This window comes from Ornithorhynchus anatinus, chromosome 12, assembly GCF_004115215.2.
Source record: "Ornithorhynchus anatinus isolate Pmale09 chromosome 12, mOrnAna1.pri.v4, whole genome shotgun sequence".
Classification (NCBI taxonomy): domain Eukaryota; kingdom Metazoa; phylum Chordata; class Mammalia; order Monotremata; family Ornithorhynchidae; genus Ornithorhynchus; species Ornithorhynchus anatinus.
Window position 1 is genome coordinate 25,858,434 of NC_041739.1, and position 113,200 is coordinate 25,971,633.

A 113,200-nucleotide genomic window follows, 5' to 3' on the forward strand; every position below is an offset into this window, starting at 1 on the left:
GCCTCAGTTCCCTCATCTGTAAAATGGGGATTAAGACTGTGAGCCCCACGTGGGACAACCTGATTCTCCTATGTCTACCCCAACGCTTAGAACAGTGCTCGGCACATAGTAAGCGCTTAACAAATACCAACATTATTATTATTATTATTATCTTCCAGCTGACACCTCATGATCCTCCATACAATTCACTCACTGCATTTTCAAGCTTGCTAATTTCTTTGTTGTTCTGGAAATGAATGCAAAGTACAGTAGATTAAGATTGTTGTACGCAAATAAGCATGGTGTTTAGCTACGGGGGACAGGTATATAAAGGGATCATAAGGTGAGTCCAGAACCTAAATCTCTTATTTATGACTGTTTCCTACATCATAACCTATGGATTTCAAGTGGAGATATATATATATATATATATATACACATATACACATACACACTAGTATTTATTGTCCACTTACTGTGTTTAGAGCACTGTATTAAGGGCTTGGGAGAGCACAACATAACTGAGTTGATAGACACATTCCCTGCCCACTAGGAGCTTACTCATCTAAATGATATATTTAAGACTCATGTTGTAATTTTAAATGTAATTGGTTAGAAATATAAGTAGTGCTATTCAGATTCACGCCAGGACCTATGCAGTATGGAATTCACGTGTCCTATCATGACAACAAAAGACGTTTGGAAGAACAGCGTTGGCTTCATGTGGTAAGCGGCTGAAGCACCACTCCAAGTGAGATGGGGTGGTGGTTAAAAAATGTAAAAGCCCTCAAGTTCCGTCAGATGCGGTGCCTCTGTGAACAAGGCTCCTAAGGGGAATACTATGGCTCTGGAGAAGGCAGTGGGGAGAGGGGAGGGAGAGCTTCAGGAGTCCCTCCAGAGAGATGCTTTAGGGTTGAAAGTTTGAACAGTCTTCTGTATGATGTCCTTTCATCACATTGCATGCACATACAGAGTAGTATAATGACATCATCCAGAACAGGAGGGGCGGTAAGTTTCTCCCTACCTCAAGGCAACCAAATATCTGAATCGAACCTGGCCCTCCTTACACTCATCCTCTAATAATCCATCGTGGATTTATTGTCATTTTTGTTGCTAACCCTTCTCAAGCCTTCTAACTCCCTTACTTCTTAATAGCTCATTATGGGTCTCTGATTCACTAATTCATCCACATCTTTCTTTAACCTTTTGGTTTTCATTTCATAGATATCATTTACAAAATACGCACAGTCAGCTGTTGGCAAGAAGCAGGTCTGGGAGGGAGATCTGATCCGGGTTCTGCTTACATGCTTGAGAATGCAACGATAAATCTTCAAGCTAAAATCAGGATATGCTTCCGATCCCCTGGAAACTTTTCCGACCCAACAGACTGCAAGCCTCACTCGCTTAAAAGCACCCAATCACCTTGCCCCCTCCTAACTTACCCTCCTTGATTTCCTACAACAATCCAGCCTGCACACTTTGCTCCTCTAATGCCAACCTACTCACTGTACCTCGACGTTGTCTATCTCACTGTAACCCCCAACCCTTGTCCTGGCTCCCTGGTATGGAACTCCCTCCCGCCTCATATCTAACATTCACTTCCCCCACCTTCAAAGCCTTATTAAAAACACATCTCCTTCAAGAGGCCTTCCCTGACTAAGCCCTCTTTTTCCCTTCTCCCACTTGCTTCTGTGTTGACCTAGCACTAGGATTTGCACCCTTTATTCACCCGTCCTTCAACCCCAAGGTGCTTAAGTACATATCCGTAATTTAATTTATTTATATTAATGTCTGTCTCCTCCTCTAGACTGTGCACTCGTTTTGGGCAGGGAACGTGTCTACCAACTCTCTTATATTGTACTCTCCCAAATACTAAATACAGTGCTCTTCACATAATAAGCACTCAGTAAATTCGATTAATTGATTGATTGATGGAACATGGTGATACTTGGGATGTCCATGGTCATTTGCTTAAAGAGCAGCCTCTCCTGCCAATCTCTCGGTTAATTTATCACCTGGAAGGATTCACACACATCAAAATGAAAGGCATTTCCTTTTTAATTAGAAAAAAAAAACTTGCAATCTTTGCAAAACCCTCAAATTCTCCAAATCCTTACTGGCTTATTTTCCCAAACCCTCAGGTTCATTCAAAACCTCCGCCTCTAAATACTTGATGAATATCTATTTTAGTTGAATCACGGTTAATACTTCATGATTCAGGGGATGATTATCTCATTTAGGAATAATCCAGGGTGTGGATTATCCAGCGATGGGATTAATAAAGACCCTTGCTCCTTCTCCCTGCCTTTTGGACATTTCACCAATCATTCACACTAGACGGAATCAGGGACAGGAATCAGGGACAGGATGAGAGAAGAGATGAAATTCCACTGTCAATGTTGCTAATTGTAAGCGGTTCTGGAGAATGGACTGCTGTCAGGAAAGGTTGAACTAATGCCTTCAATAAGGTTGTGGGATTATCTGTGGATCTCATTTATCCATGCTGTCCCCCCACCCTGCCAACTGATCACTCAATGATGGTGTTTCCTCCCACCCAACCAGAATAATGTCTCGTTTCTTGCTCTACTAGCCATATGGCAGGCAGCAGTCTTCAATGGGAGCATATCCTGCAAACAAGCGCTCAGTCTGGAAAATGTCACAGGTTCATTATTCTTTCCAACCTCACTTATACAAAGGGGAAGCATTAGCATCATGTTTGAATGTGAAGGACAATGACATTAGTCTGTCTATCCTTTGTGCCCTGGTTTTCTTTCTCCTCATCCACCCCCGGGGCCAGTAGTTGAGTGGGAATGGGTATATTTGCAACATAACTCAGGCCAGTGTCTGCCAGGAGTTGATCTCGGTCTCGGGTGGATTCATTGCAGCCGAGGTCAAGGAGTATAAATCTATGTTCCAGAATGTCAGTTACAGCTCAAGCCCTATAAAAACAACGGAAGGTAGAGGGCTGGAAAGAGGAAGGAAGTGAAAAGCTGTCAGAAAGAAAATACAGATGGCCTAGTTAAGAGTCTAATCACTGTCCCATTCTGCACTTGTTTTAAGCCTCATTAAGGACTGGCCTCGGTTATATCCTTTTTTTTTTTTACTTAATTTGTAGTTTTTAGAAAGTGAATTAAAATTTAATATTGCTCAGCCACTCACTGTCCACATGCTCAGTGCGGGGATGACCCGGTAGGGGATGCAAGCCAGAACTTGCTTAGTAGGAATCATCAAGGCCCTTTTTTTATTAGACTTGAGCAAAAAAAGAGAAAAAAAACATACACTGCTACACTTGCTTTCTTCCACAGGAAAAATAGCTAAATATTTTCCTTTGAAATTTTCCGTGCTATTAATCCTCAAAATAAACCAGTCCTAGTGAATAGCTATATTTTACAAAACTCACTGGTTTGGGTAAAAACAAAACTTCGAGTTAGGTGCCTGCATATGCACTTAGAATATGTTTATAATGTAGAAGTTTCATTTCCAGTGGCATTCCGCTGAAGCAGTTGCTTACATTATTGGAAATGGGAAAATTGCTGCCACTTGGGTCAGTACCCTTTCATCACTCCCTACCTAACGGCATATGTGGGAAATTAACCCATTAAATGCTTGCCCTAAGCATGATTTTCCATTGACTTCGATGCAATTGACGTGGAAAATGGGTTTGTTCTTCAGCTTCAAGTCTGGGTGCCTAGATAGCATGGTGATAAGCATCACATAAACACAGAGAGGGATGGAATTTGAGTTACCTTTATCTATGCCTCCTTTCATATACAGTATGTGTCATGAACAGACACCAGTGTCTCTCATTACATGGCCACCCACGTAACATTACCCAACATGACATTCTTCTGGGGGAAATTAGCAGGAATGTTTTACCACATCACTGTCTTCCAAGGGCACTGACTCAATAGACTTGCTTTTGAAAATGACCCGAGGCTCAAGGGAGCCTCCCTGCTCTGATTCACATTTTTTGCTTGGAGTTGGGGGTGGGGAGGGGAGGGATGGCAATCAGGTCCATTCCTCAGACACGCTCTACCCGGAAAGAAACACATATGAATGGCAATCCACTGGACCTCCTGTCTGTTGGATTGTTTCTCAAAAATGTAAGAGGTCCTTGCTGTGGTGATCTCATTACAGCTCTGAAATTTCTAAAGGACTCAGGCAAAGATTTCTAAAAATGTTTCCAGGAGAGACTGGGTGACTCCTTAAAGGAAGTAAAAGAGTCATCTGACAGGCGCTTGAAAAAGAGTTGTAGTATCCTAAGGAAGGGAATTCTATCAAATATTTCTTCCATTCTGTGTTGTTCAACTAATGGTAAACCTAGCGGTGAAAGGATAGGCTTTAGGAAAATGGGAAAGTTCATGGACTTAAATGGGTCTTGGGTACTCAAGAAAGTCCTTTCAACCTATCTGCTTGAATGGGGTTGAGGAGGATTTCTGAGTGGGGAGAGAAATGATATACTGGGTTTGGGTCACTCAACATTGTTTCATCTTTTTTCAAGAGGTTTTTGGTGATTCTGGAAGAAGACAGTAGAACTAAATGATCTGAGTAATCCCTGAGCGGCGTGAGAGTGAGTGAGTGAGAGAGAGAAAGAAAGAAAGAATAAAGAGGATAAAGAGCTGGAGGCAGGAGTTGTTCTATGTTGCCATTCATGTACCTCCATGACAAATGGGAATGTTAGTGATGTTCCTACTTTTCACAATATAAACTGCCACAGATCACAGCCTGAGCCCTCCCTTTCCCTCTACCCCTCCTCCCCTCCCCATCGCCCCTATTCCCTCCCTCTGCTCTACCCCTTCCCCTCCCCAGAGCACTTGTGTATATTTGTATATATTCTATTTTATTCATGATGTGTATATATCTACGATTCTATTTATAATAATAATAATGTTGGTATTTGTTAAGCGCTTACTATGTGCAGAGCACTGTTCTAAGCGCTGGGATAGATACAGGGCAATCAGGTTGTCTCACGTGAAGCTCACTGCTAATCCCCATTTTAGAGATGAGGTAACTGAGGCACAGAGAAGTTGTGACTTGCCCACAGTCACACAGCTGACAAGTGGCAGAGTCGGAAGTCGAACCCATGACCTCTGACTCCCAATCCCAGGCTCTTTCCACTGAGCCACACTGCTTCTATCTATTATCTAATTTATCTATTTTGATGGTGTTGATGCCTGTCTACTTGTCTTGTTTTGCTGTCTAACTCACACTTTTAGACTGTGAGCCCGTTGTTGGGCAGGGATTGTCTCTATCTGTTGCCGAATTGTACATTCCAAGCGCTTAGTACAGTGCTCTGCACACAGCAAGCTCTCAATAAATGCGATTGAATGAATGAATGCTGCGGTTAACTATTAACTATTATATGAAAAAGTTTGTGATTTTCATGAGAAACCAGATTGCTGTTAGTAGTCTGTGGATGCAGGGAAGAAAACGGATTGCACATCCAATGATGCAGTAGGTATGGAAGAAGTCTGAAAAATCAGAGGTTCACTTGAGAAGGAGTCTAAATACTGAGTTATCAATTAGAGTTCTCATTGATTTATGCTTTCCTTTGGCAGGAAGGACACGTGCATACGTTTAAAAATAATTACAAACCATTGTTCGACCCAATATTGAGATCCTCTTAATGGACCATCCATGTGTCACGTCTGCTGTGCTTACTGCCCGTTAACTGCTTTAGTGCACTGGTAACATTCAGAGCCAAACTAGAAAAGAAAACGTTTCAGCACTCTGTTCTTCCGAGTTCTTCTAATGCAAGAGGGAATGTTGTAAGCTCCGAAATCTTTAGAAGAATAGGAGGTGCTGATAGAGTAATTGTGTTTACTCTTCTAGCTTCATGATTTCTCTCTTATAAACATTGTTTTGCATTATTGGGCTCGGTGCTCCTCTTTCTCATCTGATGTTTTACAAATATTTTTCTAATTGCCCGAGACAGTGTGCGCCAATAAAATTAAATCGACTTTCTGTTGAACTTGTTTGTCTGATCTACTGCCAGAAGTTGTAGTCAGCACACTTGAACTGACTTTCACTCTCTGTCTCTGTTTCTCCGTCTCGCCCTTTCATGCTCTCACTCACTCTTCCTCATCCTCTTTCACTCTCGATGTGGACCTACAGAGTTAAATCTCAAAACCTCATTAAATGGTGACAGAGAAACAGTTCGCTATCTGAGGATTTTAAAACAATTTTTACACGTCTCTGCCATCGGGAGGCCATAACCCTCTACATGAACACATTAAGGTTTGGATATAAATCACTGTAGGTGGAAAACAAGGGCTCCTCGAAAAGTCGGTTCTTTGACGTCTGGAAACACTTTACAAAGCACCTCCAGGAAAATAACAAAGCCAATAGTGCTGGTCTACCGCAATGGAACAGATATGGTATGTGATCAGTTAGCTGCAACCCGCAAATAAACACAGGCAGGCAAGCCAGCGAGCGAAAACAGAAACCACATTATTGCCCATCTCAGGCACGAAGAGTAGGGCTAAACTTCAGGCATCTTATGTGTGACTTGGAGACTCTGTAGAACAGGATGACAAGGTTCAGGGACCCCTACTTGATTGTACGTCAGACTCCTTTTAACCTCCAGGATCAAAATTTACTTAGATTTCTGACCGCTTTGACAAAGCCCAACTCCTGAAAGCCCACTTTGGGTATTCCATACTACAGTTTCCCAAGGAGATTGGAGACTGGGAATTCATAACTTTCAGTCAATCAATCGTATTTACTGGGTACTTACTGTGTGCAGAACACTATACTTATTGCTTGGGAGAATACAACAGAGCCGGTAGACATATTCCCTACCCACAAGGACACTGGTGACCACTGTAGACTTAATGTGTACAGATGGTTCTAGAACTTTCCAAGCATTTTCCTAGCAGTCGTTTAAAAATAAAATAATAATGGTTTATATGAAGTGCTTACTATGTCCCACACACAGGAGTAGTTACAGGACAGCCTGATTGGACACAGGTCATGTCTAATCTGACTCTCACAGTCTAAGAGGGAGGAAGAGCAGGTACTTTATTCTCTTTTCACGGATGACAAAACAGAACCCAGAGAGGTTGTGATTTGCTCAAGGTCATGCAGCACTCCAGTGGCAAAGTCTCCCAACTCCAACTCCTGTGCTCTTCCCCAACAAGCTAGCATTTTTTTTAAAAAAATGGTATTTTTAAATGGCATTAATTAAATGGCAACCAAGGTTGCAATCGGCCAATCAGGTTGGACACAGTCCATGTCCCACATGGGGCTCACAGTCTCAATCCATACCCTACAGATGAGGTATCTAAGACACAGAGAAGTTAAGTGACTTGCCCAAAGCCCAGGGCTTTGACCCTCTACCTTTCAAGGGCATTTCTCCTGGCTTCATTTGGCTTGGATGCCTAGGGTGGACCCCCTCAAATTTCATTATTATTATTAACAACAACAACAATAATAATGGTAAGCACTTACTATGTGCCAAGTACTCTTCTAAGTGCTGGGGTAGAGTCAAGGTAATCAGGTTCTCCCACGTGGGGCTCACAGTCTTACTCTCCATTTTACAGATGAAGTAAATGAGGCATAGAGAAGTGAAGTGACTTGCTCAAGGTCACACAGTAGACAAGTGGCAGAGCTGAGATTAGAACCCATGTCCTCTGACTCCCAAGCCTGTGCTCTTGCCATTAGGCCATGCCAATGGCCCTGAACCACATATGAATATTTCAAGCTGTTCCCATATGGGAAGCAGTGTGGCTCAGTGGAAAGAGCCCAGGCTTGGGAGTCAGAGGTCATGGGTTCGAATCCTGGCTCTGCCACTTGTCAGCTGTGTGACTATGGGCAAGTCATTTAACTTCTCTGTGCCTGAGTTCCCTCATCTGTAAAATGGGGATGAAGACTGTGAGCCTCATGTAGGACAACCTGATTACCCTGTATCTATCCCAGCGCTTACAACAGTGCTCTGCACATAGTAAGCGCTTAACAAATACCAACATCATTATTATATGCACTTCAAAGTGCACTGATGACAAGTCTTGGGCAGAGCAATGTTCTCCACTTCCTCAGAAATGTCTTCTGACTGTCTCATAGTCCTGCCTCATGGCCCTAGTGTTATTTTCTCCCTTCAAGCCATTGTGGACAGACTGATGACAGGAGCAACTGTTGATTTCAATCTCCCATCAGCAAAACTGAAGAGTGACACATCCATCCCATTCAAACCTTCTCTACCATCAGACAACTGCTCTTCAATACGTATTCAATCCGTCACCAGATCCTATCGGTTCCACCTTCAAAACATTGCTAAAATCCGCCCTTTCCACTCCATCCTAACTGCTACCGAGCTGATCCAAGTGTTTCTCCTCTCCTGGCTTGACTACTGCATCTGCCTCCTCGCTGACCTCCCAAGCCTCCTATCTCTCTCCACTCTAATCCATACTTCACTCTACTGCATGGATCATTTATCAACAAAACGTTCAGTTCATGTCTTCCCACTCCTCAAGAGTCTCCAGTGGTTGTCCATCTACCTCCACATCAAAGAGAAACTCCTTACCGTTGGCTTTAGAACACTCAATCGGCTTACTTCACCCTACTATAGCCCATCGCACACACTCTTTTCCTTTAGCAGCAGTTTACTCAATGTGCCCCGATCTCGCCTATCTCACCGCCGACCCCTTTCCCACATCCTCCCCCTGGCCTAGAACTCCTCCCCCTCCAAATACATCAGACCACCACTCTTTCCACCTTCAAAGCATTACTAAGGTTACACCATCCCCAAGAGGCCTTCCCCGATTAAGCCCTTTTTCCCCGCTTCGCTCTCCCTTCTTGCGTCATCTATGTACTTCAATCTGTGAACTTCGGACATTTGATATTCACCCCACCCCCAACCTCACAGCGCTTTGTACATATCTTTAACTTATATATTATAAATTGCTTATTAATTCATATCACCATCTTTCTCCCCGTCTAGACTGTCAACTCGTTATGGGCAGGGTACATGTCTGTTGTACTGCACTCTCCCAAGCACTTAGGGCAGTGTACTAGCACATAGTATGCGCTCGATAAACATGATTGAAATTAAAAAAATGAAATTCTTCAGGATCACTATTCATGATCCGTCAACAGGAGACTGAGCTATAAAATGTTTCTCGTGGATAAAATCACTTTTCCTCCCTGTTTAACCAAAATTACAGGCAAATAAAAACTTGAGCCGGCTGACCAAAAAAAATCCAATGAGCTAAACCTTAAAAGGAAAAACGGGATATCTGAAATAGTGTGATGCAATTATTTTGCCAACCCTTATTTATCGCTCCCTCACACGAACAATCACGATTCTGAAATACTTAATGTTAACCGTGAGACCATTTCCTAAATGTGCAATATATTTCTCCCCTTGTACTTTCACCAGGATTCTAAGCTGTCCACATTTGACTTTCATCTTTAAGTGTAATGGCAGTAAGTGTATTTATGAAGTGCTTACTGTCTGGGCAGAGGACTGTACTAAGCGCTTGGGAAAGAATGTACAGGTGGGAATTAGACTCAGACCCCGGCTCACAATCACTGGTGGGGAGACAAACATATCAGGAACAGTAAAATAACATTAAGCACTTTGTGAGCAAAATCTCATTACAGCTCTCCAAATTAATACAAGCAAAAACTGGACGATAAAAAAATTAAGTCACTTGACCAAACCATTTTTGCTTAGGCAAAATGTCTGATGGGATATTATCCATTTTGTTACAATCAAAGGTTTTACTCGGGATCCACGGAGAGCATTTTCTGGCTTTGGAGTATGAGTGTTAAGGGTTTGCACGTATACAAAATGCCATAGGGGCAACTCCTTAGTCTCTGTGAATGTAAATAGAGAGGGTAACGGAGCACACACTTTTGTAATTTGAAATACTATAGTCCAGTATATGAGGTACAATATGAATTGTTTTGGCATCACCGACCCCATTGAAACCCTCCATGCTTTTACACATCTGGGTCTGTAACAAGAAAGGGTAATTGTTCAGCTCTGGTATGGCTGTTTATGCATCAGGAGAACAAAAAGGGAACAGAATAAACAATATGTCATGTTCGTACAATCTTGGTCAGGGTAAATCGCTTGGCTGGCATCGCTTGTGAGTACCAAAGGCAAAAGACCTGCCTGCTAGTGACAGACATCCAAACTGGTTCCGAAGCTCAGCAGTAGCATGAACGTAAAAGTTTCAGATGCCACTCTGACTACACTGGAGTCTTCCTGGAATGTCAATCCTACCACTTGCCGCGGAGACAGATCCACTGATCGCTTACCTTTGTTCTCTAACTGGAATCCAAGAACCACAGGCAACAGGAATCCCAGCCCATGTCTGTCTGCATTCATATTCTCATAGTCACTCTCGCTCTCTCTCTCTCTTGGCCTCAGCAGGCAAAAATGCTTCGGCAATGGGGATTTACTATATATTAGTATGCGGCTTACAAGTCCCTCTCTTTCCCAGATAGCTTTCTGGAGGACTATGTACATCTGCCTGTGGAATCCTGATAAAGGCAATAAATCATTACTGATAATGATATTTGCTAAGCTCTTACTATGTGCCGAGCACTATACTAAGTCCTGAGGTAGACGCAAGATAAGTCCCTGTCCCACATGAGGCTCAAAGTCTATTGAAGGGGTGTTTACTGTTTATAGAGCACAGTACTAAGCACTTGGGAGAGTACAACTGAGTTGGGAGACACGTTCCCTGTCCACTGTGAGCTAACAATCTAGAAATAGGGCCCCTCTTTACCCTGGCCTCATTATCCTTCCCACAACTCACCCCTCTCACATCTGTTACCTGTGCTGCTGAAACTACTCCTTTCCTACTATCCCACTAGACTGGAAATGTTTTCTGGTGGATTTGCAGTGTGGAGAGGAGGGGGAGGTTGTTTTTTGTTTTAAAGACAAGGCCTTTGTTTTAAAGGCCTCAGTTCCTTTGACATAGCTTTTAAACTACTTACTAAAATCATGTTTCTTAAGTTCCAAGATGAGGGGGTTCTCAAGAAAATGTTTTCTGACGCTCTGTGACCATTTTATCCAGAAGTGCCAAATTATCATGCCAAAAATCTTAAAAATGTTTGATCTAGGGTGTTTTACCCACAACAGGTGCTTGATGGACACTACTGACTTATCGATTGATTGGAGGAATTCCATATGTCTCCTTTAATTCCACTCTCAACTGTCGCCAGGGTCTCTGCACTTTGGCATCTAGCCATATGACTTGGATGTAGGCATATCAACCTTCAACCTATTTTTACCCAGGAAAAGGGGCTCATTCTCCAAAGTTGAGGTCTTTTGCTCTCTTTCCTTTTTTAAAAAAATATAATAGGGTAAGCTGCAGGCTGGAGCAATGGACCAGAGTGTCTTCCTGGGTTAGTTATTTTTCTCTATCACTAATCCAGCCTGTAAGAGGATGGTGCAAACTATGTTTGGAGAGGTTGAAATAATTTAGCCTGAAAATAAGGTAGATTTGTCCTGATCTGTCACAAGCCTGAATTCTTGGGTAGATCTGGGAAATTCTGCTTCGAAGAAAGAGGTAGTAAGGAAGGCAACTCTAGATGCCTTGCCAGTTGTAGGGAGAATGGAGAATAAAAAAGGGTCTGAAGTCTTTGCTCAGAACCAGAGTCATCCTAAAATAGAACTGAGGTCTGGATGAAGATTCCTGTGACTCAAGTGCTGGAATAGAAGGACTCAGGAAAGGAGACTAAAGAGGACAAGATGGTCAAACTCAAGCATTTGCCTTAGACTATGGAGGTGGCTTTTTGGATTACATTGGAGACAATTTCATAGCACAGAAAGAAGAGAAATTAATTACAGCAGGTGTTCATCTAGAATTAATACTTGCCACCAGAAGAACTGGTGGAGGTCATTAGTTGCACAGGTGGATAGACACATGGAAAAAGTGATCCCAAGGACAGGAGAGAAAGACCAGCAAGATAAAAACAACAACAACTCCAAAGCTCAAAGCTTCAACAAGTTGGGCTATGCCTAGTTCTATTCATTATCATTGCAGATGACTTGGATGAAGGCATTACATGTGCATCCCTCACGTTTCCAGATGATACTGGATCCACCTCTCATTTACTCTTTAGAAAAAGGAATACAATTCAACATGATTCTGATAAATTATTAAGGATGGATTTTTTTAAAAATCAACAAGTTCAGAAGGGAGAGTTGCAGGGTACTACATGTGGGGACAAAAAACAAGCAACTCGAATTCAGAATTGTAAAAGACTATTTAGGGAAAGACAGGTAGAGCAGGAAGACAGCCAGGCCTTATATGGTCAACCACGCTGTGCACTTATGAACATGAAGACTTACATATTCTACTACTTAAACAACAAACAACACAGTACTACTTTGACCATACCCTTAATAGAGAGCAATGTGTCTAGTTTTGATCTGCTCACTGTAAAAAGGATGTGAAAGACTTGGAAAGGGTCTAAATACACTTTTCAGTATGAGAATATGGTCCCGATGGGAAAAGGTTAAAGGAATAGGGGTTGCTTGACCTGCAGAAGAGATCGTGAAGGGGTGACAACTGGCCTCACCCAAGGGAAGAGTTTTCCTGAGCAGGAAGTCCTTAGAGGACTAAACCGTGGTAAAGGGACTTAAATAATGCAGAAGAGATTTCAGCGGGTAATAAGGAAGAACTTCTTGACTTTCAGGTGCTAAAGCACTGGAACAGACTATCTAGAGATCAGATTTCTTCAGCATCCTCATTAAAATGGAATGCCAAGAGGCTGCTTAGAGGTTGTGGAGTCTCCATTCCTGGGAAACTTTAAGAACAGACATCCATCTGTCCTGGGTGGTTTAGTCATTCACCTGCCTGGAGTCAGCATGTTAGACCAGATGACCTCTCTGGCTCTATGCCTGGGACTCCATGATTGAATAGCCTTGGGCAAGTCAATTAGCCTCTCTGTTGCTCAAAGTCTCCTTCTGTGGTAAGATCAACACTTACCTACAGAAAATTAAAAGAAAATTATCTTGATGAAATCCTTTGAAATGCTTAGATAGAAGATAACAGACGAATGAAAAAACACCTGGTCTTCTGAGCAGGAAACCCTGACATTTTAAATGAAGAGAAACACTGTATTCAAATATTTCGCATAAAGTTATAAGCAATGGTTGCTCCTCGTGGAGATTATAAAGTTTAAAAAGAAAAAAAAAACCCTCCTGCTTGGTGAGAGGGAATTTGGAGCACATTAATTGTTCTGGGTTAGAAAAGAACCATTCATTAAGTGTCTATCACATATAGACTCTTATAGACATTTTTTTCCAAACATCAAAAAATGATTTTCCCTTAGAATAAACTACAGAGCTATGTTCATCATTTGCTCTTTTTTTAATGAAGAGATTTTTACTGTGACACGATCTTAAAAAACCCTCTAGATCCTGACATGTTAACTTATTACTTTTACCCTCTGGCATTTAATGAGTCAAATCTTTGGAGAGATTTTAAGGGTGGGAGCAATTTCGGGCTAGGAAAGATTGTATCTTCCCAGGGAAATGATGGCACTTGCTCACTTGAGTCATTTAAAGCTGGGCAAGACACTGGACAAGCCTCTCACTTTGGCAGCAGATTGATGGAATGCTTTAATGTGAATTTTCCAACTAGACTCACTGTGACACTGATTTTTCACGGGTGATTTATAAGGTGTCAAGTTAATATCTGTCTAGTGCAAGCTGGGCGGTCTAGTCTTCTAAAGGAAATGCAGAAGGACTGAGAGCATATTGGAGAAGGAAAATGCATTATTAACTTGATCCTGTCTCCTAACTTCGGAGATAACACATGCAACATGCTATTATGGAGGCTTGCCAAGCAATTAGGTGCAGCAGCAACTCTGTCAAGAAGATTTATCTCTGAGTACTTCCTGTCAACAGCCCCGATTCTTTGTGGTGTATTTCAGTTCATCTTCCATGGAGCCAGATGTAGGTTTCTTGCATGATGGCAAATAACTATTCCGACAGCTTGCTTTGAATGCAGAGGAAGCAAAGTTAGTTTTAAGCCTATGATATGTATTGATCTTAGGAGCATTCGCATTCACAATATGGCATCTTGAAACAATTTTCATGTCTTTAAGCAACTTTCCTTGTTTGAACTTAACATTAAAAAATTTGCCGGTGTTCAATCATTTGTAATGAAAACTTCGAAGGTGATGCCGAAAAGAAGTATAGTGAATAGGACCTGTGAATCGTGGTCTTGAGAAGTTCAACATTCATAAGGTTTGACTACGTATCAGATTATGACTGCATTGTAGACATTCAGTTGGTAAGGAAACTGGAAGCTGCAATGATGCCATACTTCTTAAAAAATATATGGTATTTGTTAAACGCTTATTATGTGCCAGGCACTGCACTAAGCCCAAGGGTAGATACAAGCTCATCGGGATTGGACGCAGTCCGTGTCCCACTTGAGGCTCACAGCTTTAATCCCCATTTTACAGATGAGCTAACTGAGGCACAGAGAAGTTAAATGACTTTCCCAGTGACACTCAGCGGACAGGTGGTAGAGCCAGGATTAGATCTCAGGTCCTTCTGATTCCCAGGCCCGGCTCTATCCACTAGCCCACACTGATTTTCATTGACATGTTGTCTATCAGTCTCCTAAAGTCCATGCTGCTCTTCTTGATTTGATTTTCTACTGCAAGTTGTTGGGTAATGTACTGCCTAGGCAGCAAAATTCAGAAAACACATTCAACTCTGAATCACCAATTTAATTTTGTGTAGTAGAAAACCTTGGTGATCTAGGCTTTTTTACTAAACTATATTATTTTGCTGTCTCAGTCAAGGGGTACAGAATCATCGGTGGGTGGATATGTTTTTAGAACACCATTGTCAGTTTACAGCAAGCCCAGAATGATTGTCTCAAAGACTTTTTGACCATGTACGAAGTCTTGATGTGGTGTGAAGTCACCTTATTCTTCTGCAATTGTCCGGTTAATGATGATTTCTAGTAGCCATTTCAAAAGGAGGGTGCCCAGGATCTTGACGGCAGTTGAAAGTGAGATATCCTAATAATTTCCACTATCAGGGTCTCACACCTTTATTTTTGAAGAAATCCTTTCCTTGGTGTTCCTCGTGTTCAGAAAAAGCCTCAATCAAGCAGTGACTTTTTTTGAGCATCTATCATGTGCAGGACACTTAGAGGTCAAAGATTTGATTTGTGCCCTCAGAGAATTTGCAATCATGTAGGCGTAATGAATCTACAGACAAGGGGTAGAAGAGCCTGCAGGGATGGATAGGTGAATACAGAAGTGTTTTAGTAGTAGAGTATGTAAAACATGTACAAAAGTGCAATAAGGAGCCCTCAGTCAGTCAGTCTTATTTATTGAGAGCTTACTGTGTGCCGAGCACTGTACTAAGTAGTTGGAAGAGTAATAATAATAATAATGTTGGTATTTGTTAAGCGCTAACTATGTGCCGAGCACTGTTCTAAGCGCTGGGGTAGATACAGGGGAATCAGGTTGTCCCACGTGAGGCTCACAGTTAATCCCCATTTTCCAGATGAGTTTAACTGAGGCACAGAGAAGTGAAGTGACTTGCCCACAGTCACACAGCTGACAAGTGGCAGAGCCAGGATTTGAACCCATGACCTCTGACTCCCAAGCCCGTGCTCTTTCCACTGAGCCACGCTGCTTCTCCTAACAACCTAACAGACACATTCCCTGCCCAAATTGAGCTGCCAAAAAAGATCTGAGGTGGTAGGCAGAAGGTATAACCTGCGTCTTCCCTGTCTGCCAATCTTGGCAAGAAGGTGACTGTTTTCAGGAACGCTTCCATTTTACACAACTCTGAAATGGCGATTTCCTCAGTAGTTAGTTCAAGGGCTAGGATGTCATTTTTCCCCCCTCAGAGCTTCAGATTCAAAAACAGAAAGCGTGAGAACAATAATAATAATTATGATATTTGGTATGCACTATGTGCCAAGCGCTGTTCTAAGCACTGGGGTAGATACAAGTTAAGCAGGTTGGACATAGTCCCTTTCCCACATGAGGCTCACACTCTTAATCCCCATTTTACAGGAGAGGTAACCGAGGCCCAGAGAAGTGAAGTGACTTGCACAAGGTCATACAGCAGATATGCAGCAGACCCGAGATTAGAATCTAGGTCCTTGTGACGCTAAGGCCCGGGCTCTATCCACTAAGCCACGTTGCTTCCCAACTGCAGAAAACCCTTGAAGAACTGTCACCATCTCCACAGGACCACCTTGTTTGCAATGATGGAGGAGTTATAAAAATGAGGCCAAATTATTACACTTCTCCATTTCTCACTCAACTCTCATTTACTCATCAAGTTATGCCTAATATCACCTCCATTAAATTGTAATCTCTTTGAGGGCCTGGATTTTGTTTGGGGGGGGGGGTTACCCCTTTTGTACAATTCTCCAGCTCCTCGTGCAGGACTCATCACTAAAAGCCACTCTTTCCTCTTCCTCCAAAAGGCTACCACATTAATCCAAGCACTTATCCTATCCCACCTTGATTACTGCATCAGCCTCCTTTCTGACCTCCTTGCCTCCTGTCTCTCCCCGCTCCAGTCCATTCCTCACTCTGCTGCCCAGATCATTTTTCTACAAAACATTCAGTCAGTGTTTCTCCACTCCTCAAGAAACTCCAATGCTTGCCCATCCACCTCTGCATCAAACAAAAACTCATTACCAATGGCTTCAAAACAATCACCTTGTCCCCTCTTCCCTTACCTCCCTGATTTCCTACTACAACCCAGCCCGCACACTTGGCTCCTCCAATTCAACCTACTCAATGTACCTTGATCTCGCCTATCTCGCTGATGACCTGTTGACCACGTCCTGCCTCTGGCCTGGAATGCCTCCCCCTCTTCACATGTGAATTTCTCTTCCCACCTTCAAAGCCTTCTTGAAGGTACATCTTCTTCAAGAGGCCTTCCCCAACTAGAACCTCATTGTTTCTTCTCCCACTCCTTTCTGCGTTGCCCTAGGACTTGAATTTGCACCCTCTATTCACCCCTCCCATAGCTCTTACATATATATCCAAGCTTATTATTTGCCAGGAACATGTCTACCAACTCTGTTTATTGTCTTCTCCCAAGCACGTAATATAGTGCTCTGCACACAGTAAAATGCTCAGTAAATGCAATTAATTGACTGACGCTCCAACATAGCCCCGACTTTGTCTATCTCATTGCTAACCCCTCTTCATCCTCCCTCCTAGCTTGGAACTTCCTCCCCGTCCATATACATCAGACCTCCTATCTCACCACCATCAAAGCATTTTTAAGGTCACACCTCCTCCATGAGGGCTTCTTCAATTAAGACCTCTTTTCCCCTTCTACGTCATCTATGCATTTGGATCCGTGACCTTTAGGCATTTGACGTTCACCCCTCCCTCGATCCCACATCACTTAGTACAGTGCTCTATTCAAAGGAAGAGCTCAGTCAATATCATTGATTGTTATTAGGTGTTCAATACTGTTGACATGGATACCATGCATGTAAATTCCTTAGCAGTGCTGCAGAAGATGGTGTGGCACAATAGTGACTTTTCTGGGGTGGATAGAAATGATTAGTTTGGCTGGCAGAGTACAAGGGTAATGTAGTAAATAGTTCTTTTGGGGTGAGGATCAACACTGCTTGCAAATGTTGCACCTGGCCCACAGAACGTCTGTCTCAAGTCAGCACTGCCAAATCAACATCGTCCCTTGCACCGTCCAGAACCGCCAGTTCGGCTCGAGCATCCGTCTTCATTCCTCTGGCATGATGGAAGAAGTGGGCACTTTCTTGCCAAACTCCAGGCTGACCTAGTATAACCCGATCCAAAACATCAGCACCAGCAGTTCCAGAGTGGGCGGAAACGGCTGTGTGCAGGTATGTACTGTTGGTCAAAGTGTGATGCTGCTATATTTCCCAACCTCTGCCTCAACCTTACGGCACAGAGCCAAACAGTACTAAATATTCTTGGTGCTTTTGGAAATTTACAGTATTTACAGGTTTACGATATTTCCTAAACTAAGTGGCAAGGATGTACAGCATTCTGCTCTTAGTGGACACAATAAAGAAAAATAAAATTGAAGAGTGTCCATCATGGTGGTATTCTTGAACTATCTCCCATTAATTCCTATTGAATTTATGGTCATTCTTGAACAAAGCTCTTCAGGAGCACAACCTCCAAACTATAAGATAGCTCCCTTTATTGCTAAGTCTAACTCTAACCAGTATTTAGAAAGGGGATATCTTCATTCAATCACTTCAGAAGTTTTAAAATGGTTCGAGCCTAGCTCAAATCTAAAAAACAGGACAAAAGATAACATGTCTTCTTTCATTCCAACCTGTTCTTCTATCCCAAATATATCTAAAAATGATGTACTATGAAAAACATTTAAAACATTCAAGACTTACAAGCAGAACTTGGTGAAAGGCCCTCTTTGAATCCGGTTTGCTTTAAAGTGAGTTATGGTGAAATGTAAAATATGATTTTTATAATGGGTTCTTTTCTGCACTTCTTAATTATGCTCCAACCACTGAAAACACACTTTCAAATACCTCAGAAAAAAACTGATATTCTTTCATTTACACTTTTAGTAGCTGTTTATGTGGCTCTGTTAACCATAAGAACAACAAAATGGGAAAAAAAGGGACCAGTTCAAGATAAGAAAAGACACATGGCATTGTAAATTCAGGATTGTTTTTTCAAGATTTAAGAAAAGCAATTCATTTTTAATAAGGGAAATTTGCAGCAACGCAAACTATAGCAATGCAAGCTACATATGACTAATGATTGAATAAAACACTCTGAGAGGAGGAAGGATTAGTTAGTGGTTCATGGCTATTTTTCATCACTGGAGGTGTGAAGAAGCTAAATTTGATCTGTCAAAAAAAATAGTTGTGTCACCAGTTTTCTGATAAAAATGGGCATTACATTTTTGAAGAACCCCATGTTACGGGAAACTTATGTTGTAGTTCTCACATTGGGTCCAATACTGTATACAACCATTTTTTTTTGACAATGTGCTGAGTTCTACCCAGACACACACTTTCAGAAGAATTTCCCAAGAGCATCCTAAACCGAACGCATAATGAAAACATTCATTACAGCAGGACTAAGTTGCATTCAGCAGGGCTGGTATTAGAAGATACTGAAGTCACAGAAATGTGGATTAGCCACCTAGTTCAACTAAGGAGAGGCAATGAGGTGCAGTGGAAAGATCCAAGGTCCAGAAAGAAGTCAGGTGACCAGGGTCCTAGCCCCTCTGCTGCCATTGCCTGCTGTGTGACGACGGACAAACTGATCACCCTTTCTGTGCCTGGGTTTTCTCCTCGGTAAAACTGGGGCAGTAATTCCTGCCTCTTCCCACTTTGCAGTGATGTTTAAAGGATAAACTGAAGTAACTGATGTGAAAGGGCTTTGGAAACAAGAAAGCACCTCATAAATTCAAATGAAAAGCATTATTTTGGTGCTGAACTTCAGATACTGAAGTGCTCTGTCTTAACTGGAATGTATCAGATCGCTGACTCCAACAGTTTTGCCAAGATCTCCAGGATCTGTGGATAGAAACTCTCCGAGATCTGCTTCTGATCTCAGCTCCAGCATGGAGCGGCCGCATTTTCATTTCCCTCCTCCCCACTGTAACTCTTCAATACACAGAGGTCTCCCTAACTTCAAAGAGAGTTCCATGTGTTGAACAGATAGATGAAGCGAGGGGATGTTGGGTGGAATGAGAATCTGGCTGGATAAAACCTGTAGTTGTGTTAATGAGATGTAACCACATAAAACCCTGAGGGTCAAGATGAGAGAATTATGTCTGGTTCTAGCAGCATTATCTATTTCTTATTTGCTCACAGCCAAATGCACCTAAAATTTGACAGGATAAATAAATAAAACTCAGTGAGGTGTCCTCCAGATTCAGTTTAGTAAAATGCACCATATGTTTGATAACTGCTCTTCAATAGGGAGGTCAGGCCCCACTATCTCCTGTTTCACCTTCAAAGCACCTTCGTTTTCCATTAAAATGGCATTTAACCATAACTGTAACTTTGGTAAATTTCATTTTTGACCATGGTCCGGCACATCTGACACACTGCTTTTTCATACTGTTTTACCACTTTTCTGGTAATTCAATGTATTTTTAAGATGTTCCCTTTAGTAAACATATCCCACCATCTTTGGAGTAAAGGATAGGCAGAACAGACAGCTTCTAATAAACATGTGAAGCACTCAGATTACTATTACAACTATTACCACTTATGAAACTACTATTACTAATGATGGTATTTTTTAAGCCCTTACTATGTGCAAGGCGCTGTGCCAAACACTGGGGTAGATACAAGACAATCAGAATAGACACAGACTCTGTCTCATAGAGGGATCTCAATCAAAGAGGTAGAAAGAATAAGCATTTGACACATGAGGAAACTGAGACACAGTGAAGTTAAATGACTTGGCCAAGGTCACACAGCAAGCGAATGGCAGAGCCAGGGCTAGAACCCCTGTCTTCTGACTCCCGGCTCCACCTTCTTTCCATGAGGCCTCAGTGCCTCCCTCTGCTATGAGAATTCTACTACAATATTAGAAAGCTTGCTAAATGGTGATTTTCCTTCCTATATTTCATAGCATTTAAAGAAACAGCTAAGAAGAAAACTCAGGCAAGGATTGCAGTTTCACAACAGGTAAAGATTTAGGAATGTTGGTAACATATTTTATAAAATCTTGTGGGTAGGGTTTAAGAATACTCATTTATGGATTGATTGGCACAGTGTAGATCTCTAAAGTACAAGCTAACTGAAGGGACAGAGTTCCGAATGGGAGGGGCAGTACTGAAATTTTAGGACCTGGTCTAACTCCTCCAAAACAAAATTGCCATTTGAGAACCGTGTCCAGTGTCAGTGAATGAGAGGGGTTATGCAATATTAATAAAAACTGTATTAAGTACTTACTTTGTGCCAAGCATTGTACTACATATTGCAGTAGATAGAAGACAATAAGATCAGATACTAACCCTGCCCCATATGGAGCTCCGAGTCTAAGAGAGGGAGACCAGACATCTCTTTTTCATTTTACAGATGAAGAAACTGAGGCACAGAAAGTTAACTGGCTTGCCCAAGGCCACACAGCAGGCAAGTGGTGGAGCAGGGATTGGAATCCAGGGCTTCTGACTCCTAGGCCTGTGATCTTTCCACCAGGCCATGGTGCTTCTCTACTAAGCCACACTGCTTCTCTAATAGGCCACACTGCTTCTAGAGGGAGGGGGAAGGAGAAGGAGGGTGAGGGGTGGATGGGGGTTCTGGCCAGTTCTGCCCTGGATCCCATTTCAATGGGGGCTCTGGAAGCCATCAGGGGTGATTTTTGCACAATGGAAGGAGCCATTAGAAAGTATGCAGTAGAAGATGGCAATCAGGAAGGGAAGAAGAGTGGGTGCAAGTGTTTCTATAAAATGAGGTGGGATGGGTTTGGAGACACAGGTGAGAGGGGTAGAATTTCAACTCCCCTGCTTCCCAGCACTCTCTCATCCTTCTCATCTGTCTTTCAAGAGGAAATCATGAGGTCTACATTCAAATTCTACCCCTCTCACCTGTGTCTCCAAACCCATCCCACCTCATTTTGTAGAAACACTTGCACCCACTCTTCTTCCCTTCCTGATTGCCATCTTCTACTGCATACTTTCTAATGGCTCCTTCCCCTCTGCCTTCAAACACTCCCATTCCAATTAAACTCCTTAATTAGGATGTGTACACCTGCTGCCTCCATTTCCCCAACTCCAACTCCATTTTTGTCCCTCTACAGTTGAATTTTTACCCCCTTCACTCCTCTGAGACTGCTCTTCCCCAAGCTCTATTGCATCCTTGTACACCTCTATTAGCATAATCCACAGTTTTAAGCACTTTTTCCTACTGATTGATTGACATATGCTTCAGGGTGGAAATAACAAATGGACATTTAACTAATAGAGCAAATTTCATCTTTTAACTTGTATAGGATTATTTTTCACAAGATGAATTTTATAGAATCAGAGTAATCGACCCAAACAATAACCATGACACAAGTGTACCTTGGAAAGATTTTTCAGGGGTATTTTACCCACAGTTGTTTCTGCCTTAATTTTTGTATTCTTAATTATTCAAGTTACAAAGTTCAACAATATTCCATTATGATTTACTGTATTTTTTCATTCCAACATATGTCTCATTTCATTTTTTTCCCTAAAGAAGTTTTTCTAAAATGCCATTCTTCTTTATTTGTGTATTTTAATTATGGTATTTGTTAAGTGTTTGCTATGTATCAAGCACTTTTCTAAGCACTGGGGTAGATACAAGTTAAACAGGTCAGACACAGTCCCTGTTAATCAGGCTCACAGTGTGATGGAGGGAGAACAGGCTCTGGATCCCCATTTTACAAATGAGGAAATTGAGGCACAGAGAAATTAAGTGACTTGTCCAAGGTCACACAGCAGGCAACTGGCCGAGCAGGGATTAGAGTCTGGGTCCTTTGACTCCCAAACCCATGCTCTTTCCACCAGGCCATGTTGTTCCTCCTCAAACCCTCTAATAGTTGTCCATTCCTCTCTGCATCAAACAGATGCTCTTGACCATTGGCTTTAAAGCACTCAATCTGCCCTCTCCCTCCTCTTTATCCACTCCCGTCTCCCACTATCCCCCAGCTCACTCAAGATAACCTACTCTCACTGGGCCTCATTCTTGGCTCTCCTGCCTTCATCTACTTGTCCATACACTTTCTTCTGCCTGGAACTGCCTCCCCATCCATATCCAGCAGATCACTGCTTCCCCATTTCGAAGCACTTCAGAAATCCCAATCCTCCATGAGGGCTTCCCTGGTTAATCTCCAAACACCCCGGGTTACATTAACTGCCATTTCAACACGTCAAGGTCACCCAACCACTGGTGCATCCCAGAAATCCTATTATTTAAGCATTTATATACAGATTCTGCCTTTCTTCCTCCTTCTGTTTGTAAATTATTTTAGTGTCTATCTCCCCTGCTAGACTATAAGCACCTTTAGAGCAGAAATCAGCGCCATTTACTCTATTGTTCACTATCAAGTGCTTAGGGCAGTGTTCTGCACCTAGCAGATGCTCTATTGATGGATAAAAGTGATCCAGTCCCTTGGGCACCAGGCTCCAGGGACTCCACCTAGGAAAAGGTTCTTTCATAACAGACACTTGATTTCTTACAGCCTCTTCATTCCATGGGATTGCAGCCTCCTGACATTCACTTAGACCTGAATTCAAGCATGCAGAGACTCAGAAAATATTGAAAAGAGATGACAAAATCAAGTGAACAACATTCTGTGATGCTCGACATGGCGAAGTTCAGCAAAACTTAATTTGACCTCAAATGGTTCTCTCCTTCCTCCCCCGACCCAGGAAAGCTTCCGCCGGGTATTTCCCTTTGGGCATGACGTGATGGGGAGAGCGCCGCACAAGTCATCGTCCCTTAAGGTTGTTAACATGCTGCCATGGACCACACTTAACGCAAGGGCCATGCAACTGGAGAAGGGTAAGTATCTATTCAAATAAAATGTCCCCTTGCCCCTCTCTCTTCCTCCCACCCTCCATGTACCAGCCCTGCCCTTGCTCATGGTATTCTTAGTCTTCCTCACAGCTGGCTGGAAGTGTATTAAAAATACTGTCCCCAGAGAAGCCAGGTGAGGACTTAAGGCTCAGAACGGAGCCCAGGGTTCAGCTGCACAGTCATTCCACGGGCACCCAGTGCAGCTGAATCAATACATACAGGATGGCCCCGAGCACAATTGTTTTGAAAGGGAAATTATTCAGGCCCCAGCACACTCAAAAAACCTGCTGTTGTTGAGATGGAGGATGATGATGTTGGGAGGCTTGTGGAAACATTTCATGTATCCAGCGACTTGCTTCAAGCAAATGGAATTTGATTCGTGCAATTTGTTATTCCCTTTCACTTATCCACACCTTGCCAGGAGCTCCCAATGAGAGTCTTGTGTTCTAAGGTCATAGAGGAACTGAAATTCTATATCTTTTATTGCTGTAGCGGGTGCTCCGCTCTGGAGGAACACAACATAAATGTTGCCATATAATGAATGAGTTCGTGAAGTAGATAAATATGGCCCCTGCTGTTGGGAATGAGCGAGACAGAACACAAGGAGTGGCATGCCTTGGGGCAGGTGGGGGAGAGCGGGGTGTTGACCAGTTAGCCCAATTCTGACAAGATGGAACACTCCTCTAAGTAGCTGTCGGTTAACTAGTAACACCCTTAATCTGCTTGTTGTATATGAGAGGATAAGGAAAACAACATGGCAGGTTGATTTGCTACGTGTACTTCTACAGACCCATTATATATTTTCTGTATCACAAATTGGATTCTCTGGTAATCAATCAATGGCATTTATTGAACATTTACTGAGTACAGGGCATGGTACTGAGACTAAAGTAAAACTTAAACGTTTCTTTAGAATGTAATATTTTAAAATCAATATGTGATCTGAAACTAAAATGCAAGTATAGAGAAGCTATTTTAAAGTATTTAAAAACTATTTTAAAGCAATACAGTTGGCATTATAGCCTTATGTTTTCAGGATGTCCAAGTCTCACAGGGGCAAAACCTTCACTCATTCCTTATTTTAGCATCTCACTCTACAACCAGGTGTAATTGTTCTTAATTTTTTTGATCAGTTTAAGAAAAAGTGCTTGGGAGAGTGCAATACAACAGGGTTGGTAGACACCTTCCCTGCCCACAAGGAGTTTATTGTCAAATGATATTATTATCTGGTACTTTCAATCCCTTAACTCAACTATCTTGGTTTATGCTTCACTGGGTGAATGGGATATCAGCTGCTTATTTATATGACCGTTCCCTGGGAAGAGACAGTTTCTGCTAGTCCTTTATTTCTTTTTCAAATGGTACATATTAAGTGCTTACTATGTGCCAAGCACTGTACTAAGCATTCAGGAGATATAAGATAGGTTGGACACAGTCCTTATCCCCTATCGTCGGGGGGAAGGGGGCAGTCACAGTCTATGTAGGAGGGAGTAGGACAATCCCCATTTTACAGATGAGGTAACTGAGGCACAGAGAAGTTAAATGACTTGTCTGAGGTCACACAGCAGTCAAGTGGCAGAGCCGGGATTAGACCCCAGGTCCTCAGTCTCCCAGGCCAGTGCTCTTTCCGCTAGGCCACACTGTTTCCCAATGATCACCCTTTATAATTCTCCAGGTGATCATTTTTCAGTCCTCTTATTATTGCTTCCTCAAGATATTCATTCTGTGGGTTTCCACTTCGCTGTCATTTCAGAGGAAGTAGCTTTCTCCCCAAAGAGACCCATACAGTGATAGCCTCTTTGCAGGATTCATACTTCAGCATCACATGTTGTTACCTTTCTAGAGGAGAAACTGGAACAGTTTCATTTTTTTCCTGCCTGCTTTATTATCAAAAAGTAGTTCCTGATTTCTTCTCAAGATTCTGGGCAGAAGAGAGAGTAATTCATTTTTTCTGAGTTCATAGCTCATACATCTATTTATTCCAAAGGACCATTCAGCTAAGAGCCCCAAGGGTCTCTCCACTAAGGGAAAAAACTTCTCATTCTTCAAGTGGGGAAATGCAACCAAGGTCATGCAAGAAGTGATAAGATAGTAAATCTCAATAACACTCTAACCCTAAAACTGCACTCCTGTTCTCTCCAACCCACCTACTTTTAGAGGTCAGTATAAAGCCTTCTGGTAGCAAAGTGTTGTGGTTGATCGCTTTGTGGGCTACTGGTTGGGGCATTTATGAAATGCAAAATTCAAGCAGAAACCTTGTTTTAGATGTGCCCTGTCCATTAGGAATTGAACTCAACATGCCCTCACAACATGTTCACGTGCAGGCGTGTGCATACACACACAAACACACACATTCTCTGAATTTTGTTGGCCATGGGAGCTTATATAATAAAAAAAGTTGCCAAGGCATAGCCAGTGCTGTTATCTTCAAGATGGATAATATGTTAGCAATATAAAACAGGGATTTTTGGGCCACGTAAACCAAGAATTCAGAATGCAAACCATTGGACCCACAGGAGAGGTTTGTTTCATCTGTGCTTGGAAGAAAAGGACCTAGGAAAACAAACCAATTTGCTCCCAATCCAAATGATCAGACTAGAGAGATTCTTCAGCAAGAGACCAGAAACAGATGTTCTTGCCTTTTCTGTCCAACAGCAATGCAGGCTGCTATTTTATTGGATCATTTTCTCCCTTTATGATAAGCTCCAGTTCCCATCCAGATCAGGAGAAAGGAAAGCCCCAGAAGGAATCGGATACTCATTTGGCTCCATTTGTTTCTTCCTTCCTGTAGATTCTTGAATGAGTTACCAGGTCTTTCAGCGGTGGGGCACACACTGAAAGTGTTTCCAGGAAATCATCTCATTAAGAAATACGTTCTTCATCCTGGAAAAGGAATTTGCTTCCCTGGGTCTCTGGGACGCTACGCTTACGAGGTCATTCAGCTTAAAAATGAGGATGGCTTATGGAACAACTGATCTACAGTCCAGTGATGACTGAGTTTGGTGGCGAGCGCTCTGATTTATTCACACAAGGCTAGTGTTCTCCAGGAGAAGCTAATGTGCTGGCTTTTCAACCTTTAGACATTGAATTCTAATCTGGCCTATGGTGAGTGAAAATGTCTGGCAAGCTCTCAAACTCTCCCCTGACTTTCTACGTCACAAAACCCCCACACAGTTCAGCACAGTTAACACAACTGGAAACATCTGGTAGGGAGGGACCCTGGATCGGAACAGTGGGGGTATCCGATGCTACCCGGACCTCACGTCTATGAAAACCAAACTCACCACCAAAGTTTAAAACAAAAAACACATAGATCAACTGTAAATCTGGCCCGTAGGTTCTAGAATCCCCCTTATGTAAATCTGGAAACTCATGTCCCATTATTCACTTACAACTGCAGTTATTTGCCCACTTGGGTGGGCTTTCTTCTGAAGATGAATTGATGGGGCTATATTTCCACATAAAGAATGTAGGTTCCAAATTTGTGCAGAATGTCCTAGGTCCTGCTGAACTTTAACAAGGCCCCTGATGTGCTGGAATGCGGAGGAGGTTTGGGGTTTAAAAACTCCATGGGCTGGAAAGGATGCATTTAAAAAATATATGAAATCAGATTCAGCACCCTAGTTGGCCTATATAAAATAACCCTCTCCTCCTCCCCTTCTCTCCCCACAACTCCCCCCACCCCCACCAAATCTTTTGATCTCACATGGGAGATATTCACATTGAATATTTGTGTCTTAAATGATTTCCTGGAATTTCCCCCCTCATTCGAGGCCTGTTTGCCTTAGCTACATAGCTCATTATCTTCCAGAATGTGAGTCTACTATCTCCTTAGTTTGCTGTTAATAACCACACACATATTGCAGACGATAGAATCTCTACATGGCTGAGGAGATTGCTACTGTTTTCTATTAATTACATTGGAATGGGCCTCTATCTACTTCAGATAGTAATAATAGTAATAGTATACATTAAGTGCAGATGTGAGAATTAAAACTTTAAAAAACAACAACACCCAGAATCAAAGTGACTAGGCACAGTGTAGAATTCTTAGTCTAAATGCCAGAAAAGAGAGCAGAACCTCATCATTCTTCTAATGCAAATCTAGCACTAAATGGTTAGAGACTGTGAAAGTCTTTAATAAATTATGGCATATTTGGCTCATTTCATCAGGTCATAAATTACATTACATCATGTAAAATGATATATCCTGGCACTCTATGATAGCTCCCATCATATTGCATCATAGGTGTGTAGAAGAACATACAGTTTGATACAAGGAAAGACTTATGCAACTGGTAAACTTTGTCAGCGACTTGTGGGTGGGCCACTGGTCACCCATAGACTGAATCTTAAAGCTACAGAGGGCTTTGAGGAATTACTTGGTCTATGTCCAGGGAACCACAACTATGTTATTTGTTAAACTTTACAAAGGAGGAGATTCCTCTGTCAGTAACCCTTGCCCATACCTAATAAGTTGGAATGACAGAAAACTCCTTTATGTCTAATCAGGAAGTCTTCTGCTTCATCCTAAATCTATTCCCTCTTATTCTGATAAAAAACAGGGACTGTTGCCCTCCTCGCTTTAGTATGAAATCCCCAAAGAGCCACAGTCACTCCAGGGGTATTCCCAGCATTGATGAGGACACAGGAATGCATTCAGATGACAAGCAATGGAAGAAACTACTTCAGGGTGCAACATCATGGAGGGAGAGGACAGAGGGGCACAGGTATGAGCAACAGGGGTTAGAAAAGTGAAATTACCCAAAGTCGGAAGTGGTGCCTGTGTGATACAGGCCCTGGGAAAGGATTCCAGGGGCTCTGAAGCCGAGGGGAGAGCTGGGGGTGGGGTGGGTACAGGGAGGGTCCCCCTAGACAAATTCTCTAAATCCAGGGGTTTTCAAGACCACCTATATGACCATCATTTCTGAGTGACATATCTGCAGGTGCATGCGTTGTAGCATAACGATACCACACAGAATGCCGCAGACACGTATCCACACATGCAGCAAAACACTGTATGGAATAGGAGTGAGTGGGTAATTTTTCCCATCTCAGGGTGGCCAAGTATCTGAACCTGGTCCTGGGTGGCCATGTCTCCTTGGCCACTTTTCAACTGGTTAAAAGAAAACTACAAAATCTGGGTCAAATGTTAATATGCTCTTCAATATTTTGAAACCCACGTAACTTTGTCCAAGTGATTTAATCTAATCCAGAACTTTTATGTTTTCCTTGAAAGAATAGGAACTTGAAGGAAGACTGTGTTCCTCTTTGGAGGAAGGGCCTGTGGTGAGGATTTGCAAGAGCACTTACCTCTGATTCTGTTGAATCTTTCTCTTGGTAGCACCCTTCTGCCACTTTGGATAGATGTCCTTTGATCTGTCTCCCTGGAGCAACTTTTTTCCCCCAGCATCTTCTATTTACCTGTGGACAGACATGTTCTATATTCACCATGTGCATCCATGTCCATACATAAATATACCTCGTGCTTTTTAGGGGAAAAGGAGTTTCAGGAATTCTTCTAACAGAGTCAGGATTAAGTCAGAAAAACAATCGTTCCATGCTCCTCACTCGCTTGTCTATACAGTCTTCAAGCTTCTCTTTCCAGAGTACCTATTTGCTCTCACATGCATTTACTCTTTCATTTTCCAGACTACAAATTGCCTCTCAAATCTTTCTGCCTCTTCCTATATCCTCATTTGCTGGTACCTCCTCCTCGTGCTTTAGCTTTCTTTACTTGTATTTTCCAGTGGGCCCTTTAGGAGAAGGATAAAAATCACCTTTCTTCCAACCCCAGGGAGGGCAAAATTCAAGAAAGTGGATTTAAGCACAGCCTGGGAGATTGTGCTTAGCTCTGAGGCATATATTCTAAGAAGGCTTTATCGTGGATTACAGAGGGAGACACAGAAACATCCTTCTCTTGAAGACGATACATAAAAGCAAAATTAAACCTCAGCCAGGGTGGTTTAAGGCTGGACCTACAGCGCTTGTAGGCAGGGGGTTAGATCACATGATCTCCCCAGGTCCTAGCGACACTATTTTCATTTCTGTCTCCCTTGTTATAGTAGAAGCTCCCTGGGGGTAAGGAACGTGTCTTTCCCCTCTCTCCCCCCACCCTGCCCTTTTCTGTGCATCCTCAGCAACTGGTTCAGTGCATTTCTGCTATTATTATTACTATTTAATGTTTATGGGGTATATTGTACTGTGCTCTTCTAAGAATACAATTGAGTAAGAGATATGGACCCTGTGTTGAAGGAGCTTACAGGTCTAGGATTCCATTACCTTTTGAGTGAAAGCATCACAACCCTCAGCCTTCATTCATTCATTCATTAGTATTTATTGAGCGCTTACTATGTGCAGAGCACTGTACTAAGCGCTTGGAATGTACAAATCGGCAACAGATAGAGACAGTCCCTGCCCTTTGACGGGCTTACAGTCTAATCGGGGGAGACAGGCAGACAAGAACAATGGCAATAAATAGAGTCAAGGGGAAGAACATCTCATAAAAACAATGGCAAATAAATAGAATCAGGGTGATGTACATCTCATTAAACAAAATAAATAGGGTGATGAAGATATATACAGTTGAGATCATGATCCTGTCAGCCTCATGTGGGACAGGGACTGCGTCTGACCTGATTATTTTCTATCTTACCTCAGTACTTAATAGAGTGATTAGCACATATTAAGTGCTGAAATACCACAATTATTATTACTATCATTCCTATGCCCCACAACTGAGCATTTATTTTACTGAGCCTCCTTTACGCAGAAGAAAATAAAATACTTGTAATGATATCGAAGGATCTTACAGTCTAATGGGGAAGGCAGATACGATAATTTACCAACAGAAAGAGGAGGAGAATGAAACGGGGAAAAACGAGTGCTCAATTAATAGAGCTTTTCCCCATCTTCAAACCCTTCTGAAATCACGCTTCTTCCAGGAAGGCTTCCCTGATCACTTTTCTTACCCCAAGTTATAATAATAGTATTTGTTAGGCCTACTATGTGTCAAGCACTGTACCACCTCTGCACTCCTGCACCAATTACATATCAGTAGTGCCTTTGTACATACTGACTTTCATATCCTGCTGGGAAGCAGCATGGCGTAGTGGCTAGAGCATGGGCCTGGGATTCAGAAGGTCATGGGCTCTAATCCCAGTTCCGCCACTTGTCTGCTTTGTGGCTTTGGGCAAGTCGCTTAACTTCCCTGTGCCTCATTTACCTTGCCTGTAAAATAGGGATTAAGCCTGTGAGCCCCATATGGGGCGTGGATTGGGTCCAACCTGATTTCCTTGTATCCACCCCACAACTTGGTACAGTGCCTGGCACATAGTAAACGCTTAACAAATACCATAATGATTACCTATAGATCCATTTTTTCCCTTCCCTTCTTATTTCTGGAAACCGTTGGATGTACATCTCCCCAATTAGGCTGTAAGATCCTTGAAGCCTGGCTAGAGAAGCAGCGTGGCTAGAGAAGCAGCGTGGCTCAGTGGAAAAAGCCTGGGCTTGGGAGTCAGAGGTCATGGGTTTGAATCCCAGATCTGCCACTTGTCAGCTGTGTGACTGTGGGAGAGTCACTTAACTCCTCTGTGCCTCAGTTACCTCATCTGTAAAATGGGGATTAAAAAACTGTGAGCCCCACGTGGGGCAAACTGATCACCCTGTATCTACCCCGGCGCTTAGAACAGTGCTCTGCACATAGTAAGCGCTGAACAAATACCACCATTATTAATTTTACTGTACTCCCCTATTCATTCAGTCACCTTTATTGAGCAGTTACTGTGTGCCAAGCACTGTACTGATGTGCTTAGTATCGAGTTCTGCACACAAAAGGTGCTCAAGTACTATTAATTGAGCAAAACATAGCAAGTAGGACCGATGGCTGTGAGCGCATAAATGGTGCTCATTTCTCCTGAATTCCTCCCTGTCACAAACATGGCTCTCAGGCCTGTGAATCTAGTCAGGAAGATACTTTGCTGTTCAACATTTCAAGATCATTATGACCATCGCTCAGCAATACAAAAGACTCAAAGATACTCTTACCCGTCACTTCCTTGCTCTACTCTCTGACAATATAACATAAGAAGCAGCAGGTCTAGTGGATACAGCACGAGAATCAGAAGGACCTGGGTTCTAATCCCAGTTCCACCACTTGTCTGCTGTGTGACCTTGGGCAAGTCACTTAACTTTTCTTTGCCTCAGTTACCGTATCTGTAAAATGGGGATTAAGACTGTGAGTTTACTTGAGCTCTTAACAAATGCCAAAAAAAAAAAAAAGACTGATTCTTATCTTCACGCAGGACTTAATTCAGGCAGAATCTCACAAGATTCTCAATCAGATCTCATACAGAAATTCCCCTTCAGGTGAAACAGAAAAGCAGGGCTGTTTCCATCTCATTCTCTCATATTCTGGTTCTCCCTGTCTCCCTCTCCCTCCCTCATAACACATGCCAGAATCCATCTATGTTTATGGTTTTTGAGGGAATGTATGGCTCATCAGCTAGTAATTAGAAGTTTGAGTCCTGGCTTGTTGAACTAATAATTAGAGGGGTGAAACTCAAACTGTTTTTCTAGCTATTAATTGGTATTCTGAAAATCTCGGGAAAATACTAATAATGATTGCATTTCATGCATACATTTCCTTCCTTGAAATCAGAAAGATTTATTAAGTTCTGTGGTCATTTTTTACAGTTGATGATTCCAAAGAAAAATAATCTAATATCCCAGGGCAAATCACTCTGTGACTTATAGATGTTTTTATATAGTCACAACAGCATTGAATTTAAGCTAGAATTACAGCATGCTGGAGGAGTGCAGTAGGATTCAAAAATATTACCATAGTAACATGTGTATTTTATCAACAAGGCATCCCTCCCATTTGCAAGATTCCTTTCTATCACTAGCCTTGGAAAAACATGTCAATGTTATGCGTGACACAACCTGGGAAACACCTTTCCTGAAAGATGTTTACAGCTCATTCTACAGGCCACATAGATCTTTGAAAAATGTTTTACTCTGCTTCAAGGAGCTCTTTTTTTTTTCATATTGGACTACTGCCATCGACATGGATGCCATAACAGCTCTACAGAATTAGACGATTTTCGAGAGCTCTTTAGGACAAGCTCACTTTTTCCTTTCACTACCACAACAAAAATTGGGTATGGCCATCCTAGTGACAGTGAATTAGCCTCTGAAGACTGTGGAGTTGAACTGGGTAACTGAGTAAGAACATAGTATAGGGATTTCACATTGTGTGGCATAGAGGACAACAGGACTTCTGCCAGAAAATGAAGAAAACACACTTCTTGAGTCTAGGCAAGTTGTTGCTCCGTATCTCCACAGATGTATTGTGACCCATTGGTATTTTTTCACAGCCTAATTTGGAAAGTGAATATGCAAAAATGACAAAAAGCATCCCTGATGGTGAGTCAGGGGTGAAGAAAGAAGTCTCAGAATGCCATATCATGATGAGGATGACAGGGACTGGAAGTTTTCTTTTTTAAAGGAGACACATTCATGTCTGTACATAGATGGAGAGTTTAATTATTTTGGGCGGCTCTCATTTGTTGGCTCTGCTTTGTCTAGAAAGCAGTATGACCTAAAGGAAAGAGACCAGGCCTGGGAATCAAAGGACCTGGGTTTTAATTCCTACTCTGCCATTTGCTTGCTGGGTGATCTTGGGCAAATCACTTAATTTCTCTGGCCCTGAGTTTTCTCATCCATAAAATGGTGATTCTCTTTCAGACTTTGAGTCCCATGTGGAACAGGGACTTTGTCTAACCTGATTATCTTGTACCTACTGTAGCCGACCTGATTAACTTTATCTACCCCAGCTTTTATACAGTGCTCAACATGGAAAAGGCACTTAAACATCGTTAGTATTATTATTATGCTGCTCTAGCCAACATATTGCCCTGGTTTCACCAGACACCATCTAGATGATTCTTTTTCAGTGGACCCATTCTGAATAATCCTGGGGGGAAACCTCAACAAAATATCAAAACAGTTTGGACAGCACACATTGGAACTAAGGAGCTTCCAAAAGGCCTCCTTAAGACTGTAGAGGACAGTTCAGATGACGGTGGCAGAAGGGAGAAGGCACAGCCTACACCCACTTGATTGCTTTTCTAATAATAGTAATAATAATAATTATTAAACACTGCAGTGATAAAAGCAAATTAGGTTGGACATGGTCCTGTCCCACATGGGGCTTAATCGCCATTTTAGAGATAAGGGAACTGAGGCACAGAAAAGTGAAGTGACTTACCCATGGTCACACAACAGAAAAGTGGCAGAGCCAGTATTAGAACGCAGGTCCGTTCTGACTCCCGAGCCCACGCTCTATCCACTATGCCACACTGCTTCCTGTTGTTGTTTATCCAGTAGTGACGATGAGTTGCACTGAGCCATCTTTACTCTCTTGTTTGGCCCTGATGTGGCCAGCAGGGCATATGGCAAGACAGCTAGCTGAGGTAGCAGGTGAAGACTGCGGCTACTATAGAAAATTTCTGACACTGCTGAGCCCTCACCTTTTTCCTAAGCCTATGTTGAATGTGGTACTCACAGTGGCCATGCGGGCGAAACTAGGTGTCTTACCGTGGGGCTGGAATGGTATTTTTGATGCGACTACAAGCAACAAGATCTGGATATATTTCAGCAGACCACGGAAAAGGTAGAAAGTCCAAAAGCAAAGGGAAACAAAGTCCGGAAGAAAAACCCACACCTATACACATAACGAGGCTTCTGTGAAGCTCAGCCATTGGTTCCCATGTTAAAAGCCTACATATGCTGTGCATGTGTGTGCTTAGAAAAGAGACATCGGATAATCATGGAAGATGAGAAATTACTCCTGAAAGACGTAGCTAGCAAAAAGCCACGTGGTGTCATCTCTGCAGTGGCCTCTCATTTGAAGATCATGTGTGACTGTTGCGACTCCACTGTGTAAAATAAAATTCAGCTTGATATCATTAGGAATAAAAAATGATCATCTTGTTCAAGAAGATCATCTTGATTAATCAAGTGCAGGGGTACTGTATATGAATAATGAACTTTTCAAAGCTGCTAGCTTTTTGTTTGTCCATGATAGTAGATTAATGACCAAGAAAGCAAAACACCAAACATAAGGTCATTTGTTTTGCAGTTGGCAGAATCAGTATCCTTAATTCTATTTCAACTGTGAGAGTATTTTCCTATATAAGAGTGTACTTTTTAGGCTCCTTTGGCTTCATCTGAAGTAAATTTTGCTAGTTCCCTTTCTTTGTGTTTATCTTCCTGGTAACTTGTCTCTCACTCCTTTGAGTTTTTAAAAATAAGAAGCGTGGCCCTTATTTCTACTCTTAAGAATCCTATTCCTGCTGATCTTTGTTGATACAAAAATCATAAATTGGGAGTAAATCGATTTAGTGGCATCAATAATAATAATAATAATAATAATAATGTTGGTATTTGTTAAGCGCTTACTATGTGCAGAGCACTGTTCTAAGTGCTGGGGTAGACACAGGGGAATCGGGTTGTCCCATGTGGGGCTCACAGTCTTCATCCCCATTTTACAGATGAGGTCACTGAGGCACCGAGAAGTTAAGTGACTTGCCCACAGTCACACAGCTGACAAGTGGCAGAGCCGGGATTCGAACCCATGACCTATGACTCCAAAGCCCATTCTCTTTCCACTGAGCCACGCTGCTTCTCTGGTCTGGTCTGCCCTGGTCTGGCAGGTCCCTGGTCTGCTTCAAACTGTTCCACAGGCAACAACTTCAGAGAGACTGCTACAACAAATTATTATATGTCCTTTTCAAAATGAGAAATTATTAATTGTTCACTAAGCTATTCACCTTTAGAGTGAATGCACCCCTCAGACATTCATTCATTCATTCAATAGTATTTATTGAGCACTTACTACGTGCAGAGCACTGTACTAAGCGCTTGGAATGTACAAATCGGTAAGAGACAGTCCCTGCCCTTTAACGGGCTTACAGTCTAATCGGGGGAGGCAGACAGACAAGAACAATAGCAATGAGGCTGTGGGGAAAATGGAACCCATAAATGGAAGGCATAAAGCAAAGTGAATACTGCAGTGTAGAGAAGCCTGCTATCTTTAAAGTCTAGTGATTTGTAAGCATCCTCTCCTCACACTTCAGGAAATGAGTGGCCAAGGCTTTCCTGCTGGAAGGATTCTCAGGTGGGGCCAGACTGGCTCAGAGCACAAGTAAATATGTGTCAGAGAAGATGAAAACCCTTCCATGGTCTCCAAGGAGAACTTTTACCAGAGTTTCTCTCTCCAGCCTCATGCAGCAAACCAGCTACGAAGCACAGGGAAAATGCGGGAGGAAAAGAAGGGTGTCCATACCAACGTGCCCATCATTTAGTTTCTTGCATTCGCTATGCTCCCCTTCTCTGCTAATCTGTGCCAAAATTACTGTTGTAGATATCTGCTGTCTCTGGGCCTGCTCTTTTTGGGAACATTTTGTTTAAATTGCTTCCTGCTTGCTGCCTATTTATAAGAAAAAGCTTCCTCCAAGAAAGTAGAAGACCAGTCCCACCAGGGTGAGCCCAGAGGAAGACTAAATTTGGCCTTTGCTTGCAATCAGAAAAGTCTTATATCCCAGTCGGCAGGGTCTAGAATGAAACCAAACAAAGACCTCTTGCACAACAACCTCCTGGATCACCATCATTATGGTGTCAGCAGGGGATACTGAGGAAATAATTTAGAGAGTCTGAAGATTCTGGATTACATACATTAAACACTTTAGAAAATAGTTTTAGTAAAATATTCACTTCCGTCTTGGAGTCTTAATTACTAACCAGTCCATTTTTACGTTTATCCTATTCAAAGATGTCACTCTGGAAAGTGAGGTGTGGTTGAAAAGACTTTCCCATGACCATCACACCATTCTACACTGTGGATTTCTCCTTTGTCACGGTAGTGCATAATTAAGCTGTCTAGAAATTGTAAAAGCCCAGAGACCTTTTTTTCCCCACAAATATTGCACAGAAAATACCTTTCAGGAAAGAATTACTTAAAAATGAAAGGGGGTGGTGAACGGCCTTTATATACTGAAGGCCTTAAATGCTGAGCACCATCAGACAAACTTGTTTTGGTGTTTGCTTTGTGGAAAGTTTTTGTTTAAACACAATGTTGTTAATAAACATAGCTTATATAAAACATTTTCTTTGATCAATGAACTATGGCAGACAAAAGGTCTGTATTGTATTTCTGACTGCTGAAATTCAAAAAGATGGAAAATGACCCCAAAATAGGTTCTGAGGTATAATCTCCCTTTGTACTGGTTTGATCGTTTACCCTTAAATCTTTATCCCTTTGTATTTAGGCTTCCATATGAATAGTCCCTCTTAATAAATATGAATAATAGGCAAAAATACCACCCAGCACTTTCCTTTTTTAGAGAAAGTAACAGTCAAGGTTAGCTTATGCTGTTTTAAGAAGTAGTTGAACAAAAAAGTAAATGTCTCCACAATATCCTGGACTTAGATATTTGAAATGCTTTGGTTTAAAATGGATTGTAAGCTTCAAAGATATTCATTACAATGAATTTTTTAGTGTTGTCATTTGCCCTGCGAAGGTCAGAGAAACAACACAGTAAATACCACCGGAGGATCTGTTTGTGCTGGGTTGCAACACAATGATAAAGCAAATATGGGAATCTATTTGATATATTTAATTACTTTTTTTGTAATCATTAGTATCTGTGTTCTTACTCTTACCTATTATACCCATGACATTTACAACACTTGCCAGGAATTTAGTCCACGAAGTAGAAAGGAATCCCATTGGATAGGATAGCCTCGCTCAGCTTCAAGAATTAGGGAAGCACCCAAAGCCACAGGAAGTGCAGCTGAGTTCAGGTCTGGCTACAAGATGGCTGCCCTAGTCCAAACTCTAGACCCCACTTTTCTGACCTACGGTTGGGTGGTGACAGGATACCGTCTGTCCCCTACTCCTCTCCCACCCCAGCTCCTCCACCCAGCCAAAGGGCACACGAGGGGAAGTTGGTGCCATTTTTCTCCCTACTTCCCTAAATAGTGAGGGTCACACATGCTGACAGGGTTACTGATCTTGCCTAGTTCAGAACTCCACGCACAGCAGAGGCTCAATAAATACTTTTGATGAGGATGATCCCTCTTCCCCCATCAAACACCTCATTGGCTGAAAAGTGGGTGACTTTAGTTAGGCCTTCTTTTACCAGGTGACAGTGTCCTTGGCAAGCTCTGGGTTTTCGAGAGAGTAGTAGCCGTACTAACATTCTTTTTTGGTTCCAAAACGATCCTGCCAGAGCTGAATGGGCATGCAGTGAGTGCCTTTGAAAGAGAATTGTTCCCTTTTTATTAGTGAGGAATCACCGCTCCCCTGCCCCTCCCCACCCTCCTTCATTCTGGAAAGTGCCTAGCAGGCAGAGTGTAGGGTCTGGGCTGGGAATCAAATGACCAGGGTTCTATTTCCAGTTCTCCACTGACTCACTGTTTGGCCAAGGGCAATGAGCTTAATTGCGTCCATCCATGTAACGGAGCTGACAATTTGCAACGAAAGTGATGAGACACAGTCACTGGGCTATTCCCTTCTATGCCCGAGTCACTAAATATTTTCCCTGTGACCTGAAAGACAGAAAATCCTCCTTTCAAAGGGCCCATGCAGCTACTGGAAGGGGCACAGGCGGCAAGGAGAAAGTGGCTCAGTCAGTCTGGCAAGATCAACAATTGCTTCACTCTAAGCCCATGAGCTCCTGGAACCGGGAAAGAGCTTCCACGGACTGAAACATTTAAAACTGCAGCTGGGGCTCTCCTGTGGCTGCTTCTTGATAAGGAGACGAGGGCCACAATAGCTCCTCCTTAACCTGTAATTTGTAAGAATGCCGACTTAAAAGACAAATGAAAAAATCTGATATTTTAAATTCAACCCTCAGAGATCCCGAGTCCCCACTTCAATACAAATAATATCAGTACAGTGATTTCTGCTCAACCAAGATAGCCACCAGTAACTTAAACTGAGAATTTTGCAAGCAAAATGTTTACGAAATGCATTCGTGGGGAAAAAAACAAAACCAGAATGTTGTACTTTCTTGGAGACCTTCAAGAAAGACTACATACCCATCTAGGACATGTACTTTCTAGTTCATTTTAGCATTTTTTTCCACAGGGTTACCACAGTGCCATCACAGGACAATGAAATTGGAAGCAAGAGCCAGAGGCCATGTAGTCTGTTTGCCTATTCTGGAGTAGGACAGAAGTTAAACTGCTCAGACAGAGGGATTTAGAGGAAAAGATATTCCACAACCTCTCTCATTAACTGGTTTCCAATCATTTAACAGTAACAATAATAATAATAATGATTACTGTATTTGTTGAGTGCTTACCGTGTGCCACACACTGTTCTAAGCGCTGGGGTAGATACAAGGTAATCAGGTTGTCCCACCTGGGGCTCACAATCTTAATCCCTATTTTACAGATGAGGTAACAGCCACAGAGAAGTTAAGTGGCTTGCCCAAGGTCACACAGCAGACAAGTGATGGAGCCGGAATTAGAACCCATGTCTCTGACTCCCAAGCCAGTTCTCTTTCCACTAAGCCACACTTCTAATTTTCCACCAATTCCTATGATAATCTTGTCCAATTACTCTTCCAAAGGAGGGGAAGGAAAGTGGAGGCCAGGTTAGGAAAGGGGTAGTCTGAAAACGTTGGTTCCGTAGACTGGCCCTGGGGGCCTTTAAACAGCTGTTTGGTTGTGTCCTGAAGCAGGGTGGGTCCTTAAAGTTCCCCCTCTCTCCCTTTTTACATTTACTGGACATTTTGCATTCCTCCACTGGCAGGCCTCTTTCAACTTGATCCTAAGTTTCTCATGTGTCTAGGGATGGTGCTATTGCAATCTCCCTAGGTAATTCAAATCACTGTTTATGCCCCTTTGGCAGTCAAGAAGGTCTCCCTTATTGTTAGCTAAAACTCTCTTGCTAAAATATAAGCCTACTTCTCCTTGTTTGGTCCCCTATAGAGATAGAAAGATCTGGAGTCAGTGCCCTCCTCAAAATTATCCTTTGTATATTTGAAGGCAGTTGTTAAGAATGCTGGACTCTTCTCTAAGCGACCCTCAATTTCTGCATTCTCCTGGCTATAGTCAAAAAGCAACATTAACAAAAAAAGTCTGACTGGCAAATTTGAACACATAGAAAAACAGAAACTCACTTTCTAATGGTTTCTTTCCCCCTGCTTTCAAACATGCCCGTGTATCCCCATCTTAAAAAAACCTTCCCTTAAGGTCACCACATTTCCTTTCTCTCATTCCTCTCCAAACTCCTTGAACAAGTTGTCAACAAATACTGCCTCAGCTTCCTTTCCTCCAACTCTCGCCTCGACTTCTGTCCCCTTCACTCCATGGAAAAGGCCCTCTCTAAATTCTCCTCCTTCTTGTCAAATTCAAAGTCCCCTACTCCATCCTAATCCTCCTCAACCTCTCAGCTGCCTTCAACACCATGGACCTCGCTCTTCTCCTAGAAACATCATCTAACCTTGGCTTCACTGACACTCTCCTCCTATCTCTCTGGCCGCTCATTATCTGTCTCTTTTGCTGGCTCCTCCTCTGTCTCCCATCCTCTAATTTTGGGAACTCCTCAAGGTTCAGTTATGAGGCCCCTTCTATTCTCCATCTACACCTACTCTCTTGAAGAACTCATTCACTTACATGCCTTCAATTACCATCTCTATGCAGATGATCCCCAAATTTACCTGTTCAACCCTGACCGCTCTTCTTCTCTGCAGTTTCGGATTTCCTCTTGCCTTCGTAACATTTCTTCTTGAATATCTCACCAACACCTCAAACTTAACATGTCCTCCCTGTGACTTTCCTATCACTGTAGACAACTCCCTGTCTCACAAGCCCGTAACCTTGGCATTATCCTCATCCCACTCCTCAAGAATTTCCATTGGCAGCCCATCCACCTCTACATCGAAAAGAAACTCCTTACCATTGGCTTTCAAGCACTCAATCAGCTTGCTTCCACCTTTCTTATCTCACTGGTTCCCTACAACTCACCCGTACACTTTGCTCCTATAGTACCAACCTACTTACCGTACCTTGATCTCCTCTGTCTTGAAGACGACCCCTTGCCCAACTCCTCCCTTTGGCCTGGAACTCTCTCCTCCTTCACATCCGACAGTCCACCATTCTCCCCACTTCCAACGTCCTCCTAAAATCACATCTCCTCCTAGAAGCCTTTCCTGACTAAGCCCTCATTACTCCTATCCACCTTCCCCTCTGCATCACCTATGCACTTTGATCTATACCCCCTAAGCGTGTAATATTTACCCTAACCTCAGCCTCAAAGTATTTATGTACAGATCCCAGCACTTTCATTCAGTGCTTAGTACGGTGCTCTGCACACGGTAAGCACTTAATAAATACTATTATTATTACTCTGCCATTTCCCCCATCAGTAATTTTATTCTAATGCCTGCCTCCCCCTCCAGACTATAAGTTTCTTGTGGGAAGGGATCATGTCTACCAGTTCTATTTTGTTGTACTCTCACAAGTGGTTAGTACAGTGCTCTGAACACAGTAAGCACTCAAATACATTTAACTGTTTTGTGGGGTTTTTTTGGTTCTCCTCCGTCACGTCTCCCTAAGGAACTCTATGATAAGCTTTGGGTGGGAAGTATCGCTGGCAATTCATTCAGCCTATTCCTTCATGATTCAGTTTTGAAACATTCTCATAATACGAGCAGAGCACATTTGCTTACTTTCACATTACTTCTCTCATTTTGTACTCCCAACACCCCTGTGAGATAGGTGTTAGTTTCCTTATTTGTAAAAAGGGAAATATTAAGACCCCGAGAGGTTAAGTGACTTGCCTTAGGTCATCTCTCACAGTTTGTGGCAGAGCTAGAACTAAACTTTCACACCCAGTCTCATGCTCTTTCCACCCACTAAATCACACTACATTTCTAACCCTAGCCCAGTATAGGGGCAGGGACTGCTTGCTATTGTGTGCCTTCTTCCAGATGAATGAGAAAATTGAGACCAAGCTCCAGACCAATTGGTTGACCATTCAGAAAGCATGCTAGTTAATTCTTGGGAAACCACACAGCGGGGTTGAGGGTAGGGAAGTTAAAGCATGAGGTGTGAGGAAAAGTGGGAAACTAAGGAAAGTAGTGAAAGAAAGAAAGCCTTGATGGAGGGGATGCTGACGAAACAGCCCCTACCGAGGTCCTTCTCCCCGTCTACTCCACCCCACACCCAGGCTTGTGCTCAGTTCTTGTTCTGTGGAAAAAGTTCCAGAACCCTGAACCTGGCTCCTCACCAACAATAAATTCACTTTTCAAAGGTTTAGTAGAGAATGAATTATTTAACAGCACATTGTCTTTCTACCACTTGCTGATTTCTCTAAATTAGGCTGGGTGAGTGTAGGAGTGAAAATGCAAACCAGCACTGCAATTTCACCAGACTAAATGCAAGCAGCATGGGATCGAGTTTGGTGGCCTCAAATGTTGGGTTATTTCAAAGAGATCTAAGGGGCAATTTCATTTGGATCAGGATTTACTAATTTCCTTTTGTCAAACAGGAGTCTAAAAAAAAAATGGCCCAACTTTTGCTTGGATTTCTAAGACCTCAGTAATCACTCCTTCTGACTCATTAACCTGATAGCAACTGATGAATTGTCCTACTATCTACACCATGAAGTTTAAGAAAGTTAAGACTCAAGTCTTTCTGATGTGAATCCAGTGTTCCCAGTTACAGTGGGGACTGTCAAAATCCTCCGATCTTCCTGCATAAGATAAGTTTAGAACTAGCCACACTTCCTAGGGAAAGGAACTGAACCATTTTTGAAATCCTCCAAAAATAATACAGTATTAGCCCCAGGCTTGGGGAGAAGCAACATATTTCAGAATCAACATTTGCAAAGTGATACTTCTGTGCCTCACTGAAACATGTTCTTATAATCAATATTTTTTAAAAAAAAATTATTCTGTTTGTTTAGCTCATTTAGCCAAATGCAGTCTTGTCAATCAAGACCTACTCCAAACTGCCGGAGCCTGTTAGAAACGTTTCATTAATAACATGTGTTTATCATCGAGAGACCTAGGCTTAGTGTGCTAAGATTGTGTTTGTCAGTCATTCATTGGAACCTCACTGTTAATAGCATACAATGGTTTGTGGTTATGCCACAATTTAACCCAGGTTTAAAAATACAAACTAGAGTCTTGGTGGTCTAAAGAGAACAGGGAGTTAGGCAAAGGTATTGGTTCAACCTGCTTTGTGGGCTGGTGGCTTGGAATGCTTTGAGACCTAATCAAATTTATTGACTAGGAGCATGAGAAAAAGGGCTGATGTTGGTGTATCCATCCTGGTTATATTCTGAATGTCTGAAGAAAGAAAAAAAGCAAGTATTTGGCATTCCTTTCCAGGAAGATAAATTAGAAACAGATAGCAATGAATAGGGCAGTTTTCAGCAGTCTAATAAGAAAAAAAAGATTTTTCCATCATAGTCTCGTTTTTACTGTACGTTTCGGACAAGCAAATACAATGACTAATCGGTTGATTTGGTGGGTGGATGTCTGTAGAGAAACATTAAAAGTTCCATTAATGCTGTGTTTGCTCAAAACATTTCAAATCAGGAGCTGAAAAGATATTGCTTCTTATAATAGCATTAATTTACCTGACTTGGAAATTCTCTCCATAATAGATTAAAAGTATAATTTTAATATATGTTAGTTTAAAATTATACTTTACACCATAATAATAATAATAATGTTGGTATTTGTTAAGCGCTATGTGCAGAGCACTGTTCTAAGCACTGGGGTAGACACAGGCCAATCAGGTCGTCCCACGTGGGGCTCACATTCTTCATCCCCATTTTACAGATGAGGTTACTGAGGCACAGAGAAGTGAAGTGACTTGCCCACAGTCACACAGCTGGCAAGTGGTACAGGTGGGATTCGAACCCATGACCTCTGACCCCCAAGCCCGGGCTCTTTCCACTGAGCCACACTGTAATCTATTATGGAGAGAATTAAACTATATTAGCCATTTGGGCTGTAGTTGATCAGTCACAAGGAAAAACAAATGGGAATTTATGGATTTCTGCCCTTTGTATATTTCTCATTTTCAGTACAAAAAGATGAATTACCCAACATTCATTTCCTGTGTATTTGTATAAAGAAAAATGAGGAAGGTTGAAAGAGGAGAAACAAACATCTGTGTATAACTATCCAACTCATCAGGGCAATGGCAGCAGTGGCCCACAACTTTGTAGCTATCAAACATAGTGTTTATGCACTTCGGAGTCATGGAAAAATAGCATAACACCAAACATTTGAGACATTGCATATTGCATACGTTCAAAAGCAATTTTCCAGTTGCTTGCAAAGGCATTTTAAGAAAATATTTCATAATCAGACAAGGAGCAGAGAAAACTAGATGCATGAAAAGATTGCCATTTGTAGGACCATTCCTCAGTTCTCTCTCTGACACCAGTCCAGAAAAGATGTAAAGCCCTTCAGAATTTTAAATAAAACCCTGTTTCATATCCAGAAACATGAATAAATTTCACATCAACATCAAAAGTAATCACTGAGCACTAACTGCATGCAGGACACTTCTAATGGATGCAACTAAGTCCCTGGTTAAGTGATAATAATGTTGGTATTTGTACCAACAAAATACCAACAAGGAGAAGACATAATTCCTACCCTCAGAAATCTTACAACCATTTTGGGTAACAAGCCATCACATACCATATGCATACAATGGTGGTAAGAATAAAAGCAAAAAAGATGAATAGGAGAAATAAGCTGATATTCAGTGAGTGCTAAGTGGGTAAGAGGATGACATGGTCGGGGAGAAGAGGATTCATTTATTTTAACCTTTCCTGGTTTTTAGTCAAAGCTCTGAAACGGGTCTTTCATGAATAAATATCCTGTGATTACTTATCTTTATGAGTGAAAATATGTGAAAGCATTCTTATTAATAAATAAATCCTGTGATTGAAGAGCATCTTAAAGTAGATTTTCACTCATATGTTAGGTCACTGGTGGTCTTTTCAACCACACTCAGCTACCAGACTAGATTTTACCACTAGAACACCATATTCAAATATGAAAGAGATGATATATCATTAACAACGGTATTCATTGAGTGCTTACTCTATGCAGAGCACTGTTCCAAGCACTTGGGGCCGGGGGGAGTACAAGACAGCAGAGTTGGTAGACAGGTTCCCTGCCTTCAGGGAGGTTACAATCTAGCAAGGGATGTGGGGGACCAGACATTAAAATGAATAACAGATTTATATATGAGTGCTGAAGGATAAATATCAAATACTGAAAGTATACTGATGCAAGCGCATAAAGAAAGGAGTGGGAGAAATGAGGGCCTCGTCAGGGAAGGTCTCTTGGAGGAGATGTGATTTTAGAAAGGCTTGGAAGGTGGGAAGAGTGGTGATCTGTCAAATATGAAGGGGGAGGGAGTTCCCCAACATACAAAGATTCTCACACACACACGCTCACACACACACCATCTCTGACATATTTATGGAGTTAATTGTGGTGCCCTTGCTTCAGAATTAATTGCTATCTAATTCTCGGTCATCAACAATGCCAGTAGTTGAGAAGGAAATTTAGGCTCTGGCTAAGCCTTTCTCCAGTCAACAGAATCCTCTCTCTTTACAGGGCAGGGAACATGTCTAATCATGGCTCTGCCACTTCCCCGCTGTGTGACATTGGGCAAGTCATTTAACTTCTCTGTGCTTCAGCTATTTCATCTGTGAAATGGAGATTAAGACTGTGACCCTCACGTGGGACAAGCTGATTACCTTGGATCTATCCCAGCGCTTAGAACAGTGCTTGGCACGTAGTAAGCGCTTAACAAACACCATCACCATCATCACGTCTTCCAACTCCATTATATTCTGCCCTTCCAAGTACTTAGTACAGTGCACTGCACTGACAGAAATATTACTGACTGACAGAAGGGTGACCCACCCCAAATTAAGAGGACTGGTGAGATCCTGAATTGAGAATGTGCCTTGCAATCCAGGCTGAGCAAGTCAATGCCGGGTAACTACATCTTCTGTCTAAACTGTGTCCAGGCCACAAAATGCTGACCTGAAATTCTAGCCTCATCCCCTGCTCAAGCTGATCGACTGAAAAACTACATTTTCATGTTGTAAAATCAAGAATTTACTTGTCTCCTGAGGAGAAAATATATATATTCCACCAAATCACTTACAAATCATAGATTTGTTAAAGGCCCCGTTTTTGTTTTTTTTGTTTTGGAACTAGGAAAAGAAGGTTTCAAAAGCCTGGCTGTTCTTGGATGGGAAGCTGAACAGACAACACAACCTAATCTGGAAGCTGGCCTTTATAGCAGAACAGAGATGTGAGTTAGGGTTTGTTCTCCAACTCAAATATTTGAGGATTGTTGTGTGTGGTGCATTTTCATAATTTACAAAGATTATCTCTTATTACACCCACCCTCACCCCAGGCTCTACGCCCTGTATCTCTCACTCAGCTCAGAACCCCTGACCTCCTCCAGTAATCTATCCTCTCTTATCCCTCTCCTCTCCTCCCCCTCAACTCATTTTTGTAATTATTACATTTACCTGGATTTAAATTGGTTGGTCCCTGGCCTGCCTCGTGAATCTGTATAAGGCAGAGTCCGTGAACATTCTTTAAAACCAATTCAAGTGCTTTGTATAATGCAAAGGTCCACTGAGGGAACTTAATAAATACTTGTTGACTGACTAATCATTGAATCTGGAGAATGACAAGGCATCATAATAGGAAAAATGTTGCACTTAAAGGAGTTTCCTTGATACATTTCCAAACCTGGGATCATTCTTGGTCCTATATCATGTTTTTGAATTTGATAGCTTCGTGAAGGACTGCAGGTCTAGAAAAATTTAAAAATCTGGAATGAGGGGGAACAGGACATGACCAGTGAATCCACAGCAACGTAGCCAACATTTTAACATTAGAGGGTTTGGAATTCTCCCACAGTCTCTCCTTACACTGGTAATATTTCAAAGATCATTACATTATTCCTCAGGATGGCTTTGGGTCGGAAGGCAAGGGCAAGTGCTGCCAAGAGAACGTTCTAAGAGACGGTGAGACAGGAAGAGGCTTTAAGTGCTTGGAGAGCTGGAGCCCACTGCGAGAGTATGGCGGAGTTGAAGACACCTAGGCCTTAGCATAGGAGAGCCGCGGCCCTCTTCCTTGAAGCAATAGGCCCCGGCCATACAGTCACACTCAAGCATATGTTCTTTCTTTCTGGCCTGATGTTGGCGAACTCCTGCCCACCTGGGTGGTTGGGTGTTTCATGGGTGGGGAACCTAACACCAGCACTGCCCCTGAGAGGGTAACAAAAGTTACATGGAGACCTGCTAGGAAAGGTGCTGGAGATGGCCCTGTGTAGGAAATGGTGACGGGGGGTGTTGGTTTCAAGGGGCCCAGAGCCATTCTTTGGGCAAATTGTGCACTGGACACAGTTTTGCATTAGACCATGACTGGATGCCTCATTCCTCCTTCTCTTTATTTGACCACAATGTCTGCTTTTGGAGTGACTACTGGCATACACTTTGCCTTTTTCTTTTCTCCTTCTGTTCCAAAAAGACACTGCCAGCACTAAATCTCTGCAGCTAGTTGCAGTTTGAATTAACAGCTGTGATTTATCTCCTCCTTTACCACTGAACTAGTGAAGGATGGGAGGGGTTTCGTCGGCCTCCGGGTTTTGAATTTCAAACGGAATTCAAACCTTTGGACTCCAAGTTCATTCCTCCTGTCTCCACTTAGCTTCCTGTTTATGAACCAAAAGGGCATACTAAAACCCTCTCTCCCCGGAGCTCATCTGAGCCAAGATGATAGCCTCACTAGATACACATGCTGGGGGCATTTGCAATCTCAGCATCCCTTTCCCCGATCCAATAGGAAGTTTGATCAAATAATGCATGCAATGTCAGGAAGTGCAGGTATCCCTCCCCACGCCATTAGTTTCAGAAAAGAAGTGTGACAAAACAATGATTCTTACTCCAGAGCTGGGGGAAAGAAAGGGAAGAGGCTCAGTTCAAAATCAATGGAATAAGAGAGAGGGACTTGTCTGGTGATGACAATAACCATGCTTATAAGATAATGATAACTGTGATATATGTTAAGTGCACTGCGGTAAATACAGGATAATCAGGTCAGATGTTGTCCCCATCCCACATGTGGCTCCCAGTCTAAGAGGGAGGGTGAACATATATCGAATCCCCATTTCACAGATGAGAAAACTAGGGCACAGAGCAGTGAAGTGACTTGCTCAAGGTAATACAGCAGGCAAGTGGCTGAGCTGGGATTAGAACCCAGGTCTTCTGACTCCTGGATAGGGATCTTTCCAGGCTATGCTGTTTCTCAAAATCACAGGGGCCAGTCAGGGGAAGGGCTGGAGGATTTGGCCAGGCTGGCCTAGTATGGTAGGCAGAGCTGATACGGGAACAGGCTTGAAACAGCTCCAAAAAATGTCACAAAATGTCAAAATGTCAAAAAATGTCACAGTCTGAGCTGTCAGTCTGTGATCAGCTCAATGATACCCCAGAAGGTGACTGTTTGAGAGCTTTCCTGCCCTTCTCCCCTCTTTAACTTGTTCTTCCACTCCTCCTTCTTCTGAGTCTTCAAATATGCTCGTCATCCCTCTGCTTAAAGATCCATCATTAAACCTTATCATGTTCTCTAGCAATCACCCCATCCCCTTCCTCTTGCTTTCAACCGCACTTCTCAAAAACGTTCAACACACCTACTGTCTCCACTCACTCTTCCAAATTTCTCATTGGCCCCTTATCTCTTCATATATTTTTATGTATTTGTTAAGCACTGCCTAGGTGTCTAACACTGTTGTAAGCACTGGAGTAGTTACAGGAGAATTAGGTTGGACACAATCCCTGACCCGCGTGGGGCTCGCAGTCTAAGTAGAAAGGAGAACCGGACAACTGAGGCACAGAGAAGGTAGGTGACTTGCCTATGGTCGTACAGCAAACATTTGATCAGGTCCTTTGACTCTCAGACCGGTGTTCTTTCCATTAGGCCATGTATTACCATGACATCCTTCTGGTCAAAGCAGCTGACCTCTGCTGCTTTCAACATGCTGAAGAGATAAACCTTTTCTAAATTTTTAATTCTCTGTTGAGTAATACCAAAACATTAACCTAGCCCTGCATTCAGGTTCAGAAAATGGCTAGGCTTAAATTTGCTTTGAACCTATTCTCATTTCTCACTGCTGGCCTCCCTTTATTTCACCCTACTATTCTCCATTCCTGCCACCTCCCCGCTCGCCCCCCATGCACACACACACACACATCTGTCTTTCAGGTTCAAAAAGAAGAGTAACTACAACTATTCCTCCTCCTTATGTGACTCTTCGAGGGAAATAGGGTTATGCTAAGCAGATTTTGAAGCTGGCAATAAAATTCATGAAAATCAAAGATAACTGAAGAGAGAAGCAGGGAAGAAGAAACTTGTTTCTAAAATGGATTTCTAAAACCCATCCTGAATTCCTGCATGTTTCAAAGCTCCTTTAGCCTGGAATTAGTCAAACTCAGTGTATTCAACACCACCCCTTTCTAGAAGTCTTCATGCGCATATCTGACTAATTCAGATATAATAATATAATATAATATCTGAATTAGTCAGAAATATGCATGCAGACTTCTAGAAAGGGGTGGTGTTGAATACAGAGCTCGGCTTCCATTCCATGTGTTCTATGCTCTAGTATTCCCACGGAAGAGGAGTGGCTGTGCAAGTCAGAGCCTGGAAAATAATACCTAAATCAGTAACTTCTGCATTGGTGCCAGAGAGGCCTGCTTAGCCATTTTATGCCACTCTCCAAACCCTAGGACTCTGCATTCCAAAGTGATTTAGTCGCTTGTTGGTCTCCTTTTCTCAAAAGCATTTCGGCTGGGAAGAGCGTTACTGGGCCAATTAATGTGTGTTGAGTTTCCAAGATCTGTAATGTCAACAGCACCCCAGAGGAGATGTTTTGGAGAGCAGTACTTCTCTTGTCACCTGTGTCGGAGCAGTGCATGAGTCTAAATGACTCCTCCTCAGGTGGGTGTTCTCCTAGGCCCGAAGCCCAAATATTTACAGTCTGTCGGAACTGTCTTTACCTGAACCTCCCCATCCGACAGCTATAAATATTTAAAATGAGTTTGTATCAGCTACAAACCGGTTGGATGGTGTTGGAATTTAATAGTAGCATTGTAAAATTTTATCTGCTATCCCCTTGGGTCATAAGAAAGCTCTCCCCTAGCTTTCTGACACTCAGGCTGTACAGTCCGCAAACACTGCCGAAATCTGATGACTGCACCACATGTATAAGACGCCAGTGGTCCTGTAGTGAAAGACAGAAGAATCAAAGAATCAAAACCAAAGCTTGCAATTTCAAAGGTCTGTGTGAAATGCCAGGAAGAACACTTTCACCGACTGTGTTTAGAAAATGGCGCCCGCATGACTGTCCCATTAGACTGTAAGCGTTCCCAAGGCAATAACCATGTCTCGAGCTCTAGTACAGCACTCTGCACAATGAAGGATCTCGGTATATGCACTGCTGATGCCGATAATGACGGACGATTTCCCTATGACAAATGCCCACCTGTCTATTACTGTTATACTATGTCTTTCGGTGGTTTTTACACAGCCAGTCACCTTGTAATTACAAACACATCATTGGGATCATCTTCCTTGACTACAGTATCAGCCTTATCATTGATCTCCTTGACTCCAGCTTCTCCCCACTTCAGCGCACACTCCCGGAATGCTGCCCTGAACATCTTCCCTTCTCATCTGTAAGCTCCTTCTGGGAAGGGATTGGTCTACCTACTCCACTGCACTGTACTCTCCTAAGCGCTCAGTGCGGTGATCTGCACACAGTGCTCAATAAATACTGTTAACTGAATGATGGCCCTAAGCGCATATTTTCCCTCACCTCAAGACTCTCAAGGTTGTCCATTTCTCTCTGCATCAAGTCACAGCTTCATAACATTGGCTTCAAGGCTCTCCAGTAGTTTTTTTCGCCTCACTTACAGCTCTTCACATTGGTTCTCTCCAGCTCCCAGCCCCATCTCCGAGTTGCACTTCATTCTCATCTTGCCCACCCCGACATCTTGGGTCCTGTTATTCCTAGGGTTTAGAACTCCCTTTCCTTCCTTATCCCTGCCCTCCTAAAATCCCACCTTGTCCAATGAACTTCTTTGACTAATTATCAGTGCTTAGAATTCTGACCTACCTTTCAGTCCCCTCTTGTTCTTTTATATAAATTTATTTATGCCTATTCTTGTCCCTTGGGTTCTATTTGGATTTGAATGGACCTTTGATAAGCACTAAATACTTCTAAGACTCTCCCATTTGCATTTAAGCTTCTTGCCAGCAAGGAATGTGTCCTGGACTTGAACTTCCCAGCACTTGGTTCAATTATTTGAATCCAGTAGGCATAAATACCCTTGCTACTATTGCTAGAGGTGCACACTCGTTAATTATCTCAATTGATAGCAGATTGAAAACAGTAACCACTAGGAGCCATCCTTTCAAAACGCTGAGTTTGAGAACTCATTGCCTTCCTTCTTCAGCACTTCACCGAGTCCGAGATGCCGCGGCACCCCAAACACTGGAGGAGTCAGTGCCTTTTCCCTAAAGTGTTTACTACATCTCCTGAAGGTACCCCAGCTGAGACATTCCACTTCTATGAGCCAATGACAAATTGGTATTGGGTAGAACACACCCCGTCTATACCCCCCCATCATTCCCTTTGCAATATTAATATTTCTGAATCTTTAAAGAATATGTCCCATGAAGAGAGGCATCTCAAGCGAAGTCTGTTATGAAAGAATTACAAGGCATCTCCAAAACCACTGTTCTCACACACGGGTAGCTGTGTCAAACTTCCTTCAAGCATCCTGTTGCCACTGTCAGAGACAGAATACTGTCCTGGATGAACCACGGATCTCACCCAGTAATGGCACCGCACATCTTTTTAAGATTATCCCCCCATTCCTCATTGGTGGTGGCCCCAGATTCCTTTCCATCAGATTCCTCCCACTGGCTCCCGCAGATGGAACCGCTCTCCTCCTCACACTGACAGCCCCTCTAACTTTTTCCCACCTCTCAGCATCCTGTTCATACAAAGATGCTTCTAGGAACATCTGCACTCTGTCAAGTGGGAAGACAATCAGAGCGGACATCCAGAAGAAGGATGTCCAGTAAACAGAAAAACAACAAGGGGAATTTTTGGTGGGAGACACGAAGAGATCAAATGATTTAGGTGCAACATTGCCTTTCTCTATTCACCCTGATGTGGAATGAGGACTGTGTCCAATCCATTATGTTTCCAGCTACTCCCGTATTTAGCACAGTGCTTGAAGTGTACCTAGTAAGCACTTAATAAGTTCCATCACTAACTAGACTAAAATGTTATCACTTTATGCTTCACTGTAATTAAACCCTTTAAAACAGGAAATAGGTGTAGTCGCTCTTAAGAGCTGTCCCGGAAGACGCAATAAGTTCAAGATCCTGTCTGTCTTTTTCGTGCCAGTGCGTAATTAAAGGAGCTCCCTCCTCACGAACGAGCAGATCTGCCGAAACATATCCCAGGCCTGCGCTCCACGTTTATGCAGTATGCTGCCTGTCTCTCTGACATTCCGAGGACCAAGGCCTCTGGATCACCCCATCTTGAGAGAAAGCCATGCTCTAGAGATAAATAAGGAGGTGCCAGACAAATCGAGGTCTCGAATTCACATTCTTTCTTCGCTCCTTTCAGAATGGGAAACATTCTTAAATTTCTCCAAGGATATATTTGGTGACAGTGTTGTTCATGAAATCCAAGTCGCGAAAACTAGAACCTCATTACTGAAGGGTTTTATGGCCAGTTCTGCCTTGGAAGCATCCTCATCAGATAAGAGCAGGCAACCTCGTTTGTCCTTCGAGGACTGCAGAGAGAACACTTCCTTAATTGAAAGAGTTTGTGGTTCTTTCTACAGATGCTGTCAGTCTAATTTGGTTTTATTAATCGATCAATGGTATTTACTGAGGACCTACTGGGTGAAGAACACTATAAACTAAACACGTGGGAAAGAACAATAAAGACAAACGAACCCTACCCTCAAAAAGGTTACACTCTAGTGGGAGAGACGGGCATCAAAATAATTCTCAGGAAGAAGTTAAAGAGAATATATGCTAGTGCTTAATATGGTAGGTAAGATTGTACAGAGTGCTATGGGATATTGTGAGTCAACCAGTATTTAGGTGGGGCTGAAGTGGCGATTGTGGGGATGTAACCTGGGGAGATTAGAGACGAATCGGGGATGTCTTTTTGGAAGAGCTGCAATTTTAGAAAGGGCTCTGAATCTGGCGAGAACTACGACAGCCAGATCTGAAGACGGAGGGCACTTCAAGCAGGAAGAGAGGCTTAAGTAAGAGGTCGATGGGGGCAAGACGAGAACAAGGCACGGGGAGTAGATTAACAGAGGTATGAAGCATGCAACCTGGGCTGTAGTGGGAGATGAGAATTACAAGGAAGGAGCGAGTGAACTGATTGGGTGCCTCAAAGCCAGTGGTCAGAAGTTTCTGCTGGTAGCAAATGGGAAAGAGTAACAACCTTTGGAAGTTTTTGAGGAGTGGGGAGATGTGTGCATAAAGATGCTTTAGAAAAAACCATGTGGATAGTGGGGTGAAGTATAAACTGGAGAGAGGAAAGACTGGAGGCTGGAAAACCAGTGAGGAGGGGGCTACGACAGGGGACTGGATCGGTGTGGTGGCCATCTGGATAAAGAGGAAAGGAAGTTGATCTTGGAAATGTGGAGGGAAAACTGACAAGATTTGGCAACAGATCAAATATGGGGTTTGAAAGAGAGGGAGAAGTCAAGGATAATGCCGTAAGTGCAGGCTTCAAAGATGGGGAAGATGGTGGTATTTTCAACTGTCATGGGAAAGTTAGGTGGAGTAGAGGATTTGGGAAGAATTCAAGTTTTGGACTTACTGAGCTTGAAGAGGCAGTGAGCCACCCACATAGAGAAGTTCTGGAACCAGGAGGAAATGCGAGAGTGCTGAGAAGTCAGAGCTACCAAGGCAGAATTAGGAGTCCTCTGGGTAGAGGTGGTATTTGAAGCCATGGGAGTAGAGGAGCTCACCAAGGGAGGAGGTAAATACTGAGAAGAGAAGGAGACGCAGAATCGAGTCCTAAGGGACACCCAAAGATACCCGCAGTGAGAAAGAAGAGCCGGCAAAAGAGACAAGTTTGGTTTTCATCTCTCTTGTTCGTGATGTCAGCATTACCTTGTATTCCATTCAGCCCATTCTGGCTCTTGCATTAGTTTCCAAGAGCAAATCAAGTACCTGATTATTATCTGGAACCCTAAACTATTTGGTGCTGCAAAGGTTATTTTTCTCCCTCAGATAATCACTACACTGAGACTATTTCTCTCCCTACTGAAATAGTATCTCCTCCAGGAAGCCTTCACTAAAAACCTTTCATCTTCCCAACTTATTTTCTCTCCTTCCTGAACTGCCGCTGCATTTCCATTCATAACCGCCTAGCACTTTGAAATTCACCTCACCTCCACTCCCAGAGCACTTATGAACATCACCTTAGACTCGGTTGTTTCCCCTCTCTGTTTTATTTGACAGGGGCAGAAATAGCATCTGCCAACTCTACTGCATTGTACTCTCCCAAGTGCTTAGTGCAGGGCTCTGCACATATCATCAATGGTATTGATTGTGCGCTTAGTCTGTGCAGAGCTCTGTATTAAGCACTTGGGAGAGTAGGATTCAGAGTTAGCAGGTCTGTTTCCTGGCCACAGTGAGCTCACAGTCTAGAGGGGGAGACAGACATTGATATAAACAAATAATTTATAATACAGAAGTAAAGGATTCAATAATAATGTTGGTATTTAAGCGCTTACTATGTGCAGAGCACTGTTCTAAGCGCTGGGGTAGATACAGGGTTATCAGGTTGTCCTACGTGAGGCTCACAGTTAATTCCCATTTTACAGATGAGGTAACTGAGGCACAGAGAAGTGAAGTGACTTGCCCACAGTCACACAGCTGACAAGGGGCAGAGCCGGGAGTCGAACCCATGACCTCTGACTCCCAAGTCGAGGCTCTTTCCACTGAGCCACGCTGCTTCCCCTGCAATAATCACCAACGACTAAGAAATTAGGGGCACAAACGCACAGAAACTTCCCTCCATCACAAGTGAGTAATTTATGGGCAGAGACAGATAGGGTGGCCCTAGGCTTCATCTGGGAGTGAGATTAAAGTGGCTAATGGAAGTTCTCACACTCCATTCCAAAATCTCTGTAAAAGGCTAGCAGTCATACCCTTTCCCCACTTTCCTCCCACGTCTGCTAGCCCTCTCGGTCAATGTGTTCTGCCCTTTCCTCCACATTAATTTTAGGCTACTCCAGTGATGTGCTTAGAGAGGAATAAAATGATTACAGAGGACTGTTAGTCAAATTCAGGTCTCGGGGCTGCAGACACCCAGCCCTAAGTATTTTTGTGTGTGCAAATGATGCCCTCCAATGTTAGCTACATCTTAAAATCAACCAACAGTATTTATTGCCCACCTACTGTGCGGAGCATTGGAGTTGGCATGTTTATCATTTTCCACATGATTAAGAATTTATTCAAGTCAATCGATTGAACACAAACCGTGTATAGAGCACTGTACTACGCGCTTGAGAGAGTACAATGCAACAGAGTTGGTGGACACAGTCCCTCCCCACGGTAAAATAGGTTTTATCAGCCTGCACTACAATGAGAGTAGGAAATTATGATCCTGAATGTTTGAGAGCTAAGGGAGTCACCTCCAAATATTAGACGTTAGATTCTCTCCTTGGTAATTCCAATCCCATGAGTACACATTCCAGAGCTCTTAATATAATCGATAGCTTTTGTTCACATCCTGTCTCTCAGGATTCAAATTCTTGTACAAATGTCTTTTAGCTAACAGCTATCTTGCAACAGAGTTTTTACGGTATTACCGAAAGCAATCTGAAGATTCCGTTTAAATTCGTCTCTCCCACAAAACATGAAACAGATTTCTAATAGACGTATTTTTACATTTGTCTCCTCAGATGCAGTGGAAAATGTGACTTTTATGCTTTTCTGCATATTTACAACCTCATAAATAACACGCTGATGTGAAGTGTTTTAAGTAGAGCAATGTGCTACTTTAAACAAAGTAGTGAAAATATATAACTTACTGGGTCCAGTTGTTTTCACTTCTTTAAAGGCTGAGATTTCCTCTGCCTACCTTACCTTATACCTGAAGAAAACATTTGGTAAAGTAGGTATCCCGGACACTTCAAAGTTAACAGAAATCAGAGAACGGTGAAGGTCACTGGATGACCACAGGAGTGAATACGAAAAAGATTATGCTGATGTTCATGGAAATTTTCAAGTTTTCCAGCTTGGACCAAAATCCCTATCTTAAACGTCCCAAGGGTCTAAATACTGAAAGACCATATAGAATAACATGAATTCACCTACACTCAGATCATCTTCACAGCAAGATAAGAGAGTTGCCTGATGCCAGTTAATTGTTAAATCATGCAATCATGTGTATTTTTTTCAAAATTGGACACATATTAAAGAAACTCCTCAATAGAATGTCTGAGGTAAATACCAGAAATGGTTCTTCTAAAAGAAATAAACCTTCCCGCCTCGTTTAGCAGGGTTTAGAAATATGTTCTTTTTATTTTCTGTCTTTCTATCTCTACTGGATTAATCTGTTTCAGAAAGACATTCTCATTGCATTTTGGCAGGCTTCTAATCTGGTTTCAGAATATTTCCTGGCTATCCGCAATCTTGGGCTCTGGAGGATTTGGTCTGATGCATGAATTCTAAAAATGCAGAATCATTAACATGCTAAAAGGTAATGTGGTCTGTGATTCCAAAAGATGCAGTTGGTGTTCTTGAATGTTCTGCTTCATTGGAGCCTTCACGCCCCACACATGGAACCAGTAAAGGCACAACGTTTTTTCCTTGAAATGGTCCATGCTGTTTCACTTGAAACGGTGTGTGCTTCTGCTGGGTGTTCTGTGGTTCTGTCTCAACAACGCTGCTCAGAACTGGCATTCAGAGGGTATCAGCCAAGGAGCCCTTCAGTATCAGAAGAGGAAATAAATCGCATTTGCAAGAAACCCCCATCTGTTTCCAATAGCTCCATAGATGGGCGACTGTCTGTTTCAGGTAATATTTAATGGAAGAGGAAACCCATCCAAGGCACTGATTCCCTTTGGACTCGAGAAGAAAAAGGCATTAAAAACATTAAAAACTTAAACCTACATCAGAGAGGAAGCTTTAGGAAGCTGAAGGTTTCTGTGACTTGCAAAGAAAAATCAGCCCCCAGTGGTCTGTACCTTTGGTGACCTCTAGTGGACATGGTTGAGATGACAGTTCTTGGAGACGCTTCTCTTGGGATCATTTTCTCCAAAATAATAATAATATTAATAATAATGTTGGTATTTGTTAAGCGCTTACTACGTGCCGAGCACTGTTCTAAGCGCTTGGGTAGATACAGGGTGATCAGGTTGTCCCACATGAAGATCACAGTTTTAATCCCCTTTTTACAGATGAGGTCACCGAGGCCCAGAGAAGTGAAGTGACCTGCCCACAGTCCCAGAGCTGACAAGTGGCAGAGCCGGGATTCGAACCCATGACCTCTGACTCCCAAGCCTGGGCCCTTTCCACTGAGCCACGCTGCTTCTCTAAATGAGTTGCTGCCAATTACTTTCCCTACGGATTGCAAGGCTGACTATCCCTTCATAATAATAATAGTGTTGGTATTTGTTAAGCGCTTACTACATGCCGACGGCTGTTCTAAGCGCAGGGGTAGATACAGGGTAATCAGCTTGTCCCACGTGAGGCTCACAGTCTTCATCCCCATTTTACAGATGAGGGAACTGAGGCATAGAGAAGCGAAGTGACTTGCCCACAGTCACACAGCTGACAAGTGTTTCAAACCCATGACCCCGACTCCCAAGCCGGGGCTCTTTCCACTGAGCCACGCTGCTTCTCTGCTTCACAGAGGAAGAGCCTTAAATCTGAAACTATTGCTTAGAGTTCTGGTACCTAAATAGAATCGAGGAAGGACAGAGTTTCTGAAATGCCCCACTGTAGATGATGGGGTTTTTTTGGGGCGGTTGGTTTGGGTTGGTTTTTTTCTGTCATCAGGTCTTCAATATAATAGCTACTGCAGTAACTCCCCCCGCTTCCAATCATCTGTATATTGGACACTGCTATCAACTGCCATCCATGTGCAGGCACAGAGAGGGATTTACCCAAGGTCACGCAACAGGCAGTTGGCAATACGAGGATTAGAATCCAGGTCCTCTGACCCCCAGGCCTCTTCTCTTCCCATTAGGTCACACTGCTTCTCAACTGTCTGCTTGGGAACCCACCACCTTCAAGTGGTGCCGCCTCATCCTGGTGTTGTGGGATTTAGTTAACAATTCCATGTTCGCCTTGTCCAGACTCTTTACAACTTCGAGGACATCAAACCTTCCGCCTGGAAAGGTGCAAGACCTCAGGAGGCCAACTAACCCTCCCTCACCCAGTGCAGCAGTAAGGCTCCAAAGGCTGATGTGGGGTCAGTCATTCAGAAAGCCTCTGTTCTCTCAGAGAAATGAACTCCGTCTTTTGGGCCCTTTTATTAATGGGGGAAATGATCGGCACACAATAGCTCGGCAAGAGGAAAATCTATGAGGGGGGGTTTTAGTTTTTTGTTTGTTCTTAAAGAAGCCTCGCTGCTCCTACCTGAACAGGTACATACACATCCTCAGTCACCCAAACTAATCAGGGGGGACAGAGGGAAGTGGGGGTGGGAGGAGTAATAATAACAATGTTGGTATTTGTTAAGCGCTTACTATGTGCGGAGCACTTTTCTAAGCGGCGGGGTAGACACGGGGGAATCAGGTTGTCTCACGTGGGGCTCACAGTCTTCATCCCCATTTTACAGATGAGGTAACTGAGGCACAGAGAAGTGACTTGCCCACAGTCACACAGCTGCCAAGTGGCAGAGCTGGAATTCGAACCCATGACCTCCGCCTCCAAAGCCCGGGCTCTTTCCACTGAGCCACGCTGCAGGAAGGATGTTGAGCAAATACTCCAGGAGTTTCCAGAACCATCATCTTTATTGCAATACTAGAGTAGGTGGACCTCTAGAGTTCTCCCGATCAGGAAAGTAATCGACGTGGAAGCTTTTGAACTCAGGGACTGATGCACGGGTGGCCCAATAAACCACGACTCCCACAACACGATAGGCTTCGGGCAACCTTTCGCCGTCACCTGTTAAAACACTGCTTCCCCACACCACCTCCTCTTCACGAGCAGGGCCGAAACCAAATACACTCAGGAAGAAGCAGCGTGGCTCAGTGGAAAGAGCCGGGGCTTCAGAGCCAGAGGTCATGGGTTCGACTCCCGGCTCTGCCACTTGTCAGCTGTGTGACTGTGGGCAAGTTACTTCACTTCTCTGTGCCTCAGTTACCTCATCTGTAAAATGGGGATTAACTGTGAGCCTCACGTGGGATGACCTGATCACCCTGCATCTTCCCCGGCGCTTAGAACAGTGCTCTGCACATAGTAAGCGCTTAACAAATACCAATGTTATTATAAGCCGCCTCCAAGGCAGCCAGTCGTAGAGGAATTTGCCAGACAGGAGGATGGCTGTCCCCGAAGTCGTACTGACTTCATGGCACCAATCTAAAGTTTCCGCGCGAAATCACGGGGACCCAGTTGATTCACTCCAGTCTGGGGAGAGTTGCAGGACCCATGGGAGGCAGGGGACTTCCCCTTCGTGATGCCTGGTTCAACTGCACCCCAAGGTCATGGAAATAGAGCCGCACTGTGGCCTGCTGGATAGAACACGGGTCTGGGAGTCAGAAGGACCTCTCTGCTCCTTGTCTGCTGTGTGACCTCGGGCAAGTCATTTCACTTCTCTGTGCCTCAGTTACCTCATCTGTAAAATAGGGATTAAGATGGCGAGCCCCAGGTGGGACATGGGCTGTGTCCACCCTGATTATCTTATATCTACCCCACTGCTTAATTCAGTGCTTGGCACCCAGGAAGCACTTAAATACCATTAAAAGAAATAGAAAATAGAGAAATGTTGCCATAGGGGATATTTTGGTATGTAAGAGCTGACTTCACTGTTCTGTCCAACTTAGTACTTTTCAAACCAGATAAGGGCCCCCAATCAACGTCTTCAATTCCCATGTGGGACGGGAGGTTTTTTTCTTCCTCTGTCCCCCAGCCACCCTTCAAGACAGAAAGGGCCCATGATGCTGCTAGACAAACAGAAAGGAGAGAAGGAAGGACCAGTGATTTCTCTGCCCCTTGTCTGCCGTGTGATTTTGGGCAAGTCACTTAACTTCTCTGTGCCTCTCTATGTGGGACAACCTGATTACCTTGTATTTATCCCAGCACTTAGAAGAGTGCTTGGCACACAGTAAGCACTTAACAAATATCATTATTATTATTATTATTACTTGGGCAGTCAAACATTTCTCCCCCTCCTACCTTATTTCACTGATCTTCTACTACAACTCAGCCTGCACACTTTGCTCCTGCCTGTACCTCAGTCTCATTTAACTTGCCTTTGAACCCTTGACCATGCCCCCGCCCGGCCTGGAGCCGCCTCCTCCAACAAACTGACAGACCACAAGTCTCCCCACCATCAAAGAGTTATTAAAATCCCATCTCCTCCAAGGGGCCTTTCCCATCTAAGCCCTCATTTCCGCTACTTCTACTCCTTCCTGCATCACCTATGCATTTGAATTTGCACTCTTTAAGCACTTTATCCTGCCCTCAGCTCCATAGCCATTTTGTAAATTAATATACTTTATTTTTTCTGGGTCCTCATCTAGTCTGCAAGCTCCTTTTTTCTTCTTAATGGTACTTGCTAAGTGCTTACTATGTGCCAGCCATGTAGATACAAGTTAATCAGATTGGACACAGTCCATGTCCGACACGAGGCTCACAGTCTTAATCACATTTTACAGATGCGGTAACTAAGGCACAGAAGTTAAGTGACTCCCCTAAGGTCACTCAGCAGACGTGTAGAAGAATTGGGATTAGAGCTCAGGCTCTTCTGACTCCTTGAGGGCAGGGACGCATCTACCAACTCTATTGTATTGAATGCTCCAAAAGCATTTAGTCCCTTGCTTTACGAACATTCAACAGAAGCCACTGACGGATTGGGCAACCCAGGCCAGATTCCTCTCGGGTACAAGCCAGAACGAGGCTAAGAGGCCTACCTTACTACCTGACTTCTGATCAGGGCCTGGGTTGAGAAACAGACTGAGATGGCTAAAGGAACACAATCAGCTCTCTCCCTCCTTTCCTCACTCCTCTTCTACTACAATCCATCCCTCCTACTCCGCACCTCTAATTCAACTGTGCCTCGACCTCGTCTCTCTTACTGTCGTCCCCTTACTCACATCTTCCTCCTACCTGGAGTTCCCTCTTCCTTCATAGCCAACAGACCACCCCACTCCATGTTTTAAAATTCCTTCTAAAATCCTATATGCTCCAGGAAGCCTTCCCTGACTAACCTCTCATTTCCCTACCTTCTATTCCCTCCCATCTGGATCGCCTCCTACCTGGAGTTCCCTCTCCCTTCATAGCCAACAGACCACCCCACTCCATGTTTTAAAATTCCTACTAAAATTCTATATGCTCCAGGAAGCCTTCCCTGACTAACCTCTCATTTCCCTACCTTCTATTCCCTCCCCTCTGGATCTCCTCCTACCTGGAGTTCCCTCTCCCTTCATTGCCAACAGATCACCCCACTCCATGTTTTAAAATTCCTACTAAAATCCTATCTGCTCCAGGAAGCCTCCCCCTTCTAACCTCTCATTTCCCTACCTTCTATTCCCTCCCCCTCTGGATCTCCTCCTACCTGGAGTTCCCTCTCCCTTCATTGCCAACAGATCACCCCGCTCCATGTTTTAAAATTCCTACTAAAATCCTATCTGCTCCAGGAAGCCTTCTCCTTCTAACCTCTCATTTCCCTACCTTCTATTCCCTCCCCTCGATCTCCCATACACTTTAGTACTTAACCCCTAAGCACTTCAAGTCCCACTCCAGCCTTCCCCCACAGACCTCATATACATTTCCTTCTATTCTGATTCTTTCTATCTGTAACTTATTTAAGGTCTATCTCCCCTGCTAAATTGTAAGCTTCTTGAAGGCATGGATTGTGACTACTTAACTCTGTCATACTCTTCCAGGTGCTTAATAATAATAATAATTTTTATTATTACGGCATGTTAGGTGCTTACTAGGTGCCAGCCACTGGGGTGGATACAAGTAAATTAGGTTGGACACAGTCCCTGTCCCATATAGAGCTCACAGTCTCGATCCCCATTTTACAGATAACAGGCACAGTGAAGTGAAATGACCTGTCCAAGGTCACACAACAGGCATGTGGCTGAGCCGGGATTAGAACCCATGACCTTCTGACTTCCAGACCCTAGCTCTATCCACTATGCCATGCTGCTTCTCTCTGCATAAAGTAATCACTCGAGAAATGTCCCTGACTGATTGAGGGGCAATCTCAAGCCCTGTAGCAAACTATGCTACCGTTGAGTCTAATGCTTAATTTCAAGAATATACTGTCAGAAACAAGAACTCTTTAGAGTTCATCAAGTTCGCTTTTCAATTCTGAAGCCACGAAGCTGGTTCTGAGGGTGTGTCCCTTCTTAGAGTCTGTCTCAGTCTGATAAACACTTTTGGAGACAGAGCGGGCTTTACGGAACTCAAGACTTCCTTGAAACTCAACTCCCCATTTATATTGGGTCCACCTACCTTATCAAGTTATGCCAGGAGCTCAGCACGGAGATGCTCTGACGTGTGTCTATAGGTAAAGGAATAATAATCACCCACCTTTCATTTCTCAGAAATGTAATGTGGCCTAAGGGAAAGAGCATGGGCCTGGGAGTCAGGAGACCTGTTTCTAATCCCATCTTTGCCACCTGCCTTCCGCTCATGATTTTGGGTGAGGGACAACTTCTCTGTCAATCAATCAAGCATTTAGAAGGGGACAATCCAAAAGAGTTGGTAAACACGGTCCCTGACCACAGCAAGGGTTTGGGTGGGATGATGAGGAGTTCTGTTTGGATATGTTACGTTTGAGGTGTCGATGGGATATCCAAGTAGAGATGTCCTGAAAATGGGAGGAAATACGAGGGTCAAGAAAAGGAAAAAGATCAGGGCCGGGCATGTAGATTTGAGAATCATTTGCGTACAGTTCTCCAAGAAAGTGGAGAATAGAAGGGGACCCACAACTGAGCTTTAAGGGACTCCCACATTTAGGAGGTGGGAGCACAAGTGACATAGAAGGGAGTGGCTCAGTTTCCTCATATGTAAAAATGGAGATTAAATACTTGTTCTCCCACCCCCCCCCCCCCCCCCCCCGCCCAGTCATACTAGAACCTCATTTGAAACACGAACTGTTTCTGACCTGAATTGACCCTACCCCAGCTGAATAATATGCTTAATACATAACAGTTATTATTACAGCCTTTTCCCAACTGTCATCTTTTAGATATTTGCCTCATGAAATTCTACTTTTACTGAAGCCGCAACTATTATTATTCACTAATATTAGGTCTACACATGGACCTTCACAACATCACCAAGCTCCACCCTTTCCTTTCCCGCCAAACTGCTACTTGTAGCGTGGCTCAGTGGAAAGAGCGCGGCTCAGTGGAAAGGGCGCGGGCTTGGGAGTCAGAGGTCATGGGTTCTAATCCCAGCTCCGCCACCTGTCGGCTGTGTGACCTTGGGCAAGTCACTTAACTTCTCTGTGCCTCAGTTACCTCATCTGTAAAATGGGGATGAAAACTGAGCCCCACATGGGACAACCTGATCACCTTGTATCCCCCAGTGCTTAGAACACTGCTTGCACATAGTAAGCGCTTAACAAATGCCACATTTTTTTTTAACCTGCTGGTAAAATCTCTCATCATATCCCGACTGGATTACTGCATCAGCATCCTCTCTGATCTCCCAACCTCCTCTTTCTCCCCACTTCAGTCTATACTTCTCTCTGCTGCCTGGTTTATCTTTCTGCAGAAACACTGTGAGCATGTCACCCTCCTCCTCAAAAATCTCCAGCGATTGCCTATCAACCTTCACACGAAGCAAAAACTCCCCTCACTCTTGGCTTCAAAGCTCTCCATCACCTTGCCCCTTCCTACCTCACCTCCCTTCTCTCCTTCTCCAGCCCAACTCGCACACTCCGCTCCTCTGCCGCCAACCTCCTCACTGGGCCTCATTCGCGCCTGTCCCTCCATCGACCCCTGGCCTGGAATGCCCTCCCTCCTCACATCTGCCAAACTAGCTCTCCTCCCCTCTTCAAAGCCTTACTGAGAGTTCACCTCCTCCAGGTGACCTTCCCAGACTGAGTCCTCCCTTTCCCTCTGCTCCTCCTCCTCCCCTCCCCATTGCCCCTACTCCTTCCCTCTGCTTTACCTCCTTTCCCGCCCCATAGCACTTGTGTCTATTTGTACATATTTATTATTCTATTAATTTTATTAATATTTATATATCTATAATTCTATTTATCTATTTTGATGCTACTGATGCCTGTCTACTTGTTTCGTTGTCTGTCTCCCCCTTCTAGACTGTGAGCCCGCAGTTCGGTAGGGATTGTTTCTATCTGTTGCCGAATGATACTTACCCAGCGCTTAATTCAGTGCTCTGCACAACAGTAAGCGCTCAGTAAATACGATTGAATCAATGAATGCAAAATGGGACCAGTCAGTTGATCCTATTTATTGAGCACTGTCTGCAGAGCACTGTACTAAGCACTTGGGAGAGTATAACAGACACATTCCCTGCCCACAAGGAGCTTACCTGGAAAAGGAAAAGAGTTTTGACCTGAATTATCCCCTTGAGGAGGCGAGCCTAAATGGCAACCCCTGGAGATAGTGCAGCATACTTTTGCCAAGGTTGTAGAAAAATAAAAACAATAATGATGATTATCAATCGATCAGTGTTATTTACTGAGCACTTACAGTGTGCAGTAAACCTCTCAAGCACTCAATCAGCTTCCCACATCCCACTGATCGACCACAGCCTGGCCCACACATTTCGTTCCTCTAGTTCCGGCTTACTCGCTGTGCCCTGATCTTGTCTTTTCTCGCTGCTGACCCTTTTCCCACATCCTCCCCCTAGCCTGGAACTCCCTCTCTCTTCATATACACCAGGCCATCACCCTCCTCACCTTCAAAACATTACTAAGGTCACACCTCCTCCAAGAGGCCCTCTTTCCCGCCTGCCCCCCGCCCGGTTCTCCCTCTCCCTTCTGTGTCATCTTTGCTTGCATCTGTGACCTTTGGGCATTTGATTTTCACTCTACAGCACATATGTACATCTCTTTAAATTATATATTATAATTTATATTATTGCCTGCCTCCCACCTCTAGACTGTAAGCTCACTGTGGTCTGCTAACTCTACTGAATTGTACTCTCCCAAGCTCTTAGTACATTGGTCTGCAGTAAGTGCTCAATAAATCCCACTGATTAATTACAAAGCCCTGTGCTATGCACTTGGGAGAGTACAATTCAATAGAGCTAGTAGACGTGATCCCATGTAGTCTGGGTGGAGACAAGCATTCAATTACAGATAAGGGAAATAGCAGAATATAAGGATATGCACATAAATCAGTCAGTTGTATTTACTGAGCACCTACTGTGTGCAGAGCACTGTACTAAGCAATTGGGAGAGTAGAATAATAACAGACACATTCCCTGCCTACAGTGAGCTCACAGTCTAGAGCAGAAGACAGACATTAATAGAAATGAATTACAGATATGTACATAAGTGCTGTGGGGCTGGGAGGTGAGGGAATGAATCAAGGGAGCAAGTCAGGGTGACCCAGAAGGGAGTGGGAGAAAAGGAAAGGAGAGCTTAGTCAGGGAAGGTCTCTTGGAGGAGATGTGACTTCAATAAGACTTTGAAGAGGGGGCAGAGTCACTGTCAGAAGGGCATTCCAGGCCAGAGGCAGGACGAGGGCAAGAGGTCGGCGGCGAGAGACGAGATCGAGGTACAGTGAAAAGGTTAACATTAGAGAAGGAAAGTTTGTGGGCTGCAGAGATTGACGGGCAACTACCGGAGCTTCTTGAGGAGTGGGGAAACACATCCTGAACCTTTTAGCAGAAAAATGACTTGGGCAGCAGAGTGAAGTATGGGCTGGAGTGGGGAGAGTCAAGAGGCTGGGAGGTCAGCAAGGAGGCAGATACAGTAACCAAGGCAGGATAAGATAAGTGACTAGAATAGTAGCAGTTGGGATGGAGAAGAAAGGGTGGATTTTAGCAATGTCATGAAGGTCTGACAGGTTTTAGTGATGGATTGAATATGTGAGCTGAATGAGAGGGAGGAGTCAAGGATAACTCCAAGGTTACAGATTTGCAAGAAAGTCAGGGGGAGGGAAGTGTTTAGGTGGAAAGATAAGAAGTTCTATTTTAGGCATATTAAGATGGAGGTGAAGGGAGGACACCCAAGTAGAGATGTCTCGAAGGCAAGAAGAAATGGGAGACTGCAGAGAGGGAGAGATATTATGGTTAGAGATATAGATTTGGGTATCATCCACATAGAGGTGGTAGCTGAAGCCATGGGAGAGATTGAGTTCTCCAAGGGAGTGGAAGTAAATGGAGAATAGAGGGGGGCCCAGAACTGAACCTTGAGGGAGACCCACAAACAAGGGGTGGGAGGCAGAGGAGGAGGAGCCCACGAAAGGAACTGAGAATGAGCAGCCAGAGAGATAGGAGGGGAACCAGGAGAGGACAGTGTCAGTGAAGACGAGGTTGAATAATGTTCCCAGGATAAGGGGGTTGTCGACAGCGTTGAAGGCAGCTAAGACTTCGACGAGGAGGATTACGACGGAGTAGAGACCTTTGGATTTGGCTAAGAAGGAGATCTTTGGTGACCTTTGAGAGGGCAGTTTCTGTGGAGTGAAGGGGACAGAAGCCAGATTGGAGGGGGTCAAAGAGATAATTGGAGGAAAGGAACTTGAGACAGTAGACGTAGACAACTCACTCAAGGAATCTGGAGAGGAAAGGTAGGAGGGAGATGGAGTGATAAGTGTAGAGGGGGATCATTCAGGTCAAAAATTCATTTCCTCATCCAGGATATTTTGGCTAGTGCCTCAACTTGCCCAAACGCAGGGGCTGGACAGCAGCTCAACCAGTCTCCTCTGGCTCTCAGAGCAAGAGGATGGATTAACTGACCTCTCAGGATGCCCCCTAGCCCACAGATTCTGTAGAAGTTAAACTGTGTGTGGAATATTCTGAAACTTTATTACTATGGCCAGTCTTGGGAGCTCTGATGAAAGCACTTTTCTCCATGCAGAACTCTTCAAAATTTGGTGGGGGTATTGTAAAGAATCAAAGCTTCACTAATACGGGAAGAACAGAACACCAAACACCTGAGAGAAAGCCATCTGTCACACTGCCCAGCCCATTTGGGCAGACACAGTTACTTTTCGTTTGGCCCACCTTGTTTCAGTTGGAGTTGTAATTGCCAAAGGAACTAAAAGGTTAAAAAAAAAAGAGTATTTTTTCAATACAGAAGTTATGAAAACATTTGATTTCATTTTAATTATAACAACTATGATGGCATTCGCCAAGTGCTTACTATGTGCCTAGCACGGTACTAAGCACTGGGGTGAATACAAGCAAACTGGGTTGGACACAGTCCCTGTCCCATGTGGGGCTCCCAGTCTCAATTCCCATTTTACAGATGAGGTAATTGAGGCACAGAGGAAGGGAAATGACCTATCCAAGGTCACACAACAGGCATGTGGCGGAGCTGGGATTAGAACCCATGGTCTTCTGACTCCCAGATCCGTGTTCTATCCACTACTCCATGCTGCTTATTTTGATTCTTAGATCTACTTCTGCTTACTTCTGACCGGAATTCTGCATCCTAAACCATACTGGCGGTGGGGTCCCCACTCATCCAGCTGGAGACACCCTCGCTCCTTTCAGAATTCAATTCCTGTTTTTCATGCAAATGACACTGGTTAGGCAGTTGCAAGCTTTTCACGTTCCAGTGTGCACAGTTCACTGTTTTGAAGGCTACATTTGATATTTTTAAAAAGCCCCCGTCAACCAAAATATTGTGTGCCATTTCTCAAAAGACCTACTGATGCCTAGTGACAGATAAGCGTCCCAAAAAGCTGGAACGGACAGATAGCGTAGACTGCTCCTGGAGGCTGTGAGTCACGGTCATACATTCTTGTTCTGGGTTTTGGAAATAAAATTAGGAGCTGAGGATGAGGATGTTCGAAAGAAAAGTTCTTGTGTTTCTGCTTTTGAGTAAGTAAAAACTTTTTTCATCTTATCCTGGAGTATTAAATATGATGCTATTACTTTAAGCTGTTCCCCAAGGTTTAACCTTGAACCTGGTAACTTTAAGAAGTAAAATATGTAAATGAGTCATGTGCTAAACAACTATTAATGTAAAGAATTACTAAGCCTTAAGAAATATATGTAATCAGTCTGCTTTCAATAATAATATTTATTAATTCCAAATAAAATAATATACTTGGATAAACATGACCAAATTTTACATATACATAAGTAATAGTATTAGCATTTGAAAATTATGTATGTATGTAGTGTACATATATATATACACACACACACAATTGTGTCTACTATGAATTATTTTTGCAACGAGGTAAAGCACATTACAAATTGGAGGGAAAGGCTCAGAATTTAAAGGATGGAGTTGTTTTTGAGAGAGCCTGTTAGAGTATCCTGGGAAATGGGGGGAAGATGGGAACTATATATTAAAAAAGGAAGTCTGAAAAATCCTCCAATAATAAAAAATAAAAACGTTAGGGTTTTTTTTCTCTTCATGCATTTATTTGATAGGTTTGGGGAGAAACTAGCTGAACTTAAATTACAATTTTTCAATAATGATAGCCGAGGCACCTTAATTTCTTTCAAAACAAATTTCAACAAGTGAGCCAACTGTGCAGCCAACCAGTCCATTCACCATCACCATCATCCTCATCAATGGCATTTACTGAGTGCTTACTGTGTATAGAGCACAGTACTAAGCGCTTGGGAGAGTACAGGTCAACAGAGTTGGCAGACACATTCCCTACCCAGTGAGCTTACAGCCTAGAGGGGAAAAAGCCCGTCAATGGGCAGGGATTGTCTCTATCGGTTGCTGAATTGTACATTCCAAGCACTTAGTACAGTGCTCTGCACATAGTAAGCGCTCAATATTATTGAATGAATGAAAACATCAATATAAATAATGTATGCTATGTAATTTAAATATCTATTCCTAAGTACTGAGAGGTTAAGGGTGCGGTGAATATCAAATGCCCAAAGGTCACGGATCCAAGTCCGTGAACAGTACAGAAGGGAGAAGGAGCCAGGGAGAAGAGAGCTTAATCGGGGAAAACCTCTTCTGGAGATGTGACCTGAATAATGCTTTGAAAGTGGGGCGAGTAGTAGACTGGCATATACGGAGAGGGAGGACATCCCGGGCTTTGGGGAGAACACGGGATACTCACCATCAGGACTCGGTGAGTTAAGTTAGTGTTATGGGGCTGCAGTAGTAGATCAGGAAGGTCAGATAGGAGGGGGTGAGCTGACTGTTTTAAATCAATGATGAAGGAGTTTCTTTTTGACGTGGAAGTGAAGGGACAGGGAAGTGAATGCTTACTGGGTGAAGAGCATTGTATTATGAGCTTGGGAGAGTACAATTAGCAATTAGTAGTGGAACTAGCAAGGCAAATGGAGCAGCTAAGGAGGAGGTGCAAAGAAGATTCATTTATTCAGTCAATCGAATTTATTGAGCACTTACTGTGTGCAGAGCACTGTACTAAGCGCTTGGAAGGTACAATTCGGCAACAAAGAGAGGCGATTCCTACCCAACAACGGGCTCACAGTCAAGAAGAAATGATGGTATCTGTTAAACATTTACTATGCGCCAAGCGTTGTTCTAAATGCTAGGGTAGATACAAGGTAATCAGATTGTCCAACATGGGCCTCACAGTCTTCATCCTCATTTTACAGTTGAGGTAACTGAGGCACAGAGAAGTTAAGTGACTTGCCCAAAGTCACACAGCTGACAAGTGGCGGAGCCGGGATTAGAACCCACGACCTCTGACTCCCAAGCCCGGGCTCTTGCCACTGAGCCATGCTGCTTCTCATATAATCTGGATAATCTGGATCTGGATCGATCACATCATTGAGTCCATGTTAAAAACAGCAGAAGCCATTGTGGTATTTATGAAATGATTACTATGCATCAAGCGCCGTACTAACTGTTAGGATAGAAACAAGATACTGAGATCAGACACAGTCCCTGTACCGTATGGGGTTCACAGAACAGGTATTTAATCCCCAATTTATAGTTGAGGAAACTGAGGCACAGAGAAGGTAAGTGATTTGCCTGAGGTCAGCCAGCAGCAAGGGGCAGAGTTAGATCCCCTGACAGCCAGGCCAGAGCTCTTTCCACTGGGCTCCTCTGCTTCTCATGTCCTTCATTTCAACAGAGGCTATGAAAGAGCAACAGCAGAGACTTTTCATGATCTCTTCCTGGTGGCTGGAGCATGGACTCCGTTTGTCAGACCATTCCATAAGCAGCGCAGGCAAGAGGAAAGAATTCCTTCAGAGCGTCAGGCCACTCGTCCTTTCTCTTCCTCCCATTGGAAACTTTGTCAGAATACACTTCTAATGGATCGATCCATCTCCAAACCCAACAGGCTACAAGCCCCACCAAAAGTCTTCAAGAGTTATGCAAGAGCCTTTTTGCATGTTGATGTCTCCAGTCCACATCGGGGTGATTCTGAATCACTTCGTTCAATTCATTCAATCGTACTTATTGAGCGCTTTATGCAGAGCACTCTACTCAGCGCTTGGGAGCGTAATAATACAACAATAAACCGTCACATTCACATTCCCTGCCCACAAAGAGTTTAGAGTCTAGAGCGGGGAGACAGGCATTAATGTAAATATAGATAAATTACAGATATGTACATAAGTGCTGTGGGGTTAGGAGGGGTGAATGAACGAAGGAAGCAAGTCAGGGTGACATAGAAGGAAGCGGGAGAAGAGGAAAGGAGGGGTTAGGGGATGTCTCTTGGAGGAAACAAGGATAGATGTATTCATGTGAGTTTGTAAACATATTCAGTTGCCACATGCCTCTGGCTGGGATTTACGGAGGCCATCAGTGGCCACTCCAGTTCCCTCACTGGCTGGATTTCAATGCTCTTCCTCCCTGCATTTGTCTCCTCTCAAATGTGGTCAAAATCTAAAATCACAGGTGAAAGCCCAGAGGAGAAAGCAATGGGGGCTAGTGCAAAGAGCACAGGACTGGGATTCAGGAGACTGGGGATTTTTGAGTGCATACTGTATGTGCAGAGCATTGTACTATAGATTTGGAAGAGTGCGATACAACCGAGTTGTTGATACACAACAAGTTTACCCCATCACCGGTCTAATCCCAGCTCCACCACTTGCATGTTTGGCATCCTTGGACAGTCAATTAACTTTCCTGCATCTCAGCTGTTAAAGGCAATTAAGTACCTGTTCTCCCTCCCACTTGGAGCCCCATGTGGGACAGGGACGGCATCCAATCAGATAGTCTTGTATCTCCCCAAGCATTTGGCATATTGGGCTTACCGAAAACCACAATTATTTTAATTAAGGAAAAAAATCCTAGTGGGAATTTATTCACTTGGGTTTACGAATGTAGTCAGTACCATTATTTGTACTTTATAAAACAGATGCAGAATTTCAAGTTGACCCTGTAGGTCTTCCCCACTACTAGTTAAAAGGAATTAGTTTCAGCCTACTTTTACCAGTATTAGTAATAGTATTTAAGTATCTACTACAAGCCCTGTAGTAAGCACCATGAAAAAATATATGGTCAGAATTAGACAGCCCTACCTTTTTCTTTCATTAATATTCCCTTTAGTTTGGTTTCTAGTGGGGCCCAGTAGGGTTTCAGCTGTATGCAGAATAGCACCCTGTAACACCTTTTTTGATCATCTTCCCTCCTCCCCCTTTTTCCTAGGGCTTATTTCCACCTTTGCACAATTAACTGATGAGCCACAGCTTTCGACTGGAACCACACCTGACACACCAGGAGGTTTGATTTTCTCTACCACTTGTTTGTGATCTATTATGCCGAGCTATCAGCCAAACTGCTTAGAAAGAGCAGGAATCCTAGTAACATGTTGCCTTCCAGATCCTTGCCTCTGACAAAACTGCCTTTCAAAATGTGCTTTCTTCTCTCATCTCCTCGGATTCCTCTTGTACACTTGCCCCTGGAAAACCTCCATGTGTTTCTGTCTCCCTCTCTCCCAAAACTACTCCAGGCGTTGCCTATCAACCTCTGCACAAAACAAAAACTTCTCACTCTAGGCTTCAAGGCTCTCCATCACCTTGCTCCTTCCTACCTCTCCTCCCTTCTCTCTTTCAACTGCCCACCCCACACACTCCGCTCCTCTGCCACCCACCTCCTCACCGTCCCCCATTCTCGCCTATCCCGCCGTCGACCCCTGGGCCACATCCTCCCGCGGTCCCGGAACGCCCTCCCTCCTCACCTCCGCCAAACTAATTCTCTTGCCCTCTTCAAAACCCTACTTAAAACTCACCTCCTCCAAGAGGCCTTCCCAGACTGAGCTCCCCTTTTCCCTCTGCTCCCTTTACCCCCCACGACTTTCCACAGCTAAAACCCTCTTCTCCCCACTTTCCCTCTGCTCCTCCCCCTCTCCCGTCCCATCCCCTCAGCACTGTACTCATCTGCTCAACTGAATATATCTTCATTACCCTATTTATTTTGTTAATGAGATGTACATCACCTTGATTCTATTTATTTGCTATTGTTTTAATCAGATGTTCACCCCCTTGATTCTATTTATTGCCATTGTTCTTGTCTGCCCGTCTCCCCCGATTAGACTGTAAACCCGTCAAAGGGCAGGGACTGTCTCTATCGGTTACTGATTTGAACATTCCAAGCGCTTAGTACAGTGCTCTGCACATAGTAAGTGCTCAATAAATACTATTAAATGAACTACTCTCCCTCCCGTCCCTGACATTCAACATATGTATACTTTTTTTTTCTCCTTGTTGGCTGTTATAGCTAATTAAAAGCTACTAAAACTAAGGGAACTGGCATAGCCCAGTCGATAGAGCATGGACCTGGGCATTCGAAGGACCTGGGTTCTAATCCCAGTTCCATCACCTGTCTGCTGTGTGACCTTGGGCAAGTCCCTTCATCTTCCTGTACCTCAGTTCCTTCATCTGTAAAATGGGGATTAAGACTGTGACCCCTATGAGGAACAGGGATTGTGTCCAACCTCGTTGTTATAACTGCCCGTGTGCTTAATACTGTGTCTGGCACATAGTAAGCACTTAAATACCATAAAAAACTGTCATGCAGGTGGAGGTGTGTGTGCATGATAGACACACACCGTCGATATGTGTATTTATGGGAGGAGGTTTGGTCAATAAATGGCAAGATACAGATCCTTCAGCTGGAAGTCGAGGAGAGAACTTCCAAGATGTCACTAATATGGTCTAGTGGAAGCTAAGTTCCTCTGCCTCTCTCCCAGTATTGAAATTAAAGGCCTCCATGGCTTAAACATTCATTCCCAAGCCTTTGGTAAATACTTTATTTTATTGTGATGATATTTGTTAAGGTATTTGTTGAACCATACACTTCTCTAAGAACTGGGACAGATATAAGTTAATCAGCTCAGAACAGTCCCTGTCCCACACAGACTCCCAGTTTAGAAAATGGGGGGGGAGAGGGGGAATACGTATTGAATCCCCATTTTACAGATGAGAAAACTGAGGCACAGAGATGTTGTGTCTTGCCCAAGATCACACAGCAGGCAAGTGGTGGGGCTGGGATTAGAATCCAGTTCTTCTGCCTCCCAGCCAAAGCTCCTTCCATTAGGCCTCATCCCTGCCTTGTAGAAATAACACACACAGGAGTCAAACCCAAAGCCATGTCTGAACCCTTCGTCGGCTCCACTGGAGTCAAGTACTACTAAAGGGCTCTAGTGCTAGCGAGCGTTGTGGCCTGCTTGTGCTTTTTTAATATAAAAGCTATGACTGGATGATCATTTCGTTTGGACACATCGCCACACCAGTTCTAAATGCAAAGAACCCCAGAAGACGATGAGATTGAATGGAAGTTTTGCCCTTTGGTTAGGGGAAGCTTTCAGGGCACAGGCCACAAGAGCAGATAAAGGAGATTCAACAAGGAGGTTTGGTAGAATGTAGTTATTTTCCTTCATGTTTAACGTATTACTATCAGTGAGGGCGGGTGAGGGTGACAGAGGAGGGCAAGGCATAACCGGGCCCTGGGTCCCACGGGAAAGAACATTTGGTTTGTGGTTATAGCGGCCATATCTAGCATCTGTTGTTGTTCCTGTCGTGGCTCCTTCACTCATGGGTTCACTGCCAAGGTGTTGCCTCCCCGTACCTGCTTTCTGTGCCCTGGCCCAGTCTATTCCCTTTCACGTCCTCATCCCCAGCTGTCCAAATCCAGAGCCTATCATTTGAGGTTGCAGAGATGCTTCGGATGGTAAACTCCCCATGGACGGCACACTCCTGCAACCCCTCGTTAATGCTCACAAGAAGTTTACATTGGGCAAATATGCTTTTGGACTCCTGTTTGTCAATCTTCTATCTCCTCTCAAAATGGTTGATGAAACCGGTTGCATGGCTGCTTGAAGATTTCAGGCAGGGACTTGAAGAGGCCTTTGGATCTTTTTAACAATCTACCTCTCTGGGATGTTCTCGGGGGAGTTGGGATTTTGATACACCTTGGCGTTTTAACATATATGTAAGTGTGCGTGCAGCAGGTGCTCACCATCCATGTTGAGGGGATCAACTCAGTATGGACAGGGAAGGTGTCTCATCAACTCTGTACTTTCTCAAGCGTTCAGTACAGTGCTCTGCTTACAGTAAGCACTCAATAAATACTGTCGATGAAGACGGGTGGCAACTCGGGAGAGTTAACCCTCGGTTTAAAAGAGTTAACCCTCGGTTTAAAAACAATACTCCCTCCTATAAAGGCAGTAACCATGAGTGGGAAGGATGCTGAAAGACCATGAGTTAGGTTAAACCAGAACAAAAAGAGGAGAAAGCTTCCCTGTGGGAGCAGGTTACATTATCTCAAAGCCCTTGGGCAAGAGGCCGTGATGATAGGAAAGGTAACTTCGGTGGTTAAGTGTGCTCCAGAAGGGGATGTTCTGATCCTGAGGATCTAATAGTATTTTGTTGAGCACTTATTCTGTCCAGAGCACTGTACTGTGAGACTGGGAGAGTAAAACAGAGTTAGAAGACATTAGCCCAGCCCTGAAGGAATTTACCATTTAGTGAGGAAGGGTGTTTGGTGGGGAAACTGCTCCTCACAGAGCTCCTTTGCTCTGAAGCTTGCCCTTCTTCACAAATGGTATTTGTTGAGCACCTAAGGGGAAGCACTGTACTCTGCACTTTGGAGACTACAACAGAAATCTGACATGTGGTCATTACCCTCCAGAAATGTGTAACCCAATGGATGAACAGATAGACAAAAAGTTATCTATAAATAGTGGGAGAAGGAGAAAGAACAATATAGCAGAAAATAGTACAAATTTTATAATTACAAGTAATGGCATTTGTTAAGTGCTTACTATGTGCCAAGCACTATATTAAGCACTGGGATAGAAACAAGATGATCAGGTACAACATGTAGCTCACAAATTAAGTAGGAGGGAGAACAGGTATTGGATCCTAATTTTCAGGTGATTGAACTGAGACACAGAGAAGTCAAGTGACTTGCCAAAGTCACACAGCAGGTGTGTGGCAGAGCTGGGATTGAAACCCCCATCCTTTGACTTCCAGACCCATGCTCTTTCCATTAAGACATGCTGCTTTCCATGGTCTAGCCGTAACAAAGGTATTTATTAAGTACCTACCATGTGGAGAGCCCTGTACTAAGAGTAACAGTCTTCTCTTTTTTTTTCCTGGAACAGATCTGAAATATTCTAATTACAAAGAGTAACATTTTTCTAACTCTGTCTCTCTTTTTTTTTTTTTTTTACCTCCCCCCTCCGGCCCCCAGCAATAGACCCTGAAATAGAACACATTTTCACAGGACCAGGTATGTCAACAGTTTTATGTAGACTTTCCAACCTTGCAAACTGCTCCCTGGGTCCTCTTTGTTGTTGCTAATTCTAAAGAACAAAAATTGTATGGTATGCTATTTACATCACTTAAAGTAGTAACTTCCTAAATGGCAAAGGAGTGACTTTAAAGAAGGAATAATTTCCAAAGGCCCCTTGAGTCCAGTGATTATTTGGTTTCTGGGGCAGAATCACTACTCCATATTCCTTGCTGATATTCAGGGACAACATTCTATCTCAGTAGGCTCTGCCTATTCTCCCACCTGCATCTGAGGCTGGGTTTATAGTACACCAAGAGGAGGATTGTCAATTTTCTTATCAATTTGCTGATTTAGGGGGGCTAATGAAATAGTTTCACTAAAACACAAACACACACACACACATATATCCTTGGGGCCAGAATTTGCAAAGTTCAGTTGTTTCCTTGGAGCAAATTAAAATGATTTAAAACTCTTCACTTAGTTCACCCAGTCTTAGACTGAGCCAATATAAGTCAGGTCTAATGGGGACGACTGTGGTTTTTCTAAGTACATTATTCAAAAAGAGAAAAAAAAGATTTGATAACACTGCCACATGGACCAATCCCAAAATGCTTAGTGCCTACCAATAAATCGGTGGTATTTGTACCCAACAAGGCTGTCTCTGTCTAGTGTCTCTCCAATGCTATATAAATACCATAAAATGTAAGAAGGATCTCATCCCAAGCACAAACTCCACTCCTGCTCTAGGAACTCTGGAACCATCACACTTCTCTTACTTGTCAGAGTACCTCGGACCTGGAGTCTCCCTGTCCGTCATCACTTTACGGATCTGGTAGCTCAGCTTGCTGCCAGGCTGGGTGATCTAGGGCCATTCCCAGAGTCTGAGAAGAGCAGCAGTGCAATGGAGGGAGGTGGGGGGACAGGGAAGGGATGGGGGAAGGAAGGAGAGAAGGAGGGGAGAGACGACAGAAACGTCAGCACCTCTAGGCATGATCTGTCATTGCAAATGCCCGGACCAAATGGGAAATGTGCATGAAGGAATCATCCCATGGCCACCTGCCTCACCTCCAGCAGCCCAAGATAGGCAAGGCTCAATTCCTTTAAGAAACCTTATTGCTCCCTAGTTTGGATTGGGTTGAAAAAATCTTGGAAAAAAAAAAAACCCACAAACCGGGATAGCTAAAATGATTATACTTCGGGAACAAACTGCCAAGACACTTCTCAACTGTTTCTGACTGCCCTGCGTTGTAGACATAGCCATGTCTGCCTGATTCAGGAATGGAATAGCTCTCCTAGCTCAAAGCACATGAAAAATAGTTAGATGCAACAATAATAACAATAATAATAATATTAGTGGGAATTCCCTCATAATGGAGATACAGAGGAGCTTTTCTCCGTTTCACTCCCAAAATATGAAGATTCCATTCTATGTTGACAAAGTTTTGGCTTACTATTATCTATAGAATTTGAACATTTGAACTATATAATAAAAAGAATCAATTGGGCCTTTTAAGCATTTAAAATTGGAATATGCCTCTTTTAATGTCCCTTTAAAGAAAATCATGAAGTGCCCATGTACTGAATCTGTTCTATCACGGCTCTGCAGTTCCAATCATTTCAGCTCTCTGCAACTCATCCTGTGCTCTGTCTGCTTTCTCTTTAGTGGCAGCAGTCATTATTTATGCTGTGGTATGTGGTGTCATCGGTACCATCCTCTTCATTGCTTTGGTCATAAAAGTGGTAAAGGTAAGACTGCAACTTTTAGTAAGGGATGAGATGTATTTTCTCCATTTTATTCATCCTAATTCACATTTCCGGTTGAAGGGTCATAGCTCAGTGAACAAGAAACACAGGCCATCCCCTGCACACCCACTTTCTACCTTCCCTTCCAGGTGCTTCTGAGGAGAGTGGAGACACAAACTGTCTCTCTCTCGTCCCACTTATGTGGCTGGGAGTAAAACGTCCTCCATTTAGTCTGAATACTGAGGCCCACAGGCAACCACAAGTCTCTCTGTAGCCCAGACCTGTTTTGTACTTATTTTTATATGCTGCTGCTTCTCCACATACTCATTTAGTGCCATGCAAAATAAACCAGGGATGCTTCTTTGAGACTATAATTCTTTTTGCTGCTCTTCCTAATACAAAGATGAACCCACTGCTGAATAAAAGTGTGACCCTAAATATAAAAAAACCACACCTAGTCCTATCCTGGCTTTCTCACAGATTTCTTCAGGGTTCAACAGCTCCAGCTGTCTTGGCAGGACTGTGTGGGGTCGGGGGAGGCAAAGGGGAACTATTATAGTATTTAGTAAGCACTTACTATGTGTCAACCACTGTTCTAAGCACTGAGGAGGTAAAAGTTAATCAGGTTGGACACATTCCTGTCCCGCAATCTAAGTAGGAGGGAAATCCAGTATTTATTCCCCATTTTACAGATGAGGAAACTGAGTCAAAGGGACATTAAGTGACTTGCCCAATGTCACACAGCAAGCAGTCACCAAAATCAGGATAAGAGCCCTTCTGCATCATCTACACACTTGGCTCTGTACCCTTTAAACATTTGTTATTCACCTCCCTTCAGCCCCTCAGCACTTACATACATTTCTATAAAGTACTTATATTAATATCCCCTCTAGACTGTAAACTCCTTGTGGGCAGGGAACGAGTCTACCATCTATGTTGTACTGTACTCGCCCGAGCACTTAGTACAGTGTTCTGCATTCAGTAAGCACTCAATAAATATTACTGATTGATTAATTAGAACCAGGACTCTCTTGATTCCCAGGATTGCACTCTTTTCACTAGACTCTGCTGCTTTGATGACAAGAAATTAATGACCTTCACTATATTGTGGTGCCATTATCAGAGAGAGAACACTAGACTCAATGGACCACTGGACTGACCAGTTATGATATTGCTTATGTTCTCAGTGTTGCAATTACCTCTTCATTTCCAACATCCACTAAATTCCTAAGCTATTTCAGTGAGTAGCCACTGTTTTTGATAATAATTGGTCAGCAAATTGCCTATGTATCCATTATTTCATTATTAAAGCATTGTTTAGGACTCCATATGCAAACAGAAAACAGGAACTGTCAAAGATAAAAAAAAATTAACACATTAAATATGTAGAAGGCATGTTTGGCTTTATGATCATGGGTGGCAGAACACTATATAAGGTGACAGAAAGCAAAAGGCCTAAGCGATGTAAGTTTATATTTTTGCCAATTATGTTCCAAGGACTTAAATCCCAAGGGTTCATGGTAACAACATCTTTCTCTTTTCATTTGCAGAAAAAATCCTTCAATGTCCAGCCCACAACATCAGAAGACCCAAACTCTCTAAGTTCTGTTGAAACAAAAAATCCAGGTTAGTGGATGGACTCGTGGGGAAAAAAGTGCCAGTAGTGAGTGTTTCGTATTAACGCTGGATCATTACTGGTGACCCAGAAACCCCATTATGGAGAAGTATTCACCTCTCTGGGATCAGAAATATCTATACACATTTGTGGCCTTTTTCTCCTAAAGGGATAAACTTTAAAGGTCTCTATTAAAAAGAAGGAGAAAAAAATTCAAACTAGTCCACACTGGGCAAGGTGAATTTCTGGAAATGTTTCAATTTCTGGAAAGGATTTAGTAGATTATCTCCATTCCTGATTAGAATCTTCTGCAGAGAGCACAAGACTGTAAGCTCATTTCTTGATTGGAAGCTCATTGTGAGCAGGGAATGTATGTACGTGTTATATTTGGCTCTCCCAAGTGTTTTCTACAGTTCTTTTCACACAGTAAATGTTCAATAAATGTGACTAACAGTTAGAAGGTGATAATGCTTTGGAAGACATGCGGCCATCAGCAGTGGTAAAGAATAAAGGTTTCCCCTTTGCTGACCCAGAGGAGACAAATGCAGGTTACATTACTTGGGTTAAGTAATGTAATAGCAGCAAAAAGACACACAAGAAGGTTCTTTGTGGATATCTGCAGCTTTAAGAGTCCAGGCCGGCTGGTGGGGCCAGGAGGGGAGTGGTGGACCTGGGAAGCAGCTGTCAATCAAGCTGTTCCTGGGCAGTCTAGGGGTTTGCCCAAGTCTGCAAAATGCATGGCCAAAATGCAGGCTCAAATAAACAGCTTTCAGCCAGAGCTGAAACCTGCAGGCAAAATTCTGGTTTAGTTTCAGCCAAAAGGGGTTCCTGGGCACAGTCCTACCAGTAGGGTACTTATGGATTCAGGATTCTTTCCAAAAAATTACAGGTTTTAGCTAAGAAAGCATTAACAGACAGTCACATGTCAGCTCCAAGAAAGCAAACACCTAGGCTAGGAGAACTAAGTGTAGGGAAGGAGAGAAGTTTTTTGTTTGCTTGTTTTAAGGAGCTGTTCTCCAGCTATCCCCAAGCAAGCTGTTCAGAAACTCTCAGTTCCAGGTTCTGGAGTACAAAATTCTATACGCTTGCTTTTCTGGCCTCCATACAATAAACCCAGCCACTTCCTTTCCCTCTCATCCCCACCTCCTGCTCCTCTCCCATTATTTCCACCTGAAGGGCACAACACCTGCCCACACCCCATCAGTAGTATGTATTGAGCACATGTGAACAGAACCCTGTACTAAGGACTTGGGAGAGTATCAGAACTAGTAGACATGAACCCTGCTCTCAAGGCCTAGTCTGCAGCAAACACAGCCATGTAAACCAATTACCCTATAAACCATTTCCCATATAAATTACACACAGAGAAAATAGGAAAGAGATATTTTAAATTATTTTCAGCCTAATACCTACACTGTTAGCCCTATGAGACACAGACTGCATCTGATCTGAGTATCCTCTATCCACCTCAAGTTCTCAGTGCATTGTTTAGAACATAATAAGCACTTAATGCCATTATTAATATTATTATTGCTGCCTCATTTTCATTTGGCTCACAGCCAATTTCTAAAGGCCTCATCCTTATTCTTTAGCGCCTTTAGCAGATGTTCCAATGCATGTTTTTATATTTCATATCCTCTCTATCCTACACTGTGGTTATTTGATGTCTGAACCCCCTCTCTGACTAGTATGAGGTTAGTCAATCCCTCCTTACCTCATTTACCCAATCAAATTTAATGAGATCATCCTGATTTATGAATTCAATCAAAAAAATGAAACAAAGGAACAAGCAAAGCCCTGTTCAATCATGTTCCATGAGTGATTCTCAGTAGAAATCCCACCAGCAGCTATCCCTACAGAAGGCCTAGGGCAGTGAGAGGCAAGATCCAGTCTACAGGCTGCAGCCATCCCAGAAAGAGGTTCATTCTCCAGCCAAATCCAACAGAAGTGACTAATTTGTAGTGGTGTCCATCAGTCCTATTTATTGTTTATTGAGTGCTTACTATGTGCAGCACACTGTATGAAGCACAGTAGCAGAAATTGGTAAAAACCATCCCTGCCCATGAGGGATCTAGCTGGGAAGCACCTGTCATTTCCACTGTCAGCAAACCTTGCTCACCAGAGCCACCAGAACTGCTGCACATAATGGGGATGGGAGACGGGTGTGTGTAATGAGGGCATTCCTCGTAGAGATTTGGCATCAGTCAAAAGGACAGCTACTTCCGCCTCTTCAACCACCTTTAAAACAGGAGCCACGTCTGTTGGAGGCCCACACGTGGTTTGGAAAATTCATGAAAGTGTGTCCACTCAAGGAAGGGGTCATACCTAGCTGGAGAGATCTGCAGGATTATACAGGCGTTGATGTGCATACAGAAGTGGTCAATCGATGCTATTTATTGCACGCTTACTCTGTGCAGAGCACTGAACTAAGCCCTGGAGAAAGTACAATGCAAAAGAATTGGTAGACACAATCTCTGCCCACAAGAAGTTTACAATATAAAAGAGAGAGCAATTCCTTACTGCTCTTCCCTAAGCCATTAGGAAAAGAAATATCATTTGAAAGTTTTATACAAACGGTCCTGTTGTAGTAGTTGTTTTCTTCTGGACTGTAAGCCCATAAAGGGCATGGATCCTGTCTATTTAGTTTCTTGTACCCTCCCAAGCAACAAGAGCTTAGTACAAGTCCTCTGTCCAAAGTATGTGTTCAAAAAATACTATCAATGAGAACTCTCAATACAACCATTTCCTGTTATATCAGGAAATAAGGGGAGAAAAAAAAAAATTCAAGTTGTAAAAGACAAAAAGGTCTACGTCTTGTTTCAAGCATTTACCACTTATTTATCTAATGCTTTATATTAGTGGGCATTATCACTTGACAGGGAATCAATTTGAAATAGCCTAAAGTCAATTTCCTGTTACAAAAAAAAAACCCAAAGCCCAAAACCTTTAATAATGACAATTGGGTCTCTTTGCAGTGCTAATGAGCTACTGATGACAGTGTTGGCATCTGAGCATGACTCACTTTGCTATAGAAATAGTAAAAATAGTAACTATATTCCCCAATTCTTCCATCATATTATTTTATAGAGTGATATGGATAATCACATTCTGGCAGTACTATTCCAACCGTAAAATTCCATTACATTCCCCAGATTCTACGGCAAGGCACAGCTCTGTAGATCACTATAGAGGAGAGCTATGTAGCAGCATGGAAGAAGCGAAAGTATTTTAAAAAAAACCTTTAATCATTATTCTTTTTCATCTAAAATTTATAATATTATTGTATTTTTCATTTTTTTCCAGAGAAGTAAATGACAAAAGATACTTTAATAAATATCCAAGGAAGAACTCAGCTAGGATAATGTGGCTGATTCTGTTGGAAATTGGAAGACTGACTGGAAAAGTTTGGTGTTTACTTGACCCTATGGATACATGACCTGCTTCATCTGAGCCAGACAATTGGACCTGTCCCTTATGGCTGAATGTCTGTTTGATCTTTGTGTTATTTAGAGAATACATAGTTTACCTTGTTAAAAAAAAAATGAATTCAAACTTTAGTGTATTGATTCCCATAATGCAATGTTATCCTAGGGGGCAAGGGTGGGAAGATAAGGGTAAAATTACAGCATGATCATAGTGATGAGTGTCACAGATCTACCTTTTTTTTTTTAATGTCCTCTTACAAAATTGGTAAAACTATGTGGTTCATTTCCTGTCACTTTTTAATGATGAGGAATCCCATGAATGCCCACATTGGGGGAAAGAAAGTCCCATGGAAACTTCTGTTTTTGCATTCCCTGTTCTAAATACATATCAAATCTCAACTTTATCCTGGTGTTACATTAATAAATTTACTCATTCTATATTTTTAATGAAATAAAATAGAACAGTAATAAAATGCCAAAGGAATCTGGTCAAGAAACACACCTGCATTATTCTGCTGAATGAATCACATTAATGGCCCTAGAATGAAATTTTAAAAGTATTTTTTTATGGATTAAACAAATGAGAAAAGTTTGGGGTACAGAGAACCCTAGCATATAATGGGGTATGTGGTGGATGGGGGTAACCAGTCAGCTATAACTAAGGTTGCAGTGAAACCCTCCGCCCCAGAAGACAGCAAATACCTGTAGCGATAAAGGGTAGGGAGGATTCGATGTCGGGGGAGGTTCCTTCAGAGTCTCCAGATAGTTTATAAAACACACAGTTTTCCTTGAATGGAAAACTTGGACATTTTTGATATTAAAAATTCTTCACCAATATTTTTCTTAGGTGTAATGATAGCTAGAAATCTTTGTATAGGGATTATTTCTTATTTCAAATGATTAAGTCTTATGCTTTGAGGGTATCAACATGCAACCAAGAGGGAGGGTAATTGCCCATTTTATCAATTGAGCTTGGCTAACGGATGATGTCTGTACATTTAGACTGTACCTACTATGAGTCCTGTAATCATATTGTGCTCTTTCATTACTCTGATTTACCTCGACTGAAAACTAGAGAAGCTTAGCAGGCAGTGGGGAACCCCATTTGACCTTGGAAAATCCTTACTGCCTTTCCTAGATCTTCCTGTTTGCTTGAATCTGGGATTGAAGTGCTCCTGTAGATACTCTGCTTGCTTCCTTTTCAGCCTGTGACCAACCCGAGTGTAGCCTAACAAAGCTTAGGCCAGAGCAAAGAACTACTGTGTCCTCACAGTGTATAAGGAATTACACTCTTCCTGGGATTATTTCACTGTTATGAAGACTGCAATGTGTCCTTTTTAATAGTAACAATAAGCGGTGTGGCCTCGTGGACAGAGCACGGGCCTGGGAGTCAGAGGACCTGGGCTCTGATCCTGGATCTGATACTTGTCTGCTGTGTGATCCTGGGCAAGTCATGTAACTCCTCTGTGCCTCAGTTTCCTCATCTGTAAACTGGGGGTTAAGAGTGTGAGCCCTACATGGGACATGGACTGTGTCTATCCTGACTAGCTTTTATCTACTCCAGTGCTGTACAATGCCTGACACATAGTATGCATTTAAATACCATGCTAATTATGTGCCAAGACTGTACTAAGCACTGGAGTAGAGACAAAATAATCACGGCCCATATGAGGTCACAGTCAAAGTAGCGGGGAGAACAGGTACTGAATCTCCATTTTGCAGATGAGGCCCAAAGAAGTGAAGTGATCCACCCGAGGTCACACAGCTGGCAACTGGAGGAGCTGCACTAGAACCCAGGTCCTCTGATTTTCAGGCCTGTGCTCTTTCCAATAAGCCATGTAACTTCCTTCAAAGCCATACTGGAATAATCTTTTTCTAGGTCAGCAATGGTTTTTTTTTCCTCCCTGAAGCAATGGAGGAATTATTAGCAAGGCCTTACCCAGTATGGGATAAAATGGGACAGAGGGAGAGGAAGAGGAAAAAGTGGTTTGAAGCTAGTTGGAGGATGGTTGGGTCGAGGTCTCCTCCTTTCCACCTGTTTTCCCGCCCCTGCTTGTCCTGCCAAACAGCTCGCCTAAATGGAGATCTTACGGTCATCAGACTGCTCTCTGCCTCCCCTCAACCCTGCTCTTCCTTCACCCCAAATTCATGCTGCTCCATGCTCTTTTCTTGTCCCCAGTCTCCTGTTCCCATTTCCTACCTGCAGCCTGTTGCTCCATTTGATGCCCAAGGTATTATCTGTCTATTTTAGGGGCCCAATCTCCAACCGTGTGTGACCAATATTAAATATATAGTAGTTATGTTTGAATTCTTTGTGAATTTACTGGGTACTCTGTAGAATGATATATTTGGAGTTAGATCGAGAGTTTAAGTGAGAAATTTAAGGCACCACTAAATGCTGCTCAATGTACTAACTAGGATTACAAATCAGATGATGTATGTTTTTAAAACAATAATAAAAGTTTTAATGATTTCATTCAGAAGTGGACTGAGTTTCTTACACAATGGCATCACGAATATAACATTACCCTCGACTTCTGCTTTCAGCAGCAGCATTCAATCATATTTATTCAGTGCTTACTATGTTCAAAGCACTGTACGAAGTGCTTGGGCGAGTACACTGTAACAATGAACAGACATTCCCCACCCACAACGAGCTTTCACAGAGTACTATAGTATGAGCCTGGGAGTATACAATGAAAGTAGAAAGTTTGGTTCCTGCATTGAGGGGTTTATAATCTAAGAAAGAACTCAAGGTAAACATTAAACAAGAACAAAAGTGGAAAAAAACAACAAAAAGACCAGTAAAAAATCAAACAAAGGATGAATAAAGAGAGTGCTAAGGGTGGCTAATGAGATGCCATGATCGAGGAATTGGAGATAGCCTTCTGGAGGAGGTTACCTTTTGCGAGGACTTTTGATGGAGAGAAAAATAATTGAATTATAGGAGATGAAATCCTTAACTCAAAACTATTATTCAACTGCAATTCAAGGATAACTTCTACTAATGGCAGATATAATAATAATAATAATGTTGGTATTTGTTAAGCACTACGTGCCAAGCACCGTTCTAAGCGCTAGGGTAGATACAAGGAAGTGGGTTGTCCCATGTGGGGCTCACAGTCTTCATCCCCATTTTACAGATGACATACCTCGGGCCCAGAGAAGTTAAGTGACTAGCCCAAGGTCACACAGCTGACAAGTGGAGGAACTGGAACCCACGACCTCCGACTCCCAAGCCCGGGCCCTTTCCACTAAGCCATGCTGCCCGGTAGGCCGTGAGATGAATCTCGGACTACTGAAATCCTCAGTTAATCCCAAACCATCACGTGGATCATTAATTGGGAGAGTGCAACATGACAAGTGCTCAGTAGAGTGCTCTGCCCAAAATAAGTGTTCAATAAATACCACTGATCGATTGATCCAGAACCAACTTTGATGCAATCCGAGAGGAGGAGGACCGCTAGAGGTCACCAAAGAACTCTCAATTTTTGCATTTGTGAATTGAGTACACGTCCAGATACCAAGGTGGCTTGCTAAGCTTCACCTCCCACAACAAATGATAGGCCTTTGGAGACCTTTCTTAGATTCTCTGCCTCTTAAAATATTGCTTCCCCACCCCTCCCCATCTTCCCAAGCAGGGCAGAAACAAGTGGCAGGATCCATGGGAGCCAGGGGGTATCCCCTTAACAATGCCTGGTTCAACAACGTCCCAAGGACGTAGCAATGGAGAACCTTTGCCATCCGGAGGCATTTTGGTTCTTAAGAACTTTGAGCCGGATACTCCACTGGTTTGTCCCACTCGGTACTCTTCAAACTAGAAAAGTGACCCAGATTGACATCTTCCTCAATTCCCATACGCTTTGGAAAGTTTTTGTTTTGTTTTGTTTCTGTCCCCCAGCCACTCTTCAAAATAGAGTGAAATGGTGAAGGTGAAATGGTGCAGCTGGCCAAACAGGAGAGAGGGAGGGATCAGCTGCTGTTTAGGCACTCAATCGCCTCTCCCCTTTATACCTCACCCCACAAAACTCCTATATCCCAGCCCACACACTTCACTCACCGAATGCCAGCCTACTCACTGTACCCCACACTCATCTATCTCACCAATGTCCGCTTGCCCACATCCTCCCTCCGGCCTGGAGTTCATAGCCGATAGGCCAGCAGTCCTGCCCACTTTCAAATCCCTATTAAAATAATCACACCTCCTTCTAGCAGCCTTCCCCAACTAAGCCTCATATCCCTGTTCCTGCTCCCTTCTAATCCTTAAAAGAATAGATCATGTCTTCCTAATTCCATTATACTCTTCCACATGCTTAGTACAGTGCTCTGCATAAAGTGAGCACTCAAGAAATGTCCCTGGTTAATAGGGAATCTCAAACACTGTAGCAACCTATGCTCCTTTAGGGCCTAAATGCTTAATTCCAAAGATATGGAATCAAAAGCAAGAATGTTTTAGAGTTTGTCAAGTTCAATTTTTGGTTCTGAAGTCTCAAAGCTGTTTCTGAAGGTGTGCCACTGCTGAGAGTCTGCCTCGGTCTGATAAACATTTTTGGAGGGAGAGCGGGCTTTCTGGAATTCAAGACCTGTTTGAAACTCAACTTCCCTCTTATATTGGAAATGTTGTGTCACAGGTCTCTAGTTAAAGCAATAATATTACCAAACACTCTTTTTTCAGAAAAGCAGTATGGCCTAGGGGAAAGAGCACAGGCCTGGGAGTCAGGAGACCTGGCTTTTAATCCCATCCCCTCCACTTGTTTGCTGTGTGACCTTCAGCTAGTGACTAAACGTCTCAATAATCGGTTTCCTATTTATAACACAGGGATTAAATACCTGTTCTCCCTCCCCCTTACACTGTGAACCCTGTGTGAGACCGGGACTGTGTCTGATTTGATTGTGCTTAATATATACAATTATTATTATTAATATATACAATTATTATTATTAATATATACAATTATTATTATGTCCTTATCCAACTGCCACCTTTTAAACACTTTCCGCATGAAATTATAATCCAATCTAACTGTACTGGAGCCCCAACTATCATCATTCATTGAGGGTAGGTCCACACAAGGAAAGACAAGTGAAGAGCTGAAGGAACTATCCACATCCAGATACTGAGGCCAAAAGATCCTGGAAAAGGAAAAGAGTTTTTGACCTGAATTACCCCTTGGGGAAGATGGACCAAGACAGCCTACATGGCTCACCCCTTACCGTCACTTTGTACGTGGCTAATAATGTTTCATACTTTTGCCAAGGTGGAAGATTCTAATAATAACCTCATTACGACTGTCGGTTTTGGGAGCTCTGATGAAAGCACTCTTTCCCCATGCTGAACTCTTCAAAACTTGGGTGGCGTTGTGAAGAGAAAAAGCTTCAATAATTCGGAAAGACCAGAACATCAAACACCCGGGAGAATGCCATCTGTCACACCACCCATCCCATTTGGGCAGATGCAGTTACTTTAATTCATTCATTCGTTCAACTGCATTGACTGAGCACTTACTTTGTGCAGACCACTGCATTAAGTGCTTGGGAGAGTACAATACAATTAGCTGACATATTCCCTGACCACGACGAGCCACTTTGTTGCAGTTGGAGGTATGATTATCAAAGGAACAAAATGTTAAAAAAAAAAACTCCATTTTTTCAGCACAGAAAATTTCCCTTCCTAAATCAGGCTGGAATCACTGACCACCCCTCCCACAACTGGCCCAGCTGGAGACACCCTCACTCCTTTCAGAATTCACTGACACTGGTTAGGCAGTTGCCAACTTTTCATATTCCAGTGTGCACAATTCACTGAGATGAAGGCTACATTTGAAATTAAAAAAAATTCCAGGCTGACCAAAATTCTTCTGTTAATATTCAGTCAATCAATTGATAACATTTGAATGGTGCTTATTGTATGCACAGCACTCAGTCAACAGTATTTATTGAGCACTTACTGTGTGCAGAGCCTGCCCACATCGAGCTTACAGTCTACAGGAGGAGCACTAAGCACTTGGGAGACTACAATAGAGTTGGCAGATACATTTCCTACCCACCAGTTTACAGTCTAGAAACAAGCCTACTCAAGAGTTTATCTGGCTACGATGGAAAAGACCTGCTGATGCCTAGTAACAGATAACGTGCCCCAAGAAGCTGGAACGGCCAGATACCGTAGACTCCTTCTGCAGGCCATGAGTCAAGCTCACACATCATCGTCCTGGGTTTCGAAAATAAAATCGGGAGCTGAGGATGTTCAAAACAATAGTTCTTGTGCTTCTGTCTGTGGGTAAGTAAAAACCATTTTTTCATCTTATCCTGGGGTATTGAATATGATGCTGTTACTACAAGCTGTTTCCCAAGTTTTAATCTTGAACTAAGTAGCTCTAAGTTAAATATGAAAATGAATAATGTGCTAAAGAATTATAAATGTAGGGGCCGGAGAGAGCGCCAGGTGAATGGGGCACCAACTCCCCCAGCCACCCGTCTGTACACCGGGGATGTGGGATTGTGCCAGGTGGAAGAGACACTGATCTCCCCCTCCACATCCCATTGGCGGCCCCCATTCCCCAAGCCCCTCCTTCACACACTGGAGGCCTGGGTCCGTGACTAAGACTAAGCCAAAGGGAGGGTCACCGACCACCACACCCCCTGCCTCCCTGCTGAGGGCCTTGGAACCACACCAGAGGGAAGGGACACAGACCCTTCCCCTTCCCCCAACCCTTTCAATTCCCAACCACACTCTGGGAGCAGGGAAACCCAGCCAATGAAAGACCCACCAACCCAACCCGCCCTCTGAACACCAGGAGCCTGGGACAAGGGATGCCGAAACCCACGGTCCCCCACAATCCGGTGGGGACCACACCATAGAGAAGGGACACAGACCGCCACCACCCTCCCCCACTGCCAAACCCCATTCCCAACTCTGGGGTAAGGAAATGACCTCCTCTGCCCTGGATTACTGAAAATTGGTTTGCCCTAGATAATACTGTCTTCCCTGCAAGCCTCTCCAGAGGAAACCTCATCTTCTCCGGCTTCCCAAGACTTACTGGGAAAGGGGGAGAAGTTGGTTTCCTTCTTGCTCCCCAATGTTGTTGTCGCACTATCCCAACTTCCCCATTTCTCTCTTTCCCTCCCTTTGAAAGTTATCATCCACCTCTATCACCCACTCCAACTACTAATCATGGTCATCTACCACCCCCAAGTCCCTCCTCCAACTTTCAGGACAATTTTCATCCCTTTCTCACATTTCTTCTCTCTTTCTCCAACCCTAAATTGATCCCTGATCATTTCAGTGTCCATATGGATGCCCCTAACTACTCTTTCATGCCCCGCTTCCTCTGACTCCTCAATTCCACTCACCTCCTGCCCCAATCCCACCTTCCCTACACACCAGTTTGGACACATGCTCGATTTCATCATCTCATGTCACTGCAATCTTTCCCCGCACCTAGAGGAAATTCCCAGGGAATGTGTCTGTTTATTGTTGAATTGTACTCTCTCAAGTGCTTAATACAGTGCTCTGCACACACTAAAGCACTCAACGAATACAATTTTATCAATGAATGAATCGCATCTTCAACCTGCCTACTCTCCCACACAAATCTATCCTGTTCCCCATAGAGACTTCTGAGCTTTAGGCCTCGTCCAATTTTCTAAAATCACCACATCCCATTTCGTCTCCAAACTACTATTTCTAAATGCACAAAAAGACAGCTTCAACCCCGCCTCTCCACTGAACTCAACTCCCTCTCTTTCCTGTCTCTCCAATAATCTTGTACCCCTGAGCCACAGCCTGGCATCACCATCACAGTACACTTCCTCTGCTCCTGTGCTTGAGCTGTGGAGTGTTGCACTAACCCTTCAATCTGGCCTCGTATAGAACACGGGCCTAGGAGTCAGAAGGACCTGGTTGCTAATCCCAGCTCTGCCACTTTGCTGGGTGACCTTAGGCAAGTCACTTCACTTCTCTGTGCCTCAGTTACTTCATCCGTAAAATGAGGATTAAGACTATGACCCCTATGTGGGACAGGGACTGTGTCCAACCCAATTTGCTTGTACCCACTCCAGCACCTCGTAAAGTGCCTGGCACATAGTAACCTTAACAAATACACAATTATTATTATATCAATTTTGCACATTCTCCTCTTCCTCTTATCTGTCTTATTTCATTCATTCAATCGTATTTATTGAGTGCTTACTGTGTGCAGAGCATTGTACTAAGTACTTGGAAAGAACAACTGGGCAACAAATAGAGATAATCCCTGCCCAGCGGGCTCACAGTGTAGAAAGAGGGAGACAGACAACAAAAAGTGGGCAGGCATCATTAGCAATGTAAATAAATAGAATTATAGATATGTATATGTCATTAATAAAATAAATAGCATACTTATTATTACTGTTAGAGTGCTGTGGGGCGGCAGGGGAAGGGAAGTCCCTCCCGCTAGATTGTAAAGACCTTGACCATGTCTCCTAACTCTGTGTACTGTACTAAGTGCTCAGCTTTTTCATACAGTAAGTGTTGAATAAATACTATTGATTTTGCACCCAAAATGGAGGGAAAAGTACAGAGTTCTCTACGTTAATGCTGCCTGTTTATTAAAAATAAAAGATGACTAATTTATGCCAATGTCTTTAACAAACAGGTCCCATTGAACCTTTAACTTGAGCCCTGCCAGCTCATTACCCATTTTCACTTTTTCCTAAACTATGTCCTACTCTGAGATCCCAAAGGCGAATTCCATCTGGCAGGCACACAGGAGGAAATGCTATTCTTTAATTAATAATTTGGTAGAAAAGGCCCATGAAAAATGGTATTAAATGTAATTTAGGATACAATTCCTTAATTGTTAAATCATGAAATGTGTTACACAATAACATTTTCTTGTTAATCATGAACTAAGATACTTCAACGCAAAGGAAAAAAAGTATAAAAAGAAAGATCCATAATGAGAAAATTGATTGAGGATGAAGAAAGGCAGATAGGAGAAACAGATAGACAGAATCTTCCTATTGTAAATCCTGTGAAAAATATTTAAATATTACATCAGGCTTTATTTTCTTCAATTCCAAATTTTGTACCCTAAATATATTTTCAAATCTAACATTCAAAGATGACTGCTTTTTTAGTGTTCCTTGAAGAGTAGAATACATTCTTTTAATGCAGATTTTAAACTGTAAACGTATCTGTTTTATATCTATGCTTCTGTTGGTCACAAGAGTAATGAAGTGGCAACATTTTCAATTTGAAAGGGAATATGATGAACAGTAGTTGTCCTCAAAATAAATGGCAGGAAACATGGGCTCTTTCATTTTTTTTTTGTTATATGGGGAACTAAACTTGTAGCACACATCATTTTGTGACCTAAAATGTGGGTAACTCTTAAAATCTGTACATATGGAAGAGCTCTGTGGGTTCTTAGGTGGATCCAGTGCGAAGATTGCCTCTTGTCAAGTCCTTTTGGTCAACTGTCTGCTGCATGACCTTGGGCAAGTCATTTAACATTTTTGTGTCTCAGTTACTTCACTTGTAAAATGGGGCTTAAGACTGTGAGCCCCACGTGGGACATGGACTGTGTCTAACCGTTTTTACTTCTATCTACCCCTGGACAGTTCAGGGCCTGGCACATAAGCAGCACTTAAATACCACTTTTAAAAAAAACCAACACAGAGCCAGCCCCGTCCCACATGGGATTCACAGTCTAAACAAGAACAACAGATAATTAATCACCATTTTATAGATGAGGAAACTGAGGCACAGAGAAGGGAAGTGACTTGCCCAAGGTCAACCAGCAGCAAATGCAGAGTCAGGTCCTCTGACAACCAGGCCCGAGGTTGTTCCACTAAGGCCCCTCTGCTTCTCATGTTCCTCCCTTCAAGAGAGGCCATGAAGGGGCAACAGAAGAAACTTCTTTATGTCTTCTTGGTGGTTGGAGCATGAACTCTCTTCACTGGACCATTCTACGAGTAGTGCAGGCAAGAGGAAAGAATTCCACAGGAAGACCAGACCACTTTCCCTCTCACACCTCCCACTGGAAACTGGTGTCAAAATACACTTCTAATCCACAAACCTATGTGTCTGTTATATTGTGTTGTGCTCTCCCAAACGCTTAGTATAGTGCTCTGCACACAGTAAGCACTCAACAAATACAACTGACAGCGTGGCTCAGTGGAAAGAGCACGGGCTTTGGAGTCAGGGCTCATGAGTTCAAATCCCAGCTCTGCCACTTGTCGGCTGTGTGACTGTGGGCAAGTCACTTCACTTCTCTGTGCCTCAGTTCCCTCATATGTAAAATGGGTATTAAGACTGTGAACCCCACGTGGGACAACCTGATTCCCCTGTGTCTACCCCAGCGCTTAGAACAGTGCTCGGCACATAGTAAGCGCTTAACAAATACCAACATCTGATAGACTACATCAATACTCTCTGGGAGTTACCCAAGAACCTCTGTGAATTGACGACTGTAGTCGCCAGACGTATAAAAGCAACACAGCAGGGTGATTATCAATCACTTCTCAGAAACAGCATAGTACATGCACAGCGAAGACAAATGACATGCCCAAGGTCACTCAGCAGACAGTTGGCAGAACAGGGAATAGAACCCAGGTCATCTGATTTCTAGGCTCACTTTCTACCCACTAGGACCACAGTGTTTCCCAACTGTGTATTCCTTCCCGGTACTTAGTGCGCTCTGCACACCGTAAATGCTTAATAAATACTATTTCTACTATTCCTACCGTCACTAGAGCACAATAGCTCAAACAACCAAGCGGTGTCAGAACACTAGGTGGGATGTGACCGTTGATGTATGTGAGGCAAAAAGTGTGACGTGCACTTGTGAGAGAACCAGAGGGTGACTAGTGAAGTACTAGAGGGTTCCTAACAGAACAGCAAAATGTGACAGGTGATTTGGGAAAATGAGAAATATTATGTTCTTTGATTTTCTAAGGATTTGAAAGGATAATCAACATTTCTCCCTGCACTTGTGTCCTCTCAGATGGGATCAGAATCTAAAATCTTAGATTATGCCCTGAGTTTAAGTGGGGAAAGGAATGGAGCCTAGTAGAAGAAGCACTGGACTGGAACTCAGGAGACCTAGGATTTTTGAGTCCATACTTTGTGTACAGAGCACTGTTCTAAGCGCTTGGAAGAGAACAATACAAAAGAGTTGGTGAGACACATTCCCTTCCCACAATGGGGTTACACCATCAACATCATTGATCTAATCCCACCTCCACCACTTGCCTGCCGTGTGGCCTTGGAGAGTCGCTTAACTTTCCTACGCCTTAGTTGTAAAATGGGGATTAAGTACCTGTTCTTCCTCCCATAATACTAATAATGGTATTTGCTGAACGCTGATAATAATAATGATGGTATTTGTTAAGCGCTTCTTATGTGCCAAACAATGTTGTAAGTGCTGGAGTAGATATACAAGGAAATGAATTTGTCTCACATGGAGCTCACAGTTTTAATCCCCATTTTACAGATGAGGTAACTGAGGCACAGAGAAGTGAAGTGATTTGCCCAAAGTCACACAGCTGACAAGTGGCAGAGGCGGGATTAGAACCCACGACCTCTGACTCTCACAAGCCCGGGCTCTTTCCACTGAGCCACATACGCTGCTTACTATGTGCCAGGCCTGTACTAAGTGCCGGGATGGATAAAAGCACATCAGGTTGGACACAGTCCATCCCAAGTGGGGCTCACAGTCTCAATCCCCATTTTACAGATGAGGTAACTGAGGAACAGAGAAGTGAAGTGACTTGCCCAAGGTCACAGAGAAGACAAGTGGAGAAATGGGATTAGAACCCAAGACCTTCAGACTCCCAGGCCCATGGCCTATCCTCTATGCCATGCTACTTCTCTCCTATAGCATGCCGCGTTATCCAACCTCACGAACCCCACGAGGGACAAGACTGTATCCAATCAGTCTTGTATCTTCAGCGCTTAGAACAGTGCTTTGCACATAGTAAGCGCTTAACAAACACCATTATATTATTATTACCCTAGTACTTGGCATATTGTGCTTACCAAATACCACAATTATTTTTATTAAGGAAAAAAATCGTAGTTGGAATTTTAATTTATTCCTTTGAGCTTGCAAATGTATTCAGAATCCTTATTCAAACTTTACAGAACAGATTCAAGATTTCTATCTGACCCTCCAAGTCTTCCCCACTACTAGTCTGAGAAAAGTAGTGTCGGCCTATTTTCACCAGCATTAGTAATAGTACTAATTTTGCATCTAAGCAAAACGCTATAGCGAGCACCAGGGAAAAAGATACATAGAATTAGGCCGCCCTACCTCACATTGTGCTCACGGCTCTTCTTTCTCTCATTCATATTCCCTTCGGTTCAGTTTCCAGTGGGGCCCAGGACCATTTCAGCGGCACGCCGTTTTTCACATCCATAGAAATACCAGTCACAACTTCAGCTTCTTCAATGACGACTAAGGCAGAGATCATGTCTGAAGTCACAATTTCCACAACTTCAACAGAAGGTTTGATCCTCTCTATCGATTTGTTTGTAAATGATCTATGTCGGGATATCAAACTGCAAGCACGAGCATGAAAACTAGCAATGTGCTGCCTTACGGATTCTCATCCCTCTCATAAAACTGGTTTTCCAAATGTGCTTCCTTCCTGCATCACCTTGTAGGGTTGCTTGCCCTTGGAACCTTCCTTTGTGCTCCTGTCTCCCTCACTCCAAATCTCCAAATACTCCTCTCCCTCCTGCCCCCGCCATCCAACATACATAAATCTTTTTTTTCCTTTCGCTAGCTGCAAAAGCAAACAGTTGTCATGCAGATGGAGGGGTATGTGGGTGTGAGAAAGAGAGAGAGAGAGAGAGAGCAACCATGTCCCTGTGGATATGTTCCTGAAAACAATATTTTTGTGGGAATAGGTTTGCTCAATAAATGACAAGGTATAGAGTCTCCCTCAGGAAGCCCAGTAGAGAACTTAACAGATAGTCACTAACATGGTCTATTGACACCTAAACTCCTCTTATTCTCTCCCAGTTTTGAGATTAAAGGCCTCAGGGGCTCACGCATTCATTCCCAGGTCTTTTGTAAAGAATGTACTTTATTAATGCAATATTGGTTACGGTATTTGAGTGCTTACTATGTATCAAACACTGTTCTAAGCACTGGGGTAGATATCAGTAAATCAGGTCAGACACAGTCCCTGACCCATACCAGTCCCTCAGTTTAGAGGAGGGGGAGAACAAGTCTTGAATCCTCATTTTGCAGGTGAGGAAACTGAGGCACAGAGAAGTTGTGAGTTGCCCAAGGTCACACAGCAGACAAGTGGCAGAGCTGGGATTAGAACCCAGGTCTTTCTGACTCCCATGCCCATGCTTTATCCACTAGGCTACGCTGCTTTTCTGATCACCTTATATGTACCCAGTGCTTAGTAGAATGCCCGACAATTAATAAGCACTTAACAGGTACCATAATAAAAAAAAATTGCTGTGCCCCTCACCAGGATACTCCCTTTCAAGTCTCTACCACACCTATCTAAATCCAGAATATATTGTTTGAGGTTGCAGAGATGCTCCAGGTGGTAATATAGAGAAGCAGTGTGGCTCAGTGGAAAAAGCCCGGGCTTGGAAGTCAGAGGTCATGGGTTCGAATCCCAGCTCTGCCACTTGTCAGGTCTGCGACTGTGGGCAAGTCACTTTACTTCTCTGTGCCTCAGTTACCTCATCTGTAAAATGGGGATTAAGACTGTAAGCCTCATGTGGGACAACCTGATTACCCTGTATCTACCCCAGCGCTTAGAACAGTGCTCTGCACATAGTATGTGCTTAACAAATACCAACATTATTATTATTATTATTAATCCACCCATTACAAAACCATCCAATCTATCTCCCAACCCAACAGGCTAAAAGCCCCATCTAAAGTCCTTGAAAGTTATCCAAGAGCTTTTGCATGTTTTATGAAGTGCATAAAAACAACATAGCGGCATGGGCTAGATTATAAAGTTAGGATCTGAGTTCTAATCCCAGCTCTGCCACTTGCCTGCTGTGTGAATTTGGACAAGTCACTTTGCCTCTCTGTGTCTCAATTTCCTCAACTGCAAAAAAGGGATTCAATACCTGTTCTCCATCCTTAGACTGTGAGCTGTGCTTGGGAAAGGGACCCTATCCAGTCTGATAAACTTCTCAGTCAGCATAATATAATTCTGGGGGAAAAAAAGGGTTATCTATCAGCTTGTCCTAGAGAAACCCTCCCTCAATCAAGGGCATTTATTGAGTGCAGATATTCTTTATTACCTCAATGATTTCCTACTACAACCCAGCACGTTCGCTTTGCTACTTTAAAACCAACCTATTCACTGTACCTCTACCTCATCTTTCTCACCGCCGACCCCTTGCCCACATACTTCTAGACTGTGAGCCCATTGTTGGGAAGGGATCGTCTCTATTTGTTGCCGAATTGTACTTTCCAAGCACTTAGTACAGTGCTCGGCACACAGTAAGCGCTCAATAAATACGATTGAATGAAATCCTGCCTCTGGCCTGGAACTCCCCTCCCTTCATGTCCAACAACATGATCATTCTCCCCACCTTTAAAGCCTTAATAAAACTGCATCTCCTCCAGGAGACCTTTCCAGACTAAGCCCTCATTTCCCCTATTCACTCTTACACAGAACACAGCACAGCACTTAATGATGATAATAATAATGGTATTTGTTAAGCACTATGTGCCAAGCATTGTTCTAAGCTCTGGGGTGGATACAAGATAATCAGGTTGTCCCACGTGGGGCTCACAGTCTTAATCCCCATTTTACAGATGAGGTAACTGAGGTACAGAGAAGTTAAGTGACTTGCCCAAAGTCACACAGCTGACAGGTGGCAGAGCCGGGATTAGAACCCATGACTTCTGACTCCCAAGCCCGTGCTCTTTCCACTAAGCCATCTGCTCCTCGGGAGAGATTAGAGTACATTAGAGTTGGAAGACATGATCCCTACCCTCAAGGAGTTTATGATCTATTGGAGGAGTTTGTAATCTAGTGGAAAAAGAGAAGAGGGATTGAAGCATCAGAACGTTGCCCAGTGATATACTTACTAATGTTTATTTGTTCTGTCACTAGCCTATAACTTCTTGTGGGCTGAGTGCCTTCAATTTATACATCCTTCATGTACTTCCAATCCCCTAGTACAGTGTGATTTTGCAGATGTTCAGGAAATGCTAGTAATAAAAAATTAGGTGTGAGATAAACACAGGTCTACGAAAACCTGAATGGCAACTTTCCAGTCTTAATGATTGAACCTTTTCTTTTGCTGGGTTTTCTACATTTTGCCAGTAGTGATAACAAGGCCATGTATTTTTTCACAATAGTCTCTCATAATACTGTAATAATGATAATAGTATTTAAGGGCTATTAGGTTCCAAACATTATATGAAATGCTGGGGTTGGTACAGAATAACGAGGGCTTAGGGGAGTACAATATAACAGAGTTGGTAGACGTGTTCCCTGCCCACAAGGACACTGCAGTCTAGAGTGGAAGGCAGACATTAAAATGAATTATGGATATGTACATAAGAGCTGTGGGACTGAGGGTAGGATGAACAAGGGGTACAGATTCAAATGTAAATGCTGATTCACAAGGGAGAGGGAGTAGAGGAACTACGGGCCGAGTCAAGAAAAGCTTCTTGGAGGACATGTGATTTTAATAAGATATGAAGATGGGGATGATGATCGTCTGTTGGACATAAAAGATGAGAGTTTGATGATGAGGATGGATGAGGGGTCAGCGGATAGACAGATGAGACTGAAGTACAGTGAATAGGTTGGTGTTCAAGTAGCAAAGTGAACATGGTGGGTTGTGGTAGGAAATCAATGAGCTAGGTAGGATAGGCAGGGGCAAAATGATTGTGGGCTTTAAAGCTGATGGTAAGGAGTTTCTGTTTGTTGTGGAGGTGAATGGACAGCCCCTGGAAATTCTTGAAGAGTGGGGGAAATGTGGACTGTTTTTTTTTTAGAAAAACAATCTGGGCAGCATGGAATAAGTCCTCATAAATACCACTGTTTGACTGATTGAAAAATATTCCAAATTTATGCATTAGGAGCACCTCCGATGAATGATTTTCCTTCAAACTAAATGTTACAGAAATGAAGCCAGTCACACACAAAAACGTACAAAGCATCAGGGCCTAATGGGAAAAAAAAATCAATCTTATTTACTGAACGCTTACTGTGTGCAGAGCATTGTACTAATTGCTTGGAAGAGTACAATATAACAGAGTCAGAAGGCCCATTTCTTGCCCGCAACTAGCTCACAATCTAGAGCCCTAGGTTCCAATCTCTGCTCCGCCACTTGCCTGTTGCGGGAGTTTTGGCAAGGCACTTAACTTTTCTGTGTCTTAGCTTACCATTTTATCATTATCATTACTGGAAAAAAATCCTAATTGGAATGTACATTTATAAGTTTGCAAATGTATTCAATACCATTATTCACACTCTTTACAACAGATGCAAGTCTGACCCTTATATGTCTTTCCCCTACATGTGTGAAGAAAATAATTTCAGCCTATTTTCATCAGAATTAGTAGCAATAATATGTATTGTAGATCTATCATATACAAAATGCTGTGATAAGTACTGGGAAAAAAAAAAAACAAATGATGAGAATTAGGCATCCCTACACTGTTGAGCTCACAGCTCTTTTTTCTCTCTCGCATTCATATTCCCTTTATTTTGGTTTCTAATGGGGCCCAGTCCAATTTTAGCAGTATGCAGAATGACACCCCTGTGATACCTTTTAGACCATCTTCCTTTGTTTTTCCCAGGGCTTACTTCCACCCTTCCAGACATGTTATCCAGAACTGAACCTACTCCTACGACACCCCAAGGGCAAATGATGACATCTGTAACCTGGCCTGCACCAGAAGGTTTAATCTTCTTGATGAATTTGTTTGTGAACAATCTACTGTGTCAGGATATCCACCGAACTGCTAAAATGAGCAGAATCTTGGGAACTTGCTGCTTTCCAGATCCTCATCTCTCTCACAAAACTAGCTTTCCAAAAGTTCTTCCTTACCGCAACACCTTCTAGGGTTTCCTTCCCTTCACTTGCTCTTGGAACTTTCCCATGTGTTTCTGCCTCCCTTGCTCCCAAAGCTCCTCTCCCTCCTGCCCCTGCCATCCAAGATACATATGAATTTTCTTTCCTGTTGGCTTCTAAAGCTAAGAATTGTCAAGCAGGTTGAGGAATGTGGGGGTGGGGGGGAGTGTGTGTCTGAGAGAGAGAGAGAGAGACCCCCTGTAAATATGCATATTTATGGTAGGGGGTTTGGTCAATGAATGACAAGATACACATCCTCCTTCTAAAGTCCAGTAGAGAACTTCCCAGGCATCACTAACATGGTCTACTAGCACCTAAGTTTCTCTTCCTCTACCTCAATTTTGAGATTAAAGGCCTCCAAGGCTCAAGAATTCATTCCCAAGCCTTTTGTAAATCATGTATTTTATTATTAAAACTACTATGCTATTCAGTGAACATGGCTTTAAGCACTGGGGCAGATATAAATTAATCAGGTGAGACAAAAATCACTGTCCCATATGGGACTCCCAGTTTAGAGGATGGGGAGAACAAGTATTGAATCCCCATTTTACAAGTGAGGAAATTGAGGCACAGAGAAGTTAAGTGCCTGTCCCAAGGTCACACAACAGGCAAGTGGTGGGGCTGGGATTAGAATCCAGGTTCTCTGACTCCCAGCCCAGGCTCTTTCAACCAGGCCACAGCACCACAGTACGGAAATAATGCACATGGGAGTCAACCCCAATACCATGTCTGAACCCTTCATCCTCTGGAGTCAGACACTACTAAAGGGTCCTAGTTCTAGAGAACCCTGTGGCTTGCTTCTGCCTTTTTAATATAAAAGCTATGAGCTGGATGATCATTTCATTTGGGTAAACCACAACTCAAGCTCTAACTGCAAAGAACCCCAGAAGATGATGAGATACAGTGTAAGTTTTGCCTTCCGGTTTGGGGGAGTTTCCAGGGCACAGGCCACGAGAGCAGATAGAGGATATTCAATGAGAGGGGGAAGGGGGGCAGTGTATTTGTAGAACGTAGTATTTATTTTCCGTCATAGTAATGTATTAAACAACAGTGAGGGTGGGCAGGGTGACAGAGAAGGCCAATGCCTAACAAGCAGTCTCTTCTGCCCTGGGTCTTACGGGAATGAACCTTTGATTTGTGGCTTCAGCTGCCACATCCAGCATCTAGTGTTGTTCCTGCCCTCATGAGCTGACCACCACCTTGGCTGAGGAGTTGCCTCCCCGTTCCCATTTGTAGTGCCCTTACTCCCTTTCATGTCCTTACCCCAGCTATCCAAATCCAGAGCAGATAATGAGAAAGCGGAGATGCTTCACGTGGTAAACTCCCCACGATGGCAAATTCCTGCAACGCCTTGTTAATGTGCATGATAAAGTTTACATCAGACAAATGTGCCTTTGGACTCCTGTTCATGAATCTTCTATTTCCTCTTGGAATGGTTGCGTGGCTGCTTAAAGATTTCATGCCGGGACTCGAATAGGCCCTTGGTCGGGTCTTTTAACCATCCAGTTCTCTTGGGTATTCTCGTGGGATTTGGGATTTTGATACACCTATAGGTAACATGTATGTAAGTGTGCATACCTCAAAGTCCTAGAGCAAGAAGCCGTAGTGGTAGAAAAGGTGATTTTGGTGGTTAAGTTTGCTTCAGAAGGGGATGTTTAGATCCTGAGAGTGTGGGTACCAATTAGTTAATAGTTTTTGTTGAGCACTTACTCTGTAAAGAGCACTGTATTATGGGCTTGGAAAAGTAAAACAGAGGGAGACATGAGCCCAGCCCTCAAGGAGCTTACCATCCAGTGAGGGAGGGTGCCAGGAGGGGAAAATTGCCACTCAAAGAACGCCTCTATTCTGCAGCTTGCCCTTCATCATCAGTGGTATTTATTGAGCGCCTTTTCAAGTGGGAAGCACTATATTCAGCACTTGGAAGAGTACAACAGAAATTTGACATGAGCATTGCCCCTCAGAATGCATAACCCATCGGTTGAACAGGCACACAAAAATTATCTACGAATAGTGGGAAGAGAAAGAACAATATAGCCAGAAATAGTACAAATTTTCTGATTACAAGTAATGGCATTTAAGTGCTTACTATGAGCCAAGCTCTGTACTAAATACAAGATAATCAGGTTCCACATGGGGCTTACAGTCTAAGTAGGAGGGAGACCAGGTACTGAATCCTTAATTTTCAGATGAGGGAACTGAGGCACCGAGAAGTCAGGTGACTTGCCAAAGTCACACAGCGGGTATGTGGCTGAGCTAGGATTGACACCCAACTCTTCTGACTCCCAGGCCCATGCTCTTTCCACTAACACATTCTACTTTCCCATGACCTAGTAGTAATAATGGTATTTATTAAGCACCTACTAGCTCAGATGTCATTACTAAGCACTGCACTGAGAAACATAACATTCTCCTGTTATATTTTCTTCACCTGAAACGGATCCAAAATATTCTAATTACAGAGTAATATTCTTCTAACTCTGTCCTTTTTTTCCCCCCCAGTAATAGAGCCTGAAGTGCTCCACATGTTCACAGGACCAGGTAAGCCAACCATTTTATGTAGACTTTCCAATCTCGCAACAGCTCCATTTTTCTCTGCTCCCTAGGTTCTCTTTTTTGTTCCTAATTCTAAAGAACAGAAATTGTATGGAAAACAGAAATTGTATGGAATGTCATTTAAAAGCCTGAAAGTAGTAACTTCCTGAATGGCCAAGAAGTGACTTTAAAGAAGGAATAATTTCCAAAGGCTCCTAGAGTCCGGTGGTTATTTGGGTTCTGGGGCAGAGTCAGTATTCCATATTCCTTGCTGCTATTCAGGGACAACATTCTATCTCATTAGGCTCCTCTTATTCTCCTGTCTGCATTGAGACTGGGTTTATAGTACACCAAAAGGAGGATTGTCCATTTTCTCATCAATTTGCTGATTTAGGTGGGCTAATGAAAAGTTTCACTAAAAAACCACACCTTTGGGGCTAGAATTTGCCAAATTCAGCTGTTTACTTGGAGCAAATCAAAATAACTTAAAAACTCTTCACTTGGTTCACCCACTCTTAGGCTTAGCCAATATAAGTCTTGTCTAAAGTGGACAACTGCATGTGTTTGTTTTTTTAAGTACTTTATTGAAAAGAAAGAAGTCACACTGCCACATGGAGCAATCCCAAAATGTTTAATGCCTATCAATAAATCGATGGTATTTATACTGAATAATCAGTCTCTGTCTAGTGTAAAGCCAATGTTTGAGTAGTGTCTCTCCAATGCTATATAAATGCCATAAAATGTAAGAAGAATCTCATCCCAAGCATAAATGCCACTTCTGCTCTAAGAACCCTGCTACCATCACATCTCCCTTACTTGTCAGAGTATCTCAGACTTGATGTCTCCCTCTCCATCATCGTGTTACAAATCTGGGACCTCAACTTGCTGCCAGATTGGGTGATCTAGGGCCATTCCCAGAGTCTGAGAAGAGCAGCAGTAGAGTGGAGGGGGCAGGGGGAGACAGGGTTGGAATGGGGGAACGAAGGAGAGAGGAAAGAGAGAGACGGCAGAACTACCAGCACCTCTAGGCATGATCCATCACTGTAAATGTCTGGGCTAATCAGGAAATGTGCATGAAGGAATCATCCCACCGTCACCTGCCTTGCATCCAGGAGCCCAAGATGGACAAGGCTTAATTGCATTAAGAAATGTTGGTTATTGCTCCCTCTTTTGGATTGGGTTAAAAAATAACAGATCGAGATGGCTAAAATGATTATATGGTAGAAGCAACCTGCCGAGACACTTTTATATTGTTTCTGATCGCCCTTTGGTTCCCCTACTGTAAACTCAAAAGTGAAGAGTCCAGCCACTTTCTGAATAATTTGATCAATATAAACAATCAAGATAAGCACAATCCCTCCAGTCATTCTTTCCGCTCAGTGGCTTTTTGACCCGAATGGATTAAAACCCACAGACATTTCTGTTTTGTAGACATAGCTGCGGTCTCTCTAATCTGATAACTGAATATAGGGCTCATGGTAAAGGCTTGTTTGCAATAATAATGATATCAGAAGGAACTCCCCTCATAATGAAGATGCAGTGGGGACATATTGGGCATTAGAACCGCAAAATTTCTCTGCTCCACTCCCGTACTATAAAGATTCCTTTCTACGTTGAAAAAATTTTGGTTTACTATTACCAAATATATGTAATATATGTAATAAAAAGAATCAATCAGGACCTTTAAGCATTTAAAATTGGAATGTGCTCCTTTTCGTGTCCCTTTAAAGAAAATCATGTATTCATGCACTTCTATCACTGCTCTGCAGTTCTACTCATTTCACTTCTTTGCGACTCACCATGTGCTGTTTGCCTTCTATTTAGTGACGGCAGTCATTATTTATGCGGTGGAATTTGGTATCATTGGTGTCATCCTCCTGATTTACTGGGTTGTCAGGCGGGCGATAAAGGTAAGCCTGCAACTTTTAGTAGGGTGCAATATATATTTTCTTAATGTTATTCTCCCAAATTCACATTTCCAATTGAATTATCGTAGCTCAGCAAACAAGAAATACTGAACATTCCCTGTACACCCACTTTCTACATCCTTTTCCAGTTGCTTCTGAGGACAGTGGAGGCAGACACACACATACAAACAGTCCGCTGCCCCTATTACGTTCAGCAACAGCTAGGAGTGAAGCCTCCTCCATTTAGTCTGAATATTGAGGTCCATAGGCAACCACAAGCTCTCTCTACAGCTCAGACATATTTTGTATTTATTTTATGTACTGCAACTCCATAAACTCATTTAGTTCCCCACAATATAAACCAAGGAGGCTTCATCGAGAGAATAGTTCTTTTTGCTGCTCTTCCTAATACAAAGATGAACCCACTGCCGAATAAGAATTTGAATGAAAATATGAAAAAACACACCATTTAGGCTCTCTCGGTCTGACCCTGGTGCTCTCACACATTTCTTTAGGGTTCAACAGCTCCCGCTGGCTTGGTGGGGTTGGGGAAGGTGAAGAGAAGAGGCAGTATTATGGTAATTATTAAGCACTTGTGTCAAGCACAGTTCTAAGCACTGGGGAAGGTAAAAGTTAATCAGGTTGGACACGTTCCCTGACCCACAATGTAAGTAGGAGGGAGAACAGGTGTTTATTCTCCATTTTACAGATGAGGAAACTGAGGCAAAAAGTGATTTGCCCAAGGTCACACAGCAGGCAATTACTTAGCAGAAGTCTTACGTCTGCTTACTAAGCAGAAGTCACTTAACTTCTCTGGGCCTCAGTTACCTCATCTGTAAAATGGGAATTAAGACTGTGAGCCCCACGTGGGCCAACCTGATGACCCTCTCCCCCAGCGCTTAGAACAGTGCTCTGCACATAGTAAGCGCTTAACAAATACCAACATTATTCGATTAGACTGTAAGCCCGTCAAAGGGCAGGGACTGTCTCTATCTGTTACCGATTTGTCCATTCCAAGCGCTTAGTACAGTGCTCTGCACATAGTAAGCGCTCAATAAATACTATTGAATGAATGAATTACCGAAACCAGGATTAGAACCCTTCGACATCATTTATCACCTTGCCCCTCCTACCCTCCCTTCGCTACTCTCCTATCACAACCCAGCCCACACACCTCACTCGAACACTAACCTTCTCATTGTACCTCAATCTAGTCTCACTTTTGCAGACCTCTTGCCCACTTCCTGGCTCTGACTTGCAACCTCCTCCCTCCACATAGCTGCTGGACAATTAATAATAATAATGTTGGTATTTGTTAAGTGCTTACTATGTGCAGAGCACTGTTCTAAGCGCTGGGGGAGATACAGGGTCATCAGGTTGTCCCACGTGAGGCTCACAGTTAATCCCCATTTTACAGATGAAGTAACTGAGGCACAGAGAAGTTAAGTGTCTTGCCCACAGTCACACAGCTGACAAGTGGCAGAGCCGGGAGTCGAACCCATGACCTCTGACTCCGGAGCCCAAACTCTTTCCACTGAGCCACGCTGCTGCTTCAAGGCACATCTCCTCCAAGAGTCACCCAACTCCCTTCTGAGTCACCCTTACTTTCTCCCTTCATTTATCCCCCTTCCCAGCCCCAGAGCACTTATGTACTTCCCAGCCCCAGAGCACTTATGTATATGTGTAATTTATTTATTCATATTAAATGTCTGTCTCCCCCTCTAGACTGTGAACTCACTGTGGGCAGGTAAAGTCTCTATTATTGTATACTCTCCCAAGCACTTAGTACAGTGCTCTGCACACAGTAAGCATTCAATAAATACAATCAGAAGCAGCGTGGCTCAATGGAAAGAGCACGGGTTTGGGAGTCAGAGGTCATGGGTTCGAATCCCTGCTCTGCCACTCGTCAGCTGTGTGACTGTGGGCAAATCACTTCTCTGTGCCTCCGTTCCCTCATCTGTAAAATGGGGATTAAGACTGTGAGCCTCATGTGGGACAACCTGATTACCCTGTATCTACCCCAGTGCTTAAAACAGTGCTCTGCACATAGTAAGCGCTTAACAAATACCAATATTATTGTTATTATTATGTGCATGTAGGGGAGGGGGAGAAAGGGGGGCTATTGTTTGGGTATAAATGTAACCTTAAAAGTGTCTTCGGGGTCTTAAACTCATCACCTCCCGAGGCATGGTGTTTGACCATTCTGCGGAATAAAATTTGGAGACTGTCTGAAACTTGTATGCCTCTTAATGACCACTCTGAGCAATGAATAGGAACAATTTTACATGCAACAATTGTAAATCCTTGTGGGCAAGGAATGTCTCTACCAACTCTGCTGTACTGTACTCTCCTATGTCCTCATAACAGCGCTCTGCATTCCATAAGCCCTCAATAAATACCACTGATTCATTCACTCATATTTGAGTGCTTACTGTGTGCAATTCAGCAACAGAGACTCAGATTCTTGATTCCCAAGGCCACACGTTTTTCACCAAGCCACGCTGCTCCTTGGATGACAAGAAATCAACCACCACACTGTTACTTCACTATACTTTGGTGTCATTATCAGAAATAGTATACTAGGTTCAATGGACCACTGGACTGACCAGTAACTATATTGCTCATGCTCTCAATGTTGCATTTCTTCAATTCTAACTTCTACTTAATTATGAAATCTGTCTGTGAGTAGCCACTGTTTTTGATAATTGGTCAGCACATTGTTTATGCAACTATTTTATTATTAAAACATCGCTTAGGAATGCAGACGCAAATAAAAATTAGGAGCCGTCAAAGATTTAAAAAAAAATTAACAGTTACTGAGTATGTAGAAGGCATGTTTGACTTTATCACCATTGGTGCCAGAACTCTCTCTAAGGTGACAGAACGCAACCGGTCTAAGCAGTGTACGTTTCTATTTTTGCCATTCACGGATTCCTGAGGCTTAAACCAAAGGGATTCATGGTGATAATACTTTTTTGTTTTCATTTGAATAAAAATTAATTCTACATTCTACCCACATCCTCGTAGGACCCAAGCCTTCTTTTAAGTTCTGTTGAAACCAAAAGAATCCAAGATAGGAGATAGCTACCTCTATTTCCTTCCGCTCTGGGGGAGAAGCAATAGTGAATAATAATAATAATAATGATGATGGTATTTGCTAAGTGACTACTGTGTGCCAAGCATTGTTCTAAGTGCTGGGGTCGATAAAAGGTAATCAGGTTGTCCCACGTGGGGCTCACAGTCTTAATCCCCATTTTATAGATGAGATAACAGGCACAGAGAAGTTAAGTGACTTGCCCGAGGTCACACAGCAGACAAGTGGCGAAGCCAGTATTAGAACCTATGACCTCTGACTTCCAAGCCAGTGCTCTTTCCACTAAGCCACGTTGAATGTTTTACGTCACTGCATTTTCCACTATTGGCAACCCAGAGAGTCCATTATCAGTTAATGGCCTATCTGGAATCAGAAATCTCTAGACACATTTGTGGTTTTTTTCTCCTAAAGGAAAGAACTTTAAAGGCATTGTGGTGCCTCTATTAAGGAGAAGGAGGGAAAAAAAAAATCAAAACTAGTCAGCACCTGGGCAAGGTGAATTTCTGAAAAGAACTTCTTGGTAGCTTATCTTCATTCCTCATTAGAATTTCCTCTGGAGAGCACCAGTTAAAGGGGATAATGCTTTGAATTAGGGAGGCCGTAGCAGTAGTAAAAAGTGCCGGCTGCTCCTTTGCTGACCCAGAAGCAAAAGATGCAGGTTACATTACAAGGGTTACATAATGTAATGGCAGCAAAAAGACACCCAAGAAGGTTCTTTGGGGGAAATCTACAGGTTTCAGAGTCCAGCCCGGCTGAAGGGGCCAGGAGGGGAGTGGTGGTCCTGGGAAACAGCTGTCACTCTAGCGGTTCCTGGGCAGTTGAGGGGCATACACAAGTTTGCAAACTGCACGGCCAAAGCGCAGGCTCAAATAAAACAGCTTCCAGCCAGAGCTGAAACCCGCGGGCAAAATTCAGGTTTAGCTTCAGCGTAAAGGGATTCCTGGGCAGTCATACCAGTAGATTACGTGAGGATTCGGATTCTTTCCTAAAACTTGCAGGTTTACCTAAGTTAGTGTTAACTGACAGTCAAATGTCAGCTGCAAGAAAGCAAACACCTAAGCTAAGAGAAGCCGCTGTTTAGAGGGAGGGTTTTGTTTGTTTTAAAAAAAAAAAAAAAAGCTGTTCTTCAGTGCCCCCCAAACAGCTATTCACAACCCTCAGGTCTAGGTTCTGGAGCACACAATTCTACACACTTGCTTTGCTGACCTTCAGATAAAAAAACCCAGACACTTTCTTTCCCTCTCATCCCCACCTCCTGCTGCTGTCTCATTGTCTCCACCAGGAGGGCACGACACCTATCAATCAACAGTATGTTTTGAGCACATAATAATTATGGTATTTGTTAAGTGCTCATTATGTGCCAAGAACTGTTCCAAGCATTGGGGTAGACACAAGGTAATCAGGTTGTCCCACGTGGGGCTCACAGTCTTCATCCCCATTTTACAGATGAGGCACTGAGAAGTTAAATGATTTGCCCAAAGTCACATAGCTGATTAGAACCCATGACCTCCAACTCCCAAGCCTAGGCTCTTTCCACTAAGCCACACTACTTCTCTGTTCACACATGAAGTACTGTACTAAGGATTTAAGAGAGTGTATTAGCAGTAGACATGACCCCTGTTCTCAAAGCTAGCTGGCAGCCAACACACCCATGTAAACCAATTCCCATGTAAACTACACACAGAAAACAGAAGAGAGATTTTAAATTTAAGCCTACTGCCTTACACTGTTAGCTCTATGGGACAGGGACTGCGTCCGATCTGAGTCGCCTCTATCCACCTCAGTTCTCAGTGGAGTGTTTAACGCATAGTAAGCACTTAATACCATTATTAATACTGCCTCAATTTCATTTGGCTCACGTCTAATTTCTACAGAACTCGTCCTTATTCTTTAGAGCCTTTAGCAGATGGTTCAATGCATGCTTTTATATTTCATCTCCTTCCTATCCTAGGCTGTGTATATGCCAAATCGTACATTCCAAGGGCTTAGTACAGTGCTCTGCACACAGTAAGCGCTTAATAAATGTGATTGAATGAATTTAATGTCTGACCGCCCCTCTGAGTGGAGTGAGGTTGTTCGATCCCTCCCCTACTTCATTTACCTGGTCAAATTTGATAAGAGGTCATACCGATTTATGAATTCAACCAAAATATGATACTGGGCAACCTAGGGATTTGCACAAGTCTGAAAACTGCATAGCCAAAGTGCCGGCTCAAATAAAGAGCTTCCAGCCAGAGCTGAAACAGTAAAAGCAAATCCCTGTTCAACTTCCATGGAGTAGAAATCCCAAGAGCAGCCACCCATAGAGAAGGGTCTAGGACAGTGAGAGGCAAGATCCGGCCTATAGACTGCAGCCAGCCCAGTTAGAGGTTCATTCTCCAGCCAAATCCAGAAGAAGTGACTAATTTCACTTGTGGTGGGTTCTACCAGTCATATTTATTGAGTTTACTGTGTACAGAGCAATGTATGAAGTACAGTACCATGAGTTGGTAAAAAAAAAAAATCATTCCCGCCCATGAGGGATCTAGCTGGTAAAAACCTGCCATGTCCATAGTCAGCAATCCTTGCGTACCAGAGCCACCGAAACTGCTGCATTATAATGGAGGTCAGAGGGGGAGTGTGTGTCACGAGTGCATTCATCGTAGAGATTTGGAATCAGTCAGAACAGCTACTTCCACCTCTCCAACACCACGTGCCCCTTTAAAACAGCACTGGTATCTGTGTGAGGCCCACAGACATTTTGGAAAATTCATGAAAGCGTGCCCACTCAAGGAGGTGCTCACTCCCAGCCTGAGAGATTATAGGATTATACAGGCTTTAATATGCAAACAGAAGAAATCAATGGTATCCACTGCACACTTACTGTGTGCAGAGCACTGAACTAAGCCCTGGGGAAAGTACTTTGCCAAAGCGTTGGTAAACACAATCCCGGCCCACAAGAAACGCAGCCTTCTGGAGAGAGCAATTCTTAACAGCTTTTTCCAAAGTCATTAGAAAAAAAAAATCTATTGGAAGTTTTAAACAAGCATTCCTGCTGCAAAAGTTTCTCTCTTCTGGACTGTAAGCCCAGAGAGGGCAGGGATCCTGTTTATTTAGCTCACTGTACTCTCCCAAGCAGCAGGGAAGCAGCATGGCCTAGTGGATAGAGCACGGACCTAGGAGACAGAAGGACCTGGGTTCTAATCTGGCTCTGCCATTTGTCTGCTGTGTGGCCTTGGGTAAGTCATTTAACTTCTCTGTCCCTCAGTAACCTCATCTGTAAAATGAGGATTAAGGTAATAATAATAATAATGTTGGTATTTGTTAAGCGTTTACTATGTGCCGAGCACTGTTCTAAGCGCTGGGGTAGACACAGGGGAATCAGGTTGTCTCACGTGGGGCTCACAGTCTTAATCCCCATTTTACAGATGAGGTAACTGAGGCACAGAGAAGTGAAGTGACTTGCCCACAGTCACACAGCTGACAAGTGGCAGAGCTGGGATTTGAATTCATGACCTCTGACTCCAAAGCCCGTGCTCTTTCCACTGAGTCACGCTGCTTCTCACTTAAGACTATAAGCCCCATGTGGGTCAGAGACTGTATCCAACCCAATTGCCTTGCATATACCCCAGTGCTTAGAACAGTGCCCAGCACCTAGTAAGAGTTTAACAAATACCACTATTGTTATTATTGTCATTATTGTTATTCCAAGCACAAGCGCTTAGTACAAGTGCTCTATTCATAGAATGAGTTCAATAAATACCATTGGTGAGAACCCTTGTGACAGCCATTTCCTGTTTCATCAGGAAATAAGGGGAGAATAAAACCGTTCAAAAAAATTAAAGAAGTTTGTGGAAAACAATAAGGTCTTCCAAGCCTTGTTTCAAGCATTTGCCAGTTATTTCTCTAATGTCATTATCACTTTACAGGGAATCAATTTCCTGCAAAAAAAAAAAATCTTAGTGGCAATTGGGTCTTTTTTCTATGCTAATGAGGTATTGATGACAGTTTTGGCACTTGAGCCTGACTTATTTGGCTCAAAATAAACCATATAAATCATTCTTGGAAGAGTCTCATTACCAGAGCTGTATTACATAACTATATTTCCCAATTCTTCCATCATATTATTTTATAGAGTGATTTGGATAATCACATTCTGGCAGTACTGTTGTGACTAAAATTCCATGACGTTCCCCAAATTCTCCACTAATGCACAACTTTGTAGATCACCATAGAGGAAAACTTCATAGCAGCATGGAGTGAAACTTTAAAAAAACCCATACACACACATAAAAAACCTTTGTTCATTATCCAGTTTAAATCTAAGACTCATGATGTTTTTTTTTTTTTATTTCTTCCTTTTTTTGTCCAGAAAACTTAATAATAGAAGATGCTTTAGTTAACATCCAAAGAAGAACTCGGCTAAGATGAGGCTGATTCTGTTGGAAATTGGAAGATTGACTGGAAAAATGTGGTGCTTACTTGACCCTACAGACACCTGACCTGCATCATCTGAGACAGACAACTGGACCTGTCCCTTATGGCTGACTGCCTGTTTGATCGTTGTGTTATTTAGAGAATGCATAGTTTATCTTGTTAAAAAATGAATTCAAGTGTTAGTATACCGATTCCCATAAGACAGTGCTGTTCTAGGGGGCAATGGAGGGAAGACTTAATGGTGAGAATTAACTGGAAGGTAAAACTATAGCAACTCCTCTCAAGATGGCACTTGGAGAGTTTCCAATACTCCACCAGTCTCCCCTACGGGAGAGAGGAAGAGTCAAGGAGAGGCCTCCGCATCCCATTCCTAGCTTGGCCAGTAGCTAGTGAGCGAAGGCAATCTGCTACAAGTCAAAACTCTCTGTGCACAAGAGAGAGTCGAGGGCAGAGACTCAAGTTGCCTGCGCAGAAGAAGGAAATGGTAACCACTTCCATATTTTTACCAAGAAAACTTTATGGATACACTACCAGAATGACTGCAGGTGGGGCGTTCTGGGAGAGACGAATCCATAGAGTCGCTAGGGGTTGAAAATGACTCGACAGCATAAAACAAGAGAAAACCACCGCATAGTCTTAGGGATGTTTGCGTAACAATTGAGGAGTCAAAAATGTACCTTTCTAAATGTCATCTTAGAAAATTTGTAGAGCTTTGTGGTTTATTTTCTGTCATCTAATGATGAAAAATCGAGTGAATGCACATATTGGGAAAGAAAACACCAAGGAAATTTCAATTTCTACATTCCTTGTTAATAATAATAATAATGTTGGTACTTGTTAAGCGCTGACTATGTGCAGAGCACTGTCCTAAGAGCTGGGGTAGATACAGGGTAATCAGGTTGTCCCACATGAGGCTCACAGTTAATCCCCATTTTACAGATGAGGTAACTGAAGCACAGAGACGTGAGGTGACTTGCCCACAGTCACACAGCTGACAAGTGGCAGAGCCGGGAGTCGAACCCATGACCTCTGACTCCGAAGCCCAGGCTTTTTCCACTGAGCCATGCTGCTTCTCTAAATACATGTAAAATAATGATAATAATGTTGGTATTTGTTAAGCGCTTACTATGTGCAAAGCACTGTTCTAAGTCCTGGGGGAGATACAGGGGAATCAGGTTGTCCCACGTGAGGCTCGCAGTTAATCCCCATTTTACAGATGAGGTAACTGAGGCACAGAGAAGTGAAGTGACTTGCCCACAGTCACACAGCTGACAAGCGACAGAAGCGGGGTTCGAACCCATGACCTCTGACTCCCAACTCTGGGCTCTTTCCACTGAGCCACGCCGCTTCTCCAGTAAAATCTCAACACTGCAACTTGTTTTCTGTATGACCTTAAGCACTCTTGGAAGCTGCCCGGATAAGCCAGCTGCAAGATGGCCAAAATTTGAGGGATTCACCAAAGATGAGGATGGTTGTCCACAAAGTCACACTGGCTTCATGGTACCAATTTAAAATTGCCCTGGGCAAAACCTGGAGTGGGACACAGTTGATTAACTCCAGTTTGGGGGGAGTCAAGGACCTTGGGAGTCAGGGGACTTCTCCTTAATGACGCCTGGTTCAACTGCATCCCAAGGTCATGAGAAATTGAGAGCGAGCGTCATCCAGAGACATTTTGGAACTTATGAACTTTAAAGCTGGATTCTCCAATATTTTGCCCAACTCAGTAGCCTTCAGACCAGAGAAGAGCCGCAGATTGAAATCTTCCTTCAATCCTCAAGT

At 43.1% G+C, this 113,200-nt stretch overlaps 1 protein-coding gene and 1 long non-coding RNA gene across 2 annotated transcripts; one reads left to right on the top strand and one right to left on the bottom strand.

Moving 5' to 3' along the window:
• Positions 1–26,113: 26,113 nt before the first annotated feature.
• On the bottom strand, positions 26,114–36,010 carry LOC114815441. Its single transcript, XR_003763216.2, has 3 exons — positions 35,821–36,010; positions 28,782–28,892; positions 26,114–26,351 (listed from the first exon to the last, which is right to left on the bottom strand). It is a non-coding gene; the product is annotated as an uncharacterized LOC114815441 (long non-coding RNA).
• Positions 36,011–67,711: 31,701 nt separating this feature from the next.
• LOC103170437 (glycophorin-A) lies at positions 67,712–82,898 on the top strand. The gene is made up of 6 exons (XM_007668430.3): positions 67,712–67,814; positions 71,539–71,613; positions 75,586–75,624; positions 77,291–77,373; positions 78,921–78,996; positions 82,289–82,898. The coding sequence occupies exons 1-6, from the start codon at positions 67,772–67,774 to the stop codon at positions 82,294–82,296; spliced, it is 324 nt and encodes a 107-aa protein (XP_007666620.2). The 5' UTR covers positions 67,712–67,771; the 3' UTR covers positions 82,297–82,898.
• The last annotated feature ends 30,302 nt before the right edge of the window (positions 82,899–113,200 follow it).

Excerpts from the sequence above, each read along its gene's own strand:
- LOC103170437 (XM_007668430.3), top strand. The coding sequence starts at position 67,772 with ATGAGGATGTTCGAAAGAAAAGTTCTTGTGTTTCTGCTTTTGA. Across the intron at positions 67,815-71,538 it reads TCTTGTGTTTCTGCTTTTGA|GGCTTATTTCCACCTTTGCA; the intron begins GTAAGTAAAAAC and ends CCTTTTTCCTAG. Across the intron at positions 71,614-75,585 it reads CACACCTGACACACCAGGAG|CAATAGACCCTGAAATAGAA; the intron begins GTTTGATTTTCT and ends TCCGGCCCCCAG.